The 106638-nt window shown below is 38.8% G+C and overlaps 1 protein-coding gene across 10 annotated transcripts; it reads left to right on the top strand.

Annotated features, from left to right (window-relative positions):
* The first annotated feature begins 13951 nt into the window (after positions 1-13951).
* On the top strand, positions 13952-89110 carry LOC139758046 (uncharacterized). Of its 10 annotated transcripts, none has more exons than XM_071679081.1 (9): positions 13952-14102; positions 31573-31731; positions 35056-35216; positions 40488-43230; positions 45011-48367; positions 66864-66969; positions 67718-67764; positions 73332-73363; positions 79238-79363. In XM_071679081.1, the coding sequence occupies exons 1-9, from the start codon at positions 14078-14080 to the stop codon at positions 79286-79288; spliced, it is 6681 nt and encodes a 2226-aa protein (XP_071535182.1). In that variant the 5' UTR covers positions 13952-14077; the 3' UTR covers positions 79289-79363. The 10 variants fall into 10 exon arrangements, 9 of the variants coding, with proteins under 9 accessions (XP_071535182.1, XP_071535183.1, XP_071535181.1 ...); XM_071679082.1 differs by having other exon boundaries at positions 13953-14102; positions 45011-48295; XM_071679077.1 differs by lacking the exons at positions 67718-67764; positions 73332-73363 and adding exons at positions 85073-85148; positions 87707-89110 and having other exon boundaries at positions 13954-14102; positions 45011-48295; positions 79238-79731.
* Positions 89111-106638: the final 17528 nt, after the last annotated feature.

Genomic DNA, 106638 nt, shown 5'->3' with positions numbered 1-106638 from the left:
CATTTTCTCGCTTCCAAATTTTGGTTATCGCATATAATACATGGAAACTAGACACCTGTCCACAGCCAAGCTACAAAGACCGTTCTTGTTTCCTCTAATCACTTCATGTTTCAGCCACAGAAGCTTGTCACCCCCTGTATACATCACTCCTCTCGCCCTCCTCCATGTTCAGCCACTGAAAACTCAAAGCATTCTTCAGTCTATCTTTCCATCTCTTCAAGACATCTACTCATACTCCTTGCTTCTTTCCCTTATGACATGTATGTTCTCAAGTTCAGTCTTGCTTCTTTCCCTTATGACATGTATGTTCTCAAGTTCAGTCTATCTTCACACATCTTCTCAGTAAGTCAGACTACTTCAGCACCCAGGACTTTTAATCCCTCACCAATCCCATGGTTCACTTCATTGCTCATATTTTCATTTGCTGCCTTTTCCACTGTTAGTTATCTAAATCACTCCATTTCCTCCAGGCTTTCCCCATTCAGAATCATGCTCAAATTAACCAATCTCATCTCTCTGCTAAACCTATCAACTTTAACTTCCTCCTTTCACACACTCCCAAACTCAACACTCAAGAAATTCATTTTCTCATTCAAGTCCCACTAGAGCCATGTCATGTGCAAACAGCAACTGATTCATCTTCTAGCCCCCCATCCTCATCATATTGTAGACCGAACCCCAAAATACAAGTCCTTCATGTACCTTCTCCCATTACCTTGTCCATAAACATTAAGCAGCCATGATGATGTTACACCCTTTTCTCATCCACCCTAGCTTGGAACCACCTCCCTTTCTTCAGGGACAAATGTCTTGCTTTCCTTATAAAAACTCCTCTGCTACTAGTAGCTTTCCTTCCACACCAAATATTCATAGCACCTTGCACAAGGCATCTCTGTCAATCCTGTCATCTACTTTCTCCTGATCCATAAGTGCCATATATGATTCTCTTCAGTGTTCCTTTTTTCACAACTGGTCCACACCACCTCTGCCACTCCTGAAGCCATGTTGATATCCTCCAGTCTTATGCACAGTGTATACCACCACCCTATTTATTACCACTCTCCCATACAAGTTTGAGCATTCCCTTTTGTTCCTCTTTATTAAGTTTAGCACTGGAGTGACAGGTTAATGATCATGCGAGTCTGAATGGAGAAGATTTTGAGGAAGTGAAGTGTTTTTACATACCTGGGAACCATGATGGCTAAAATGAGACAGGATGGGTGAAGGAGCAAATGTTTTGGGAGCATTGAGGTATAGGTGGAGAGGGGTCATCTGGAAGGGTTAGGATGGGCATGTTTGAAGTTACTGTATTCCTGGTAGTATTGTACAGATGTGAGGCATTGGCTATAGATAAGAATGTTTTTGAAAGGGTGAATGTGTGGTGTAAGGCAGATTGACCAAGCAAGAAATGGAAGGGTAAGACATGCATCAAGAATATGGAAAGAGACCAAATTGGAGATGAATAAAGCAAAAAAGATTTTGAATGCTCAGGGCCTGACCATGCAGGAAAGTAAAAGGTGTACATGGAATAAAGTGAATCAAGATTGTTTGGCATAGTGGACGACTTGTTGCCAGTGGACTGAACAACAGCCTATGAAGCAGCTGGGGAAATCAATAAAAGGTCTCTAGGGCTGGGTTGTGGATAGGGGGATATGGCTTTGGTCCATCACACAAGTAAAGTGAATGGACACAAGCAAAAGAGGCCTTTTCTCCAGCTTTCATGGCACTACCTTGCAAACAAGGGAAACCATTGGTAAGTATTACTGAAAGTTGCCTTAAAATCCAGGAGAGGTAGCCAACGGTAAACAAGTCTTACCAATTTTCCTGGTTTCACTCTCGACTATTATCAGCTGAAAGATAATGCATCCATTAAAGTTTAATTTAAGAGTTTCAATAAGACTTTCTCAATTCTGGGGGCTATCTCATTTTAATTGTACAAGTTAGGGTATGGGGTGGTTGTGTGGAATCTATCTTTACTAGTCACATTCGTGGAAATAATGAGGTGAGGGATATAGACTACTTATTTAACGTTCTGTTGAAATTTCCTCATTTTAAGAGGAGAGATGGAAGAGAATCCTAGTATATCCTTTCCTTGAATCTGAGAAAGTGATCCTTGATGATCTCTGCATGGAAATGGGCCTTGAATCTTTTGGCACTGGAGCTTCGAAGGATTCCGATACAGGAAATGGAGGTGAGAAACTAGAGCCTGGTGATGGATATTTCAGTAATTTTGAAATTGAAATACTGTTATTACACTCACAAAAGATAATGTCCTAAAATTTCAGTACCTTGACCCCTTAGAGAACCCATTCATTTCGTCACTTACAGTAGACAGATTTAGGAAATTTTCAAAATGGAGATATTGGTAAGAAGTTATAGATTTATAATTTGTTGCTAGTTTTGGTTTTCAAAATGTTTTTGTTTCCCCATAGCAATCATGAGCAAAAGGAAGAGCTATAACGTGCAGAAATTGAAATTTTAGTGTGTCTGAGTGAGAGACTGAGGATATTGATTATAATGCCTCAGAAGCACAATTTGGTGATTAGGTGGTGGAAATTCCCAATTCACTTCCATCAGCCAGCTCGTGTACACCAGATCCTGTATGCAAATTGCCTAATACAATATCCGAGACCAGGCATTTGACTGATGTGAAAAATTTTTAACGAGGTATTGTATTTTGCATTTAGTATGTTAGCCTTATTTTTCACAAAATTTAGTCAATTCATAATGTACAATATACTGTGTTTTTTGTATCATTATTTATAATGAAATAATAAAAGTCATGGGAAAATAACTATTATTCACTGTTAATTTGTCATTTTTCCAGGAACATCCTTCATGAGAAATCATATGTTGATAGCAATGCTATTCAATGCACAATGTTATTCAAATCTTTTTCTTTTCACAAAAATGATTCTAGCTGTTTACTGACCAACTGCATAAATTTATGAACCATTTATGGGAGAAAAAGTTTTCATGCCATACAATATTGGTATAATTTTTTTCTTATCCAGCATAGATTTCAAGGAATTTTAGTGCCAGATCTAGAAAATATTTTTGACTATGCAAATTAAAAATTTCAAATTTCATTTTAGTACACAAAACTTTGGTAACCATCCTGAAATTTAATTGTCAGGAAGGCTAATCACTCACGAAGTGTGTAAATTTCCCTATGATGAATACATACATAATTATTACGTAACTATTTTAGATGCAGCTGAAAATAGCAGTACAAAAACCAGGAACAAGTAGCCACAACCTTCTGTACCATGGTGGAATCAATTATATATGCTTCGTAAGTGATTTGTTTACATTTAAGGTATATTTCTTTGGGCAATATATTATCAAAGACTATCTGAAAAACAAATTAAGAGAGCCATGAGTGCATCTTCAGTAAACTATGTGGAGGATGACATTAACATTTAAAAGTTTTTGAAGTTATTGATCCCCCTGCAGTTGCTAATTTTCTTAATGAAAGTTGTTTATTACTGTAAGCAGATATACCCAGGAATAATGTATTTCATTTTACTAACTATAGCACGAGTTTTGTGTAAAGTTCAATCTTTGGTCAGTAAGGAAATATCTCTTTTATAGCTAATTACAAAGCAGGAATAATGCTGAATATGAATTCTTTGCTTTAAACTCGAAAGATCACAATGCAAAGTTCAAAGATTAACCATTACATTGTCATGTATTTCCTTTTATATGTGTAATGCATATAATGGGCAAGAGAAAACACACTTTTTTCATTTAGATAATCTTTAATTATAATGAATATTTACATTATCAATACAGTCCACTGCAGTCAGAGACCACCTGAAATTTAAGAAAAAACATTAGAAAAGTTTTTATAAGCTTTTTTTTTTTTTCTTTTGTACTTGATTGCAGTTTCGAACAAAGTTAGATAGTGCCAGGAACAGATGAAGAAAGGCCACATCCATTCTCTAGCTGTCATGTGTAATGCAGTTTTACATAATAAACTGGCTGGCCTAACAGTGTCACCGATATACTTGTTCCACAACTCATTTGTTCAAATTCAACTCTAAATTCCAACAAATTCACTTCTGCATGTTTATATATATTGTGCATCTGTGCATTTTCATCAGCATCTAATACATTTTTTAATGTCATCAGCAAAACACCTTGCTATGCTTTAGCTATTTCTCCATCAATGTCTGATATAAAAGATACTGAGGATAAATTCCTTCCTTGTCATATCCCACACAGTACTCCATCTTCTGTAGACACAGTAGTTTCATTTCCTACAAACTTGCTGTTGCAAACTTTTTAATCCTTTTAACCCATTTTCCTTAAAAACTCTTTACTCCACCTTCCTATCTTCATGTTTTGCTTATTATTTTCTCTAGTAACACACTGTAGTTTACTTTGTCAAATGTATTGGTAAAACAGAAAACTCATGTCAACTCTTCCTTATTCTCCCTTAGGAGTGACCTAGAAATAAATGAGAACAAAGTGAAAAGCTTTGGAGTGCTGGGCATGAACATTAAGGAAGGTGAAAGCCATTCGTGAGACAAAATAAACAGTATCAACGTGATATATGGGAAGTATACTGTAGACAGTTAATGATGAACAAGGGGATCTCAAGCCTTTAAGGAAACATGGCACAGTCTATGGGGCTTGGCTGCTGAAGTTAGGCTATAGGTTAGGTGCATTACACATGACAGCTTGAGCAGGTGTGCATATGAAGCTGTGGCTCATTTGTTCCTGATGCCACCTTGTTCAGGTGGAGCAGGTGTGTATAAACAAAGAGCAAAAAAATTACCTAAAATGAATTTTTTCCCTCACCAGAAATGTTACCAATCTGGGACACAAGTTCTACAATTCACCACTTCCCATGTTAAGAACAGAGGACTGAGCCTTTGAGGGAATATCCTCACTTGGCCCCCTTCTCTGTTCCTTCTTTTGGAAAATTAAAAACAAGCAAGACATCAAATTCCAATACATTAACATTCTCACCTTTTATCACATAAAATTAACAGCATTCAGCTTTATTCTTCTTCTTCTCCATCTGGTCTACAGGATTGGAACAAGCCCAAATTCCTCATACGATGAAATTCTGCTTCTGCATCATAGTCCCTGGAATTATACAATAAAGTATTACAAAAAAAGAAAAGAGGCAACACTGTTGATACTGTGAGGAACTTTCTTCAAAAACATTCTGCTGAACAAAGCTAGTCTTTAATACAAAAATGCACTCATAAACAAATCTACACTTTAGTTGTAAAACTATGCATATATAGTGCCAAAGAAAAATTTCAATAAAAGGCAATGGATTCTTAAACCATTTAACTCCCCTAAGGCTTTTTTCCATTCTCTGCACCTGTTTACCCAAACCCTGAGATATAAAGATGTTTATTAGTATATATGCAATTCACAAGTCTGGATGCTGCAACCAGAAAAAAATAATTTTTGTCATTTCTTAGATAATCGTTTGGTGCCTGCATGAGGTAATTATTGTTTTTTTTATCCATGTGTGGCGAGGTGGCGATGGGAATGAATAAAGGCAGACAGTGTGAATTGTGTGCATGGGTATATATGCATGTGTCTGTGTGTGTATATATATGTGTACATTGAGATGTATAAGTATGTATATTTGCATGTGGACGTGTATGTATATACATGTGTATGGGGGTGGGTTGGGCCATTTCTTTCGTATGTTTCCTTGCCCTACCTTGCAAACGCGGGAGAAAGTGACAAAGCAAAATAAATAAAAAATAAATCAGCTGAAATCATTGTTTTATTGATGTTACTCATATATACTACAGTACAGCCATTCCTGGAATATGATAATCAAATGCCAACATTTTTTTCACACACACCATTTCCTGCTTAGTTAGGTAGCGTTAACAGAGGATGAAGCCTAAGAAGGAAAGTCCTCACTTGGCCCCCTTCTTTGTTCCTTCTTTTGGAAAAGTAAAAACTGGAGGGGAGGATTTTCAGCCCCCACTCCCTCCCCTTTCTGTTGCCTTGGAATAGGGGAGAAAGAATACTTCCCATGTATTCCCTGTGTTTCATAGAAAGCGACTAAAAGGTGAGGGAGCAGAGGGCTGGAAGTCCTCCCCTCTTATTTTTTAATTTTCCAAAAGAAGTAACAGAGAAGGGGACTATGTGAGGATATTTCCTTTAAGGCTCAGTCCTTTGTTCATAACACTACCTAGCTAATGCAGGAAATGCAAATGTATGAAAAAAAAAATAAATTTATTGACATGCTGTCAATGGACTGAACCAAGGCATGTGAAGCATCTGGGGTAAACCATGGAAAGGTCTGTGGGGCCTGGATGTGAAAAGAGACTAAGTGTGAACGAATGTGATCTTTTTGTCTGTTTTCCTGGCACTACCTTGCTGAAGCGGGAGGTAGCGATGCTGTTTCCTGTGGGGCAGGGTAGTGACAGGAATGGATGAAGGCAAGTAAGTATGAATATGTACATGTGTATATAAGTATGTTTGTTTATGTGTATGTATTTGTATGTGGGCATTAATGTATGTGTGAGTGACGGGCTATTCTTCATCTGTTTCCTGGCACTCCCTTGCTGATGCAGGAAACAGCGATTAAGTATAATAAATAATACATATATCTTTTTATTATACTTAATCACTGTCTCCCACGTTGTCAAGATAGCGCAAGGAAACAGACAAAAGAAATGGCCGAACCCACCCACATACACATGTATATACATCACCCACACACACACATATACATACCTATACATTTCAACATACACATACATACACAGACATGTACATATTCATACTTGCTGCCTTCATCCATTCCAGTCACCACCCTGCCACACATGAAACAGCATCCCCCCCACAGCCGCCATGAGGAAGCTTAGCTGCTGCTTCCTGCATCAGCAAGGTAGCACAAGGAAAAAGATGAAGAATGATCCAACCACCCACATACACACATATATATATACATAAACGCACATATACATTTCAACGTATACATACACAGACATATATACGCATGAACATATTCATATATAATTATATATATTTTTTATGCTTAATTGGTTTCTATATTTTTCTTTTTTAGCCTGATGCACTGAGAGGAGCTTGGAGCAACTATTAAGTAATGTCAGTTAATACATGTCTACAGTAAGTTCAATGTGCCTGAGGATGTATTTTACACCATGGGACCAATGCCCAGCCAATTTTCCTTCTTTAGAAAGCATGAGGTACTTGCTAATTCACCAGATCCTCAAAGAGCTGTACAGCCTTCTCCAGATCACATTAGGAGCAATGCTAATGAAGTTACCACTGTTCTCTACTGTGTAAACTTCATTCGTACACATCATTTAGGTGAGTTAATACTTACAATATTTTTAAAGCTAACCCTGCATTTCCCTTACTTTTTCACGAATACTCATTTCTTTTTCAGATGATACTCAACCAATGTTCATTTAACAGCAGCATGGTTGAATCATATATTAACACCAGTGAATCTGTACATTCAACCCAACCTCCTCACTTCTTATCACATATTTAGAAAGTTTAACATTCTCCCAGTGGTACATGTCAGGGTCACAGCTAGCCATCCAGCCTGCCCTAATTTGCATATTACTACACACGTTTAATATCTGTCTTTATAGCTAGATGGCACTATGTAACCTTATAATGAAGGATACCTTGTTAAAAGAAGATACATGGAAAAAAAGGGGTTTTCAAATTTTGTCATAATTAAATTAAAGAATAATGTATAAAAGTATTTGCAAAAAATATTAGCTAAACACATTAACCAGCCCTGGTGTAATACTGAAATTAACATGGAAATTCCTGGGATAGTCTTGGAGAAATGAAAGTGCAGGGTACTGAATAATGTGTGCACCATACAAATTATCTTTTCCTTTTCACGATGAAAAAAATGCAAGGGCAAAGGATGTATACAAAGAGTAAACATGTTTCATATGTCTTTGGTTTTATGCTGTAGTTATCAATAGATTCCCCAAAGGAAGGGATCTGTATGGTGTGCATAATTCATTTTTAGTGTTTTTTTTTTTTTTTTTTTTTTATATACCTCGTCGCTGTCTCCCGCGTTTGCGAGGTAGCGCAAGGAAACAGACGAAAGAAACGGCCCAACCCCCCCCCATACACATGTACATACACACGTCCACACACGCAAATATACATACCTACACAGCTTTCCATGGTTTACCCCGGACGCTTCACATGCCTTGATTCAATCCACTGACAGCACGTCAACCCCTGTATACCACATCGCTCCAATTCACTCTATTCCTTGCCCTCCTTTCACCCTCCTGCATGTTCAGGCAAGAGGATATATGTGTCGGAGGTGGAGGGAACGAGGAGAAGAGGGAGACCAAATTGGAGGTGGAAAGATGGAGTGAAAAGGATTTTGTGTGATCGGGGCCTGAACATGTTTTCCTTTTAAAATTATAAAATTACACGTAAAAAAAGCTATATTATTCTACATGTATTTGTCAGCAGTATAATACTTATGTCAATGCATGTATCCCAAAGTAATGGTGGGGAAATGTGCATCATTTTATGCACCACATTTAAATACTACCCAGCATTCTGGCGGAGCAAGCAGTCCAGAATTACATGCTATTCTGAAGAAGAATCTAATGTAATTTGCAAGAACATGGATATATAATCGAAGTTTAAGTATTGCAATTGAAAAAAAAACTTCATGGTTGTTGATGTGTTGCATAACGCTTATCATGTGCCCCATGTTTACTAAATATGCTTTGAAGTTTTAGCGAGTGTTCTTATGAACCAAATTATTTTCATTTCAATGGTAACCCAATTTGTTCATTTTTTCTTAGAAAAACCTATAAGAAGTGAAAGGGAAGCAAGCAAAGGAAGCTTACAGTGTTCATAACTACCATTCTTTTGGTATCATTGTACATTTTGAAATTTTTGTTTTACAAGAGAGAATTTAAAGTTAAAATGAAAAAAAATACTAATCAAGACAGCAGACTAAGATGAGCAGCCAAACAGCAAGTCAGTGAGGTCAGCCTGATGGCAGTTGCTAACTGGCTGAGGGCAGATCTGGATAATATATGCAACAGCTTTGAATACTGTACTAACAAGTCCTTTGTGAAGTAGGAGCATTAGCTGCTCCATCTTCAATGACTGTGAACCTAAACAGGGTCCCAACCAATACATTTCCGAGAAATGTATCTCACGCTAGTGGGACAGAACAGATTTTACATTCATGGAAAAACTTAATAGTGAAGTTAAAAACCTATAGTCCTTTTGGAGAACACAATATACTTCCAGAAAAGAATGCAACATATTAAAAAGGGTAAATGTATACTGTAATAATGTTTCAATAATGTGTGTCAATACCTAAGAACTCTAAGGGTGTTTGCACCTTTACCTCTTGAGGGTAATAAATATCTTCATTTCTGAAATTTTACTAAAACATATTAATCTGCAATAAATGTAGTCCAAATAGGCAGCCATGTCAGCTTTAAATATAAAATAAGTAGCATTTGCTAATGTCTTACATTAGAATCTACTCATAATTTTTGTTATTCCCTAACATACTGCCTCATTTTCATTATTACCGTAAAATCCTTCCAAGACCAGTATCATGTGAAAGGCAAAGGACCTTGCTCAACTGATTAATGTCCTTCCTTGAGATCAATCTTGATACAGAGCACAGATTTTCAAACACTCGGCTTTATGACACCTAAAGCTAAACTAAACATGAAGAACACCTATGTTATCTAATGCTAAACAAAACAATTAATTGCAATGATACATAATTTTAGACTATTAAAGCATAAATCAAACTTTATGACTCACTTGTAAAAGTCAGCATAGCGTTCCATTCTGGGGTATTGCACGAGAACTTTCCAAGCAGCACCAGCAACAAGGCTTAGGCCAATGGCTATAGTGATATGCTTCTTAATCTGGGCTCTCAGGAGGCCCCTCATTACAGGTTTGGTAAGGCTCATTGTGGTAATGTGCTGAAATAAAGTACAAGACACTTTGAACACAACCTGTGAAAGACATCTGTTAGCTACAGGAAGTAAACTTGAAATCTGAGAATCTATACAAACTGCCTTCCTAATGATTTTTTTTCTAATTAGAACATAGGAACATCTAAGGAATCATGGAATGATCATTCCAATTTGGAAACTGACCTCATATTGCTATAAAATAACAGAATCCATACATCATTCTAAAAACTATATATGATGAGCTAAATATTTACAAAACTGAAATCTCTCTCCACCCTTTTCCAGAAACACTACAAGCAAAATCAGGGAATATATCAAATGAACCATCAATGTGTGGTAGAAAGAAATCAAACTCTATACCCTAGAAAGGAGAAAAAGATACACAAGCTATGCATGAAAACTTGCAGCTATCAAATACATTGCGCTTGGATTATAAGTGTCTTGATGTGGAAGGAAGAGAGTAATGGAGTCTGCAATAATTTCAAAAACACACGTGAGCCAAATAAAGAAAACATGGAAAGACTATTCACTGCACCAAGCAAAATAATTTGCCAGCATTAAATAAGTACAAAGTAATATACAAGAAAATTATATAAATGGTTGAAAACATTCCCAACTGAATCATGGGTTGACAATTATGAGATATGCAGAGTAGCAGGAAAAAAAAAAATAAGTAGGACTTGAGTGCTGGCCCTGCCTATAATTGTATATTTTTTTTTTTTTTTTTTTCATACTATTCGCCATTTCCCGCGTTTGCGAGGTAGCGTTAAGAACAGAGGACTGGGCCTTAGAGGGAAAATCCTCACCTGGCCCCCTTCTCTGTTCCTTCTTTTGGAAAATTAAATAAAAATGAGAGGGGAGGATTTCCAGCCACCCGCTCCCTCCCCTTTTAGTCGCCTTCTACGACACGCAGGGAATACGTGGGAAGTATTCTTTCTCCCCTATCCCCAGGGATAATAATAATAATAATAATAACAATAACAACAATAATAACAACAATAATAATAATGATAATAATTAAGAATAACAATAATGCAAATATTAACAATTTTAATTTCTGTAAATACCTGTCAGCTGTTTCCTGCCATAGAAAAGCAGTGTCAGGAAAAGGCCCCTGACCTTTGAGGAAAAGTCCTTAGTTCCTACCTATTCTCACTTTTGGGAGAGCAATAATATAAATGGTTCAAAAAATTCCCAAATGAATCAAGAATTGACAATTATGCAATGTGCAGAGTTGCAAGAAATATATAAATCATTAAGACTTGATTGCCGAGTGCTAGCTAGCCCTGCCTAGTAGCAAAATGTCATTGGTAGCTATTCTGATATCCACAAAATAAACCTTGAATGAATAATGCAATCCTAGAACCCTGAAAGGACCTAGGAATTAACCATGTCCATTAGCCAGAACCATTGGTCCCGAAGTGTGGTGGCATGTGTGTATTGAAGTGGAAAAATGCAGAGCAGTTGTGAAGTAAGTGTTCACTATGACATGCATTTTAGGCATGTACAGTCTAGGGTATTGTCAAAAAAACAAACTGATGAGAGTTGGAAAGTACAGGTTTTTAGGAGACTCAATTACACAGCTTAACAGTTTTCAGATTGTAGTTCTTATGAATGACCGACCAACTTTGTGGCTGGCTATAAAGCTGGCAAACCATTTTTAGGCCTTTTAATGAAGGATGAGAAGTATTTTTTGATTGTTTATATGTTGGGGTATGGTATGAAATGCTTTGCTGATGCCTGTTACCATTATTTCAATAAGGGAGTAAGGCTGTGGTTGGTTCAAGTCACACAGAAGGTGTGCGAGGTGTATATGCTGTGAGGAGTTGAGTGTATAAGTCTGATGTATCACGTGGTTTTGGTTGATTCTGCCATAAATTAGTTTTTCAAAGTGTTTGGATACTGATGATAACAGTGGTATGGGGTGGCAAGATAAAGGGGAGTTTGGGGGTTGAAAAATACAATGTTGACAAATTTCCACATAGAACAAGATTTTGCCGAGTAGTAAGTTGAAGTTCTCAACGAGTGCTCTCTCTCTCTTTCTTATAAGAAGTTAACATGTATTTGACGAGGATATTCTTAATATTTTGGAACTGGAGTTTGTCTGTACCAAGGAGCAAATTCGAGTTTATTGTATGAGGTTATTTAGCACTGGAATAATTGTCTCATAGGAAACTGTCTTCAGTGTCAAGGTGGTAAAGGTTTGAAATTAACTAAAATTAGTCTCAATAAAATACATGGTAGAACAACTGATATGGACCTATGTATGGCAAATGATTGTGCAACACAATTTACAAAATGGAATGGTTCATGAGTCTCACAGGTATGAAAAAAAGAGCTTTATATTTGTGAAGTACCTGTATTATACTTTATATGCTTTCCTCATTGAAATAAATATAAACATGATAACAATGTATTTTGCCAAAATAACTTCGCACATCCGTAGATTTAGAAATGCCTTAAGTGCTGGAGCGGAGACGATACCCTACAGCTTAAAACACCAGCATCAGGATTTTTTTTTCTTAACTTTTCAAAAATGACCACAGGCTTAAAAGCCTGCTGTCAGTATCAGGTATCCAGCAGTGCTCTATCGAATCGGCGTAACAATGAATGTGCACATTGGCAAAAAAATCGATAAGGCTCTCAAGACGTTTGACCTACTACAGAACTAAGAGCATCAGAAGAAACTACGATATTATCACAGTTTCGGATATCCAACGAATTTCTGGGCTTTGGTTAGGTTTCTTAGGTTTGGTTTGATAGAATTGGTCTTTCCAATGGTTTCTGATCTCTTTTGAACGAATCAGACCTTCATTAGTACGGTAAACCACTTACTGTGATTTCCTCCGTCCAAAACCCCGGTTCGCAGGTGGATGTCAGAAATGCTAATATTCCCCAAACTATTATGATGCTTCATTACTTGAGAAATTTTTATAATCATCTGGTTTTATCCACTCAATAACCGGTTTACATCATTCCTCTACTTATCCACACTATTAACTGTTTCATTAATCATAACAAACCTAACATTCACACATATACTAAAAACTTATAATAATTGATATAGGCAATAATAATGCCTCAATAATTGAAAATCCATAGCCTCTACTTAACCACTCACTTGCTGGCGTCTACCCACGAAAATGGCGAAACAACAAGCACGTACGAACTCTGGTGGTGGATTTCTGTACTACTGACCTGTGCAGCAGCAGCAGCACTACCCCGCCAAACTCAAAAATTCCAGCTCCCTTCAACAAATTTGTCGTGTATTAGTCAAAATTAGTAATTTTCATAATTTTATCCTACGTTAGGTCTCATAAGAAATTTGATCGTTGAACGTTTTTGTACAGATTTGCTGAATATTCATGAACACGTAAATTTTATTTACAAGAAACTGATGGAAGAAGATTGTTATACAGAAAAAGATTGTACCTTTATTTCACTAACATTTCAGTAATCGCTGATTGCACAGTTCTCTACTATTCTACTGATTATATAAAACTACTATATGATGTAGTATGAGCCTGAAACCAATCTTCATGGGTATCAGGTGCATAAACACCTGTACCTGCAACCTGTCAAAAAACTTTCTAAAAAAAAGAATAATCATCTAAAGAGCTACAGACATAGCGATAACTGTATGTCTTAATATTGAATGCCATTAATGTTAAATTTTTGTTGTTTTAAAACATTTTTAAGCTTATTCTATGTTATATTGTTGTCTTGAAACCCAGTCCAAAGTTTTCTCTTCAGCCAATGAGATATCACTTTACTCATAATGTCAACCAATCAACAACTGTCTTTCTAGAGATCTCCCCACGTAGGGCTCTGTCTGTTTCTACATATTTACAAATGTGTAGTAATGTGGTATTCTAAACCAAAACTTTACATTCAAGAGATATTCTCTGCGATAGCTAATACATAAGTTCATATCTTAGTATGGAGATTGCCTTTGCTTTTCGTCTTTTCATTGAATTTAACATAATATTAATTGTCAAGAAAGGGACAGAACATCGGGCACCTTCCCATCAGGCCTCAGATTGATCAGCGCATGCGTAAACAAGACATTGCAAATGGCGGCGAATGTTATTGTTTAATGGAGTCTGTAATATTTCACAATCATGCTTGGATTTACCTCTATAACAGGTAAGATGCGTCGAACTGGTGGTGTAAGAAAGCAAGTTTAATATCTCAAGAACAGAATGCAGTGTAAATGGACGGTTAAAAGTGGAAAGTGAGCGGGAAAATCATTTTTCACAAAATGGTGTATGGAGCGAGTGACGTTCGCTTGACCATCGCTAAGACGAAACTCTTAGCGTTCTTCCCGAAATAATTTGCCAACACTTGGCCAAATCAGTGAAAACTATATTTAACTGTGATGTTCGGATATATGTGATCCTTACCATTGGAAAGTGAAGTGAGATATATGATAATGGGGAGAAAGAAAAGTGTCTGAAAATACGGTGGTATCGGTGGCTTGGCAGGACCGTCCGTTTGTTGTTGTGGGCTGCGGCCTTCTGCAGTTCTCTACCATCAGGATTTACGCAGTATTTGCCCTTCCCTGGACACGCCTACTTCGCCAATGGTTTGTAAAACAATAGGACTGTTTTAGTTTGAGTCTGCTAAAGTGATGAATTGTAACTAGTTTTAATTTTAATTTTTTGGGTGATTAGTATCGAGAGTGGCTAGAGATATTCAGCGTCCGCTGGCCGTCGCTCACGTCTTGCTACGCTCTGAACAGATTTTAATCCAGGTTTTAAAGAGGTCATTGCTGATTAGGTACATGTCTGCACATGAGTATCTCCTAGGACAAGGGTATGTACTTTTAGACGCCTGTGAAAGTTGGATATTTAAGTCTGATATGCCGCATCCTGGGTTGTCACGTTTATTCATCAGTAAGGAAATTGTGTCATTACAGGTGATTCCTGTATAGCGCACTGGCTGAAAAATAGTGATTAAAGTAAGTAGTGACTTCAGCTTTTAAAATTGGAAATGAATTGTTTTATTTATTTATGTAGAAGTTTGTTTCTGTATTGACATCAAGGTTGCATATTGAGTCATTTTGTTCTGCTTTGCTGGTGTACTGTTTGTATGATACAATGTGAGTTGTAAAGCGTGATTTAATGCATTTTGTTTTAAAACTTCGAACGCGTATAGAAATGTGGGTAATGTACATTGTGGAAAACATTGTGTTTATTAATGTAAAAGCAGGTTAAACTCCTGTAAGCAAGTCAGCAGAACCTATGAGTAACTCAATAAATTACTGAAAAACGTGGTTGAAATATACCAGCGTTCGATAGGTATGCTCTTGTGATTATATGAATGCTTATCCTGTCATCTGTTTGTTTACATTTGGCAGCAGTTGTTCAAAGCTTAATCATGGTAAATTTTGAGTACCTCATTGTTATCAGGTTGTGATATTGATTGATCTTGTTTAGCACTGTTGGTGTAATGTTTAGATGTGCTTTTAATCTCTGAAATATGCTGAGATATACCTGATTGTGTTATCCAAATTGCCAATATTCTACTTGACAAAAAATTTTCAAGTAAAAAAGAAAAAGATAACTAAATGAAAATTATTATACTCAGTGCTTTCACCAGATTGCTATTCTTAAATTCTGATATAGACAATTGAAGACATATTTGATGTGAACATCATATGAAATACTAAACATGAGACAAGTGTTATGGGTTTCAACTTACTAATGGAGAAATGAGAAACTTGTGGAAGTGTATTGCTGAAATCTATAGCGGTAAGCATTACACAACCTGGTTTTGACAAGTCTCAGATGGTGTTGCCACCTCTTCATTCATGTAGTGTTTTGATGCTCTTGCTTCTATATATATATATATATATATATATATATATATATATATATGTGGACTCATAGGAATATATATTTATTTATATATATATATATATATATATATATATATATATATATATATATATTCCTATGAGTCCACGGGGAAAGTGAAACACAATAAGTTCCCAAGTGCACTTTCGTGTAATAATCATATCATCAAGGGAGATACAAGAAATATAAGTCAGCTGATATATATATTTAATTTTGCAAAAGAAGGAACAGAGAACGAGGCCAGGTGAGGATATTCCCTCAGAGGCCCAGTCCTCTGTTCTTAACGCTGCCTTGCTAACGCAGGAAATGACGAATAGTATGAAAGAAAGAAATATATATATATCCCTGGGGATAGGGGAGAAAAATACTTCCCACGTATTCCCTGCGTGTTGTAGAAGGTGACTAAAAGGGAAGAGAGTGGGGGGCTGGAAATCCTCCCCTCTCCTTTTTTTTTTTTTTTTTTTTTTTTTTTTCCAAAAGAAGGAACAGAGAAGGGGGCCAGGTGAGGATATTCCCTCAAAGGCCCAGTCCTCTGTTCTAACGCTACCTCGCTATCCCGGGAAATGGCGAATAGTATGGAAAATTATATATATATATATATATATATATATATATATATATATATATATATATATATATATATGCTTTTGGTCCGCATAACTCCATTGCTATTTGCTGCTGAAATATGGTATTGTGATAATGAATGATGAATAGCCTGTTTATTTACTTATCTTCAGTACGTAGATGCATACACACTTTAAAAGAAGAAGGAGATAAAATCTACTTGTAATTTGAATTATGATGGAGCCTGATCCAGGATTCTTGGTCCTCCCGCATAATTAGTGACTCATTGAGTGATGATGATTCACAGATTTATAATTCATTGATTCATCATAGTCACAGCAGTACATAGGTACTGTGTAGAGTAAATAATTTGTTGGCCCCACTTTTCCATCACTGGCTACGCTTACAAAAGTCAGGGAAGATGATGTACAGTAGTTGTCATTCAGATCAGTGTCCATACTGTTTTTAATGCACCCAGTTATACAAACTGATACTCTACTTTACTGGGATATGAAATAACCTGTGATAAAGAGGTTCAATGATGCTGTGGATTAAGGATTGATAATATTATTATTGTTATTACATATGTACATGTGTAACCTCATTCTCCAGATGTATAACCCCAGGTGATCCTGCAGCTTTGAGGATGCACCATATGTAGCAGGGACATGATATACTATTTGAGAGTGAGAAGTTGAACTGGGTTCTACTCCTTTTCATTCTCTAACAATGACAACTTCACTGAAGGCAACTTCCATTTGCAGCATAACCCCATTCAGGTGGAGTTGGGTACCACAAGAATGATAAATATTATCTGTTTCTCAATCTATACCTGATACGTGTTACAACTGGAAGCCCCTGAAGGGGATGGCCACGGCAATAATCTCCATAACTTGTGAATTCCAGAGCCGCTTCTTAACGTTTAGTGCCTCACCCTTAACAGGCCACTGGCAGAGGTCAACTCTAGTGCATTGTTTGCAGAGGCTCCTATGTAATGTTCCTACTGACTGCTACTGCCTAATGCTTCTACTGCTTCTACCAAATGTTTCTACCAAATGCTCCTGCTTAAATGCTCTTACCTACTACTACAATCTACTGCTACATTTTGCCAAAAGGCAGGACTAGCACTTAGTGCTCACCATAGGAAAATGTAGTTATGAAGATTGAGCTGTGTGAGTTAAGTGTTGTCAAGTGATATGTATGGCATGGAGAGATTGCTTGTTTTTGGGCAAAATGACTGTAGTCCACACGTGAGTGAGCCAGGAAACAGACAAAGAATGGCCCATCCACTCATATATATTATTATTATTATTATTATTATTATTATTATTATTATTATTATTATTATTGTTATTATTATTATTATCATTATTATTATTTTACTATTTGATTGCCATTTCCTGCATTAGCGAGGTTGCACCAGAAAGACAAAGAACGCCCCATCCACTCATATACACGTATATATATACATAAATGCACATCCACATACATACACAGACATATACATATATATATACACATGTACATATTCATACTTGCTTTCATCCATTCCTAGTGCCACCCTGCCCCACAGGAAACTAGTTCAATTATTTGAACTCCGACAGAATTGCGATTTCTCCCTGATAACTATCATCATGGACTAGTGTCATCAACATAGCTATATACACACACACACATATGAATGAAGTGCATATGAACAAGCACCTTCTTAGAACATACAAATCTCCAACAGCCAGGATCGAACCCGGGACCCTTGTGCCACATCCAGGCCCATAGCCTAGCAGTAGCCTTCCCGCCTGTGGTACAGGGATCCCGGGTTCAATCCTGGTTGTTGGAGGTTTGTATGTTACACACACACACACACACACACACCTACACACACACACACACACATATATATATATATATATATATATATATATATATTTTTTTTTTTTTTTTATACTTTGTCGCTGTCTCCCGCGTTTGCGAGGTAGCGCAAGGAAACAGACGAAAGAAATGGCCCAACCCCCCCCATACACATGTACATACACACGTCAACACACACAAATATACATACCTACACAGCTTTCCATGGTTTACCCCAGACGCTTCACATGCCCTGATTCAATCCACTGACAGCACGTCAACCCCTGTATACCACATCGCTCCAATTCACTCTATTCCTTGCCCTCCTTTCACCCTCCTGCATGTTCAGGCCCCGATCACACAAAATCCTTTTCACTCCATCTTTCCACCTCCAATTTGGTCTCCCTCTTCTCCTCGTTCCCTCCACCTCCGACACATATATCCTCTTGGTCAATCTTTCCTCACTCATTCTCTCCATGTGCCCAAACCATTTCAAAACACCCTCTTCTGCTCTCTCAACCACGCTCTTTATATTTCCACACATCTCTCTTACCCTTACGTTACTTACTCGATCAAACCACCCCACACCACACATTGTCCTCAAACATCTCATTTCCAGCACATCCATCCTCCTGCGCACAACTCTATCCATAGCCCACGCCTCGCAACCATACAACATTGTTGGAACTACTATTCCTTCAAACATACCCATTTTTGCTTTCCGGGATAATGTTCTCGACTTCCACACATTCTTCAAGGCTCCCAGAATTTTCGCCCCCTCCCCCACCCTATGATCCACTTCCGCTTCCATGTTTTCATCCGCTGCCAGATCCAGTCCCAGATATCTAAAACACTTTACTTCCTCCAGTTTTTCTCCATTCAAACTCACCTCCCAATTGACTTGACCCTCAACCCTACTGTACCTAATAACCTTGCTCTTATTCACATTTACTCTTAACTTTCTTCTTTCACACACTTTACCAAACTCAGTCACCAGCTTCTGCAGTTTCTCACATGATCAGCCACCAGCGCTGTATCATCAGCGAACAACAACTGACTCACTTCCCAAGCTCTCTCATCCCCAACAGACTTCATCCTTGCCCCTCTTTCCAAAACTCTTGCATTCACCTCCCTAACAACCCCATCCATAAACAAATTAAACAACCATGGAGACATCACACACCCCTGCCGCAAACCTACATTCACTGAGAACCAATCACTTTCCTCTCTTCCTACACGTACACATGCCTTACATCCTCGATAAAAACTTTTCACTGCTTCTAACAACTTTCCTCCCACACCATATATTCTTAATACCTTCCACAGAGCATCTCTATCAACTCTATCATATGCCTTCTCCAGATCCATAAATGCTACATACAAATCCATTTGCTTTTCTAAGTATTTCTCACATACATTCTTCAAAGCAAACACCTGATCCACACATCCTCTACCACTTTTGAAACCACACTGCTCTTCCCCAATCTGATGCTCTGTACATGCCTTCACCCTCTCAATCAATACCCTCCCATATAATTTACCAGGAATACTCAACAAACTTATACCTCTGTAATTTGAGCACTCACTCTTATCCCCTTTGCCTTTGTACAATGGCACTATGCACGCATTCCGCCAATCCTCAGGCACCTCACCATGAGTCATACATACATTAGATAACCTTACCAACCAGTCAACAATACAGTCACCCCCTTTTTTAATAAATTCCACTGCAATACCATCCAAATCTGCTGCCTTGCCGGCTTTCATCTTCCGCAAAGCTTTCACTACCTCTTCTCTGTTTACCAAATCGTTTTCCCTAACCCTCTCACTTTGCACACCACCTCGACCAAAACACCCTATATCTGCCACTCTATCATCAAACACATTCAACAAACCTTCAAAATACTCACTCCATCTCCTTCTCACATCACCACTACTTGTTATCACCTCCCCATTTGCGCCCTTCACTGAAGTTCCCATTTGCTCCCTTGTCTTACGTAATGTGGCAGTTGAGGGAATAATTGGTATACATGGGGTGTTCAGTGTTGTAAATGGAAATGGTGAAGAGCTTGTAGATTTATGTGCTGAAAAAGGACTGATGATTGGGAATACCTGGTTTAAAAAGCGAGATATACATAAGTATACTTATGTAAGTAGGAGAGATGGCCAGAGAGCGTTATTGGATTACGTGTTAATTGACAGGCGTGCGAAAGAGAGACTTTTGGATGTTAATGTGCTGAGAGGTGCAACTGGAGGGATGTCTGATCATTATCTTGTGGAGTGAATGAAGAGTGAATGTTGGGGTGAAGAGGGTGGTGAGAGTAAGTGAGCTTGGGAAGGAGACCTGTGTGAGGAAGTACCAGGAGAGACTGAGTACAGAATGGAAAGAGGTGAGAACAATGGAAGTAAGGGGAGTGGGGGAGGAATGGGATGTATTGAGGGAATCAGTGATGGATTGCGCAAAAGATGCTTGTGGCATGAGAAGAGTGGGAGGTGGGTTGGTTAGAAAGGGTAGTGAGTGGTGGGATGAAGAAGTAAGGGTATTAGTGAAAGAGAAGAGAGAGGCATTTGGACGATTTTTGCAGGGAAAAAATGCAATTGAGTGGGAGATGTATAAAAGAAAGAGACAGGAGGTCAAGAGAAAGGTGCAAGAGGTGAAAAAAAGGGCAAATGAGAGTTGGGGTGAGAGAGTATCATTAAATTTTAGGGAGAATAAAAAGATGTTCTGGAAGGAGGTAAATAAAGTGCGTAAGACAAGGGAGCAAATATATATATATATATATATATATATATATATATATATATATATATATATATATATATATCGTCCATTCCCATCGCCACCCCGCCACACATGAAATGGTACCCCCCCTCCCCCCCGCACAGGTGTGAGATAGTGCTAGGAAAAGACAACAAAGGCCACATTCATTCACACTCAGTCTCTAGCTGTCATGTGTAATGCACCGAAACCACAGCTTCCTTTCTACATCTAGGCCCCACAAAACTTTCCATGGTTTACTCTAAATGCTTCACATGCCCTGGTTCAATCCATTAACAACACGTCGATCCCAGTATACCACATCGTTCCATTTCACTCTGCAAAGGAAAGAAAATCTATCAGATGAACTATTGGACATAGACCATAAACAAAAGTTCTTATGAAAAGGAAGAAAAAGTCATAAATGAAGTAAGAAATAACTCAAGATTTACTCATGCAAAATGCAGATCCAGAACCACAAACTCCATTGGCCCACTGAAAACATAAAAAAGGCATTTCTTTGGATGACTGTCAGAAAATGATTGACATTCTAGAAAGGGAATATTAATTTGTATTCAGTGAACCAAAAACTTCATCAAAGATAAATAATCCCATCAAAGATAAATAATCCAACTGACTTCTTCCTAAACAGTAATTGCCAAACATGCACATCTTTTGAAAGGGCCATGCACTCAGTCCCATTCCTTGACTCATGGAACTCATTCTTTTTAAAAAGTAGTGCAAAACATCTCCAGCATGAGAGCTGAATATCCTATGGAGAAAAGATCTAGATATTCAGGCATCATTTCCCAAGAGTCTGAAACTGACTCACATTGCCCCTCTTCACAAAGGTGGAAGCAAAGTGGTCCTAAAAACTCTCGACCAATAGCATTAGCATCGCACGGTATCAGTCTTTGAAAGAGTTTGAAGAGGCAGATTGAGCAAATTTATGGAAGTGAACAATCTACATAACCCAGAACATCAGGGTTTCAGGGCAGGAAATTCTTACTTCTCACAGTTACTTTACCATGATGATAGGTTTGTTGAAGCTATGGAAAACAAAGAAAATGCTGATGTAATTCACAGACTGCAAAATTATTTGAAAAATTTATCTGTGGTGTAGCATATAGAATATGAAATAGCCAGAAAAATTGGGAGATGGATGTGCAACTTTTTAACTAAGAGATCACAGTAAGTAGTTGTAAATCATGCCATGTCCAGTACCTTCATGGTAAGACGCTCAGACTCACAAGGAACAGTACTTCCAACCCTCCTGTTCATCAACCTGTATGTGACAATGAGTGAAACATGCACCGCAGTTTTGTATCACCCTTTGCAGATTATAAAAATGCGTGAAAATCGCATCCCTAGAGGATGCAGAAAAGTTTCAGGCGTAAACAAAGTCTTTAACTGGGCAACTGAGAACAACATGCTTTTTAATGAAAATAAGTTTCAACTCCTTAAGTATGAGGAAAATGAAGAGATCAAAAACACTGACACTATCATAAACTAGTTGAACATTATGAAAGACCTTGGAATGATAATGTCTAAGGTGTAAGCTTCAGGGAAGACAAAAAGATTATGGTTGCCTCATGCAGAAGTATGGTAGGCTGGATCTTAAGGATCTTTAAAGAAAAACCAGTGATGATATTCTCAGCACTGATTCTTTCATTAATTGAATATTGCTGTGTTATGACATCATCCTACAAGGTAGGCAAAATTACAGAATTGGAAGGTGTTCAGAAATTTTTCACAACCCATATCAGTGAGGTAAAAAGAACTAAATCACTAGGAATGGCTGAAATCTTATGCTATATTCCCTGGAATGCAGACAGGAAAGATTTATCATCTACACCTGGAAAATCCTAGATGGGATGGTCTCCAGTCTACATTCTGCAGTAACATCATTGTGGCACAACATGCATGGAAGACTAAAATACTACATTTGAAATCCAAATGTGTGGTATGCACGAAGAGAGAGCACCTCAAACATCTGGGGCTCAGGACTGTTGAACACCTTGTTTGCTATTATTAGAAACATCATAGGATGCACATTAGAGAAGGTTAAGAGTGCAGTGGAGAAGTACCTACAAAGTGTTCCAGACCAGCCAGGTTGTAGGGGCTATATGAGCCCACGGGCTTCAGTTTCCAACAGCGTGGTTAACTAAGGAGACAACCGAACAGCATGGGATCTGCCCAGGCTGTGGAGTTGAAGACCCTCTAGAGTTTTACAACTATGTGTTGTGATGTATTAGCTGAAGAGTTGTATATCCTGGAAATCAGAGTACTGGTGGCCATTCTCTCCCTGCAGGCCCACATTGAGTGGGCAGGGCCCTGAACATGTAGATTTCAGTTTGAGATAGACATCAGGTATGTTATCTGTAGCATCTTTTTCCAGTTAAGGCAGGTTTCGAAACAGTTGCATACATGATTTAGTGTGTAGCCTTTCTCAATAATTTTCTGGATTACCACTTTTCCATACTCTGCAGCTTCTACATCAGCTGTTGCAGCTTCACCCAACAGAATCATATTTTTAACCCAATACATAATATATTTACTTTCACTGGCTGGCTGACCTTTCTTCATCACTTCCTCATATATCTCAATGGCTTTAATTTTAATCATGTGCCCAGGCATAGGAAACTATCGCACTCAGATTTTTCAGGGCTTCCTCTATCTTCACAACATATGCTGTCATCTTGAGATTTATTGCTGTTTTTGGAATAGATGTCTGAGAAAAGGCTTTCTTGATAGATAAGTCTTTCTTTTTATGGTGTGGATGCTGCTCTCATTAATGCTATAATGCCAGAACTGCTTGATTGCTAGACCCATGCCCAAGTTCATTCAGTATCTTGAACTTTTCCCTAAAGGTAAAGGTCTTCCTTACCTTTTTGGCTATTTGCTGGACATTTAGGCACTGTGATGACTGGTTTAGTTGCCATAAGTGTAGGAATATACAAGTCTCAAACGATTTTTCCTCTATTAGAATGCTAGCAGAGAACTGGCTGCCACCTCTCTACTTATTTTGATCTCTGTTATCAGCATTCTGATCTGACATCTTCCTCTTAATATGTCCATACATCCCTTCTTTTAATTAATAACTTACTTCACCATCCACATATAGTTTTTAGGTCACTTACTGACTCCCTACCATCAAAAGATCATGTACAGTAGTTAGCTTCTTGCACCTTCCATCACTAATTGGGAATCTATGAAGTCAACAGTGTTCATGTTTTATCATGATGGCTTGCATTATATTAAAAGAATGTAAGTAATTTAGATGCTTGCTCTATATCAAGATCTTTGTATCAAATGGCACTATACCCTTCCACTATTGTATTCACTAAGGTGGTTTTTAACTTGCTGAACTCCATTTCATACTTCTTTTTTTAGTATCTTGATCATCTGGCAGCTATTTGTGTGTGTGCCAGCTTCAGTTCATATTAGGCCAGTGGGGTAGTTGGTTCTTGACTTGCAATTTGCATAATTTTTTTTTCCATTAAATGGGATTCATATATGGACTCCCATAGTGTAGCAGATAGCATTCATGATTGTGACGTATTCATGGGCTGCCTAGGGTCGAGCGCATTAGTTCTTATCCTGTATAGCGTAGGTGTGGTTTGTTATATCTTTTTTCTTTGTTCTGTCTTTTGCTGATAGAGGGAAAACTTTTTCACAGTCTAAACTGTTCTCTTTCTTCCATGCTTGTTGGTGTGTGACTTTGGGTGTAATTTTCAGCTACAGTGTTGTTACATGCATAGATTCCATCATAGGTTGGTAGGTTAAAGTTCCTTGGGAAAATTATATTTGGGACTGGGATTTTAAGGTTCAGACATGATTCTGTTTTCTGTGTTCGGTGAATTCATGTGGCTTTGCATCCAGTGGCTTGTAGAGTAATGCAGTGAACTAATTGGAAGTTCAGCTTTTGAGCAAGCACTTCTCTCAGATCATTTGAGAAGTGTTTGAGCTTAGATGCTATAAGAGAATCTTTTACACAAAATGGGAGAAGCAGCTAGATTTAACAGAGAAGTGCTGTAGTGGCATTATATATAACTCTTTATGTCTATATTCCCTAAAGTTTAATGATATTCTCTCACTGCAGTTCTCATTTGCCCTCTGTTTCAACCCCTGCACCTTCCTTTTAACCTACTACCGCTTTCTTTTATACATCTCCCAATCATTTGCACTCCTTTCTTGTAATTATCATCCAAATGCCTCTCTTTTCTCTTTCACTAACAATTTTACTTCTTCATCCCACCATTCACTACCCTTTCTAATCTGCCCACCTCCCACCTTTCTCATGCCATATGCATCTTTTGTACATGCCATCACTGCTTCCCTAAATACATCCCATTCCTCTCCCACTCACCTGACATCATTTGTTCTCATCTATTGCCATTCTACACTCAGTCTCTCCTGGTACTTCCTCACACAAGTCTCCTTTCCAGGCTTTTTTACTCTTACCACTCTCTTCTCCCTAGCATTCTCTTTTCTTTTTTGAAAACCTCTACAAGTCTTCACCTTCACCAGATAGTGGTCATACATCCCTCCAGCTGCCCCACTCAGCACATTAACATCCAAAAGTCTCTCTTTTACATGCCTATCAATTAGCACATAGTCCAATAATGCCCTTTGACCATCTACTCACATACATATACTAATGTAAGTCTCTGTTTTTAATCTAGGTATTTCCAATCACCAGTCTTTTTCAGCACACAAATCCACAAGCGTTTCACTGTTTCCATTCAGTGTTCACTGAATACCCCTTGTACACCAGTTATACCCTCAACTGTCACATTATTCACCTTTGCATTTAAATCACCCATCACAGAAATCCACTCTTGTGCACCAAAGTTGCTGACACACTCACTCAGCTGCTCCCAGATCACTTGCCTCATGATTTTTCTTCTCATGACCAGGTACTTAAGCACCAATAACAATCCATCTCTCTCCATCCACTTTCAGTTTTACCCACATCAATCTAAAATTTACTTTCTTACACTCTTATCACACACTCCCACATCTGCTTCAGGAGTAGTGCTGCTCCCTCCTTAGCATTAGCTAGGTAGCACCAGCATCAGACAAAGAAGTGCCACATTCGCTGACATTCAATCTCTCTATTGTGTTATGCACCAAAACCACAGCTTCCTATCCTTAGCCAAGCCCCACAGAACTTTTCATGGATGCTTCACACACTCTGGTTCAGTCCACTGACATCATGTCGTCCCCAATGTACCACACTGATCCATTTCACACTATTCTGTGCATGCCTTTCACCCTCCTGCCTGATTTATCTATATATATATATATATAATGTTATTTTTATATTTTTTTTATCCTTTGTCGCTGTCTCCCGCATTAGCAAGATAGTGCAAGGAAACAGACGAAAGAATGGCCCAACCCACCCACATACACATGTATATACATACATGTCCACACACTCACATATACATACCTATACATTTCAATGTATACATATATATACATACACAGGCATCTACATATATACACATGTACATAATTCATACTGCCCTTATTCATTCCCATCGCCACCCTGCCATACATGAAATGACAACCCCCTCCCCCTGCACACGCATGAGGTAGCACTAGGAAAAGGCAACAAGGCCACATTCATTCACACTCAGTCTCTAGCTGTCATGTATTATTCCCGGAATCCACAGCTCCCTATCCACATCCAGGCCTCACACAACTTTCCATGGTTTACCACAGACGCTTCACATGACCTGGTTCAATCCATTGACAGCACGTCGACCTGGTATACCACATTGTTCCAATTCACTCTATTCCTTGCACGCCTTTCACCCTCCTGCATGTTCAGGCCCCAATCACTCAAAATCTTTTTCACTCCATCCTTCCACCTCCAATTTGGTCTCCCACTTCTTGTTCCCTCCACCTCTGACACATATATCCTCTTTGTCAATCTTTCCTCACTCGTTCTCTCCATGTGACCAAACCATTTCAATACACCCTCTTCTGCCCTCTCAACCACATTCTTTTTATTACCACACATCTCTCTTACCCTTTCATTACTGAATCAAACCACCTCACACCACATATTATCCTCAGACATCTCATTTCCAACTAATTCACCTTCCTCCGAACAACCCTATCTATAGCCCACGCCTCACAACCACATAACATTGTTGGAACCACTATTCCTTCAAACATACCCATTTTTGCTTTCCGAGATAATGGTCTCACCTTCCACACATTCTTCAACGCTCCCAGAACCTTTGCCCCCTCCCCCACCCTGTGACTCACTTCTGCTTCCATGGTTCCATCCGCTGTCAAATCCACTCCCAGATGTCTAAAACACGTCACTTCCTCCAGTTTTTCTCCATTCAAAGTTACCTCCCAATTGACTTGTCCCTCAACCCTACTGTACCTAATAACCTTGATGTTGTTCGCATTTACTCTCAGCTTTCTTCTTTCACACACTTTACCAAACCAAACTCAGTCACCAGCTTCTGCAGTTTCTCGCTCAAATCATCCACCAGTGCTGTATCATCAGCGAACAACAACTGACTCACTTCCCAAGCCCTCTCATCCACAACAGACTGCATACTTGCCCCTCTCTCCAAAACTCTTGGATTCACCTCCCTAACAACCCCATCCCTAAACAAATTAAACAACTATGGAGACATCACGCACCCCTGCCCCAAACCGACATTCACTGGTAACCAATCACTTTCCTCTCTTCCTACTCGTACACATGCGTTACACCCTCAATAAAAACTTTTCACTGCTTCTAGCAACTTGCCTCCCACACCGTATACTCTTGATACCTTCCACACAGCATCTTTATCAACTCTATTATATCCCCTCTCCAGATCCATAAATGCTACATACATATCCATTTGTTTTTCTAAGTATTTCTCATACATTCTTCAGAGCAAACACCTGATCCACACATCCTCCACCACTTCTGAAACCACACTGCTCTTCCTCAATCTCATGGTCCACACATACCTTCATCCTCTCAATCAATCCCCTCCCATACAATTTCCCAGGAATACTCAACAAACTTATACCTCTGTAATTTGAACACTCACCTTTATCCCCCTTGCCTTTGTACAATGGCACTATGCATGCATTCTGCCATTCCTGAGGCACTTCACCATGAGTGATACATACATTGAATATCCTCACCAACCAGTTAACAACACAGTCACCCCCTCTTTTAATGAATTCCACTGCAGTACCATCCAAACCTGCTGGCTTTCATCTTCCGCAAAGCTTTCACTACCTCTTTTCTGTTTACCAAACCATTCTCCCTGACCCTCTCACTTCGCACACCACCTCAACCAAAACACCCTATATCTGCCACTCTATCATCTAACACATTCAACAAACCTCAAAATACTCACTCCATCTGCTTCTCACATCACCACTACTTGTTATTACCTCCCCATTATCCCCCTTCACCGATGTTCCCATTTGTTCTTTTGTCTTATGCACTTTATTTACCTCCTTCCAAAACATCTTTTTATTCTCCTTAAGATTTAATGATACTCTCTCACCCCAAATCTCATTTATTATTATTATACTTGATTGCTGTTTCCCGTGTCAACGAGGTAGCACCAGGAAACAGACAAAGAATGACCCATCTACTCATATACATATCAACATATACACATATACATATTTACACACGTTCAATTCATACTTGCTTACCTTCATCCATCCTAGCACTACCCTGCCCCACAGGAAACAGTGTCGTTACCTCATTCTTTGGCGAGGTAGCACTAGGGAATCAGACAAAGAAGGCCACATTCGCTCACACTCAGTCTCTCGTTGTCATGTGTATTGCACCAAAACCACAGCTCCCAATCCACATCCATGCCCCACAGACCTTTCCATGGTTTACTCTAGACATTTCACATGCCCTGGTTCAGTCCATTGACAGCACATTGACCCTGTTATACCACATTGTTCCAATTCACTCTATTCCTTGCATGCCTCTCACCCTCCTGTATGTTTAGGCCCCAATTGCTCAATTTTTTTTCACGCCATCCTTCCAACTCCAGTTTGGTCTCCCACTTCTTGTTCCCTCCACCTCTGACATATATCCTATTTGTCAATATTACCTCACTCATTCTCTCCATGTGTTCAAACCATTTCAACACACCCTCTTATGCTCTTTCAACTACAATCTTTTTAGTTCCACACATCTCTTACCCTTTCATTACTTACTCGATCAAACCACCTCACACCACATATTGTCCTCGAACATTTCATTTCCAACACATCCACCCTCCTCTGTATACCCCTATCTATAGCCCATGCCTTGCGACCATATAATATTGTTGGGACTACTATTCCTTCAGACACACTCATTTTTGCTCTCCAGGTGCCATTCTCTCCTTCCAAACATTCTTCATTGCTTCCAGAGCCTTCAACCCCTCCCCCACCCTGTCACTCATTTCCGCTTCCATGGTTCCATTTGCTGCTAAGTCCACTCCCAGATATGGAATCTGCAGCTCTGTGGTCTGGTAATTCCCATTGTCCAGCACATTTTGAGTCTGCCACCATTAGTTTGTGCATCTGCTACCAGGGCGGCACTGTTAGCAGAGCTAAATCTGTTTACTGCAGTTCTGTTGATTTCTTATATACAGCTATTTGCTGAAAATGAAAGCCAGAAAAGTTTAAAGTTTTAGAAAACTTTGAAAGGTGCCAGGAGTACAGAATTAGACAGTGTGCATAGAAGGGTTTAAGTTCTCATGCAATGAAGATGTAAGCATTTCTGGGGAGATGCTTATCAAGCAGGCCAGTTTTTTTTTTTTTTTTTTTTTTTTTTTTTAGAACTAAAGCTAGACTTTGACTGAATATTTGCAAGGATGGTTACAGAAGTTTAAGCAGAGATATGGAATTTCAGTACATAGTGTATGGTGGTGAAGAGTGCAGTGCTGACATGGAAGCTTGTATTGTAAGGTCGTGTTAAAAGAATCGATGTAAACTCCAATTCTTTGTTAATCAGCCAACAACAATATGTACAGGGCAAGAGAGAGTGTATGACATGGCTGCCTAGCTGGGACTGATGATGCACCGGGCTGGCCGCCCTGACGATAACAATAAAACAACAATAGCAACAAGTCGACCAAAGCCATCTTAAAACCTATGGTCATTCGCTATTTTAACTACTCGTCAAAAAGCAGCAACAGAGTTTGTGGATAAATTTGCCTAGTTAGTGGCAGCGGGAGACTTAGCCCCAGAACAAGTGTATAATGTTGACAAATCTGCCCTGTCTTCCAAGAAATTCCCTTGCCCAAGATCTTGCAGATTTCCCATCTGGGGGAACTTCTGATGTAATAATAAAAGCCTTGTTTTGAAGCATTAATGATTGTGTTATTTCCTGTCATAAGCTTTGTTCTACTTTTGATAACTCAGCATTATGTACAAGGAATGAGCTAGCAAGACGAGAGGTCGAGCATATGTTTGCCAGTGGGTTCCCTTAGGAGTAGATTTCTGTTTTCCGGCATTTTCTGTGGTTTGGCATGGTCAGGTCCTAAGGTTGCTGGATAAGAGAAGCTCAACTTGTGGTTTCGATGCATTACAGATGACAGCTAGAGGCTGAGTGTGAACGAATGTGGCCTTTTATTTTTCTGTTTTCCTGGTGCTACCCCGCTGAAGCAGAGAGTTGCTTTACTGTTTCCTGTGGGGCAGGGTAGCTCCAGAAATGGATGAAGGCAAACAAGTATGAATATGTACATGTGAATATATGTATATGTACTTTGTCTGTTTCCTTGCGCTGCCTCACTAATGCGGTAGACAGCGATTAAGTAAATATTAGATATAGTCTGTGTATGTGGTTGGTATGTATATGTGTGGACATTTATATATATGTTTGGACATTTATGTACAACAACCACATATATGCGACACATGAAATGGCACCCCTTCCCCTCGCATGTGCGTGAGGTAGCGCTAGGAAAAGACAACAAAACCCACATCCGTTCACACTCAATCTCTAGCTGTCATGTGTAGTGCATTGAAACCACAGCTCCCTTTCCACATCCAGGCCCCACACAACGTTCCATGGTTTACCCCAGACACTTCAATGCCTTGGTTCAATCCATTGACAGCATGTCGGCCCCGGTATACCACATCGTTCCAATGCACTCTATTCCTTGCACGCCTTTCACGCTCCTGTATGTTCAGGCCCCAATCGCTCAAAATCTTTTTCACTCCATCCTTCCATCTCCAGTTTGGTCTCCCACTTCTCCTTGTTCCCTCTACCTCTGACAGAGGAAATGTGGCCTTTTTTGTCTTTTCCTGGCATTACCTCACAGATGCAGGGGGTGGTGATTCTGTTTCCTGTGGAGCGGAATGGCACCAGAAATGGATGAAGGCAAGCGAGTATGATTATGCACATGGTTATATATGTATTTGGCTGTGTGTTTGTATGTATATGTACAATTATTGGTGTGTGTGTGTATGTGAGTAGATCGGTCTTTCTTCGTCTGTGTCCTGGCGCTACCTTGACGCAGGAAACAGCAATCAAGTATAATGATAATTATATAGAATATTTCATATTTACATTCATACAATATTTTTTTCTTTCTTTCAGACATGGATGGGGATAGTGATGGGGGTGGCAGGTGTGGTGGTGGTGGGAGAGAAGAGCTGATTGAAACTGTACTCACTTGTGAGGGTAATATTTGTGACCCAGAGCTCCCAAAGAAACTCACCCACCTGGTACATGTCCTCAAGCACATCACTCACAGTGGTAAGTGTTTAACACAACAGTATATTGATATGTTACAAAGGAGTTCAATACTTTGGTTTGCAATTCTGGTACAGGTACCCTCTAGTGTACACTTTCAATACATACGTGAAAAATGCAAGATAGGCAAAAATTTAGTGAAACCAATTTTAGTGAAACAATAGGATTAAGAAATATATGTTCCAAGGGAAGATTTTTTCTCATAATTTTCACAAAAATATTGTAAATTTAATGTCAAGATACATACAAAACAGTATGGCATGTTATTATTCAAAGTATTAAGATGAAAGATAAGGCCCACAGTACTGCATTTGAGCATACAGTAATGTAGAACACCCAAAATAGTTCAAGTTCTTTCTTGTTAAAGCCATCAGGGATAGGGAGGGCATGGTAGAACCTGGCTGTTCATTCAAGGATGGACATAGGAAGAATTTTTCTTATAATTGATGGGCACTTATAGCTTTCTTCTGAATAACCATCACACTGGAACATTATGTTGATTTGGACCTTTGATCCCAACACTCCACATTTGCTGCATGTTTTGCAAAACTTCATTCCTGTTATGAGTGGACTTAACGACTCCTAAGGGGAAACTTTTATATTCTGAGCCTATTGTTTCACTGTATCTTCATTCATACAATTGGTTCTCACTGATGTAGAAGAACTTTGGTTATATCATCATGCTCATTAGCATCAGAGCTTCATAAAACATTTAATTTTACCTCCAAAATAATGCTTTACCTGTTTTTTCTTGTCAGAAGTGCAAGACTCACTTTTGCACTTTCCACTCTTCGGATAGGGGATTTGAGCGATTGGGGCTGAACATACAGGAGGATGAAAGGCATGCAAGGAATAGAGTGAATTAGAACAATGTGGTATACTGGGGTTGACGTGCTGTCAATGGATTGAACCCGGCCATGTGAAGCATCTGGGGTGAACCATGGAAAGTTACATGAGGCCTGGATTTGGAAAGGGAGCTGTGGTTTCGGTGCATTATACATGACAGCTAGAGACTGAGTTTGAACAAATGTGGCCTTTGTTGTCTTTTCCTCGCGCTACCTCGCATGCATGCAGGGGGAGGGGGTGCCATTTCATGTGTGGCGGAGTGGCGACGGGAGTGGATGAAGGCAGCATGTATGAATATGTACATGTGTATATGTCTCTGTATGTATATGTATTTATATGTTGAGATGTATAGCTATGTATATGTGTGTGTGTGGGCTTTTACATATATACATGTGTATGTGGGTGGGTTGAGTGTGAACAAATGTGGCCTGTGTGGATGTGTATGTATATACATGTGTATGTGGGTGGGTTGGGACATTCTTTCGTCTGTTTTTTTGCGCTACCTCGCTAACACAGGAAACAGCGACAGAGTATAATGATTTTATATATGTATACTTTTATATATTTATATGTAAAAATAATTATTATTTTATTATTATACTTTGTCGCTGTCTCCCACGTTAGCAAGGTAGCGCAAGGAAACAGACGAAAGAATGTCCCAACCCACCCACATACACATGTATATACATACACATCCACACAGGCACATATACATACCTATACATCTCAACGTATACATATATATATACACACAGACATATACATATATACACATGTACATAGTTCATACTGTCTGCCCTTATTCATTCCCATTGCTACCCTGCCACACATGAAATAACAACCCCCTCCCCCCACATGTGCGTGAGGTAGTGCGAAAAGACAACAAAGGCCACATTCGTTCACACTCAGTCTCTAGCTGTCATGTATAATGCACCGAAACCACAGCTCCATTTCCACATTCAGACCCCACAAAACTTTCCATGGTTTACCCCAGACTTCACATGCCCTGGTTCAATCCATTAATAGCACGTCGACCCCGGTATACCACATCATTCCAATTCACTCTATTCCTTGAACGCTTTTCACCCTCCTGCATGTTCAGGCCCCAATCACTCAAAATATTTTTCACTCCATCTTTCCACCTCCAATTTGGTCTCCCACTTCTCCTCGTTCCCTCCACCTCTGACACATATATCCTCTTTGTCAATCTTTCCTCTCTCATTCTCTCCATGTGACCAAACCATTTCAAAACACCCTCTTTGCTCTCTCAACCACACACTTTTTATTATCACACATCTCTCTTACCCTTTCATTACTTACTCGATCAAACCACCTCACACCACATATTGTCCTCAAATATCTCATTTCCAGCACGTCCACCCTCATCTGCACAACTCTATCTATAGCCCACGCCTCACAACCATATAACATTGTTGGAACCACCGTTCCTTCAAACATACCCATTTTTGCTTTCCAAGATAACTTTCTCGACTTCCACACATTCTTCACCGCTCCCAGAACTTTCACCCCTCCCCCACCCTATGATTCACTTCCGCTTCCATGGTTCCATCCGCTGCCAAATCCACTCCCAGATATCTAAAACACTTCACTTCCTCCAGTTTTTCTCCATTCAAACTTACCTCCCAATTGACTTGTCCCTGAACCCTACTGTACCTAATAATTAGCCTTGCTCTTATTCACATTTACTCTCAGCTTTCTTCTTTCACACACTTTACCAAACTCAGTCACCAGCTTCTGCAGTTTCTTACTGGAATCAGCCACCAGCGCTGTATCATCAGCAAACAACAACTGACTTACTTCACAAGCTCTCTTCTTTTTTTTATACTCAATCTCCATCTCCAGCGTTAGCGAGGTAGCACAAGGAAACAAATGAAAGAATGGCCAAACCCACCCACATACACATGTATATACATAAATGCCCACACACACACACACACACACACACACACACACACACACACACACACACACACACACACACACACACATTTCAATGTATACACACATATATGCACATGTATGTATTCATACTTGCTGTCTTCATCCCCCCTTTTTTTTGTGTGTGTGTGTGGAGATTCCTAATGTGAATTACTGAAAAACCAACTACAACCTCTCAGTATCCTCATCATTTGCAACCAGCCAGCTAGACTTTAAATCCACCACCATACTTTAAATCCACCACCATAGGCAGCCAACTTAGATGTTTTATAATCAAAGGAAACTAATATATTTTATGGTAAATTAAAAGTATGATTTTTTTTTTCATATCTGTAGCTATTGCAAGGCATTTGTGAGTTGTTTTTAGTGTTTGCGCATTAATTCTCAAATGTTTCTATTGCAAAATATTGTTCATTTAAAAGATGTTGCTGAATGGGGTTTCCTTATAGTAATTATATATCTTACAGAATTGGACAAAAAGACTTTCAAAGCAATAGATAAATATGAGTAAATGCTTTGCAGATTCCACATGGTTTGTACGGAAAGTTGAGCCATGGAACAGTGTGAGAGTGACATTTTCCATCCCAAGGGAAGCTGCAGTACGTCTGCACCAGCTGGCTCAAGCAGGAGATCAAGCACTTCGACAATTGGGTATTCTGTCTGTCCAAGTAGAGGGGGACCAGGTATGTCACTCACTGATTTTTATTGGTAAGAGTTTTGCATATTTTGTCGATATGCAGAGTAATTCTATGGTTTGACACCTATAGATAGTATACACAGATCAAGCCAGTTTAATCTTTAAAGAATTTAAAGAATGGAAGGCTCTTTGGTTCTAGTAGAAATTGAATAAATTACTTTGTGATATTTATTCAGGTTATTGGAAGGAGTAACTTGACAGATTTGTTGTGTTATTTTGTGTCCGATCACCCAAATATTCAGAAATTGATTCAAGCATTACCTTCAGTTTTTGTGGAATTTCACCCATGTTTGCATCCATGGAAATGATAGGTGTATGGTAAAAGTTCAGTGCCAATTTCCAAGTTTTAAGTTATAGTTGATTGATTATAGGGGCATAGGCTCTTTTCACACCTCTAGTTATAGTTGATTGATTATAGGGGCATAGGCTCTTTTCACACCTCTAGCTCCACTGATATTTTTTTTAAATGGAATCTGAGACAGAGCATGAACCAACTTTTTCTGATACTTCTGATATTTTCGAAGGTGGAAACCCCTGTGTATGGGCTTTTGATCATTTAGGAAATTTTCATGTCCCACCTCTACAAAAGTACTTGAAGGATATTATGGTGTGATCCCTTTGTCTGTCTGTCTGTAGATGCATTCTTGTTGGCATAGAAGTAAAGAACAGTACATTGTACAAACTTCATACTCAGTGGAAGTGATGAGCTGATTAGATATTAGGGCACATGAATGCAGTTTTTTTGTAAGTGTAACAGCTTATGATTGCTGAATAATTGGAATTTTAAGTAAGGTCATATCAGTCCATAAAACAGAGTCATCTAGGGTCCCTAGGGGTTATAAAACATGTAAGCAGGTGCCCTCTAGTGAGGGAAATACCCCTCACCCCTTGCTAACTGCCTATTTGGTGCTAGAGGCTTGCTGACAGCCTGAATCTGTCCACCAACCTGTTCCTCAATGTATTGATGATGTGATCATCCATCTGGCTGTTGTTATTGACCTGCTTCATAATTCTGATGATCTTGGACACTTGGAGGTGTTCTAAAGTCTTTCTCTTTTATTCAGGGTTATTTCACTGTGTCGCCTTGTTTATATCACCTGTCAGCCTTCCAATACATCTTATTCTCCCTGAAGTTTACTGATAATTGCATACCCCAATTGTCATTTGCCCTCTTTTTCAACCCCTGTTCCTTCCTCTTCACCCCTTACCACTTATACATCTCCCAGTAATTTGTACTTCTGCCCTGTAAGTACCACCCATACACTCCTCTTTTTTCTTTCACTTGCACCTTTACTTCATCCCATCTTCACTACCCCTTCTCACTTGCGCACCTCCCACCCTCTGAATGCCATGCACTTTTCTTAAACATGCCAGCACAGCTTCAGTGAATAGTTCCCATTCCTTAGCCATTCTCTGTGTTTTGTTTACTCTCACCTTTTGCCATATTACACCCATTCTCTCTTGGTATTTCTTCATATGCCTCTCTTTTACAAGCTCACTTTCACCACTCTCTTTTCACTCTTTTTTGTTTCCTTTTATCCGAACCCCCTTACACATCATCACCCTTCCGTCTGTTAAGTGCCTTCAATAATGGCACCCATCACTATTGCATCGTTTTCTTTTGCTTGTTAAAAGTATTTTACTGAAAAGCATTTTGTGAAGTAGACATAGAGATTGGGGAGTAGATTGAAGAAATCATAGGAATATCGGTTTGTAAAGTAAGAGACTAAGCTCAGGTTGTATAAATGTTTATGTAGAGATTGATTGATAAAAGTGTGCTTTAAGTTAGTAGGAGTTGATTTAGATGCAAATGGAACTTCAGATAGTGTGTATCCATTTCATTTTGAAGGGTATGTAGCTTTAGAAAATTTGGAATTGGTTTTGATCAGTTTATAGATAAGGTTTTTCTTTAGTTAGCAACTTTGGTGTAACAGGTTGAGGCATATGGGTTTATGATGAAAGATAGTTAAAAGGAAAGTGTGAGGATTATAGAACAGGAAAAATAAAAGGATGGAAAAAATAGTAGTGAAAAATAAAAGGTTGGGGAAAAATAATAGTGTACAGAATGGAAAAAGGTGAGAACAATGGAAGTAAGGGGAGTGGGGGAGGAATGGGATGTATTTAGGGAATCAGTGATGGATTGCGCAAAAGATGCTTGTGGCATGAGAAGAGTGGGAGGTGGGCTGTTTAGAAAGGGTGGTGAGTGGTGGGATGAAGAAGTAAGAGTGTTAGTGAAAGAGAAGAGAGAGGCATTTGGACGATTTTTGCAGGGAAAAAATGCAATTGAGTGGGAGAAGTATAAAAGAAAGAGACAGGAGGTCAAGAGAAAGGTGCAAGAGGTGAAAAAAAGGGCAAATGAGAGTTGGGGTGAGAGACTATCAGTAAATTTTAGGGAGAATAAAAAGATGTTCTGGAAGGAGGTAAATAGGGTGCGTAAGACAAGGGAGCAAATGGGAACTTCAGTGAAGGGCGTAAATGGGGAGGTGATAACAAGTAGTGGTGATGTGAGAAGGAGATGGAATGAGTATTTTGAAGGTTTGTTGAATGTGTCTGATGACAGAGTGGCAGATATAGGGTGTTTGGGTCGAGGTGGTGTGCAAAGTGAGAGGGTTAGGGAAAATGATTTGGTAAACAGAGAAGAGGTAGTAAAAGCTTTGCGGAAGATGAAAGCCGGCAAGGCAGCAGGTTTGGATGGTATTGCAGTGGAATTTATTAAAAAAGGGGGTGACTGTATGGTTGACTGGTTGGTAAGGTTATTTAATGTATGTATGACTCATGGTGAGGTGCCTGAGGATTGGCGGAATGCGTGCATAGTGCCATTGTACAAAGGCAAAGGGGATAAGAGTGAGTGGTCAAATTACAGAGGTATAAGTTTGTTGAGTATTCCTGGTAAATTATATGGGAGGGTATTGATTGAGAGGGTGAAGGCATGTACAGAGCATCAGATTGGGGAAGAGCAGTGTGGTTTCAGAAGTGGTAGAGGATGTGTGGATCAGGTGTTTGCTTTGAAGAATGTATGTGAGAAATACTTAGAAAAGCAAATGGATTTGTATGTAGCATTTATGGATCTGGAGAAGGCATATGATAGAGTTGATAGAGATGCTCTGTGGAAGGTATTAAGAATATATGGTGTGGGAGGCAAGTTGTTAGAAGCAGTGAAAAGTTTTTATCGAGGATGTAAGGCATGTGTACGTGTAGGAAGAGAGGAAAGTGATTGGTTCTCAGTGAATGTAGGTTTGCGGCAGGGGTGTGTGATGTCTCCATGGTTGTTTAATTTGTTTATGGATGGGGTTGTTAGGGAGGTAAATGCAAGAGTCTTGGAAAGAGGGGCAAGTATGAAGTCTGTTGGGGATGAGAGAGCTTGGGAAGTGAGTCAGTTGTTGTTCGCTGATGATACAGCGCTGGTGGCGGATTCATGTGAGAAACTGCAGAAGCTGGTGACGGAGTTTGGTAAAGTGTGTGGAAGAAGAAAGTTAAGAGTAAATGTGAATAAGAGCAAGGTTATTAGGTACAGTAGGGTTGAGGGTCAAGTCAATTGGGAGGTGAGTTTGAATGGTGAAAAACTGGAGGAAGTGAAGTGTTTTAGATATCTGGGAGTGGATCTGTCAGCGGATGGAACCATGGAAGCGGAAGTGGATCATAGGGTGGGGGAGGGGGCGAAAATTTTGGGAGCCTTGAAAAATGTGTGGAAGTCGAGAACATTATCCCGGAAAGCAAAAATGGGTATGTTTGAAGGAATAGTAGTTCCAACAATGTTGTATGGTTGCGAGGCGTGGGCTATGGATAGAGTTGTGCGCAGGAGGATGGATGTGCTGGAAATGAGATGTTTGAGGACAATGTGTGGTGTGAGGTGGTTTGATCGAGTAAGTAACGTAAGGGTAAGAGAGATGTGTGGAAATAAAAAGAGCGTGGTTGAGAGAGCAGAAGAGGGTGTTTTAAAATGGTTTGGGCACATGGAGAGAATGAGTGAGGAAAGATTGACCAAGAGGATATATGTGTCGGAGGTGGAGGGAACGAGGAGAAGAGGGAGACCAAATTGGAGGTGGAAAGATGGAGTGAAAAAGATTTTGTGTGATCGGGGCCTGAACATGCAGGAGGGTGAAAGGAGGGCAAGGAATAGAGTGAATTGGAGCGATGTGGTATACAGGGGTTGACGTGCTGTCAGTGGATTGAATCAAGGCATGTGAAGCGTCCGGGGTAAACCATGGAAAGCTGTGTAGGTATGTATATTTGTGTGTGTGGACGTGTGTATGTACATGTGTATGGGGGGGGTTGGGCCATTTCTTTCGTCTGTTTCTTTCGTCTGTTTCCTTGCGCTACCTCGCAAACGCGGGAGACAGCGACAAAGTATAAAAAAAAAAAAAAAAAAAAAAAAAAAAGACGAAGTTTAAGAATGGTTAAGAAGCAGCATTTGAATTTAAATAATTATATTTTAAAGAGGACTGAAAGAGAGGAAAAAGAGACTCTCATGGATACCATATCCTCCTGACAGTCTTTAATTTTCAAACATTAGTTTTCTTGGGCTGCTAAGATGAAAAGTATGCCATTCAGAAAGTAAGGATATGAATATCACCATTTTTTTTACCATTCATACCCTTTACTTAGTTAAGGATAAGGCTTTGCTGAAGCAGCTTTGATATAACAGGAAAAACCATATGGATTATGATGAAAGGTAGATTAAGGGAAAGTGAAAGGAATAAAGAGACTAAAAATGGATGAGATGGAACGGTAATACAGGTATTTGTAGCTTAGCTCGAAGTTTAAGAAGGTAAACCTGGTCAGAAAGTAGCGTTTTATTATGAGCGTTCATCTGTAAAAGTGGACTGAAAATAGCCAAAAGGAGATGGTCATGGATGCCACTTTCTCTTTACAATCTTTATAGCATTTGGTTAATTGGACAGCCAAAATCAATAGGATACCATTCACAACGTTAGGGTATGATTTATCACTTTTTACTTACTCATATCCCTTGCATTGTATGGGCATTAAGATCAGTAATTTCTATATTGTATCTTATTATGAGGGTTCTCATAGTATTCCTATTTATTTCTCTGGCTCAGGAATGCTTTGACATTTTACAGAATATTATTATAATCAATCTGTTTAAAGTTTCATTAGGAAAAGAGTGGTCAGGTTGCCAAATGTAAAACTTTTGTGAATATGAAGTTCTGAGTTTCATTTTAAATCATAGCTTAAGTAGGATTTTATCAGCATTGTTCACGAGAAGAAATTGCATTAATTCAACTCTTATTCACAGGTAATCTCGTTAAAGGTAGCAGGCCCTAACAATGAGTCAACAGAAATTGTTCTGCGGACAGATGGAGGAACTAGTGATGGTGCTGGACCATCTAGTGTTGCACGATCAGTTACAACAGCACTTGGAGGGGCTGGACTTATGCCTGGTGCTGCTCAGCCTGTGGATATTGGGGCAAACCCAGCATTTCGCAGTCCAAATGTGGTGGCTCCTCCTGGGGATAGTATTCCTCTGACCCCACGCCCTGTGGCCCATGTAGGACCTCCATACCCCTATGCCAGCATGAACCATGCTGCAAGAGCCATGCATGGCAGAGAACTACAGCACCAGCAGCCTACAGTGCCAGCACCTGTTGGTCATGCTGTCACTACTGCTGCACCACGCCAAGTGTATAACCCTCCTCCTCCCTACCCAAGCCCTGAGCAGTCCCAGTTGCGTGCACCTGGGACTGCAGTACAGAGACCACCTTTACCACAGGTAAATGGCACTCCATATACAGCAGGTCAGGCTAGTGGCATTAGCAGTATAACACAGCCTGGAACTCAAGTGTTGCCTTCTGTTGTACAAGCCAGTTCAAATCAGCCAGTTAGTGTTGGTTTCCCAGTGTCTGTGACTCAGACAGTAAATAATCAAGCAGTACATACACAAGCAGTGAAAGGTAGCCAAAGGACAGGAGGGAATGTGTTAAAGAACAGTCCCCTTTTGGTGGATTTGTTGAGACAACCTGACCATCAGCCTGGGGTAGGTGTCAGCAAGGCAAAGATGGTTATTGGTGGGTCACCTCATGGGTCACCTGCCCCTACTTCACCTTCGTCTCGTTCCACCACATCAACTCCTTCATCTGACTCTCTGCCACACACCCCTCTCACCAACCTACCTCTACCTGCAGTGCCAGCACTCTCACCACCTCCCACCAGTTCTGCATCTTTTAGTGCTACTGTAACTGCATCAGGCTTGACTGGACCATCCTTGTCCACACAGTATAGCACAGGGTTTAGTGTAAGGGCTAAAGATGGAGTTCATACTCATCAACAGGTCTATTCTGGAGGATCAGTTATCACAAGTACTGTTGCTCCTCACCCTAGACTACCAAGTAGTGTCAATAGTGGCTTGCAGCAACATCCACAAGCCACAGGGCAACCACCACCAGGACCAAGAGCGCCTTACAATACTGAGCAACGTTGCATGACTCTAGGGAGTAGTCAAGGCCTCCATTCTAGGATGCCTTTGCAAGCCCCTAGTCGTTCCAGCGTCACTGGTGAGTCACGAGCTGTACCTCCCTCACCTCCCCAGCTTGTACCTGGTGGCAAGGAGAGTCAGTACTTGATCAATCCTAATACAGGTTTATTGGAACCACGGCCAAGTGAAAGTTCAGACTCAGAACCAGAAGCTAGGCCACCTTCACCAGTGAATGAAGAAAATCATTCTAATTCAGTTGTATCTGATGAGGAATCCAACATGAGTGGAGCCTCAAAGAAAGAAACTGAACAGTCAGATTCTGAAACTTCTAGAATGTCAGTGCTCAGTGTTGAATCGAAAAAGACAGTGATAGGCCAAGACAGAATAAAATCTCATGACAGAGATTCTAGCCCTGGATCATCTAGGGAGAATAGTGTAGTCAGTTCAGGTAGCACAGGGGAATCCATCACATTAAAACTCACGATTGGGAAAGAACCAGTGGCACAAGCTACATTTGTCCCAAGACCGAAAAAAGGTGATCGTAAGGAAATGATTTCAAATTCGAGTTTAGGGCTGCAGTCAGGAAGTGAGCCTAGGGTTCCTAAGCTGCACATTAAGTTGAAATCGAAACAGGCAGTCATTGTAAATCCTTTGGGTGCTGCAGATGGTCAAAGAAGTGTAGAGAAAGATGGATCTAAAGAAGACAAGAATAAAAGAAAGAGTTACAGAAACAAATCACGAGGAAGTGAATCTGACAGTGATAGTGGGAAAGTTAGAGGACTTAGATTGAAAAACAATAAGGACAAGGGAGGTGGGGAAGACAGCACTACAGTGTTGAAAATTGTTGATAGTAAAAAGCTTAAGGTTGATATCGAGGAGGAGGAAATTCCTTTAAAAATGAAATTCAAAGAAGGCTTAGAAGGTAGACTTAAAGCTCCAAGAACTTTAGAAGATGGTCGTGTATCTGTGATGAAATCAGAGAGTCCTAAGTTTTCAAAAGCAGAAAATAAGTTCAGAACAAGAATGAAAACAAAGACACCCATCAGGAAAGTTGGAGACTTGAATAGTGTAGGTGAAATTGCTAGTCACAAAATTTTAGAGACGCTACCCCCAAGTATAACTAAAGTGGCCGCTTTACATACTCAGCAGCCACACATAAATCCCTCCTCATCCTCAAGTCAGTCCTCAATAATACCATCTTCTGTTGGACCTCCAGTCTCCACGGTGTCAAGTACAGCCACCTCGCAGGCTGCTGGAGAAGTTATTAAAATGGAACTAGAAAAAAGAGGTAGTGAAATAATAAGAAAAACAGACTTCAAAAATGATATAGAAAAGAACAACAGTGATAATGTGGTGAATCGTGTACGTGCAAATAATTTGACAAATTTGATGAATGGAGATTTGACTCATGGGGAAAAGGTTATGGGTCGAGTGCGACAAAAAAACCAGGGTGCCAGTCAACAACAGCAGCAAGCTGATGGACCAAGCAGTAGCAAGCTGACAATCAAGAGGAAAGGCTCAGGAGAAATGCATACTCTTGAGTCCCTTAAGAAGGATCTTCCTGAAGGTAAGAAGCCTAACCATGTTGATCATATGAAGAGTAAAGTAAGAAATTTTTTTTTAGCAATTCCCCTCTTGTTAATTCAGTAGATTCTTATCTAGTGTGACTTTATTCTTGATTAATGTGAAGTTACTGAAAGCTTTTAACCTTTTAGTGTGCTGTTGATTTTTTTGGCCTTCCCAAGTATGCAAAAAAAGAAAGCTAAATTTTTCTTCCAACGTATGAAAAGTTGCACCAAAAATATAAATTTATTTTTTCCTAAGGAATTGACACAGCTGTTTCAAGTTTAGGAAAAACTTATTACTAACTGGATTGGTCTGTTTCTGTGTACACAAGTTATTCACATATATTTTGTGTTTTTTTCATATATGTGACAAAAGCAGAAAAACATCAATCTGTCTTTCTATATCTCTGATGCCTGTTCCCTTCAGAAACTCCCTGGCCACAGAGAAATAGTCTCCAAAACTGAACTCTTGTGTTGCTTCTTAGTCTCTTTTGTGCCCCGCTCTTACAGGTCACTGGTGAAGGGCAACTTTAGTGCTGTGTTTCCAGAGGCTCTTACCAACTGCCTCTACCTGATGTTTCAACCTACTGCTTCTAAATAATGCTTATACCTAAGTGTTCCTACCTACTACTTCTACCTAAATGCTTATACCTAAGTGTTCCTACCTACTACTTCTACCTAACTCATGTTTAATGTTCCTACCTACTACTTATATCTGTTGCTGTTACCATTTTGCCAAAAAGCAGGGCTACCATATAGTGTTCATTGCAGGGGAAATCTATAATTGCAAAGAGTGAGTTATGGTGTGAAGTGTTAAGTGTGACAAGGAGAGATTGTATGTTTTGGGACAGAATGCCAACAGTCCTTATGTGGGTGATGCAGAAAGAAAAGACTGTTATCTGGGTCAGAGGAGTGCAACTTGACAACCACTGAAGTGCTGGGTCACTGCACGGCCGTCACTAGCCCTCTTGTTACCCTGGCTAGTAGTTCCAGTAGTGCATACTAACTTCTACATTGCAGAAAGATTTTAAAACCATTGTTTATACCATGCATTAAGAGTTAAGCATTTGAAGTGTTGGAAAAACACTTTATTTATGGGTTTGACCAATCCTTATTACAGTCGGTATGGTGCATGGTGGTGGCTGGCATAATAGAAGTAGCAAGTCCCAAGGAAAGTTACATAACTCTCCTCCTTAGTCATTGATGGGTTACTGAGGCCTCCAGATAGCTGAAGTGACTCATTCCCTGTGGCTAGCCAACTTAGCCTACAATGCATGCACAATTTGACTTTAGGAAATTACACTAGTGGATTGATGCCAGCAGCACCCAGTTTTGTAAGCGTAGATTAATGCTGATAACACTAAAAATGTACTACATGTGCACACATACACAAACAATTGTAGATTAATGCGATAACACTGAAAAGGGGTAAATGTACTACATGTGCACACACAACATTTTCCCCTTTACCTTTGAACTTCGTTTCACTCAGAGTCAGAACATCCAGGCTTCTTTCCTCAAACTTACTGGCTATCTCTCTTTTCTCATCTTGGTTACATCCACACACATTAAGACACCCTAGTCTGAGCCTTCGAGGAGGAGGAGGAGCACTCCCCACTTGACTCCTTCTGTTTCCTCTTTTATGATATATACATATATATACATACACATTAATATACATATACATAACATTAATGTACACAAACAGATATTTAATATAGGGTCATTAATGTCTTGTAAGATAGATTCAGAACCTCTAATTGATTTTTTTCTGTTTGACAGGCCTGGGCAACATCCCTACGTACCTGAACTCTTCGGTGATGATCAATAAGGTCTCACACTCTCCAGAGAAGTTGCCTTCCCTCCGTCATGAAGATTCCACTGAGAAAGGTGTTAAGAAATTGGACCCTCACAAACATACTGTGTGTACAGATTTAGCAAGTCTAAAAGCAAATTCTGATATTACCATTCACAGTGTGACAAAGAATGAAACATTAAGTTATAGTAAATCAAGTGATGGTGAGAGTAGAAGTCCAAGTAAAGGGAAGCGTGAACTGAATAAAGGGGGGAAAGTGACTCACTTGGATGTGAATGATAGAAAAGCATTGCAGGAGGCACTCAAGAGCTCACAGAGTTCTGCTAAAAAGAATGACACTCACCAAAGTAGTATGCATGCTATTTTAAAACGCTTTAGTTCTAGAGACAGTTCAACTACAGTGCCTGTGTCTTCTCAATCTGAGAGTACAAACAGCACCTCTGGGGTGAAAGTGGAACCAAAAGTCACAGAAACTCCAGAAAAGGTGAAGCATGAAGTGAAAAGTGATGAAAAAAGTGAGAGTAAAGAACCACACATTATCAGTGTTAATTCATCAACCAGCTGTGATACTAGTGTTAAACTGGAGCGAGAACAGACTAAGATTTTAGAGCAAGCTAAGGGTCCAGACTTTCCTGGCAATGTGGTATTGACAAAAAGTGAAGTAGAAAGTCCTGATGGTACTCCAAAAGGGGAACATGGTAGTGGGCAGGGTGAAGATTCTGGGATTGAGTCCATGGATGCTTTATCAGAGAAAAGTCCAAACCAAAGTGATCAGAGTCCTAGTAGAAGAGATGACAAAGAATGTGAGCCATTTTCAGACAAAAGTTCAAGTGAAAAAAATATTTCTAAGGGTGAATCATCACGTGATTTGAAATCAAGTGAATCTTCAAAGGTATCTGGGAATGTCGCTCAAGAACCTAAAGTTAGTGCCAGAGTTGAGATAAAGTCGGAACCTCTTGAAGAAGACCATAGTGACAAAGAAGTTCAACACAGAAGTTATGATAGTGAAGTTGTAAGCACAAAGTTTGGCTCAAAAGCCTGTGAATCTCTAGTTAAAGTAGAAACCAAGCTATCTGTTTGCAGAGAAAATGAGTTGATTGATGCGCATTCTTCTTCCCAGGAATCTTCATTCTTAAAGAATGAAGAACCCTCAGAAACTGTTCATGATGTCAGAAGTCCATCAGAAATATTGCCGCTACCTGTGACAGAAGTCAAATGTGAACCCATGTGTACACTGGTATCACAAGGCACAACTGTGGAGTCAGTGGATTGTGAGACCAATTTGTCATCATTCTCAGTTCCACCCACTTCCTATTCTGTATCTGTGTCACCAGTCACTTCTTCACTGCTGTCAGTGTCAGCTTTCATACCCTCATTTTCATCCACTTCTTCAATATTAGGAGCTTCTCCAGGTTCCTTAAATGTGTCATTGCCAGTATCCTTACCAGTGTCTTCAAACTTTACGTCCACTTCACTGCAGACTTCCATAGGAGGTTCCAATTCAGCACCAAGTTCACCTTCATTGTTTCCCAATTACTTACCAATTACCTCATCATCTACCACAATTGTTACTACCACCACTCACAGTTCGAGTAACACAAGCCTTTTGACTCTCACAACTTCTAGTGCCCCAGCACCCAGTGTTACATCACCAGTTCTAAATGTGTCCAGTTCATCAACTCCATCTTCTCCAACGGTCACTAGTCAAAATTCCTCTTATAACGTGGATACTCATGGCCTTGCCATACCAAGTAGTTCCACGTTCACTTCTGTTTTGACAGCTGGTCCTTCCTTCACCACCACTACTCATACATCTGTTACAAATATTTCAGTGATTCCAACAGTGCCTCACTCTCCAAAGACAACTGCAGCAACTAACACTTCTGTGTCAAAGCCATCATTACTTGCAATTACATTAGCTAGACCACAAACGAGTAACAGTTCATCACAGGCTTCATCTTCTCAGATAGTACCTTTGCCAACTGTTGAAAAACTGTCCACTTCACCAGCTTCTATGGACTTGAGCAGTAGCATATCTACATCATCTTCAAGCAGCAGCCAGCCAACAGTAACTAACACAACAACTGTGGCAACATCAACAACAAGTGCCAAGGTGGTAACTTTGAAGCCTAGCACAAGTCAGGGTCAAGTTAGTACCCCACTTAACCTTCCCCCAGGGACAACTTTTCGGTTAGTGGCCCTACCAGGTAACAGTGCCATGGCTCCCACCACCAGTGCAGTTAAGGTAGTGGTGTCACCAGTGAAAGGCCAGCTTGGCCAGCAGGTGACATCAGGAATTGGCAGCATGACAGTGGTGACGGTCAAGCCCGTGGTTATGGCAACAGGTGGGGCCAAGAACAGCCACCTACTACAAACCTTCTCAGTTAGTAAGGCTGAGGAATCTAGTCCTCCCTCCCTCCTCAAGGCTCACTTAACTGCACCAACCCTAACCACATCAGCTCAGGCTGTGGCTACCTCAGTCACTGACTCTGCTACAACACCCATTGTATCCAGCACAATGGCAAATGGGGATGATACAGAAGACTTGGACTTCGTGGGATTTTCTAGCTCTCCTCAAGTCAAGTTATTACAGCCGAGTGAATTAAAACGTGAAATATCAAGACATGAAGTCATTGAAAGATCGGATTGTTGCAAAAGCCCAGAGGTTTTGTCTCCCACTGGTGAAGAGCCAACTCCCATGAGAGTACATCCTCCACTCTATACATATGGTAACAGAGAGAGGAAGAAGGATGTTGAGTCAGATGCTGAGGATAAAGACAAGGAAGAATCCAAGAATACTTCTGAGGCTGAGGGAAATTTAGATGTAAAAAGTAATGATATTTTGGGAAGTGGGAAGGATAAAGATGATTGTATAATAGGTGTCAAATCCAGAACCAAAGATGAAAAGTTTGATGCTCTATCTATAGAGATACCACCAACGGATTCAACCCTCCCAGATGATAAACGATTGACAAGGAGCACAAGACATAGTATAAGACTGGCAAGTCCAAAAGTTAATAGTCCAGGGGCAGAATTGAGTCCTAAAGTAGATAGAAGAAGTCCTGCAAGTATGCTTTCAATGGGAAAACCAAGTCCTGTTCCAGTATTGCGGCCCAGTGTAAGTCCAGCTACAAGAGGATCCAAGAGACGTAGACATGAATCGGAAAGCAGCAACGCTTCAAGTGTCAATGAAGATACCCAGGAACCAGCTGCCAAGTCTGCACGAAGAAAGCCGCCTGACAAAGCTGCAGGTGAGAAGGAATATCTAAAACGAAAAGCTACCAGAACGAGGGATGCTGTTTGTGACTTTCAGTTTACCAAAGGTAGGTCATCATTATGTCCATTACCAATTCTCATCAATCAGGCTTTATTTTCTTTTGAATTTTTAGAAAAAAGATATAAGGTATATCATTTAGTGTTTTTGTGTGTGCATATATATATATATATTTATATATATGTATAATTTTATTCATTATACTTGATCACCATTTCCCGAGGCAGTGACGTAGCACCAGGAAACAGACGAAGAAAGACCCATCTACTCATATATACATGTATATACATATTCCTATGAGTCCACGGGGAAAATGAAACACAAAAAGTTCCCAAGTGCACTTTCGTGTAATAATCACATCATCAGGGGAGACACAAGAGAGAAATATAACAGTCAGTTGATATACATCAAAGAGACGAAGCTAGGATGCCATTTGGTGATTGTCCAAAACATGTTTTGGACAATCACATTGTTTTGGACAATCACATGTTTACCGAATGGCGTCCTAGCTTTGTCTCTTCGATGTATATCAACTGACTGTTATATTTCTCTCTTGTGTCTCCCCTGATGATGTGATTATTACATGAAAGTGCACTTGGGAACTTTTCGTGTTTCATTTTCCCTGTGGACTCATAGGAATATCTTGATCACGCGCAAAATTGTGATCCTTTCCAACATGTATATACATATATGTACATTTATTTTATATTTATCATACTTTGTCGCGTCTCCTGCATTAGCGAGGAGACAATACTTGATTGCCATTTCCCACATCAGTGAGGTGGCACCAGGAAATAGATGAAGAATGACCCATCCACCCTGATACACACACATATATACACTTTTTTTTTTTTTTTTTTTTTTTTCACTGTCTCCCGCGTTTGCGAGGTAGCGCAAGGAAACAGACGAAAGAAATGGCCCAACCCACCCCCATACACATGTATATACATACGTCCACACACGCAAATATACATACCTACGCAGCTTTCCATGGTTTACCCCAGACGCTTCACGTGCCCTGATTCAATCCACTGACAGCACGTCAACCCCGGTATACCACATCGATCCAATTCACTCTATTCCTTGCCCTCCTTTCACCCTCCTGCATGTTCAGGCCCCGATCACACAAAATCTTTTTCACTCCATCCTTCCACCTCCAATTTGGTCTCCCACTTCTCCTCGTTCCCTCCACCTCCGACACATATATCCTCTTGGTCAATCTTTCCTCACTCATTCTCTCCATGTGCCCAAACCATTTCAAAACACCCTCTTCTGCTCTCTCAGCCACGCTCTTTTTATTTCCACACATCTCTCTTACCCTTACGTTACTTACTCGATCAAACCACCTCACACCACACATTGTCCTCAAACATCTCATTTCCAGCACATCCATCCTCCTGCGCACAACTCTATCCATAGCCCACGCCTTGCAACCATACAACATTGTTGGAACCACTATTCCTTCAAACATACCCATTTTTGCTTTCCGAGATAATGTTCTCGACTTCCACACATTCTTCAAGGCTCCCAGAATTTTCGCCCCCTCCCCCACCCTATGATCCACTTCCGCTTCCATGGTTCCATCCACTGCCAGATCCACTCCCAGATATCTAAAACACTTTACTTCCTCCAGTTTTTCTCCATTCAAACTTACCTCCCAGTTGACTTGACCCTCAACCCTACTGTACCTAATAACCTTGCTCTTATTCACATTTACTCTTAATTAACTTTCTTCTTTCACACACTTTACCAAACTCAGTCACCAGCTTCTGCAGTTTCTCACATGAATCAGCCACCAGCGCTGTATCATCAGCGAACAACAACTGACTCACTTCCCAAGCTCTCTCATCCCCAACAGACTTCATACTTGCCCCTCTTTCCAAAACTCTTGCATTCACCTCCCTAACAACCCCATCCATATATACACATATATTTATTTATTTTATTTATTTTGCTTTGTCGGTCCCCCACGTTAGCGAGGTAGCGCAAGGAAACAGACAAAAGAATGGCCCAACCCACCCACATACACATCCACACACGCAGATATACATACCTATACATCTCAACATATATATACACACTCAGACATATACACATGTACATAATTCATACCGTCTGCCTTTATTCATTCCCATCGCCACCCCGCCACACATGAAATAACAACCCCCTCCCCCCAAATGTGCACGAGGTAGCACTAGGAAAAGACAACAAAAGCCACTTTCGTTCACACTCATTCTGTAGCTGTCATATAATAATGCACCAAAACCACAGCTCCCTTTCCACATCCAGGCCCCACAGAGCTTTCCATGGTTTACCCCAGATGCTTCACATGCCCTGGTTCAATCCATTGACAGCACGTCGACCCCGGTATACCACATTGTTCCAATTCACTCTATTCCTTGCACGGCTTTCACCCTCCTGCATGTTTAGGCCCCGATCACTCAAAATCTTTTTCACACCATCTTTCCACCTCCAATTTGGTCTCCCACTTCTTCTCGTTCCCTCCACCTCTGACACATATATCCTCTTTGTCAATGTTTCCTTACTCATTCTCTCCATGTGACCAAACCATTTCAAAACACCCTCTTCTGCTCTCTCAACCACACACACTTTTCATTACCACACATCTCTCTTACCATATAATTACTTGATCAAACCACCTCACACCACAGATTGTCCTCACACATCTCATTTCCAGCACATCCACCCTCCTCCACACATACCCATTTTTGCTTTCCGGAATAATGTTCTCAACTTCCACACATTCTTCAACGCTCCCAGAACTTTTGCCCCCTCCCCCACCCTATGATTCACTTCTGCTTCCATGGTTCCATCCACTGCCAAATCCACTCCCAGATATCTAAAACACTTCACTTCCTCCAGTTTTTTCTCCTTTCAAACTTACCTCCCAGTTAACTTGTCCCTCAACCCTACTGTACCTAATAACCTTGCTCTTATTCACATTTACTCTCAGCTTTTTTCTTTCATACACTTTACCAAACTCAGTCACCAGCTTCTGCAGTTTCTCACACGAATCAGCCACCAGCACTATATCATCAGTGAACAACAACTGACTCACTTCCCAAGCTCTCTCATCCACAACAGATTGCATACTTGCCCCTCTTTCCAAAACTCTTGCATTCACCTCCCTAACAACCCCATCCATAAACAAATTAAACAACCATGGAGACATCACAAACCTACATTCACTGAAAACCAATCACTTTCCTCTCTTCCTACACGTACACATGCCTTACATCCTCGATAAAAACTTTTCACTGCTCCTAACAACTTGCCTCCCACACCGTATATTCTTAATACCTTCCACAGAGCATCTCATATCAACTCTTATCATATGCCTTCTCCTGATCCATAAATGCTACATATGAATCCATTTGCTTTTCTAAGTATTTCTCACATACATTCTTCAAAGCAAATACCTGATCCACACATCCTCTACTACTTCTGAAACCACACTGTTCTTCCCCAATCTGATGCTCTGTACATGCCTTCACCCTCTCAATCAATACTCTCCCATATTATCTCCCAGGAATACTCAACAAACTTATACCTATGTAATTTGAGCACTCACCTTTATCCCCTTTGCCTTTGTACAATGGCACTATGCAAGCATTCCGCCAATCCTCAGGCACCTCACCATGAGTCATACATACATTAAATAACCTTGCCAACCAGTCAACAATACAGTCACCCCCTTTTTTATTCTCCCTTATATGCATATATATATATATTTATATATATATATATATATATATATATATATATATATATATATATATATATATTATCCATGGGGATAGGGGAGAAAGAATACTTCCCACGTATTCCCTGCGTGTCGTAGAAGGCGACTAAAAGGGGAGGGAGCGGGTGGCTGGAAATCCTCCCCTCTCTTTTTTTTAATTTTCCAAAAGAAGGAACAGAGAATTGGGCCAGGTGAGGGTATTTCCTCAAGGGCCCAGTTCTCTGTTCTTAACGCTACCTCGCTAACGCGGGAAATGGCGAATAGTTTGAAAGAAAAAAAATATATATATATATATATATTTTTTTTTTTTTTTTTATTATACTTTGTCGCTGTCTCCCGCGTTTGCGAGGTAGCGCAAGGAAACAGACGAAAGAAATGGCCCAACCCCCCCCCATACACATGTATATACATACGTCCACACACGCAAGTATACATACCTACACAGCTTTCCATGGTTTACCCCAGACGCTTCACATGCCTTGATTCAATCCACTGACAGCACGTCAACCCCGGTATACCACATCGATCCAATTCACTCTATTCCTTGCCCACCTTTCACCCTCCTGCATGTTGAGGCCCCGATCACTCAAAATCTTTTTCACTCCATCTTTCCACCTCCAATTTGGTCTCCCACTTCTCTTCGTTTCCTCCACCTCCGACACATATATCCACTTGGTCAATGTTTCCTCACTCATTCTCTCCATGTGCCCAAACCATTTCAAAACACCCTCTTCTGCTCTCTCAACCATGCTCTTTTTATTTCCACACATCTCTCTTACCCTTACATTACTTACTCGATCAAACCACCTCACACCTCATATTGTCCTCAAACATCTCATTTCCAGCACATCCACCACACCCTCTTCTGCTCTCTCAACCACGCTCTTTTTTCCACACATCTCTCTTACCCTTACATTACTTACTTGATCAAACCACCTCACACCACATATTGTCCTCAAACATCTCATTTCCAGCACATCCACCCTCCTGCGCACAACTCTATCCATAGCCCACGCCTCACAACCAAACAACATTGTTGGAACCACTATTCCCTCAAACATACCCATTTTTGCGTGTCGTAAAAGGTGACTGAAAGGGGAGGGAGTGGGGGGGCTGGAAATCCTCCCCTCTCGTTTTTAATATTCCAAAAGAAGGAACAGAGAAGGGGGCCAAGTGAGGATTTCCCTCAAAGGCTCAGTCCTCTGTTTTTAACCCTACCTCGCTAATGCGGGAGATAGCGAATAGTATGAAAAATAGATATATATTTCCGAGTAAACCACAGTGATGCACATAATTTAGGCTTTTACTGATAACTAGGAGAAAAAATTGAGCTCAAAAGGTTTCAAACTCTTTCATGTAATATCATATGTTATAGGGAGAAACAGAGAGAGAAAAAAAATCTGGATGCAACCAATAAATATGGGCAAAGGGTATGTTGTTTTTGGTCTCATCTTGTGTACTGCTTCTGGCAGAAGGATAGGCACAGTACCTGTCGTAAAATTTGGTGCCTGATTGAAACAGATTCAGCTGTTTTACGAATTTTGTCTTCAGGTATGCTATCAAGCTTATCCAGCCCTTGTATGCTTAAGAGAGTCATGAGACTTTATTGGTGAAGCAATCATGTGGTCAGTACAAAGGATTTTATTTCTCACATGTAAACAAAGCACTGGAAACCTGCCCTGTCCTTCCACAATATTTGTGTTGTTTAAGTGTGGGAGGAAGATCCTTACCAGCCTGTCCTTTATGAAATGTATTACAATCTTTTCATGGTTGTCTGTATATACAACCAACTAGATTCCCAATGAGTTTTGATTAGAATATTCTTAACAGTACTGGTTTTGTTGAAGGTTCCATTCACATTTAAAGCTTTGAGGAGATGGGAAATCATGGTAAGATTATCACTTTAAGGCAAAACCAAAGGATTCATCTATCATGAAGAAGCTTTGAGTAAACTCTGTAATATGATCTCTGCCAGATTAAGAGATCCATCAGTGGAAGATTAAGGATTGTTTAGTTTTGATACAGTATAATGAATTTTCTGAAAAATCCTCATCCATGTACAAAGGAACATAGAAGAAAATATTGATTGTTTAAGTTTGTCATGTTGTGCAGAATAATGATTAATGTATGAGCTAACATTTGTAGGTCCTTTGCAAATTTCATTTACTTATTCCATAGTACATATGATGAATGGTCCTGAATTGTTCAGCAGGGGGGAATGTTTCTAGATTTTATAAAGCTAGATAGCTAGAAACAAGAGTACAATATCTACATATCTGAACCATACTAAGTTAATGCATAGAATATCCCTCTGTAATTTTGTCTCAAAAATGATTCCATATAAAGATTACCCAGCACTTGGATAGTAGGTTACCTAATGCCACACCAAACTTTTGAGCAACAAAATCTCCATTAATTTAAGTATAGTCTTTCTTACACAAAATTATCAATTCAAGAAATATCTAAGTTGGAACTGGTATACTAAAGTCTAAAGACTTTACAAATTGTAGTAAATCATTATCTGGAACTTATGTGAACAAGAATGATGAATAAGAGCTTACTGGTTTGAAATTATGATTAACTTGAATATTATTTTGTAACTAAATCCATATTGTTCTTGACTTTAGAATTTAATGTATTACCAACCAGTGGGTTTGATAAAGAAATTAACCATGTAGATAACATGTACATGATTGAGTGTATTGAACTCACTATGGATCTTGCTGGGTAGTTTGACCTGTGTGTTTTGATGAGTCTTCACATATATGGCATTGAAGGGGACAGTGATAAGAACTTTTGGAATGAGAAAATCATTACCTCTCAGCAACTTCAGTTGTTTGATAAGGTGAGCATTAACCAAGTTTATTGGACTTCTGCTAAGTTGAGAGTATGTTGTATCATCACTTAGGATTTTTTTTTTCAAGTTCGTTCATAATTACATCTGCATTGGCCATATTTGATGTAGTTATACATAATTCACTATTTTCTTCATATTGCTAATTGCACTAATGAATCTTTTAGGACATTTTCGAGCAGCAGGCTTTGACATAGCAGCATACACTATATCTTTACAAATGTTCACTTCTTTATTAGTTAATTTACTGTATTTCTCTGAATTACAGAACGTTCTTGCAACATCAACACTGTCAACTTCCTTGTTTGAGCACACAAAACTCATGCCGTTACCTAGGGCACTTGAAGTAACCTTGTCAAGTTGTTTATCAGAGAGATTCTCAACGAAAGACAGGTTTACGTCCTTCGTCCACCCAGTATTTTCAATAAGTTGGGCCAATATCCAATTCAGCTTCCTTTGAAGACTGTTTCGTTCACTCCTTAACCTGTCATAGCAGTAATCCATCACACTGTTCCTCCACTCCGTAAGTATAGCCTTTTGAAAAGTGCGTTTCTTATCTCTTGAAATCCAAAAGGCTACCACCATTTCAGTCTTCATTAATTCACTGTGTTTCCTTAAAAGAATACTCGTTGAAAGTCATCTAAGTGATGATTCATTTTACTCTAAACTTATTAGAAATCCACTAGACATGGGTATTGCTCACTAAAACAAAAATCTGAAGTTGGTGTTGGAAGGTAGTGATTTCTTAATCAAAAGGTTCTCATCATTATACCCTCCATTGCAATACATGTACAGATTTATCGAAACAAATGCACCAGACAACAAGACCCATAGTGAGCTCAGTCATGTACAGGATATCTAAATGGCTAATTTATGTAACCCCTTTCCCTACACACACACACACACATACACACAGTATTGTCCAAAAATCTTTGACCTTTTTAATGCAGTTTTGAAATGCCAACATAAAGAAATATATTACAGAAAATATTATGTTTGAAATATTTGATACTTAAGAAAACATTACATCATGAAATTCTCCATTGCAGTGTGTCCAGGTTATCTCATTTGATACAGAATTGTAAAAAGAAAGAGGAAAATGTAGCCATTTGAACTTAAGATTGTGGAAGACATATGAGATCATAAATGGAAATGACAATTTGTCAGAGAAATGCATATATCCCATTATTTCATTACTTTTGATAGGATATTATTCATTACTTTCATTATTTATGATGCTGCCATCAACCTTTGCTTACATGCTTGCTTCTTCAACGATCTTGTTGGCTAGTTCTTCACTGTATCAGTGAAACTGTAGAAATACTATTTTGTATTTTGATGTTCATCATTTGTATAACAGTATTATTACCAGCAGAAGCAAGTAATTGGGCAGGCACAATAAGATGTAAAGATAACTTTACTGTGGTCCACTCCATAACATCAGGTGGACTATCCGATTTGAAGTTTCTTGAGTCTTGATGTATTTTCCTTATTGGGGTGGTATAGTCATTACTGTCATATTCATCATTACTCAGCATATTAAAAACAAAAAAATAGTTGAAAGGCAAAAATATCTAGACACTTCCTCTTACTTTAAGAGAGGTGTCAGTTTGATATTGTTTAGTGGACTATTCAAGTCAGCTTTTCACATCAGTGGATGAGGTATTATCTTAATTTTTGTGCCTGTGTAGTCATCACTACCATATTCATCAGTGTTCATCATATTAGAGGTAAAGAGTGGAAATGTGAGCAAATATAAGGTGGTGGTTCTATCTCTGCATCCATACTTAGTAGAGTTTTGGAAGTGTTCCGACTAATAAACTATCCCCGGCAGACTCCAAAACTCAGCCTGTTTGCCCTACACTGCAATGTTGGTTCACTTTCCCTCACCTATAGATATTATTTTGTTTTTTTGCTGCTGGGAGCTGGCTGCTTGTGTGCCCTCACCACTAACTAAAGCACCCAGTACTTGGCAAGAAGTTGCATCACATGATTACTGTGTAGCCATTGGTAACTCAAGGATGGGCTGTTTTGATACCTGTTTCTTTCCTTACATCTCAAAACTTTTGAATTCTCTACCTTCTCGTCTTTCTTAATAACTATGACTTGGCACAATTTGATAGACAGATTTTTCACTGGAAAATTCCTAAGTACTTTCCCTTGCCTTCTCTTCTTTTTACCCTTTATAATCCCCTCCTATGTATTTCAGATAAGGCCCAACCTTGATGTGGACCTAAGTCCATGACTGGAGCCTTTAGATAAAAAATGAAATCTGGGAGACAACCATGCTGTCATCTGTAGGTGTAGATAAGTACTTGTAATGCCATATATTGAGAGAAGTGATACCTTCTATGCTCTTGTCTGCTGGGAATGATAAGAAAAAAAAGGAACCTCACACAAATTGTCTGGGACAATAATTTTCAGAATATAAGTGACCTGAGTTAACTTGTATAGAGATTACTTGCACAAATACTAAGCCTGATTATACCTGTGGTAGCTAGGGAAGGGGTTACTAAGCTCATTAGTTGGTGACATATCAAATTTTAATATCTTGAACAAACATAATAATTTTCAAGTTGATTATGATTTGAAGTTTGCAAGCATTGATGGGTCATCCTTGCTCACAGAAATTCCAGTTTATTAATTACATTTGTTTGTGGATGATTTTGATCAGCTTAATTTACTTGTTTCAAATTCTGTTTCTTGAACTGATGAAGTTGTGTATCAAAAATTGTCTGTTTGAATTCAGTGGAAAATATGTTCAGAAATTTCATATGGTGATGGGTAACTACCTTCCCCAATGTTGGTTAATCAATATATGATCATTTTAAGACAGAATTGCTGAGGGATATTTTGCCCATTAATACAGTCTTATGTAGATGTAGATAATGTACTCTATGTCCAAATAGTGAGACTAGATAGATGTCTCGCATTACTAATTTAGTTCGTTCCATCAAATTTACTATGGAATTAGATGATTGTATGTTACCATTCATAGATTGCCTGATTCACAGGGTTGGCAACACGTTTAAGGTCATCTTTAACAGTAAACCCTCTGATGTTTGTTCATATATTCATTATCATTCTGTACAGCATGATAGAGTTAAACAATGAATACTTTTATCTACATTTCTATTTTGCATTACATGTATGCAGTCATAAAATCATGGTTGAGGGTCTGAGAGTATCTGTTATATTGGATTAGATCTAAAAGATCTTAGATCTTTCTTTGTTAGACTATTCATTAGGTGAAAAAGTCATCATATAGAGTTATCCTCAAGCCTCCTCAAGATACGTAAAATTTTCTAGTTTTGCCCTACAGTGATTATTTTATGCTTCTTTCCAGTCTCCTTAAGGCTGTATATGTTAAGGTATGCTTCAGCGATGCCAATACTGCTAAGAATATCTTAATCAAAGTCTTACCATAAAATGCAATTGGATGTGTTCAGAGTACCATGCATAAATTGCATTATGTTTTATAAAGGACATTGGTATGGATCTTTCAGCTAGAATTAGACAACAAAAACAGTGTGTGATGATAAGACAGGTTGCTGTTCCCTTGTTTATACATGGCAGAATGATGACCAATGTATTGATTGAACAAATGCTTTGTCATTTAAGATTTGCAACTTTCTGATTCAGAGAATATTATTGTATCTTCTCTTATAAAGCATGAAAAAAAATTAGAACATGAATATTAGTGAAGGACTGTATGAACTGGACTGCAAAATTTATAAACAGCTTCATTAGTTTTAATGTTGGTGTTGTAACAAATTTTAAGCATGGCACGGTTGCTGGCCTTCTGCTATAAGCCACATTAAAAGTTACCAGATACAATACATTTTCTGTCTATATGAATTGGCAGGGTACAGAATTTTTTTCATGTTTCTTTTATTTCTCCCCTGATGTTATAATAATACATGAAACCACATGAGATTTTCCTGTTTCTTCTTTGTTGTGAATATCTGGTTATTTATTTATTTATTTATGAGTGGTGGGATGAAGATGTAAAGTTGTTAGTGAAAGAGAAAAGAGAGGCGTTTGGATGATACTTACAAGGAAGGAGTGCGAATGATTGGGAGATGTATAGAAGAAAGCTGAAGGAGATTAAGAGGAAGGTGCAAGGGTTGAAAAAGGGCAAATGAGAGTCGGCTTGAGAGAAGGTGCAAGGGTTGAAAAAGGGCAAATGAGAGTTGGCTTGAGAGAGTATAATTAAACTTTTAGAGAATAAAAAGGAGGTAAGTAACATGCGTAAGACGAGATTAATGGGAACATTGGTGAAGGAGTGACGTAATAACAGTGGTGAAGGGGTGACGTAATAACAGTGATGGAATCAGTATTTTGACGATAAAGTGGTAGATGTATGTTATTTTGGTTAGGGTGGTGTGTGAAGTGAGAGGGTCAGTGAGAATGGTTTGGTTAAGAGAGTGAAAACTCTGCAGAAGATGAAATCCAGCTAGGCGACAGGTTTTGATGGTATTGCAGTAGAATTTATTGATAAAGGGAGTGACTGTGTTGTTGATTGGTTGGTAAGGATATTCAGTGTGTGTAGGGATCATGGTGAAGTGCCTGAGGATTGGCAGAATGCATGCCTAGTTCTGTTATGCAAAGGGGATAAAGGTGAGTGTTCAAACTACAGAGGAATAAGTTTGTTGAGTATCATGGGAATTATATGAGAGGGTATTGATTGAGAGGGTGAAGGCATGTACAGAGCATCAGATTGGGAAGAGCAGTGTGGTTTCAGAAGTGATAGAGGGTGTGTGGATTAGGTGTTTGCATTGAAGAATGTGTGTGAGAAATACTTAGATTTGTATAGATTCGTGTGTAGCTTTTATGGATCTGGAGGAGGCATATGATAGGGTTGATAGAGATGCTTTATGGAAGATCTTAAGTGTATATGGAGTGGGATGTAAGGTGCTAGAAGCAATGAAAAGTTTTTACCAGGGATGTAAGTTGTGTGTATGAGTAGGAAGTGAGGAGAGTGATTGGTTCCCAGTGAAAGCCGGTCTGCTGCAGGGGTGTGTGATGTCCCAATGGTTGTTTGATTTGTGTATGGATGGGGTGGTTAGGGAGGTAAATGCAAGAGTTTTGGAGAGAGCGGCTAGTATGCAGTCTGTTTGGCATGTGAGGGCTTAGGAAGTGAGTCAGTTGTTGTTTGTCGATGATACAGCTCTGGTGGCTGATTCAAGTGAGAAACTGCAGAGGTTGGTGACTGAGTTTGGAAAAGTATGTGAAAGGAGAAGGTTGAAAGTAAATGTGTATAAGAGCAATGTTATTAGGTTTGGTAGGGTTGAGAGACAAGTTAATTGGGATGTAAATTTGAATAGAGAAAAATTGGAGGAAGTGAATTGTTTTAGATATCTGGGAGTGGACTTGGCAGTGAATGGAACCATGGAAGCAGAAGTGAGTCACAGGGTGGGGGAGGGGGCAAAGGTTCTAGGAGTGATGAAGAATGTGTAAAAGGAGAGAACAGTATGTCGTAGAGCAAAAATGGGTATGTTTAAAGAGTGTGGTTGAGAGAGCTCAAGAGGGTTTGCTGAAATGGTTTGGACATATGGAGAGAATCAGAGAGAAAAAATTGACAAAGAGGATATATGTGTCAGAGGTGGAGGGAACAAGGAGAAGTGAAAGATCAAATTGGAGGTGGAAGAAAGGAGTAAAAAAGATTTTGACTGATAGGAGCCAGAACATACAGGAGGGTAATCAGTGTGCAAGGAATAGAGTGAATTGGGATGATATGGTATACTGGGGTTGACATGCTGTCAATAGACTGAGCCAGGGCATATGAAGCATCTGGGGTAAACCATGGAAAGGTCTGTAGTGTCTGGATGTGGATAGGGAGCTTTGTTTTTTGGTGCGTTACACAGGACTGCTAGAGATTGAGTGTGAACAAATGTGGCCTTTTTTGTCTGTTTTCCTGGTGTTACCTCACTGAAGCAGTAAACCCTTGATTGAACGGATTGCATACTGCATTGTATTGTTCATTTGTTCTGATTCAGGTGTGTTAGGTCACTTGTATGTCATTATGTTGATTGCCTACTTTTTACAATATGAATACTTTGTGCATACTGTATGTTGTATGTGTTTGATGTCTTCGTGTGTGGACTTTGTCCTGGAGTTGTTACATGGTATTTGATTTAGAATGTAACTTTTAACAATCAAAGGCAGTCTTTACAAGTATTAAGCAAAAAATGTGAAAAAAGAAAAGGTTTGCATTTCTGATATTTGGTCTTGCATGTGAAAGAAGATCAACCACAGCATTGATAATGAAACAGAGGAATGAGTGATGTAAATTGGTAAATTTTCTGGGGAGTATAGGAGTAAGGATTCAAGATCTCTTAGACTAAAATTATATATCTATACTGTTTTGAGTTTCATGTTGGAATGTGAACATGCTTAAAGTAGTTGAAAGGATGGTATATGTGACAAAGCATGTCTTTTAATTTTTTCAACCCCATTCCTTATTGTCTTGATTATATTTGGGTAGTTTAGAGATAAAAGTTATCCCTGGGGATAGGGGAGAAAGAATACTTCCCACGTATTCCCTGCGTGTCGTAGAAGGCGACTAAAAGGGGAGGGAGCAGGGGGCTGGAAATCTTCCCCTCTCGTTTTTTTTTTTAATTTTCCAAAACAAGGAACAGAGAAGGGGGCCAGGTGAGGATATTCCCTCCAAGGCCCAGTCCTCTGTTCTTAACGCTACCTCACTAACGCGGGAAATGGCGAATAGTTTGAAAGAAAAAAGAAAAAGAGATAAAAGTATGATCAAAAACTTTTCTGGAGATGAGGACATTCTATTCTGGGTAAGCTCACAGTCATTTCCTCTGTTTTTCTTAAGAAGGTATTGGAAGCAGAATGTAAATTTTAGCAGTTGGAGGCAGTCTTAAACACAGCGAGCAAACAAAGCAAAAGTAAAGGTGTGCATTTCAGATGAAAGTAAGTCATTTGTTCTTGTATTGGAAAGATCATTTAAAATATTGATGAAACAGAGAAATAAGTGATGTAAAGTGGTAAATTTTGGGGGGAGCACATGAGTAAGGATTCAAGACCTTGCAGATTTCAGTTATTTATCTATACTGTTTTAAGTTTCATGTTGGAGTGTGGAAATACTTAAGGTGGTTGAAAGGATGGCATGCATGACAAGCATGTCTCAAGTTGTGTAACCTCTTCCATCATGAGTATGCTTGGGCCATATCGATATAAAAGAGTGATTGAAGACTTATCTGGAGATGCAGACTTTCTATTGTGGGTGAGTTAACTCCCTTCAGTCTCCTTGAGCAATGCACCAACCTTCCTAGGTATCGCATACATCACACACGTGGTATTTGCTACCCACAACAGTAACAGCACAGGAGCAGCAAAACTTAAATGCCCTCAGAACACTAACTGGCACCAGAGTTGGACAAGAAGAATGATTCCTTAATGTCTTTTACATACTTCCTTTATCTCATCTTCATGATCTTCCACCCTCTCTGAAGCAAATATAACAAGAGCTGCAACCACAAAAATTAGCACACATAACTATCATTGGTTGCCTAGCAATCACAAACTCTCTACACCACTATGAAACAAAGATCCTCCCCATACAATCTCACCTCATTATGCTCAAAATTCAGTTTTATGTAGCATTACATAAATTTCATTACATACATTTCACCCACATCCTTTATAACAAACCATCAACCCACAAGTGAAAATAAAAAGCTTTTCCCTGCCTCACACAAAAGCAACCTCTGTTTACAGATCCCCTGCACTCTCAACAAAATGCAAGTGACAAAGCACATGTACTTATAAAACTTGACAAGGACTAAATCTTAAACTCCAACCCACCAGACACACACCCATCAGAAGTCACACTCCCCTGACATAGGTGAATCACACCTTTCTGTCTTTGCTTTAGACATCACCCATCCCTACAATAGTACAAACACTACTTCAACATATCCCAAGTGCCTGCATACCCATAATGCAAATACCACAGAGAGACAGTCATTTCCTCTGTACTCTCTGCAGTTATATACACACACAGCATGACTTCATTTTATGACCAGTGGTTCTGATTGATGAATGTAGCTGGCTTCCTGATTACTAAAAAAAAAGGTAGAAGGAACTCATGAGGCATAAAGTAAGTGCCAGGCTATGCTTTTATGTAAATGATTTTTATCCTGAGTTAACTCTGGTACCAAATATTTTGAAAATTTTAACCAGGATAGCTCATGTAGGGTCCCAGGTATGATTTCTATCATTCCCAGTGTCTTTTCTTTCAATAGATGGCACCACAAGTGTTTATTTACATCTCTTGATAGCAGCAAGGCGATACATTTCTCACAGAGGGTCAGTTTTTACTCAACTATCATTTCCAAGAGGCTGAAATGCATGACCAGAAATGAGTCAGCAAAAAAAATTTAAACCCTTCCATTGGTTAGAAAACAATAAAGAATGGAAGAACAAAGACTTTTCATCGATATCAAACTTTATTCACAAAACCACTACAATTTGTTGTCTTTTTGTTGCGATAGCCTAGGTCCAAGCTCGCATGCAAAGACTTCACCACTAATCCTCCCTAAAACGAGGCCAAACGACAGTTGATGTTAAATATAGTAACAAAGATATTAGGTGATATTTTTACTTTACCAGTACATAAAAGTAAACTTGAACACTTATGTATTCAGTATTAAATTGATTTTTTTTTCTCCTGTGTTTTAGACAACTAGTAGCGAGATGTTATACCAAGAGGTGGTGGTGGTGCCAGTATGGGGGTACCATAAGTCAGGGATTTGTTTGTAAAATGGCTTACAATGTGAGCCCAATGTATTACAAATGTATCGCATGAACATTGATAACATGGAAACAAATGTACACAAGTTATAGCTTCCCATAATTCCCTTGACTTAATCAAGTTTGTGTGATGACAGATTTGTATGTTACTATATAACATGTATGAATAATGTGGTGAGTGAACTGGTTGAAGTAGTGTTAACAAGGCATGATGTGCCTTTATCATCAAAAAACAAGCGATAATTTTAATATAATGTTATCAAAACTTTGCTTATTTGATTTATTAATGGAGAATTGTGCTTAAAGAAAACAACAGTGCTTAAATTTAAGGAAAGCAGTGTTCCTCAGGGCAAGCAGTGTTCCTTGGTGGGAAGTGAAGATAGCACACACCATCTGCCAAAGTACAACTGTATTTTAGCTTCGGTACAATACCGGTATTATTTTTTTTTGTACTTACATTAAGTGACATTGTGATGAGAATTGGCTCTCCAAAAGTGTGTATAATAATATTGGGACCACCAGCAGACAATGTAGAAATTTGTTTACCAACTTCGCTTATCCATTTGGTTGAGGATATTGTTGCATTTTCACCATAATACAGGTAAGATATGGTCACTTGTTTCATTCATATTGGTAATGCAATTATGTATTTCATCTATAGATGCATTAGATGGTGAGTTCTGCTTATTGACCCTTACGGCCCCCATGAAAAATCTTGAATATGGGCCTGTGACATACTGTACATAATTGCTTCAACTAATATGATTTGCATACAATTGTGAGTGGTTTAATCATTTTGTGTCTTGAGTTTTAGCATTCGATTAGTAAGCATATCTCTCTCAGTCACTTCAGCATTCTTGAACCTCTGAAAATCTGAGGTCAACTGTTATATGAGATATTTTGATAAAGAAGGATTTTTGGTTGAAAATCTTGGATCAGCAGTTATTTAGGTTGTTGTTTACAAGTTTTTTTTTATGTGACGAATATGGAAGTGATGAATGTGTCGATACACAGTGAAGAGTATACTTCCTGTAATGATGAGAAAAGCTTTGTCTCGGATATTCCAGCATTTACTTATATGTGCAGACAACAGCAAGACAAAGCATCTGTCAGAAGAGTTGCGAGCATCTGGCACACTTCTTGCCTTTCCTATGTTTTTCACCCCCAGTAAGGCAAGTAATGATGAGTATAATAACAGAGATGGCTTTGCAGATAAACAGATGAATATATTACCTCAAGATAATACGAGCTCTGACTTAGATAATTCAGCTGATGCTGTGGGGTAGACCATAATAGGTATCCTTACTTCTTATTGTGCTTCCCCAGCCATTTTCTTTTGTTGGGGATAATGCTGAACATCTGAATATGTTTTGAAATGTACAGTTTCTTTAATGCAGTAATGAGGTAGTTGATGTGAATGTTGAAGAGACAAATAGGGTATGCAGATCAAAGGTTAATAGCAGTGTTATGGGAAGTAACAAATTTTACCATAAATCAAGAATGAAACAGTGGGAAAGTTATCCTTACTTCTTACACCAGCCCATTCATTTGATTTTGCTGCTAATAACACTTTCAGTTATACATTTATGAACAGAATATGTATCAGTATTTATAAAGTTTCCTTGATAAGGTAATGAATTAGTTGGTGTGATAGATAGAAAAGCAGGTATTAAGAGCAGTGGGTGAGCAGCTTCAGAGGATGATGGAAGTATTAAATGGTACCCTATCAGAATTATGGAAATAATAGGATTTATGCATTTATATGACAACTTGGTCATTTTTTGTTGTTTGTTATGTCTTACAGTTTAAAGTTTTTAAAAGTTACATTTACTACTTTTTATTTTACAGTTATTTTTGTATTCAGAGATACACATTCACAATAACCATGTAGTGAAACCTCTGTCATCTGCAATGCTTGTGGAATCATCCTCATTGATAAAATTTTGAGTTGTTTGAGGTTCTTAAATACATTAAATTATTAAGAAATTGTAGTGTTTTAAGATATATCAATGAGATATTTCAGTATACATTATACCTGTCAGGTATGATGTATATTGAATTTGCAAATAATTTCACCGCTGCATATATAATGTTGATATAAAGTTGAGTGTCATATCAGCTTTATACAGAACAGCAGTTATACATTGTCATGCCATAGTTGTACACATGATGTCGTTTGTGTTAATGTTGTGCCAAACAACATTGATTCATCATATCACCGTTTTATACGACACCAATTTTCTGAATTGACCAACTAGGACATGGCCAAGGATGGCACCTCAAGGTGGGATTGCAAATTTTTTTTTAGTTATGAACATTTTAATGCACAGTTATGTGTACATAATCTTAGTCTCTAAAGATGGTAAACTTCAGGATTAAAATTCAGCTCTTGATCAGTCCAGTTTATTGTAGAGTTTAGGTATGGGCGGATTGGCTTTGAGAAATTTGTGTAGGGGTAGCTTTAAAGGTAATTCCAGACTTGGTTGTTCTCACAATGTCTTATTATCATTTTCAACCCAATGTTGATTCAGTTTATACAAATTTAATAATTTTTCTGCACCGTTTCATGATTTTTTTTCTTAGATATTTAATCGATATAATTTGCCAGCTTGGATTGCCTTTTTTTTCTCTTTTTTCTTTTTTAAGGATCATGTATATTGAATATATGAAAGTCTGTTTATTTTTAGTTAACCATATTCTTTGTCTCCCCTCTTAACAAGTATGTTGTAGCATACAGTATAGTCTGGCAATTCCATAGAAGATTGATTGGTGGGGATTGGGTGCCCGTAGAAGGACAGAGCAAGAGCAAAAACTGAAGAGTTGTATGAGTACTGATCACCATTATCTCAGATTCAAAGAAACTCATTTGTCACTTTTGCCAGAATTGTAGTTGCACATATATTCAGATTCTGAATGTTTTTGACCATGGGTTTTCTGACTTGAGTTTTTCTGCTTGCTTTTTAAAAAAATTATTGACTGGTCACCTTTTTTTTATGAAAGGAAACATACTGGACATTATGATAATGTACATATTATGTGTCAGACAGTTCAACAGTATTAGCATCTGCATATTTTGAGGCTTTCTTAGTAGCAAAGAGTGCTTGAAATTGGCTAATATAATTGAAATGGTTGAAATATTGTCATTATTTTTAGATGATGAAGAGAGCTCCGAGGATGAATCTTTAGATGGGGGAAGTATTAAGAAGAGGAATCCCTCAGCAGCATCCACATCCACCAATGAAGATGAAGATGATTCTCGGTAATTTTTACTTTTTCATGTACTTTTAAGATGTGAACTAAAAAAGAAAGAGTTTTTGAGTTAGAATTTTTACTCAAGTTCATGAAAATTGATTTGAATACATTTCCTGGTTGATTTTGTTTACTGTGTGTTTGATTATTTTGAAAAGTTCAGTTTCAAATTACTCTGATAACTCCAAGTTCATTCAGCATTGATAATTCTACTAAAATCAAGTAAAACTGATCATGCTGAGAGTAAGTAATTCATAGTCAGGCAGTTTATCTCTTTACCTTTAGTAATCTGTTTCTTACACATAGAACAGGTTGTATTAGCAGATTCAACTTTAGGTATTCCAGCCACCTTTGTCTTCACTTGAAACTTCTTTGGATGCATTTTAGCAGTTCCATCCTTCCACTGTGCCTTCAACTTTCTATATACTTACTGTCGCAAATCTTTTTAATGGAAACTTTTCATTCTTTATTGTTTTTTGCCTCCCCACATACCTGTACCATCACAGAATGCCATCATGTACAGTGCTACATATTCAGTCAAGAGGATGAACCTTGATTGTTTTGTGTTTGCTGTATTAAACTAGCAGAAGCATCAGAGGTTGTGAAAAACTTGAAATTTTTTGGTAATGGCTGTGTTGGTATAGGGTGTAGAAGGTAAAATGTTTTAGGCTTAACTGAACAGTTATTGAGATAAGAAGTTTAATATTCCAGTTTTTATTTTGTTGCTTTTTTGCTTATGAATTTTTATTTTATTTCAGTTCTTTAAACATAGAGTTTGGCTGTAAGAGAGAAGGTGACCATAAAGGTAGTTATTTGTATTTCATTGAGTATTCTTAAACATTAATTAAATCAGAACTTTCCTTGAACTTGTTGGCTCTAGAAAAATTTATAATCAAGATTCAAGGCTAAGCAGGCAGTATATCAAGGATTAGCTTTTTTTGTGTGTTATGGTGCTTACAGTTAGGTAAAGAAAGGTATGGTCATGTGCATATAAGAGGAATAAGTGAAATTTCGAAGACAAGTATACTGTAAGCAGTAACATTAGTATAAATATACCTATTTGATGACCAACTACATGGTTATATACTTGAACAGTGCTCATTGAAAAAAAAAACATTAACAGGTAGATGCTTTGTAGGGCATTCTTTGGCTAGCAGTTTGCAAGTATACTGCAACATTGTTTTCTCTTCGGTATAGAATTTGCCACATTTATGTAAAAAAAAAAAGAATATAATGGTAATGATAGTTAACTTTACAGAAAGTAAACAGCCAGTCCCTTGACTGAGACTGAAAGTAAAAGTTGAAGTGGTGATGGTGGCAGGGAAGGCAGGTAGAAGAGTAAACACGTACAGTCACTTGTTCCTCAACCCTCCTTCCAGCATGCCAGTGTAAACCAGATTGTTATGAAATGTGTGTATTAACATTTACAACTTTTTTTTTTGCATTTGATCACTGTTTCCCGCTTTAGCAAAGTAGCACCAAGAAACAGATGAAGAATGGCCCGTCCACCCACATACAAATATATATATATATATATATATATATATATATTTTTTTTTTTTTTTTTTTTTTTATACTTTGTCGCTGTCTCCCGCGTTTGCGAGGTAGCGCAAGGAAACAGACGAAAGAAATGGCCCAACCCCCCCCATACACATGTACATACACACGTCCACACACGGAAATATACATACCTACAGAGCTTTCCATGGTTTACCCCGGACGCTTCACATGCCTTGATTCAATCCACTGACAGCACGTCAACCCCTGTATACCACATCGCTCCAATTCACTCTATTCCTTGCCCTCCTTTCACCCTCCTGCATGTTCAGGCCCCGATCACACAAAATCCTTTTCACTCCATCTTTCCACCTCCAATTTGGTCTCCCTCTTCTCCTCGTTCCCTCCACCTCCGACACATATATCCTCTTGGTCAATCTTTCCTCACTCATTCTCTCCATGTGCCCAAACCATTTCAAAACACCCTCTGCCGCTCTCTCAACCATATCCCTGGGGATAGGGGAGAGAGAATACTTCCCATGTATTCCCTGCGTGTCGTAGAAGGCGACTAAAAGGGGAGGGAGCGGGGGGCTGGAAATCCTCCCCTCTCAATTTTTTTCAATTTTCCAAAAGCAGGAACAGAGAAGGGGGCCAGGTGAGGATATTCCCTCAATGGCCCAGTCCTCTGTTCTTAACGCTACCTCGCTAACGCGGGAAATGGCGAATAGTTTAAAAAAAAAAAAATATACATAAATGCCCGTTAATGCACATGTACATACATATACATTATTTATTTATTTATTTTGCTTTGTCGCTGTCTCCCGCGCTAGCGAGGTAGCACAAGGAAACAGTCGAAAGAATGGCCCAACCCACCCACATACACATGTATATACATACACGTCCACACACACACAAATATACATACCTATACATCTCAATGTACACATATATATACACACACAGACATATACATATATACACATGTACATAATTCATACTGTGCCTTTATTTATTCCCATCGCCACCCCGCCACACATGGAATAACAACCCCTTCCCTCCTCGTGTGCGAGGTAGCGCTAGGAGAAGACAACAAAGGCCCCATTCATTCACACTCAGTCTCTAGTTGTCATGTAATAATGCACTGAAACCACAGCTCCCTTTCCACATCCAGGCCCCACACAACTTTCCATGTTTTACGCCAGACGTTTCACATGCCCTGGTTCAATCCATTGACAGCACGTCGACCCTGGTATACCACATTGTTCCAATTCACTCTATTCCTTGCACGCCTTTCACCCTCCTGCATGTAACAAAATAGCTTCTGCGGTTGCACTCTACAAGCAAAATAGCCTCCTAAGAAAATGTTGATATTACTGGTGTGAGCCTGAGATTAGTACAGGGATGGGTGAAGCAATTTAATGATAGCAGCAGCATTGTTGTACTGACCCATATCAAACACCCTGGGAAGGCCAGAAAAACCTCTCCACATACTGTGAATGGTCTTATACATCAAGTGGATGCCGATCAATGCTCAGTTGCAGAATAATTAAAAGAAAATCCTTTAGAATGCTCAGTGATGTGTTGATAAGGGTAGTGCAGCACTGCTTACAGGAGGACCTTAAGTACCAGAGCCACAGGCTGCATCCCAAATGGCTTATAACCTTTAGGGACCAGAAGAAAAAAAAGTCAGTTTTTGCACAAAAATATGTAGTGAGGGATACAGTTAATTTCAGGAGTGTCTTGTGAAGTAATGAGTTCTTTTCTGTGACAGATGGCCATGGAAGGCATGTGCACCAGGCTGTGATCAATTTTACCCCAAGTACATTACATGCCCTGGAAATTTCCCTTCTTCTTTTATGGTATGGGGTTGTTTCAGTTATTAAGTTGTTGAGCACCTTTTAGTGTTGCCAAAGAATGAAACTTTGAACTGACATAGTTACTTCAAGCTACTTTGTGACAATCTTCTAGGCTTGTTCAAAATGTAAGTCTAAAGCATTCATGTGGGATGGGCTACCTGCCACACTGCCATACTAGTCACTGATTGGCTTAAGGACTGTGTTGCAGTGGAGTTTTTCCATGACTGGCCTGGTAATTAATCGGATTTGAAATGAGTGGATAGTTTGTGGGTGTTTATGAAAATACGATTACATAACAGGAGTACTTCATTTCTACCTAAGCTGGAGGTGGCCATTTGTAAAAGTGGGGCAAAGATGGCCCCAAAATGGCTTCAAAACCTTGCTGAATCAGTTCCTGGTCTCTTCAAGGGCTGTATAAAGAGGAAAGGAAAGCCAGTAAAGCACTAGTTGGAGATGAATGCGTATACAGTTTTCATGGTTATATTTTGTGTTTATCCTTGATGGTTTTGCTGCAACCCCTACTTACCAGCTTCATTAGTAGGCACTGTACATTTACATATTTTGATAAGTTTCCACGCTGATATGGGAAAGTGGGTAGTGGTGGCGTAACCATATGCAACAAACAAGTTATGTGGTGATTGCTACATGTCAGCCATGCTATCAAGGCAAATCTCATTGTAGGTACTCATAGGTAGGTATGTACCTCTCTCGCTTGCTTGCTTCACCATCAAGGGCCTCAGCAGTTGGCTTCTTTTATTGGTTTTTATTGTGTAAACTTCTTTCCTTCCTGAATTTTGCATTTATGATTTGCACATTACATACTGTTTCATTAATGCTCACCACAAACATGATAGAATCAAAATTATCAAGAAGTGAGGGAGGATCTTTGGCAAATGGCATGAATTACATCTGTCAAATTAAAGGGAAATATACAAATTCTAGCTCATCCAGTGACCCTTGCGACCCAAGGCTGCACTATTTCCAGTATCAGGGAAATGTAGACTCCTTTTGAGTGATAAGTTCTTTGATGAGACTGTCCTCCCAACTAATTGCAGGCGAAGCCTAGTGACACCTATTCTTATTTGTTTGAGCTACAGAGGTATAAGTTTGTTAAGTAGTTGTATGGGAGGGTGTTGATGGAGTGGGTGAAGGCATGTACAAAGCATCAAACTGAGAAGGTAGTCAAATGGGAGGATGTTGATTGAGTGAGTGAAGGCATGGACAGAGCATTACATTGAGGAGGGACAGTGTGGTTTCAGAAGTAGTAAGGGAATGAGCTTCATTTGTCTACTTTGAAGAATTTGAAGCATCCTGGGTAAACTACGGAAAGGTCTGTGTTGCCTGGTTGTTGTTTTGGAGCATTGGTTTTGCTGCATTACACATAATAGATAGAGAAGGGATTTCAGCAGGTGCAGCCTTTATTCATCTCTTCCAGGTGCTACCTTGCTAATGCAGGAAATGTTAATCAAGTGTGATATGTACATACTTATGGTGTGGGAGGTAAGCTGCTAGAAGCTGTGAGAAGTTTTTTATCAAGGTTGTAAGATGTTCAGTTCATTGGCAGCACATCATCCCATGTTTACCACATTGCTTGCTTGAATTCACTCCATCTTTTGCATACCTTATTCCTTCCTACATGTTCAGGTCCTGGACATTCAAAGCCTTTGTCACATCATCCTTTCATCTCTGTAGCATCCCCTTTTTTCTTGTTCCCTCCATTTTTGACATGTATTCCCTGAGGCACATATACTTGGATCATGCTTTTCTCATTCATCCTCTCCATATGTTTAAACCATTTTCAGGTCTCCTATATATACTCTTAATACCACACCTCTGTCATGCCTGCTCACACTTCATTTCATCCTCAAACATTTTTTTTTAATACATCTGCCTTCCTCATTTTTTTTAAGGCCCATGACTTGCATCCCTACAGCACCAATAGGACTGCTGTGTTTTCTCGCATCCCTAAAACCCCCCCTTCGCCTGGAACCATTCGCCCTTCTCTAAACCTGTATGCGCACACTCCATACTCTTTAGATAAAATCTTGATTGTAAGGGTTTTCTTCCACACCATATATTGTATTTTTACTCATATTTTTGTCTATGGTTTTACATCCAAGTTTTAGCATTTGATGAGAATATGATTTATGATGGTGGGTACTGCATATCATTGTTTCATGTTGTGTTTATTTCCACCAGCTGATGCATGATTATTTGTTTTCATGCTATAGGTTAAAAGAAGTTTTTGTTAGTTTGAGTTTGGTATTGCAGACCTTTGCTAGTGTGTAAAATTAGGGCTTAGAATCCAAATCTTGGAGATTCCCTTTAGAGGTGCATGATCATATGCACATGATCCACCCCATGTATATGGGATTGGAGGTAACAATGAGAAAGTGACAAAGAGAGAGAGATTTATGAGAAATATTTGAGTTATATTAGAGGTTCAAGATGTACAGTCATGAGCCAGCAGATTTTTAATATTGCCAAGCCTTTTCCTTGAGATACTGTCTAAGTTTGAGTTAGTACAGAGTGAAAACGCTCTGTCAGATTCAGTTTTGTAGCTTTGATATCATATGTATTTATTATTGCTACTGCTTTTCTTGAAAGTTGATAATCAAGGTCATTCCTTGTTAATTGAAACTCGTTTTAAAGACTTTTGATGGTGAATTCTAAATGTTGCCTCAAAAGTCCATGGTTAGCTCTTATGATAATTTTGTCAGCATCATGTCATGTTTACATAGGTTTGATGTGTTTCACATCATGCTGTCCATTTCTGATATCAAAGAATATTCTCTGTAGGATAATGAGAGTTGCATGAGTCCAATTGTTGATTAAATTCTTTTTAGCACTATCATGGTAGATGAAAGATATTACAAAGATATTATTCTTAATGAATTTATGGCCTTAGATGTTGTAAAAGGGCATAACTGTTTGGGGTTATTGGGGATTAATTTCCCTTTCCTTCCTTGAAATGGTCATTGGAAAAATTTTCACATAGTTCAATGCTTTTTATTTACAGTCCATGGAGTGCTGCTTCAAGCCTGTGGTTTGGTAAGGCTACTGGGAAGTTGTTTATCAAGATGGGGGATATGACAAGTCCATCTGTCAAGTCCTCAGTCTAGTTAGCCTTCTCTTTTGGGAGGTTGCTACCTGCTTAAGTGGAAAACACTTTTAAAGGAAGTTACTTTTTTCCATTACAAAAAGTTTCACTATATAACTTTTCCTCAAGTTTTTGTTATTTGCAGAATTTGCACCAAAGCAGTGGTGAAACAATCTTTCAAAAGCTTGAAAAGGTTGCTGTTATCATTCTTTTGATAGTTTTGGACTGTCGGAGATTTTGAACGTTAAAGTTGGAATGATTATCCGTATGCTAATCAGGTAACACCTCTCAGGAACTTTCATCATATATAGTAGTTCTGATCTCTAAGAACTGCTGTATCCTTGTTATTTGACATCTGCTCTTGACACGACATAAGATATGAACTAGGTATTCTCTTTGATGAATTAGAAATTGATTTTGAATGTGCTTATCATGTTATGGGATTGATTTTTGGAATTGGAAACCAGTCATTAAGATAAAACTAGAAATATGGAAGATTGAAAGGAGAATGCTGCACTAGTTATACACATTCTCCGAAGTACAGAAGCCCAAGTTTAACAAAACTTATGAATTAAGAAATTTCATTGTACAGATATTTGTTTTTACTGTATTTTGAATCTCTCACAAATTTAGGGCCAAAATTAAGTGGTACATGGTTTCATTCCATGCTTTCTGTTGTTTGTCCTTGTGTGTAGTTTTTTCCATTTCATTTTTTTGTTTTGTTTTGTTTTCCTGTGCATGATGCCATTACATGTGTTCATGTATGCTAGTCCTGCCCTGGACCAAATTCCTGGATTTTTTCCTTCATAGAGAAATGCAGAACACCTGTTGGATGAAAACTAAATATATTTTGAAGAACTAAATGTACTCTTTATTCTGGCATTATCCCTGAGATTTTTAAACTAACTCGTGTGGCTTTCTGCACAAAAGTGGAAGCAAAGTACTCCCTAAAACTCTGTCAACTGATAGTGCTGACATGATGTCAGCTATCTAAACTATTTACATAACCCAGGATATCATGGATTTAAGGCAAAGGGATATCATGGTTGAAGGGCATAGATAGGTATGTTTGGTAGTATAGTAGTCCCATTGGTGCTGTATAGATGCAAGACATAGACCTTCAAAAGAAATGTAAGGCTGGCGGATATGTTAGAAATGAAATGTTTAAGGACAATATGAAGTGTGAAGTAGGTTGATAGAACAAGGGATGTTAAGGTAAGACTGAAGTGTGGTAGTAATAGGTAGGTGTAAGACATACTTTGCTTAAAAAATGGGAATTAATGATGAAGAGGGATTTCATTATAAAGAAGTAGAAGAGGAATTTGGATTTTTATGGTGGCAGGGAATCATGGAGACACAAGTTTTTACAGTATGTACATTAAAGTTACCCATAACAGTATGCTGAACGTAAGAATGAGAAGGACTGATACACCATCATTACTAGATCTTGTCATCGCACATACTAGCATGGATATTGTGAATATCATAAATGGTACACCAGTTGGAAAAAGTGATTGTATAATGCTTAAGTTTGATTATGTGGTGACTGAAGAAGTTAAACAGCAGAAATTAGAAAGGACATAAAGGGTAGATATAGTCTTGGACCTTGCAGAGAACTTAGCAAATTTTGTGGTAATATGGATTGGGATGTAGGCTTTATTTTCCAGGAACCTGGGTATTGTGGTGAAAGATTCTGAGAAATTGATAGTAGAGTAGGAAGATGAGGTACATCATGCCTCAGATATACTGGGAAGGTTAGGTTAGGATAGTTTGGTCAGGCAGTATCATTGTCCTCTTGTTGAGGAACTTTTATGTTTCAAAAAGAGTCTATCGTTTTCCTGCTCCTCCTTGAAATACAACAGTGGAGCTTCAGGAGCCCCATAAAAGGGTCCTCTGGTTTTATGATATTGACAATGATTTATGTTTAGTTTTTCAATTATGTATTTGCTGTTAACCATGTTAGCAAGGTGGCACCAGGAACAAAAGAGAATAGGCCTCATTCATGCACATCCATCCTTTAGCTGTAATGTGTAATGCATCGAAACCACAGCTCCCCTTTCTACAGTAAGGTCCCACAGACCTTTCTGTGCTTTCAGCTGTCTTCTTCATATGGCCTAATTCACTCCATAGACTGCAAGTTGACCCTTGTACATTGTTCCAGTTTATTCTATCCTGTGCACACCTTGCACCCTTCTGCATATCCATGACCAAAGCACTCCAAATTATTCACTTTCATCTTTCCATCTCTAGTTTTGTCCAAACCCTTCTTGCCCCTTCCACTTCCACAGCATATATATTCTATGTCACCTTTCTTCACTCATTCTCTCCATATGTCCAGACCACTTCAGCACACCTTTTTTCACTCTTTTCATACTTATTCATCTTATTACCATACTTCTCTCTTATCATTACAGATGCTCCCAGGCTTATGACCATCCGTACTTATCACTAGAAAAAATATGAATTAAAGCTATATGTAAGAATGAAAATTACTTTTGGTCATATGTCCACTAGTGCTAACGGCTGCATGCGTATGATAGTGAATGTCAGACGATATCCCAGCATTGTGTCCATCACAACATCTCTCTCAGTTCTCGTTCTCAGTTACCATTCAGAAAGCTGCATTATTCAAGTGAATCTAACAAATTTTCATGCAGGATTAAACCATTTTTGTATCAAACCTCATAGTAGTTGATGAGCAAGAGGAAAGACCCATCACATGTTGATAGATCTGACAAGATGAGGTAGACACTCGATTTGGAATTGGAAATTAAGGTAATTACCCAATACAAAGGAGGAAAAAATGTTATGTGATTGCACATGATCTATGGTTGGTCCATTCAACTGTCTTTACAGTTTTAAAGGGAAAAAAAAATACATGAAGCAATTAAAGGTTCAGCAAGTATGAAGTCTACAATAATAACAAAGCAACTACAAAGGCTCATCCACAAAATGGAAAAGCTGTTGATTCTGTTAAAGAAAGATCAAATTCAAAAATGTGTACCACTAAGCTCACTAACAATTCAGGTGAAGGCTTTAAGTCTTTTCAAAATTTTGAAGGAGTGTGCGGGGGGAGGATTACATTGAGAACTTCACTGCAAATCATGGGTGGTTCAATAGATTTAAAAGAAGATGTAGCTTTTACAACATTTGGGTCATAGGTGAAGCAGCAAGTACTGACGAAGGAGCTACTGAAAAGTTTATTGAAAGTTTGGATGAATCAGTCCGTGAACTAAAGAATCTTACATGAAAGGTAAAAAGAAACTACAGAATCATATGATAAAGCTGGATGATAAAAAACAAGATCATGATAGAAATTTTACTGGCTAAAAGAATGCTTTACAGGTTTATGAATTTTACATGCCATGCTGACATATGTCCTGGCTTACATCCATTTTAAGGCCGATTGGTCAGTCAGAACGAAACTCAGATGTATGTCGGGTAGCATCTGTACTTACTCAATCAACCATCTTCACACCGCATATTGTCCTCGGACATTTCATTTCCAACACATCCACCCTATTCCATTCTTTTGTATCGACCCAGTTTTGCTTGTATACATGAATGTTATGACAACTCCAAGTCCAATCATTTTCAGCCTAACAGATAAAGACCTTTCCACACATTCATTGATTCCCCAAAACCCTTTACCCCCTCACCCGCTCTTTGACAGAGAGTAAGATGTAGGGTATTTGGGTTGGGAGATACTCAAAGTGAGAGAGTCATGGCAAGTGGTTTGGTGAAAAGAGAAGAGATGGTTAGAGCCATGTGTAGATGTGTGGCAGGAGTGGATGGTATTGCAGTTGAATTTCTTAAGAAAGGGGTTGACTGTGTTGTTGATTGATTAGTTAGGAATTTCATAGTATGCATGGATCATGTTTTATGCCTGAGAATTGATGTGATGCATGTATAGTGCCAATGTATAAAAAGACGGGAGATGAAGGTAAGTGTGTAGATAACCGTTGGGTGTATCTCGTAAGTTATATGGAAGAGTGGTGATTGAAAGGATAGTGGCATATACAAAACATCAGATTGGTGAGGAACAATGCGGTTTTAGGAGTGCTATAAGGTATGTGGATCAGTTGTTTGCTTTGAAGAATGTGTGTGAGAAATACTAAAAGAAACTAAGTATTTTTATATGGTATTTACAGATGTGGAGAAAGCATATGATGGTTATTGATGGTGATGCTTTATGGAAGGTATTGCAAGTATATGGTGTGGGAATAAAGCTACTACAAGCAATGAGGAGTTTTTGTCAAGAGAATGTGTGTGTGTAAGTAGGTAGAGAGGAGAGTGGGTGATTCCAAGTGAAGGTGGGTTTATTGCAGGGGTGTGTGATATCAATGAGACTATTTGATTTGTCTGATTTGAGAGAGGTAAATGCAAATGTTTTGGAGAGGGGCAGGCATTCATTCTTTATGGGTAATGGGATTTAGGAAGCAAGTAAACTGTTTTTGTTGATTTTATTGCTCTGGTGGCAAATTTGAGTGAAAAGCTTTAGAAGTTGGTGTCTGAGTCTTAGAGAGCCTGTGAAAGGAGAAAGTCAAGAGAAAACATGAAGAAAAACAAGGTTTTTAGGTTGATCTAAGCAGAGACAGGATTAGTTAGGTTGAGAGTTTGAATGGAGAAAATTTTGAGGAAGTAGAATGTTTTAGATACTGGAGTGGACAGGGTAGAAAATGGAACTGTGGATGATAACAATAGCAGTACTGCAGCTAATGATAATGATGATGTTAATGATTGATAATAATAAAAAGTACATTTGATGTATATGATTCTTTTGAAACAGCACATCAGATGCTCCATTTGTTGCAAGTGTAAGACAGTAGATTTCTATTAATATTTATTACATTTACCTAAAGAATCTAACATATTACAGACATAAGAGTTGCATTTGATTTTTTTATGTATTTTCTAAAAATGAAGAGAACAGTATTTGAGCTTTATTTTTGCCAACATACCATTAAAGTAGACTAAAGCAATACATAGAAATTGTTTTTTGAAAAGTTGACAAATCATTTTTATAATTTTTTCTCAAAAATGCACAGTTTTCACTTAAGTTTTTTGCCTTGTGATTGATTTTTTTCTTGGTATTATAGAAACAAAATTGTAGCATTCTTATGATTTTATGTCACTGAAGGTGAAAAGTTGAATATAAGATGATCCTTGGAAGAATACCAGAAACCTAGTGCACCTGGGTTTGAAATGGTGAAAATCTGCTTCTAAAGATAAAGTCTTGTGAATTATCGTTCAGTATGTAAATCAGAATGGATACTTCGAACATTTGAATATTATTGATCTGAAGCTTTTCTTTTTTATGATGACTGGATTGTATTCAGACCAAGGAAGACCATTCGTTTTATTGATGGGTTTGTTTTGAATATTGAAACTTTATCATGCTTTCAAAGTTGCATTAGTCATACTAGTTTTTTATTATTATGTTAAATGACATGGATTTCAGCTAGATTTGTTGAGATAACTTGTAATTGTGATGCTAGGATCAGTTCAGTTTTGTAGCTTTGATAAAGCCATGGAATTGGGATATGCATTACTCATACAGCTATTGTTTCATATATTGATTGTCATTTCCAGACAACCCAAGAACAACTGTTGTCACAACATAAGGAAAACTCCTGCCTTTCAAGCTCTTTTTTCATTAGGCATGAATATCAGTACCATATTTATACTATTTAATAATATGAATGAAGTGAAATGTTTTGAAAAGTACTCCTTATGTCTTTTCAATACTGCAGTTATTTTGGTGTGGAGTTTTGGGATGTGCTTGGGCAAATTTTTAAAATTTCATCTCAAACCCACTTCTGCAGACCATCCTCTCGGAGCAGTCGGACTTCCTGCAAAGCTTCTACAAGAAGTAGGGAAAGACAAAGTTCTGCTGAATCCACGGGCACAATGCGAGACACTACTCCAACGCGACGTACACCAAGACAAAATAACCGAGTTCCAAATTCAGAAAAGTCACCAGAACCGTCTAGGGAAAGAGGACAAGTGGGTCAGTTAACCAAACCCCAAATGAATCGTGATAACAAAGACAGAGGGGTGAAAGATCCTGTGAGAGAAAGAGAAGGAACAAAGGAAAAAGAATTAGAAAGAAAAGAACCAGTGAGAGATAAAGATGCTCAAATAAAAGACAAAAGAACTTCAGTTGTTATTAAAGAGAATAAAACTATACCTAAGGACAAAAGTCCACAGTCAAGGGACAAAGACAGGAGCCCAGTACAAGGTACCAAAACAAGAAAAGACAGCGAACAGTCAGAGCCAGATGCCAGTAATCGAAGAAAAACCAGAAGTACTGCAACAGGTATGTGTTAATTCCAGTTTAGTATCATGCTTTACAGGGTTGCTCACACAGGTTTGCTATTCTACACATTTCATTTTTATGATGAACGAATTTGGACAGAGTTTATTTTACTCTGACATTTTACAAAGGATGAAGGCCACAGCTCCTGAAGACAAATGTTATGATACAAGTTGATTTCTATGTAAATATAAATGACCATAATAACAAATGCAATGTACAGGTTGACATAGCAATCATATAGCTGGTGTAAATGGTATTGATATTGTTTCTCATTTCTCCTTATCACAAAATCACATTAATTAGTACATGATGAATGCAAATTTTAATAATAAAGCAAGGGTATGATGGTTTTTGTAGTAGGCCTTTGCATGATAAGTATAAATTTTTGCTTTAGGATTAGCTTGAAATATTTTGGTATATTTACATCTAGAGTCTCATATGCTGGGTATTACACTCTAGTACTTCACATTCAACATTACTATAACAGGGATTACACATAAAATCTTCTCTCACAACATTTTCATACCTACTATTCACTGTCTACCTGCCTGTCTATCTTTATCTCTGATGCCTGTTCTCTCATGGAAGGCAACTCTTGTGCAGTGTTTGCAGAGGGTACAACATAAAATTTCTACTGATTACTACTACCTAATATTCGTACATACTACTACTACCACCTAATGCTCATGCCTAAGTTTTCATACCTACTATATCTATTGCTCCTACTGTTTTGCCAAAAGGTAGGGTTGGTGCATAGCACTCACCAAAGGAAAGTCTAGAGTTATGAAGAATCAGCAGTGTGAGTTAAGTGTTGTTAAGTGTTATGTGTGAGAGAGAGAGATGTTTAGGGACAGAATGCTAGTAGTTCACATGTGGGTGAGGCAAAAAGTCACTTTGGGTAACCTGTTACTGATAGTGTTCAGATTTCATAACTAAACAAATTCTGTGCATTATATATGACAAATAGAGAATGGTTGTGAGCAAATGAGGCCTTTTCCTTGTCTGTTCCAGTGGAAAATGACAAATTGTTCTGAAAGAAAAAGAAAGTTCAAGGTCTTCAATAGTGGTACTAAATATTCCTTTACCTTGAAAATTTCTTTGTCAGCTACATTCTTTCAACATAAGAATAAATAATTCAAGTTAGTAAATGACAGCAGTTCAGTAATCACTTAAGATTTCTTTCTCTTGCTCTTCTAAGCCATTTTAAGTTTAGAAACGCTTTTGTCATCCACTCACCGAAACTGTCAGCAACATTCTTTCAACATAAGAACACATAATTCAAGTTAGTAAACCACTGAGCAGTTCAATAGTCACTTAAGATTTCTTTCCCTTACTCTTCTAAGCCATTCTAAGTTTAGAATTGCTTTTGTCAACCACTCACTGAAACACCACAGTGATTGACCCATTTCTTGTTATTGTTCGTTGTACACGACAGTTTTTGACACCCCATGCTAGTTTCTGTTATGTCCAGCACTCGGGTTCTGCATTTTTATGGACACATGTTGTGTTAGATTGTTGCTACTTGTCTTTCCAAGAGATCATGGCAATGTTTAGGAATAATTTGCACTACTCGAGATGGGCTGTATCGTCAGAATGCCTTAATTTTCAAATAAATCATGGAGTATGGAAGTATGGCTTGAAGAGTGAAGAAAAAGAAATATGAAGAGAATATGGCACTTATGATAATATCATCTTTGATACCATATGTAAGGGTTATTCAGATGTCTGTTAGCCTTTGTCGTCAAGTAATATTCGTGGTTTAAGTTTTGACAATAATAAGTATTTAGATTTCTGTCCAAGCTTTAACACCATCTACTATATTGGGCTTTTTAGTCCCACAACTGGGTAAGAGCAGGTTGGGGAATAGAATTAAACCTCATGTGAATAAGCAGAAAATGAAAATGAGAAAAACATATGACTGTATCAGACTGTGACTATAATGATGAGTTTAGTGAAGTACTCAGGCTTTCCTTGGGATGATAGTAACCCATGGTGCTATCTCTGAGACTGGTTGGGTTGGTTCTACCCTCTGTGGTAAGATATGTCAGATGTGTTGTATACTATCATTCATTATCTCCCTTTCAAACACTCATTCTCATTTAGCAGCAAAGATGAGGCAGGCAGGTTGCAAACAAGTACAGAATTACATAGTATTATGTTATTTTTGTTATTGTATATTTTCTCACCTCACAATTATGATATTGGTTTAAGATTTATTATTTGGTGTAAATTTTGTAGAGGAGTAGTTTGCAAAGAAATGAATGTTGAAGTAGACCATGTGAGACAAAAAACAGCCTTCCAGACTGATAGTGTCGAGGCATTAGCAAGCACCGAAACAAATTTGCTCTGTAATATTGTCATGGTATATACAAGTTAGTGTAATGTTATTTTAAAGCAGTCATTTACGAACAGATGCATGTAAGAAGATTGTAAAACTGAAAACGGTGTCATAAATTGATTACTGTCATCGTTTATTCATAAGTGGTAACATGCTCCATAACAGACTCATTTTCTAATGGTGATGTTATAATATTTACCGGCTGATATCTGTGGTATTATAGAACAGCCATATACAGACAGATGTTTGTATTAAAAAAATGAAAGGCCTAAAACAGTGTAACATTTTTACAATTATTGTAAACATTTATGCATAAGCATAGTGCATGTCTCAGTAAACTCACATTGCAGTGGTGATGATGTCATTATGTTTGATAGTGTACATTATACAATAAAGGTGTCATTTACAACCAAATGCCTGAGAAAATAAATTGATAATTAACTTAAAGACTGCAATGATGATGGTGTAATTGCATTTACAAATTGATGCAAATGCTATTTACAAACAGATGTATAGTAAAGTTTTTTTTTTTTTTTTTTTTTTTTTTTTTTTTTTTTTTTTTTTTTTACTTTGTCGCTGTCTCCCGCGTTTGCGAGGTAGCGCAAGGAAACAGTATAGTAAAGTATAAGAGTAAAAACAGTATCGCAAATAGTTTTAGCATGCATCTTAGCCAACTCGTTTCATAATAGTGAAGTTATTGTATTTGCTATTTTGCTGTATTCAGTATTATAGAGTGATCATTCAAAAAAGTAAAACAAAGAATAGCATCTACAATTGATTTTTATTGTAAACATTAAATTTTTACTCATTCCATTCATGTTTATAGCACCTTCCTTCTTCTTCAAAAAAAAAAGAAAAAAAATTGATATAGTGGATCGGAAATGTGGCTTTTATCACATTGGTGAATGAGTTCTGAAGGAACCTAATTTTATTCTGTCATAGTGACTTACACTTGTTTTCTCTATTCAGTTTAAACAGGCAGTGGTGCATTATGCAGCTCAGTTTACTGTAAGTTAGCCTCTCCGAGTATCCTATCATTTTACGTAAATCTCTGTAGGAAATCATATTAGTTCTTCGTGATCATAGCATGATATGTTTTCTTATTAACATTTAGCTCATTAAGTTTTTTTCCGCCATCATTTTCACATACCTCACATCAATTACTCATATTAGGTAGTATCATTAAATGAAAAAATTCAAACTGGAGATTGACGAGCAAATCTAACTTGTAACATTTCCATATCAAGCTGTACATCACTTTTGTTGCCAGCTGATTAAGTTTCTTCAGATTTTCTGTAGATTTACCACAGTAGATAAATGATATTGGACAACAATTTTATGCTCAGCAATTAGAATTGTCATCTGCATACATCACAACAAGCAGTTTTAATACCCTCTTCATCCTTACATCATAAGAGGTTATGTGTTAAAATTTCTTACAAGTTGATACTCTTCAAAGTCTGTTTATCTATCTGTCTATATCTCTGATGTCAGTCCAATTGGAACTGCCTCAAGAGGATTACCACAGCAATAGTCTCCATAACTAGTGAACTCCAGTGCCTCTTCTTAGCAGCATTTATGTAAAGATTATTTATATTTAAAAGAAACAGCCAAGGGAAGAGATTCTTTTGTAGTCCCACTCACTTGCAGCACACAAAATAGGAACTGCATATTAATTCTCTTGTCTGCAGGTGCTCTAGATTTAGCGTGCCCTTTGTGCAGTAATTTTTTGGTAAATCAGAAAAATTTACTTTTCTTAGGAAAAGTGTGAGAAGGGAGAAAGTTGAGAGTAAATGTGAAAAAGGGCGAGGTCATTAGGTTCATGAGGGTTGAGGGACAAGTCAGTTGGGATGTGAGTTTGAATATAGTAAAATTGTAGGACACGAAGTGTTTTAGATATCTGGGAGTGAACTTCGCAGCAAATGTATCTATGCAAGTGAAAGTGGGTCATAGGGTGGGGGAGGGGGCAAAGGTTCTTAGAGCAATGAAGAATGTGTGGAAAGAAAGAACGATATCTCGGAGAGCAAAAATGGGTATGTTTAAGGAAATAGTTGCAATAATATTGTATGGTTACAAGGCATGGGCGATAGATAGGGTTGTACAGAGGACGGTGGATGTGTTGGAAATGAAATGTTTTAGGACATTATGTGGTGTGAGGTGGTGTGATCGAGTAAGTAATGGAAGGGAGAGAGAGATATGTGGTAATATAAAGAGTGTGGTAGAGAGAGCAGAAGAGGGTGTGTTAAAATGGCTTGGACATTTGGAGAGAATGAGCAAGGAAAGGTTACAAAGAGGATATATTTGTCTGAGTTGGAGGGAAGAAGGAGAAGTGGGAGACCAAGTCGGAGGTGGAAGGATGGAGTGATCAAGATTTTGAGCGATCGGGGCCTGAACATGCAGGAGGGTGGTAGGCATGCAAAGAATAGAGTGAATTGAAACGACATGGTAAACCAGGGTTGACATGCTGCCAATGGACTGAACCAAGGCATGTGAAACATTTGGGGTAAACCAAGGAAAGCGTTATCGGGCCTGGATGTGGATAGGGAGCTGTGGTTTTGGTGCATCATACATAACAGCTAGAGACTTACTGTGGATGAATATAGCCTTTTCTGTCTGTATTCTGTGCAATACAAAATTGTTTCTTTTTGCAAATCTGGTATACCACTCCAGGGCTGGCTTTGAAATCTGTTGTGCCTGATATTTTTATTGTTTTAGGGTAACTATTCAGACAGATTCAAGAAAAACCCCAAATACGTTCTGATAATTTTTATTACGTATTTTGTAACTTTATTTTCCAACTGTGGTCAATAATTGAACTTTGCCCCATTTATTCTCTGGCATCTTCCTCTGGTCTTTTGCATTTTTCCCTTATATATTAGATTCTCTCAGTGCTGTGCAATTATTTGTGTGCCCTACAAACTCAACAACTTCAAAGATTTAACTGGGATGTGTATCTGTTGTCCCATATCGATGCCATATTGTTAGGAAATATGGGTTTTTCAGGAGAGTATCTTCACTGCAACACAAGAGAGAGAATTGGTAATGAGCAAGCTAGGTCATCTCTTAGGTATTTATACAGGTAAGAGGACTAAGCATGACATACTTCATCATAAGGGGTTCCTGTTGCTAGATTTACCAATTTAAATCAAGTTACTCCTCTGAAATGGTTTTATAGTGTGTAAAACAAATCACTGTCGCAAAGAATAGTTTGAGCCTATGAAAGAATAAGAGCATAAGTTCAAGAAAAAGTAAAAACCTGTCTGGTATCTTTCTGGCTTGTTTGAGGGTGTGATTGTTGGAAGTGTTTCTGCTTTTGCAGTGGCACCCTACATCTGAAAGGATTCAGGATCGATGGTATTTCTCATGTCATGTAGCTTTAAAAGAGATGTTTACAGAGAATATTAATTTACCATGAGATGTGAATAGAACCCCCCCCGATATAATGTCTCTTAGAGCAACTATTTGCAGTTTGACATATGAGAATTAGGGTTCAAAAATGTATAATGAAGTCGACTTAAGAAGGATGGGAGCAGTTAGAGGGATCCGAGAGGATGGCTGAATATCCTCCCAAACTGTATTTTTCCAGATGGAAGAACAGAGCAAGGAGCCAAGAGAGGATTTTTCCCTTGAAGACCATTATCTATTCTTGTCAATTGCTACCTCGCTCACACAGGAAATAGCAAACTTGTATGTATACATATAGATATATGTAGACGAAAGAATGGCCCAGCCCACCCACATACACATGTATGTACATAAATGCCCACACACGCACATATACATTTCAACATATATATACAGAGACATATACATATATACACATGTACATATCCATACTTGCTTCCTTCATCCATTCCTGTCGCCACCCCGCCACACATGAAATGGCACCCCTCCCCCCGCACGCATGTGATGTAGCACTTGGAAAAGACAACAAAGGCCACATTCGTTCACACTCAGTCTCTAGCTGTCATGTGTAATGCACTGAAACCACATCTCCCTTTCCACATCCAGGCCCAACAAAACTTTCCATGGTTTACCCCAGATGCTTCACATGCCCTGGTTCAATCCATTGACAGCATGTTGATCTCAGTATACCACATCATTCCAATTCACTCTGTTCCTTGCATGCCTGTCACCCTCCAGTATGTTCAGGCTCAGATTGCTCAAAATCTTTTTCACTCCATCCTTCCACCTCCAATTTGGTCTCCCACTTCTCCTCGTTCCCTCCACCTCTGACACAATCTTTCCTCACTCATTCTCTCCATGTGACCAAACCATTTCAATACACCCTCTTCTGCTCTCTCAACCACACTCTTTTTGTTATCACACATCTCTCTTACCCTTTCATTACTTACTTGATCAAACCACCTCACACCACATATTGTCCTCAGACATCTCATTTCCAACACATCCACCCTTCTCCACACAGCCCTATCTATAGCCCATGCCTCACAACCATATAACATTGTTGGAACCACCATTCCTTCAAACACCCATTTTTGCTCCGAGATAGTGTTCTCGCCTTCCACACATTCTTCAACGCTCCCAGAACCTTCACCCCCTCCCCCACTCTGTGACTCTTCCACTTCCATTGTTCCATCCACTGCTAAATCCACTCCCAGATATCTAAAATACTTCACTTCCTCCGGTTTTCTCCATTCAAACTTACCTCCCAATTGACTTGTCCCTCAACCCTACTGAACCAAATAACCGTTGCTCTTAGATACTGAACACATTCATTGTCTTATGCTCTTTGCACAAATGCATACACAGACATTGCTAAGCTTTTTGACCTGCAGTCCTACCTGATGGAAGTGGCCAGCTTTTTGAGCACTACAGGAACCCTATAAAAGTGGCTATTGGGGCAGGAAAGGAAAGGTTTAGTGATGCATATATTGAAAGCCATTAGAATAGGAATTTGTTGACATTTAAATCAAGAATAACATAATTAGAGATGAATTATTTGCATAAAAAGATTGTTTTAAGGATGAATGCAATGAAGATGAGAGAGTATGCAGAGTCAAGAAATCATTGTAGAAGTGCATTGGAAAGTTCATGTAGAATTTTATAGGCATGTGAAATATTTAGTAGATGATGGGTTGGACAAGATCTATTGCAAGTGCAGGAAAAGAGAGAGAGACTGCAGGAGGGACTGATACAGAGAGAATTTATCAGGGCTGAGATGCTTTAAGTGAGAATGTCAGAGAAGTTATTGAGGATCAAGAATGATAGAAACATTTTGTGTATAGGAGTGATGAATCAACAGTTGGATGATAATCATGATAAGATTTTTCATTGTGGACGTCCATCTCTCGCTTTAACACACAGGGCTTAAGTTAAAGATGTTAAGAGATGGGTGGATGCAGAGAAGTTGATAGAAAAGCTGCAGTACTATACAAAAGCTCCTTCTGGATTAGTTCTTGGTGATGTTCAGTGACCTTTATTGCTTGAAGTAGAATCTGTTCAGGATTCTGTTCTTTCAAAGAGAAAAGGCTGGTAACTGCTTATAAGTACATGATATAGATATATTGGTTATGTTTGTAATTAGATAAGATTTTAACATGATTTGTGTTCTGTCTTTGTTGCAGCAATTAGAGAAAGATTTTAACATGATTTTGTGTTCTGTCTTTGTTGCAGCAAATGAAGATACACCAAATAAAAGAAGAAGATTGTCCAAGGACAAGTAGACTTGGATGATCATCTTGCTGATGTTAGGACTGCTGCAACAGAAGTAGAATCCTAAAGCAAGAATTCTCTGGGACTGGTGGAGTGTTGCTATGAGCAGACGGCAGTGTTTATCAGTATTAGAAAAAACAGTGCAATAAGACATTCTCTCTTAAGCTGTCTGTCTCCCTCTGTTCCTATGATGGCATATCTGGTGAGGTTATGCCAGTTGCCATTTACTTTCTTGTATAAGTTACCTCTGCCTAATCACTTTGCCAAGTTTTTGGGAAGCAATGCTGTAGAGAATCAAAACTCAAATAGTTTTATCCTCTGTCCAGATTTTTTGGAGCTTGTTTCCTAAAGTTAGCTCAGTATGGATAGACTCTCAAGATCTCAGCCTTTGGCAACCCATAATTACTTCTTTTAATGCTACAGATTTTATGTAGGACATTTTGTTAAGGTCAGTTATGTTTTCTTCTGTTGAACTGATTATTACAGTGACTAGTGATATAATAAGCACTGTGGAGTGTCGGAAACAGCTGTAACCTCAGAAGACAGCTGAATGCAATGAACATGTGATTTTAGGGTGATGACCCCCCCACCCCCCCTCCAGTGAGAAAGTCTCCTGGTAGTGATGTCAGGGACAGAGGGTGGTGTTGTGGCTGCTCTATTAATATGGTGTGGTCATGTGTCGAGTCTACCAAACCATGCCTGACACATTGGCCACCCGTATTGTGGTGCCCACTTTTTTATACACCAACACCTCTATTGTAAATGTAGATTGTATATATTGGTGAATGTTTTTAAATGTACAAAGTACAGCAAAGTTAATATTTTCTGTGTATTTCTGTATAGATGACTGCAAGTAGATGCAGATCCTGTAAATTATAAGCTTAAAGTGTAGATCCTGTGAAGATGAAACTGCGGCTGTATTTATTGTAAATATTGTAATCTGTTGTATAGACTACCACTCCTGCAAACAACCTCGTTACTGATGTTTGTTTCTCCACGTCCTGTGCCCGATGCCATTTTCTCAAAACACCTCACTTGCATTCTTCTTTTTCAAACTTTTATCTTATTTGCTAACTTTTCTGGCTTGTTCATGCCTTACAGTGGGAGACTTGTTTTAGGCATACATGCCCCTGAGAGATCATTTCGTTTTATGAATTTGATCATGGTTTTTGCACAGGTTAGGATTTGACTCCTCTATTTGAAGGCATGAGCAATGTAAAATATTTGTAATCTACCCTAATCTATTTTTTTTAGCTTAATGGCATGAAAATTATTCTTTAATGGCCCTATTGATTCTATTGTAATGTAAGATTTCATATTTTACATTGTTATGAATAACAGTTTTAATTATATACATTGACTTTCTGTACAGAACATTTTAATAGTCCTATTTTCTCAACCTGTATTGCAATAATTACACTGAGCATGTCAAGAATCTTGATTTGTCCCTTGGTGTATTGGGTGATTGTTCTTAAAGATGTTTACAAGTCTTTAATTCATTTAGACTTTGTTTCATACCTATTTTGGGGTTGGTGTTACGCAGATTTACTCATGTGTTTATATTATACTAAGCATTTGCACGACCCTGCCCCTTTTTCTTTATTACTTTCATGAAGATATTCCACACAAGCTCTGGCAAGGATACAACCATCGTCTCTAATTTGTCAACCAAGGCACACCAAAAGCAGAAATACTATAGTAAAAATGTGTATTTTGTATTTTTCTAAAAGATGCGGTTGGAGAGAGATGTGGCTGTATATCTACCTGTTGTGGCCATGAAAGCCTCAGATATGGTGTATCATGTTACTGAAGGAGTAAACTGACCAATAAGGCAGGCCAGTCTTTGGTGTCACCCTTCCCCACTCAGAGATGGCTAAGAAGCCTGTCTTTACCTATCTTAGATGTATGCTTTGCTTTGCTTCATGTCACTACAAAAAAAAAATGGAATTTCTGTCCATTTGCACATGTCCATGTTCCTGTTTGTATTATTTTACTCTTAAGACACTGTTTGAGGTAGTAATTTAGGCTGATAGACTCTCTTGAAACTTATTTACGTAGGTGAAACCATTTGAAGGGTAATGGGTCCTAATGTTATTTATGCAGATACTGTATCTTTTAATGGGCTATAGGTGCAAAAATATTTATTTACAGTAACTAAGACATAGTAAGAATAATTATTGCTTAATTCATGTTTGTTTTAAATTTTTGAATGCAGAGTAATGAAAATAATATGTTTTTGTAAGGAAAATCTGATTGAGAACTTTAGCAGTCACATATTTAAAATGCAAGTGATAAGGTGGGAAACAATGAATAGGTAAGGTGTGCTGAAATGTTTAGAAGTGTGGAGAGGATGAGCAAAGAAAGATAAATAAAAAGACATGCAGAAGTGGAGGAGGCACGAAGTTGGGTTAGACAGAAGAGAATGAAAGGATGGAGTGAGTGGCTTTTAGTTATTATGGATTTAACTTTAAGATTTGCAAAAGGTGTGCATGGGATAGAATGAATAATACTGTTGTTGTATTGGGGTGTTGATGTGTTGGTAGGTTGTAGTTGGTAGGCAGCCAACAACCAGGTAGGTATATTACCAGTACAATCCACCTGGGTATAAGGAGGTTTAGTGATAGCTGCATAGTGAGCCAGCACTTCATTGGTTGTCAAGTTGCACTCCTTTGACTCGGGTAGCTGCCTTTTCTCTGCTTCACCTACACTTAGACTGCTAGTATTCTTTCCACAAACATACAAAATCTTTCTCCCTGTCAAATGCAACACTTAACACACAGCTCATTCTTTGTAACTCTAGATTTCCTGTGGTGTTTACTATGTGCTAGCCCTGCCTTTTGGCAAAAAGGTAGGAACAACAGATAGAAGTAGTAGGTAGGAACATTTAGGTAGGACTGTAAGGTAGAAAAATTAGGTATAAGTAATTGGTAGGAACATTAGGTAGAAATAGTCAGTAGGAACATTAGATAGGAGCCTCTGCTATCACTGTGCTAGACTGGCCCCCTACCAGTGGCCTGTTAAGTGTGAGGCAAAGGCAAAGAAGCAGCACTGGAGTTTACTAGTTATGGAGATTCTATTGTCATTGCCACCCCCTCAAGGGAGTTCCTGAAAGGAACAGGCATCAGAGATATGGGTAGGTAGATATGTGTTGTCATTGGGCTCAACCAGGGTTTATGAAGCAGTAAGGGGAAACCATGAGATGGTCTTGGGTTTTACTGTGGTTGTTTGGTTCTGGTGCATTATGCATGACAGCTAGATGGTGGATGTGAGTGAGTGAGGCCGTTGTTTATCTGTTCCTAAAGCTACCATGCCATGGCCGGGGGGGTGTGGATACACCTAACCCCCAGTTAGCAATAGGAAGTTCATGGAAAACATTCGTTATGCAAGCAGTTGAAATCTAAGGTTATGCTTCTGAGCAATAATTTTCCCTTTCTAACTCTTTGAGTTTGAGATATACATAAACCAGCATTAGAAAAATATGCCACACACTCTCAACAGGTGATTTACATAGTATTTAATGAAAAAATCCTGAAAATTTGATGATGAGGGCTCAAAGTGTTGATGGGGAATGGATGAAACATAGGGTTTCTTCTAGGAAGAGGAAGAAGGGCTCAAATTGTTGGTGGGGAATGGGTGAAGTATAGTTAGGGTTTCTTCGAAGGAGAGGAAGGTTATTAGGTTTGTCTCTGTCACCCCCTTTAATTATCCAATTTAGCAGTTGTTTTAACTGGAGACATTGAAGTTTTTCCAAGCATTCTGAAATAGCTATCCAATGTTAGCTGTCTAACACGCCTTTTTCTCTATATAATACTTCTTTTCGGTACATGAAGCATCTGTAAGCACTTCAGAGAACTCCAAACACATTTATGGTTGGGATCTGTATCATTAATGAGGGTAACAGCCTTGTCTAAGTGCCGGAACTGTTCTGCTAACCCCCTAGTTGTAAAATGTTTTGTGGGTGGGGATGTTTCTGCTCATTTCTTTTGGAGTCTCCAATTGCATAAATTCTTCACTGGTCAGATCCACTAGACATGACTCCAACAACTTGGCTACATCTTCCTCAGTTTCTTTAAGGTTAGCACTGTTGGCAAGAATTACAGTTATCTGCTGGACCTAGAGCAATGCTTCTTCATGCTCAAAACCCAAAAAACCACACAGACAGCAATAAAGATGGTACCAGAATTAATATAGCCAAGTTACAGGGAAAGGCTAGACGCCTTAGATTTGCCAACATTGAAAGAGAGGAGAGTGAGAGGTGAGCTGATCACAACCTTTGTTTTTAAAACAGAATGCTGATGTAGACAGTGAAGAGTTTTCCAAGAGATGTAGGGACAGAGCAGTCACAGAAAATAGCCTGAAATTAAGCACAAACTTGTTAAAAAGAGAAATGAAAAAGTACTTCCTTAGTATAAGAGTGGTGGATGATTGAAAAAAGTGAATGAAAACAAAGTTAATACAGACAGTATGCAGAAGTTTTTAATCATGTATGATAGTTGAGAATGTTTAAGAGATGGGGCCCCATGAGTGTAAAACTCCTTCCCAATGCAGTACAAATATGTTTTAGAGATGGGGCCCCCACAAGTTTAAAACCCTCCCCATACAGTACAAATAGGTAATTACACTATTGGGCCATAGCTTACCCTAAACACCATTCTTTGCTGTGGATCTGACTACCTCCCACAGCATAATATTGTTGCCCACAGCCTTCATGATATTGTTTTCCCACTTCTCTGTGATCAAAAACTTACCCTTCTTCATCTGTGCCATCAAGGAGTTGGTGGAATGTCCCCTACAGGTATTATGCTGGTGGCAGTCATACCTTGATCCAAAGGGCTTAAACAGTGAAGTGGTCTTTTTATGTAGTAACATTAGTGCTCTACACCTGGACAGAAAGAGCCAGAACTGCTCATGGGGTGTCCCAGGCCACATGGTTAGATTGACAAATCACAGGTTATTGTTAACTTTAAACAGCACTTCCTAGCCCCCAGAACACTAACTGGCATCAGATTCAGACAAGAAAAATAATTCCTTAGTATCCTCCACAAACAATTCACCTGTGCCACTGTCAAAAACAAATGTATCAAAACTGCAAACCACACAAAAGGAAGCACTAGGAACAATCATTCGCTGCCTAGCAACCACAAGCATTCATCACCAACACATGAAACAAAGATCTCATTACAATCCCACCTCAGCATGCCCAGCACTCAATTTGTTGCAACAGCACTTGACCTTTCCCATCCAAACCATTCTGTAATTGAATACCATATCCCAAATAGAAATGAAAGGCTTTCCCCAAGTTCATATTTCAACAACCTCTGCTCACAGGTCGTCTCTCCCATAACATTCTTCCCACCCATAACAAACACGACACTGATCAAAATATATACACTCCATGACTTAATATAATCAGTAAACAATTGCCCTCCCAGCTCAGTCACAAGCATCTCCCCACCTGATGTACACCAATCTGAATCTACATTCCATGGTCATGTATGTGTTACACTCGTTTATTCTCTAGACATCACCCATCCCAACAACATTACAAACACTGATTTGACACTAAGCACCTGCTGCTCAATTGCTCTGTTCTCTCCCTGCCAAGATACACCTAACACCTCATTTTATGATGAACTGGGAGGAATATGTGGGTCAAAGACAAAAGAAGGGACTCATGGGGCAGGAAAGTAGGTAGCCTTGGGAGTTTCAGTAGCAAGGGCTTCAGTTTAAAATTTCTCTTAGGAGTACTGCCCAGAAGAAGCATCGAGTATTCTAAGACTGTCATTAACCCTGAAGCATTCTCTTCCTACTTCACAAGGAATATTTTGGCTGGCATCCTTTTCCAGTATAACCTTGTCTCATCTACATTTAGACCTGTTGGGATATGTATCACATGCAGCCATTCAGTTTAAGATGTTTTGCACCTAAAATACATGACGATTAGGGTACAGGCTCATCTTGGAACACATAAGCCTTGTATTACAGGCAAATGTGAAAGCCAGAAAAGAGAATTTTTTTATCTTTATATTTGTAATGGATAAAACAAATTAGGGTATTTTGAGATTTTTATATTCATAATGCATTTCATGTTGACACAGAAGACGTTATTTGACTCGTATTCCGAAAATTCTCTGTCTCTGATGTCCATTCCCTCCAGGAACTTCCATGAAAGGATTGGCCATGGCAAAATAGACCCTTTTTATCCCTGTCCTTTCATGCCTTACTGGCATACACCAGCCAACAGTCAAAACATGTTTCAGTTTGTAACCCATAACTGGTGAGTTTGTAAACATATTGTGACCTAACTCTAGTTCTCACCAGTTATCTCTGCTTTTAACAATAATTTCTGGTTTGTTGAGAGCGGATTAATGAGGAATGTTACATGCCACAACACGTTTACTGTGGATGAGTTCTTTTTTGAAAAAAAATTGTATTTGAAAGAAAAGGAACCCCATCCATAATACAGTGAGTTGCCTACATTACAATAATACCAGTTTCAACTGGATTCACACATGCAGGCATCAGTGAAAATTTTTATTTGTACATTATTTCCATATATTTAACAACAGCATTAATCTGTTTTGTTAATCTAATAGCATTTATCATCTCTGCTTATCATAAACCGACAGTATGTTACATCCTCAGATATAAAGTTTAAGTGCACCCCTTTCTTCTGTTGACCATACCTTGCATCTATTATTATGAGCCTCACAATTAGATTTATAATTTCCACCCATTTTTGTGCCCTAGTTTTAATCTAGCCTTAATGTCCTTATGCCAATTCTTTCCAAGTGGATGCTATCCTCATCTAAAAGTGTTACATCATGCTCTCTCTTCCCAAAAGCTCCTCTCCAAATCTCCCTCTGATAGTATTCTTTAATCGCCCCAAATGTTTAGATACAGGAAATCTGTCACATCCCTCCTACATCCATATTTATCCCTTTTAGCAGCCAGTTCATTTCTGACAATTCCAACTTTTGTAGGTATCCAAAGAAGGTAACATCCCTGCCCTTGTTTTCTAGATTTCTCTCATAAGTGCGTCTTCATTCATAACAAAATACTTTCTTTTCAGTTTGTCAAGAGCACAGTGAAAGTCACTTATAATGTGTCATTTTCAGAGTTCAATTGTCTTTTTTAAGGACATCTTAATAGCAACTGCTATATATTGTGGTGTATGAATTGACCCTGTGTATAATTAAACCTTCTGAACTCAAAACTCAGTTATAGATCTGTACTCACCATGTACATCAAGCCCCAAACAAAAGCAGTTCCACTCTTTAAGTATCCTCTGTTACAACATACCTTATAAAGGAAATGGTGTTCCAATTATCAAACTCAAAACAAAGATGATTTCCAGGTTAAGAATTTTCAAAATTACTTTTTTGTAGACAGAACTAAGTCCAGTGAGTTTCAAAAAGAAACCCTTTGTAGCCATGTTTCACCATAAGGAATTTTTGTTTCAGCTTCCAACCACTGACTTTCTTTGAGTAATCATCACTTTTTTCTTTCTTTTAAGCCATAAAGTGGGTTAAATGTAGCAGAATGCTCCCTTGGAACTCTAGGATGTTCCAAGGTGAAAGTATCAAAACAAAAAGGTAACTGCCAGGCAGGTGCATACACACTTGAGAACACCAGGCTGTTCTAAGGTTGTGGCTGAAAACAAACAAGGTGACTGCCAGGCAATTGTGTACACTGCCCAGATTTAGGAGTGGTGAAATCATCAACTCCACCAGCTCGCTGTGATTCTTGCAGGTGGTCCAATTTTCTGTGGTTCCGATTGTACATAAACTGTCAGAAATATGTAAATTTTGAAACAACTCTCATACAACTGGATATAGTGTCGTTGATATGTGAACTTGACAACAGCTTTCAGTTCCATAGGAATATATATATATATATATATATATATATATATATATATATATATATATATATATATATATATATATATATATATGATTATTTTTTATTTTTTTATTATACTTTGTCGCTGTCTCCCGCATTAGTGCAAGGAAACAGACAAAAGAATATATATATATATATATATATATATATATATATATATATATATATATATATATATATATATATATATATAAATTCAATAAAATGTAAACTTTGAAACAGCTCTCAGTTCAAACTGTATATAAACCATCACTAGAATGTAAACTTTGAAATAGCTTTTGGTTCAAACTGTAAATAAGCTTTGGTATCAATAAAGCCTAAATAATGAAACATCCATTTCAAATTGGCAACCACCTACATAGGAGGATTGTACATCCATCAGCTTTGATGTCATTCACCTGAAATTTGAAAATGATTTTTTTAAACTAAAAAGGTCATCTTTTCCACCACAATATATGGTTGTTCCACCTGTAATGAGGCCAAGGAATCCCTCATTATGTCAGATTTATGCCAAGCCCTACTTCTCAACGTCAGATCCCATTGTGATGCCTCCATCAGTGTAGCTAACATCACCATCATCTAACTAAAATGCATGAATCTTTTCAAGTGCAAATGCCTTTGCCTGTTCATAGATAGTACTTAGTGTCCTATTTAGTAATACTATATAAGTGTTTAGAACCCTTTCAATACTTTCTTATAACAGTCAGTATTTTTGGTTATCTTCAATACCACATTCCCAGAAAAGCTATACAACTGCCTTAATCCATTTTCCCTTAGATGTGCCCATTTCAATCTCACTAATCAATCCTTCATACATAGCATCATTAAACTTATTGTCTTGGAGCATTTTACATCCTAATAATACATTCCTTTGCCTGACCATATTCCCAAATTTCTGACTCGAGCTTCTTTCCTCAAGTCATCCAGATTTGTCCACCCTGAGTGTATTAAAAATGATCGTAAGGCAGTGCTCATAATTGATTCTATATCCTTTAACCTAGTTTTTGTAACTGTAGCCATAACTGGGGAAGCATACAAACTGAAGTTTTAATCCCTAGTTGAGGCACAAGTAGAATTATTTTTCTCCAAAATCTTGCACCTTTTCTCTTAACATCCATTGCCCTTTCAAATATTATTCTTAAAAGACAAAATCTTTTTTACCCATTCTGTTTCATAATCACCCACCATTACCTCATAAACTGCACTTAATCCTAAAGGACTCTCTTGCCTGAAAAAAAATGAAAAAATACTTTTTCCTTTACTGAATTAAGAATATTATCCATAATTAAAGAAAAATCCTTAAAAAAGTTGTGTACTTTCTTCTATATTGGTTTGGTAGATTTCGTAATGGACTACACTGAGGCTGGGGGAGGGGCAGCCGGTATACGATAATTTTTTTTCCTGGCGTGATTTCAAATAGATATATATTTATATATGCATTTACCTACGCACTGTAAATACTTTATATTTTTTTCAGGTGTTAATTTCTACTATAGATACTAATTGTACTAAACATATATGTATTTTCTATGTAATTTTCTCTGGTGTTTTTACACAAAGCTTTGTTTTCCATACAAAATCAAGTAAATTATTATCTTATGCATAATAATACTAATAATTATTTTATCACCAAAATATAAGCAGTAATACTACAGTAGTTGTTTCTTTACTCTAAAATTAACGAAATTTTCATTAGTTGGTAGATTACCTGGGGAGAGAGATGGGGTGCTTGTGTAATACACATCTTTTCTAATCAACTACATGGATGATTAAGCATGTGATATTTTATTCCAGCTATAGCAGGAGCATACTGTTGGTATCGTTTAATTGGTGAAATCAAGCTTTAGCTGGGAATTCAGATTAGGGTGGAAATTATGAAATCATTAGTGGGTGATTATAGCAGTGAACTGTGTACTGTCAATTGATGATGATAACAGTTCACTGGTCAATATTTCTTTGGTATTTTTCCTTGATCAGACAGCCTTAGTTTTCTCACTAGAAATCATTTCCACACTTTTTCATATCTTAACCATAACCTTTAGGGCTATCTGTGTATCATGGAGAGATCTTCCTTTGATAACATTACCATCATCATATATTATTTGTCTAGTATCAGGTGAAATTTTCTCAACTTCAATAATATTGATATAATTAATGCTTAAGTAAGTTTTCCATTCCAACCTCCAGAATTCATATTTTGAGTTGCTTTTATTAATAAATGTACTTAGCTTTACAGGTCAAGGAAATTCATATGATGATATGAATCATTACAAAATGTATTTTGTCCACTACTTTCATTTTGAAACTTGTTGAAATGTAAATGTTTCAGCATAATGCAGTAGAAATTGTGGGAGTCGGGCCTGAGTGTCAAGTGAGGTGCTGCAGCACTTTTTTTTTTTATGTATTACCAACAGTTTTTACTTTTCCAAAAGAAGGAACAGAGAAGGGGACCGGGACCAAGTGAGGATTAACCTTCTAAGGCTCAGTCTTACTACTCTTGACCGTGACACATTCACAGGCCACCCAGGGTTGAGTGGATAGGCTTTAATACTGGTTGTAGCACTCAGTCTGCAGTAAACCTAGTTGTTCATCCATCCTTAGGGGTTGGTCGATAAAATGGGTTCCTGGCTCAGGCTAGGGCTGGAAATCCTCCCCTCCCATTTTGATTTTTCTAAAAGAAGGGACAGAGAAGGGGGCCGAGTGAGGATATTCCCTCTAAGGCTCAGTCCTCTGTTCTTAGCACTACCTCACTAATGCGGGAAATGGCGAATATGTATGAAAAAAAAATATATATATATATATAAAAAAAAAAAAAAAAATATATATATATATTTTATTATTATTATTATTATACTTTGTCGCTGTCTCCCGCGTTTGCGAGGTAGCGCAAGGAAACAGACGAAAGAAATGGCCCAACCCCCCCCATACACATGTATATACATACGTCCACACACGCAAATATACATACCTACACAGCTTTCCATGGTTTACCCCAGACGCTTCACATGCCTTGATTCAATCCACTGACAGCACGTCAACCCCGGTATACCACATCGCTCCAATTCACTCTATTCCTTGCCCTCCTTTCACCCTCCTGCATGTTCAGGCCCCGATCACACAAAATCTTTTTCACTCCATCTTTCCACCTCCAATTTGGTCTCCCTCTTCTCCTCGTTCCCTCCACCTCCGACACATATATCCTCTTGGTCAATCTTTCCTCACTCATTCTCTCCATGTGCCCAAACCACTTCAAAACACCCTCTTCTGCTCTCTCAACCACGCTCTTTTTATTTCCACACATCTCTCTTACCCTTACGTTACTCACTCGATCAAACCACCTCACACCACACATTGTCCTCAAACATCTCATTTCCAGCACATCCATCCTCCTGCGCACAACTCTATCCATAGCCCACGCCTCGCAACCATACAACATTGTTGGAACCACTATTCCTTCAAACATACCCATTTTTGCTTTCCGAGATAATGTTCTCGACTTCCACACATTCTTCAAGGCCCCCAGAATTTTCGCCCCCTTCCCCACCCTATGATCCACTTCCGCTTCCATGGTTCCATCCGCTGCCAGATCCACTCCCAGATATCTAAAACACTTCACTTCCTCCAGTTTTTCTCCATTCAAACTCACCTCCCAATTGACTTGACCCTCAACCCTACTGTACCTAATAACCTTGCTCTTATTCACATTTACTCTTAACTCTCTTCTTCCACACACTTTACCAAACTCAGTCACCAGCTTCTGCAGTTTCTCACATGAATCAGCCACTAGTGCTGTATCATCAGCGAACAACAACTGACTCACTTCCCAAGCTCTCTCATCCCCAACAGACTTCATACTTGCCCCTCTTTCCAAAACTCTTGCATTTACCTCCCTAACAACCCCATCCATAAACAAATTAAACAACCATGGAGACATCACACACCCCTGCCGCAAACCTACATTCACTGAGAACCAATCACTTTCCTCTCTTCCTACACGTACACATGCCTTACATCCTCGATAAAAACTTTTCACTGCTTCTAACAACTTTCCTCCCACACCATATATTCTTAATACCTTCCACAGAGCATCTCTATCAACTCTTATCATATGCCTTCTCCAGATCCATAAATGCTACATACAAATCCATTTGCTTTTCTAAGTATTTCTCACATACATTCTTCAAAGCAAACACCTGATCCACACATCCTCTACCACTTCTGAAACCACACCGCTCTTCCCCAATCTATATATATATATATATATATATATATATATATATATATATATATTTATTTTATCCCTGGGGATAGGGGAGAAAGAATACTTCCCACGTATTCCCTGCGTGTCGTAGAAGGCGATTAAAAGGGGAGGGAGCGTGGGGCTGGAAATCCTCCCCTCTCGTCTTTTTTTTTAATTTTCCAAAAGAAGGAACGGAGAAGGGGGCCAGGTGAGGATATTCCCTCAAAGGCCCAGTCCTCTGTTCTTAACGCTACCTCGCTAACGCGGGAAATGGCAAATAGTTTGAAAGAAGAAAGAAGAAATATATTTATTTTATTTTATTTATTTTGCTTTGTTGCTGTCTCCCATGTTAGCGAGGTAGCACAAGGAAACAGACGAAAGAATGGCCCAACCCGCCCACATACACATGTATATACGTACATGTCCACACACGCACACTATACATACCTATACATCTCAATGTACACATATATATACACACACACACATTTACATATATACACATGTACATAATTCATACTGTCTGCCTTTATTTGTTCCCATCGCCACCTCGCCACACATGGAATAACAACCCCCTCCCCCCTCATGTGTGCGAGGTAGCACTAGGAAAAACACCAAAGGCCCCATTCGTTCACACTCAGTTTCTAGCTGTCATGTAATAATGCACCGAAACCACAGCTCCCTTTCCACATCCAGGCCCCACACACTTTGCATGGTTTACCCCAGACGCTTCACATGCCCTGGTTCAATCCATTGACAGCACGTCGACCCCGGTATACCACATCATTCCAATTCACTCTATTCCTTGCACGCCTTTCACCCTCCTGCATGTTTAGGCCCCGATCACTCAAAATCTTTTTCACTCCATCTTTCCACCTCCAATTTGGTCTCCCACTTCTCCTCGTTCCCTCCACCTCTGACACATATATCCTCTTGGTCAATCTTTCCCCACTCATTCTCTCCATATGACCAAACCATATCAAAACACCCTCTTCTGCTCTCTCAACCACACTCTTTTTATTTCCACACACATCTCTCACCCTTACATTACTTACTCGATCAAACCACCTCACACCACATATTGTCCTCAAACATCTCATTTCCAGCACATCCACCCTCCTGCGCACAACTCTATCCATAGCCCACGCCTCGCAATCATACAACATTGTTGGAACCACTATTCCTTCAAACATACCCATTTTTGCTTTCCGAGATAATGTTCTCGACTTCCAAACATTCTTCAAGGCTCCCAGAATTTTCGCTCCCTCCCCCACCCTATGATTCACTTCCGCTTCCATGGTTCCATCCGCTGCCAGATCCACTCCCAGATATCTAAAACACTTCACTTCCTCCAGCTTTTCTCCATTCAAACTTACCTCCCAATTGACTTGACCCTCAACCCTGCTGTACCTAATAACCTTGCTCTTATTCACATTTACTCTTAACTTTCTTCTTTCACACACTTTACCAAACTCAGTCACCAGCTTCTGCAGTTTCTTACATGAATCAGCCACCAGCGCTGTATCATCAGCGAACAACAACTGACTCACTTCCCAAGCTCTCTCATCCACAACAGACTGCATACTTGCCCCTCTTTCCAAAACTCTTGCATTCACCTCCCTAACAACCCCATCCACAAACAAATTAAACAACCATGGAGACATTACACACCCCTACCGCAAACCTACATTCACTGAGAACCAATCACTTTCCTCTCTTCCTACACGTACACATGCCTTACATCCTCGATAAAAACTTTTCACTGCTTCTAACAACTTGCCTCCCACACCATATATTCTTAAAACCTTCCACAGAGCATCTCTATCAACTCTATCATATGCCTTCTCCAGATCCATAAATGCTACATACAAATCCATTTGTTTTTCTAAGTATTTCTCGCATACATTCTTCAAAGCAAACACCTGATCCACACATCCTCTCCCACTTCTGAAACCACACTGCTCTTCCCCAATCTGATGCTCTGTACATGCCTTCACCCTCTCAATCAATACCCTCCCATATAATTTACCAGGAATACTCAACAAACTTATACCTCTGTAATTTGAGCACTCACTCTTATCCCCTTTGCCTTTGTACAATGGCACTATGCAAGCATTCTGCCAATCCTCAGGCACCTCACCATGAATCATACATACATTGAATAACCTTACCAACCAGTCAACAATACAGTCACCCCCTTTTTTAATAAATTCCACTGCAATACCATCCAAACCTGCTGCTTTGTCGGCTTTCATCTTCCGTAAAGCTTTTACTACCTCTTCTCTATTTACCAAATCATTTTCCCTAACCCTCTCACTTTGCACACCACCTCGACCAAGACACCCCACATCTGCCACTCTATCATCAAACACATTCAACAAACCTTCAAAATACTCACTCGATCTCCTTCTCACATCACCACTACTTGTTATCACCTCCCCATTAGCCCCCTTCACTGAAGTTCCCATTTGCTCCCTTGTCTTATGCACTTTATTTACCTCCTTCCAAAACATCTTTTTATTATCCCTGAAATTTAATGATACTTTCTCACCCCAACTCTCATTTGCCCTCTTTTTCACCTCTTGCACCTTTCTCTTGACCTCCTGCCTCTTTCTTTTATACATCTCCCACTCATTTGCATTTTTTCCCTGCAAAAATCGTTCAAATGCCTCTCTCTTCTCTTTTTCACTAATAATCTTACTTCTTCATTCCACCACTCACTACCTTTTCTAATCAACCCACCTCCCACGCTTCTCATGCCACAAGCATATTTTGCACAAGCCATCACTGCTTCCCTAAATACATCCCATTCCTCCCCCACTCCCCTTACCTCCTTTGTTCTCACCTTTTTCCATTCTGTACTCAGTCTCTCCTGATACTTCCTCACACAAGTCTCCTTCCCAAGCTCACTTACTCTCACCACTCTCTTCACCCCAACATTCTCTCTTCTTTTCTGAAAACCCCCACAAATCTTCACCTTCGCTTCCACAAGATAATGATCAGACATCCCTCCAGTTGCACCTCTCAGCACATTAACATCCAAAAGTCTCTCTTTCGTGCGTCTATCAATTAACACGTGATCCAATAACGCTCTCTGGCCATCTCTCCTACTTACATACGTATACTTATGTATATCTCGCTTTTTAAACCAGGTATTCCCAATCACCAGTCCTTTTTCAGCACTTAAATCTACAAGCTCTTCACCATTTCCATTTACAACACTGAACACTCCATGTATACCACTTATTCCCTCAACTGCCACATTACTCACCTTTGCATTCAAATCACCCATCACTATAACCCGGTCTTGTGCATCAAAACCACTAACACACTCATTCAGCTGCTCCCAAAACACTTGCCTCTCATGATCTTTCTTCTCATGCCCAGGTGCATATGCACCAATAATCACCCATCTCTCTCCATCAACTTTCAGTTTTACCCATATCAATCTAGAATTTACTTTCTTACACTCTATCATATACTCCCACAACTCCTGTTTCAGGAGTAGTGCTACTCCTTCCCTTACTCTTGTCCTCTCACTAACCCCTGACTTTACTCCCAAGACATTCCCAAACCACTCTTCCCCTTTACCCTTTAGCTTCGTTTCACTCAGAGCCAAAACATCCAGGTTCCTTTCCTCAAACATACTACCTATCTCTCCTTTTTTCTCATCTTGGTTACATCCACACACATTTAGACACCCCAATCTGAGCCTTCGAGGAGGATGAGCACTCCTCGCGTGACTCCTGGGGATGGGGGATTAAGAATACTTCCCACGCATTCCTCATGTGTCGTAGGAGGCGACTAAAGGGGACGGGAGCGGGGGGCCAGAAACCCTCCCCTCCTTGTATTTTAACTTTCTAAAAGGGGATATATATATATATATATATTTTTTGTGCTTTGTCGCTGTCTCCCGTGTTTGCGAGGTAGCGCAAGGAAACAGACGAAAGAAATGGCCCAACCCACCCCCATACACATGTATATACATACGTCCACACACGCAAAATATACATACCTACACAGCTTTCCATGGTTTACCCCAGACGCTACACATGCCCTGATTCAATCCACTGACAGCACGTCAACCCCAGTATACCACATCGATCCAATTCACTCTATTCCTTGCCCTCCTTTCACCCTCCTGCATGTTCAGGCCCCGATCACACAAAATCTTTTTCACTCCATCTTTCCAACTCCAATTTGGTCTCCCACTTCTCCTCGTTCCCTCCACCTCCGACACATATATCCTCTTGGTCAATCTTTCCTCACTCATTCTCTCCATGTGCCCAAACCATTTCTAAACACCCTCTTCTGCTCTCTCAACCACGCTCTTTTTATTTCCACACATCTCTCTTACCCTTACGTTACTTACTCGATCAAACCACCTCACACCACACATTGTCCTCAAACATCTCATTTCCAGCACATCCATCCTCCTGCGCACAACTCTATCCATAGCCCACGCCTCGCAACCATTCAACATTGTTGGAACAACTATTCCTTCAAACATACCCATTTTTGCTTTCCGAGATAATGTTCTCGACTTCCACACATTCTTCAAGGCTCCAAGAATTTTCGCCCCCTCCCCCACCCTATGATCCACTTCCGCTTCCATGGTTCCATCCGCTGCCAGATCCACTCTAAGATATCTAAAACACTTTACTTCCTCCAGTTTTTCTCCATTCAAACTTACCTCCCAATTGACTTGACCCTCAACCCTACTGTACCTAATAACCTTGCTCTTATTCACAAGAAGAAAGTTAAGATATATATATATATATATATATATATATATATATATATATATATATATATATATATATATATATATATATCCCTGGGGATAGGGGAGAAAGAATACTTCCCACGTATTCCCTGCATGTCATAGAAGGCGACTAAAAGGGAAGGGAGCGGGGGGCTGGAAATCCTCCCCTCTCGTTTTTTTTTTTTATTTTTTTTTTTCCAAAAGAAGGAACAGAGAAGGGGGCCAGGTGAGGATATTCCCTCAAAGGCCCAGTCCTCTGTTCTTAGCGCTACCTCGCTGATGCGGGAAATGGCGAATAGTATGAAAAAAAAAAAAAAATATATATATATATATATATATATATATATATATATATATATATATATATTGATCCCTTGGGATAGGGGAGAAAGAATACTTCCCACGTATTCCCTGCGTGTCGTAGAAGGCGACTAAAAGGGAAGGGAGCGGGGGGCTGGAAATCCTCCCCTCTCGTTTTTTTTTTTATTTTTTTTTTCCAAAAGAAGGAACAGAGAAGGGGGCCAGGTGAGGATGTTCCCTCAAAGTCCCAGTCCTCTGTTCTTAGCGCTACCTCGCTGATGCGGGAAATGGCGAATAGTATGAAAAAAAAAAAATATATATATATATTTCTTTCTTTCATACTATTTGCCATCTCCCGCATTAGCGAGGTTGCGTTAAGAACAGAGGACTGGACCTTTGAGGGAATATCCTCACCTGGCCCCCTTCTCTGTCCCTCCTTTTGGAAATTAAAAAAAAAACCGAGAGGGGAGGATTTCCAGCCCCCTGCTCCCTTCCCTTTTAGTCGCCTGCTACGACACGCAGGGAATACATGGGAAGTATTCTTTCTCCCCTATCCCCAGGGATATATATATATATATATATATATATATATATATATATATATATATATATATATATATATATATATATATATTTTTTTTTTTTCAAACTATTCGCCATTTCCCACGTTAGCGAGGTAGCATTAAGAACAGAGGACTGGGCCCCCTTCTCTGTGGTTTGGGTGCATTACACATGACAGCTAAAGACTGAGTGAATATACACACGCAAATATACATACCTATACATCTCAATGTATACATATATATACACACACAGACATATACATATATACACATGTACATAATTCACACTGTCTGCTTTTATTCATTCCCATTGCCATCCCGCCACACATGAAATAACAACCCCCTCCCCCCGCATGTGTGCGAGGTAGCACTAGGAAAAGACAGCATTAGCAAAGTAGCGTTAACAGAGGAGAGGGAGCGGAGGGCTGGAAATCCTCTCCCCCCCCTTTTTTTTTTTTCAAAAGGAACAGAGAAAGGGCCAGGTTAGGATATTCCCTCAAATAGATAAATAGAAAATATATTATTATTTTTTTTCACAGTTGCCATTTCTGGCATCATTGAGGTCGCGCTAAGAACAGAGGACTGAGCCCAAGAGGGAAAATCTTCACTTGGCCCCTTTCTTTGTTCCTTCTTATGGAAAAGTAGAAACTGCAGGGAAGGCTTTCCAGCCCCTCATTCCCTCCCCTTTTAGTTGCCTTTCACAACATGCAGGGAATATGTGGGAAGTATACTTTCTCTTCAAGACATTTAGGCATTTTGCTCTAATGAATGCTTCCTTAAAGTCAATAAAAAAGAGAATTTTTCTGGGTCACTAGTATCATGCTTGCTTCTTTTCCATGTAAAATCATTCATGCTCTTAAGAAACCCACCTAACTTGTTCAGTGACGTATTTAGAATTATCGTATCCAACAGTTTACACAAACAGCAAGTGAGGCTTATTGGCCTCCCCACTTTTCTTTCTGCATGAGCATGACTGTTGCTTTCTTCCAAAACACAGGTTGTTCTAGAGACATATACAGTCCTCTTAACCCTTTTGTGCTTCCAAATGGCTATTTGTGTGAGTTGATTAATTCCTGTAAACTTATGATTACATAGAGCTTTGTGGCTCAGTTTCAAGTCC

The sequence above is a fragment of the Panulirus ornatus genome, chromosome 29, assembly GCF_036320965.1.
Source record: "Panulirus ornatus isolate Po-2019 chromosome 29, ASM3632096v1, whole genome shotgun sequence".
Classification (NCBI taxonomy): domain Eukaryota; kingdom Metazoa; phylum Arthropoda; class Malacostraca; order Decapoda; family Palinuridae; genus Panulirus; species Panulirus ornatus.
Note: the sequence above shows the minus strand (reverse complement) of the source record. Positions and strands in the feature narration are given on the sequence as shown.

Bases quoted from the DNA above. Each gene is read 5' to 3' on its own strand.
- LOC139758046 (XM_071679073.1), top strand. From the start codon at position 14,078: ATGCTTGGATTTACCTCTATAACAG. The intron at 31,732-35,055 runs GTAAGTGTTTAA...AATGCTTTGCAG, and splicing joins CAAGCACATCACTCACAGTG to ATTCCACATGGTTTGTACGG. The intron at 35,217-40,487 runs GTATGTCACTCA...TCTTATTCACAG, and splicing joins TCCAAGTAGAGGGGGACCAG to GTAATCTCGTTAAAGGTAGC.